The sequence below is a fragment of the Salvelinus namaycush genome, chromosome 3 (genome assembly GCF_016432855.1).
Source record: "Salvelinus namaycush isolate Seneca chromosome 3, SaNama_1.0, whole genome shotgun sequence".
Lineage (NCBI taxonomy): Eukaryota > Metazoa > Chordata > Actinopteri > Salmoniformes > Salmonidae > Salvelinus > Salvelinus namaycush.
In genome coordinates, this window is record NC_052309.1 from 14,001,638 (window position 1) to 14,145,816 (window position 144,179).

A 144,179-nucleotide genomic window follows, 5' to 3' on the forward strand; every position below is an offset into this window, starting at 1 on the left:
AATGCAGCAGCTTGGTGACCATGTCTGAGTCAATGCTCTCCATGGTGGCCTCTCCTTGGAAGGTGGTCTTCTGGATCCTGCCTTCCATCATGGCGTTCTGGATGATGGTGACGATGAAGGTGTCCCTCTCGGCCAGGCGGCAGTTCAGCCCCTCCTGCTCCATGTCCTGAATCTGTTTCTCCATCATGCGGAGGTAGTTGTCGCTGTGCGACGGGGCCGTGATTACCCACAAACGCTTCTTACCTGCAAAATCAGCCAGGAATTCCTGTTCTGGGTCAAGGACTTTCCTGGTCTCGTGGTCTCCCTCTCCTCCATGATCATCCTCCGGAGCCAGGAGACCAGCAGGTTCTTTATACTGAGGTCTGGTCTTATGTCTTCCCTTCCCTGGCTGTGAGGCAGAAACCCCTAGGCTGTGACTCCACAGAGACATAAGGACAAGCAGAGCACAGAGCAACCTAGACATCCTCAGTGGGGTGGTGGTCACTTTATAATCCACAGGGAAACTGCCTTGAAGCAGACACAGCACACAGCTGAAGTGATGATGTCTCTCCCAAGCAGATTGGCTTGACTGGGGATAAGGAGGAATACTCCACGGCTCCTGGTTCACATTATACTCCAACGTTGTTACAGGAAACTCCTGGAATTTTTTCAACTTCAAAGCATACTCTCTTAAGCAGCATGCTTGGTGGGAACTCCTCTTCAGACTGAGACTGCCTTCAATGTGTTCGATGCTGAGCTATAGAATAACAGAGTGGAGGAAAGAAAGGGTGAGAGCGGAGGGGGTACTGAAACCTGAGCTTTTACAGATTCCAACATAAAAACAGGAACATAAACAAGCATTCATCTGTATTGTACATCTAAATTAAGCATAGGATATATTTATTGAAATTAGAACATTAAACGTAAACATCATGCAGTGCACAGTAAAACATATTTTCTTCCATTGTCGTGAACAAACTTACTTGGGATCGTATTGCGATCCAGAGACGTTTGAGAGACAGACACGAGGCTTGTTTGGTGCTTCATGCCTTAAAGGCTGCCACATCTGGGGCCCATTATTATACAATACACCCCACAGTGCCTGGACTCCATGAGTGGACAAGATCCCAGCACAGCAGACCCAAACTGAGGGAGAGAGAACGCTATGAATAGAATATGATTCACATTATTGCTGAGATTTAGAGAATGGCTTTATTTGACAGTTTTGATCCCAGCATCTGTCAGATATTCAAGTGCTGACTTTATAGGTGATAAATAGCAACAGGTAGCTTAATCCCATGTTTTTCATCTTGATCTATGTTTTTAAAGGTAAACTTGCTCTTTAAAGTATTGTTTTTACTAATTCACCATCCCACTCATGAGGTTTGAGGTTTGACACTCACACCACACACTAAAGCAGTTGTTGTCCAGATTATAGCTGGCAAAATCCTTTCCATGCTCAATCTTTACAGGGGTGCTATCCCTTCTACTTCACTGATGTTGAATTGGCGGGACTTTCAGATGTTGTACGTCAGTTTTGAGTTCTGCTTTTTCCTCCTGAAAGAAAGAGAGACAGAGTAAGATCATCTGTTCAATGACATTCATGACCTCACATTCTTAGACAAAAGGGTTCCAAAACGGTTCTTCGACTGTCCATCTGTCCAGGAAAACCCTTTTTGGTTCCAGGTAGAACCATTTTGAGTTCCATGTGGAACCCTCTTTGTAATTTCCACTGGAAAATGTATTACCCTCTACATTTGTCAGGTTTTGGCCAAGACTGTTCGGGTTTTGGTCACTAGATGTCCCCATTGCACCTTTTTTGTACCTTTTTGTTTTTCTTGCTCTAATTATTGTTTGCACCTGTAGGTCATTCCCTTGTTAGTATTTAAACCCTGTGTGTTCCTCAGTTCCTTGCTCAGTGTTTGTAAGTTAGCACCCAGCCCCAGCCCAAGCCTTGTTTTATATAGATATTTCTCTTGTTGGATTTTCCAGAGGTTCTCTGGTTTAGTTCTTGTGTATTATTTGAGTAGTCTTTTGAGGTTTGTTTTTCCCTGCTGTTTTTTACCACTTTGTGGAGTTTCTTTTGTATTTTGGAGGATTTCCACTTTGTGCCTCTTGGCTTTATTTTTGGACATTGTGGATTTAGTTTCTTTGCCTGAAGATTTTGTTCTTTAATTAAACCACCATCTCTAGTACTGCTGTGTCTGCCTCATCTTCTGGGTTCTGACGATTATTAGTGACTGTTTCTCGCACCGGGTCCTGACAACATTAATTATAATCGGCAAAATAATTCACATTTCCTGTTGCATAATAATTCACATTCAGTAATGAGTGTGTACATGTGTTTCATACTGGTCTACCCATGGAGATTGAACCCACAACTCTGGCATTACAAGCATCATGTTCTACCAACTGAGCTACACAGGATATCAGTGATGGTCTGTCTGTACACTCCCTTGGTAGAGATGAGATTCAGCAACACCCATCTCTACCTTCGTTTGCTCCTCAATTGATGCACCTTGGTTGGAAAGCGAGGTAGCGGCAGTGATCCCTTCCCTTTGCATTGTATACTCCTTTGGAACACTTGGTGTAGGACGGAACAGGTCTGCAGTATGTCTTCACAGACATCTTATTCAGCACATTGCACCATGGAAATTAAGACCATGATAACATGGAGGATAGATATCAGCCGAAAAGAGGAAGATGTCAGAATCTTGTGAAATGAGAGTAAGCACGCATCCTCTCAGTAACAGGGATATAGCACTTTAACTATTTGCACAACGTAACAACACTGTACTGTATATAGCCATAACATGACATTTGAAATGTCTCTATTCCTTTGGAACTTTTGTGAGTGTAATGTTTGCGGTTCATTTTTATTGTTTTTTTCACTTTTGTTAATTATCTATTTCACTTGTTTTGGCAATGTCAACATATGTTTCCCATTCCAATAAAGCCATTTGAATTGAATTCAATTGATATAGTGACAGACAGATAATAATATAGGAGGTAAAGAATACTAAGTTTGGATGAAAACACTTGTCCCCCTGGTACTGATGGAGAAAAGAAAAATATAAGAATATGTTTCGCATAGTTTTTTCCTGATTTGAATCAATGATAAGAGCCAAGACAATTAAAGGCAGAATCTTTATAAAGTTGTAATCCCTAAAAGCCCTGGTCAACGCACATTCCTACAGTAACAAAGAGCCAGATAGTTAGAAACACATGATGAAACATCTCTCCACTATAAGGGATGATAAATAAAAACCAAAGACGCATACAGTAGTATTAATATAATCTCTGATATGAGGCTCCTAGCTTTGTGTCAACCCCAGTCATGCTGAGTTTGATTATAGGCTATTTCAACTTCAAAGAAGCAGTAACTATCAGGTAATGTGTTATTATCTGTTTACACACTTATTTATACACACCAATTTTTCCAGTCATTACCTTATTGGGGAATTTAAAATTATGGCACCAGACTCATGTCTGACCAACAACCAGTGTTGGGGAGTAGTGAAGTACGTACTAGTAATTTAAGTACATTTTGCAGTAGCTTGGTGGAAGTTGAACTAAATTGAAATCTTGGGAGTATTTTCAGTAGTTATTATTTTTTTTTAAATCTGCCATTTAGCAGTGTAGCTAACTACTGGAACTACACCCTACTTTTTCTGTTAAAAAAATAAATAAAATATGGGTGAAGTAGGCAAGAACTTCCTTTCTTTTTTGGGATTAGACCTGCCGAATTCTCACTTGAAACTTAGTTTTAGTGTTTAATATGCTAGATTACACATTCTGTTAACATCTGACTCCAGAGTGATCTGATCCTTGAATTTGTAGTCTATGACATTTCATATTTAGATATGATAATTTATCATGAAGCAATTTACAAAAAGTAACTGTCACATCTGGCGCTTGTGGGCGCCAGGCTGCCCTGCATCACGCACCCCTGCCATCTATTATGCACACCTGCCTTCCCTCGTCACGCGCATCAGCGATATTGGACTCACTCATCACCTGTTTATTACCTCCCCTATATTTGTCAGTTCCCCTGCTCTGTTCCCTGCTGCTGCATTCATTGTTTTTGTCTGTATTGTCTGTTTGCTGACGCTGTTCCTGTCTCGTTCCATGTCCGTTCTATATTAAATGTTTGACTCCCAAAACCAAAACCTGCATGAGTTTGATATTCCTGCAGATTATGGCAATTCCTTTAGGACCAAGTACATTCCTGCAGGAATCATGCAGTACCGAAACCTTCAGGATTTTGATATTCGTTCACGATATGACAATTCCTGCAGGACAAAGAACATACCTGCAGGAATCCAGCAAGACCAAGACCAAAACTTGCAGGATGCTGAAATTCCTGCAGGATATAGCAATTTCAATTTAACTACAGGATTTGAGATACTGAGAAAAGAGAATTTTGAAATATAGTGCAATATTATGCCTCTGTACACATGAGTGCAATATCAGACTTTAAAACATTTTTTTTTTTTAAATTTCACCTTTATTTAACCAGGTAGGCAAGTTGAGAACAAGTTCTCATTTACAATTGCGACCTGGCTAAGATAAAGCAAAGCAGTTCGACACATACAACAACACAGAGTTACACATGGAGTAAAACAAACATACAGTCAATAATACAGTAGAAAAATAAGTTTATATACAATGTGAGCAAATGAGGTGAGATAAGGGAGGTAAAGGCAAAAAAGGCCATGGTGGCAAAGAAAATACAATATAGCAAGTAAAACAGTGGAATGGTAGATTTGCAGTGGAAGAATGTGCAAAGTAGAGATAGAAATAATGGGGTGCAAAGGAGCAAAATAAATAAATACAGTAGGGGAAGAGGTAGTTGTTTGGGCTAAAATATAGATGGGCTATGTACAGGTGCAGTAATCTGTGAGCTGCCCCGACAGCTGGTGCTTAAAGCTAGTGAGGGAGATAAGTGTTTCCAGTTTCAGAGATTTTTGTAGTTCATTCCAGTCATTGTGTCACGTTCCTGACCTGTTTTCTGTTAGTTTTTGTATGTGTTAGTTGGTCAGGACGTGAGTTTGGGTGGGCAGTCTATGTTTTCTGTTTCTATGTTGGTTAATGGGTACCTAATATGGCTCTCAATTAGAGGCAGGTGTGTGTCGTTTCCTCTGATTGAGAGTCATATTAAGGTAGGTGTTTTCACACTGTTTGTTGTGGGTGGTTGTCTTCCGTGTCTGTGTATGTTGCGCCACACGGGACTGTTCTCGGTATGTTTGTTCGTTCGGTTTTTGTGTAGTCAGTTTTCCTGTTATTGCGTTCTTCGTGTTTCATGTAAGTTCGTCGTCCAGGTCTGTCTACATCGTTTATTTGTTTTGTTAATTATTCAAGTGTAGTTCGTTTTTTCGTCTTGTTTAATAAATCATGTCATTTCACAACGCTGCGCCTTGGTTCAATCCATGCTCCTCCTCTTCGGATGAAGAGGAGGAGGAACACCGTTACACATTGGCAGCAGAGAACTGGAAGGAGAGGCGGCCAAAGGAGGAGTTGGCTTTGGGGGTGACCAGAGAGATATACCTGCTGGAGCGCGTGCTACATTTCAACTCAGTGGATGTGAGAAATATAAGAAATGACAATCAATCAAATTTCAATCACTCAAGTTTATTTATAAACCACTTTTTACATCAGATGTCACAAAGTGCTATACAGAAACCCAGCCTAAAACACCAAACAGCAAGCAATGCAGATGTAGAAGCACGGTGGCTAGGAAAAACTCCCTAGAAAGGCAGGAACCTAGGAAAAAACCTAGCGAGGAACCAGGCTCTGAGGGGAGGCCAGTCCTCTTCTGGTTGTGCCGGGTGGAAATTATAACAGTACATGGCCATTAAGGCCAGATGGTTCCTCAAGATGTTCAAACGTTTATAGATGACCAGTAAGGTCATTCAGAGGTCAAGACAGCAGGTGCGGTAGAGCGAGAGAGAGAGTCAAAAACAGCAGGTCCGGGACAAGGTAACACGTCCGGTGAACAGGTCAGGGTTCCATAGCCGCAGGCAGAACAGTTGAAACTGGAGCAGCAGTATGACCAGGTAAACTGGGGACAGCCAGGAGTGTGGTCAGGTGCCAAAAAGAGGGACCTCGTGAAATTACGATTGGTTCAGAACAGGGCATGGTCCTAGGGCTCAGATCCTCCGGGAGGGGAGGAAGAGAGGGAGAGAGAGAGAATTAGAGGGGGCATACTTAAATTCACATAGGACACCAGATAAGACAGGAGAATTACACCAGATATAACAGACTGACCCTAGCCCCCCGGCACATAGAAAATTGCAGCATTGATACTGGATAATGTCTACATGCAATAAATATAGTGTATGCTACTTTTATTTGATAGATACCAAAACAATTGATAGTAGGCCCACAGTTCAGTAGGCCCACAGTTCAGTCAATGTACTTATTTGAATTTATTAGGGATCCCCCTTAGCTGCTTCCAAGGCAGCAGTTATTCTTCCTGGGGTCCAAACACATTAAGGCACTTACATTACACATAAAAACAAATTACATTATTACATCACTACATATCTACAATACAAAATGTATAATACCACCATACAACAATATTACAATGTATGCGTGTGTAGAGTGAGTGTGCTAGTGTTTATGTGTGTATGCCTGTGTTTGTACCTCTGTGTGTGTCCATTCACAGTCCTCGCTGTTCCATAAGGTGTATTTTTATCTGTTTTTTTAAGTCTGATTCTACTACTTGCATCCATTACCTGATGCAGAATAGAGTTCCATGTAATCATGGCTCTATGTAGTACTGTGCACCTCCCATAGTCTGTTCTGGACTTGTGGGGTATGCATGGGTGTCCGAGCTGTGTGTTAGTAGTTTAAACAGACAGCTCGGTGCATTCAGCTTGTCAACACTTCTTACCTAAACAAGTAGTGATGATGGCGTTGACGGGACGCCGATCCCTAAGAAATGTGAAAAAAAGTATTTTAAAGTGCTGCTCCACCTTCTAACAGCACTATCAACAAGGCAGGTCCTACCTAGTTTTGTCACATCTGGACTACTGTTCAGTCGTGTGGTCAGGTGCCAAAAAGAGGGACCTCAGAAAATTATGATTGGTTCAGAACAGGGCAGCTCGTCTGCCCCTTAATGCATTTTCTTAGGGATCGGCGTCCCGTCAACTGGACAGTTGTAAATCATGCAGCACCTTGTGTCACGATCGCAGATTTTAGAGAAACAACAAATGTCGGTACACATAAGTGTCTTATATCGGCTGAAAGCTTAAATCCTTGTTAATATAACTGCACTGTCCAATTTACAGTAGCTATTACTGTGAATAAAATGCCATGCTATTGTTTGAGGAGAGCTCCTAACAACAAAACACTTTTTTTCACTGCGATAGGTTTGATAAATTCTTCTCTGAAGGTGAAATGTGTACTTACATTCTGAAACCTTGCTCTGTTTTATCATCCAAAGGGTCCCAGAGATAACATGAAGTGTCGTTTTGTTAGATAAAATCCTTTTTCATATCCTAAAAAGGTCCATATAGCATGCACGATCGATTTTGAATTTCCACCTGTTCAATTTGCAAAGAAAGGAATCTGTGAAAATCTAACCCTAAACGTTGTTTCAACCGGTCAAATCACGTTCGTATGTATTCCTCAGAGATCCTAGAACGTAACCAGACTTCACTATATCATTAGGGGTGTAATATATCCTATAGGGCCCCATATTTGGTCAGAGAGCGATGCCTTCATGGCACACCAATGACGCGGGCGGTCTTCACTTCAACGACTCTAACTTTGTCAAATAAGCACCAATCGGGGTCAAACAAAGCTAGCTAGATAGCCAATGAGCTGGGCTTTACGGGAATATCCAGAAACCCTGTATATGTTGTAAAATGCAGCTACTAACATTTTGCGACAGCACGCCTTTTCCTTTTGGACAAAAATTATAAGAATATTCAGAGTTATGAAGTTCTGAAAACTGGTTGTTTTGCAAATGTTGAACTTATAATATGGCTACTAATACTGGAAAAGCTAAATCAAAGTCCAAGTATACAGATTTCACGATATTCTAATATGAATGCAATTGTCTCCTTCACGATTTGCCCAAATATACCTTGATGACTTCACACTAAATGTCATGTAGTTCGCTCATGCTTCAAGATATCATGCACATACACTGCTGCCATCTTGTGGTCACCATCGGAATTACAACCAGAGTGATGGCTAGAACTGGGACCTTTCTCTTGCATTTCAAAGATGGTGGTAGAAAAATACCGGAGGGCGGGCTGCCTTCTGAGAATTTGTAGGCGATCGAATAAACCCCTTCTGCCTTCCATTTTGCTAGCAAATATGCAATCTTTGGAGAATAAAATCGACGAGCTACGCGGAAGATTAAACTACCAACGGGACATTAAAAACTGTAACATGTTATGCTTCACGGAGTCGTGGCTGAACAACGACATTATCAACATACAGCTGGCTGGTTATACACTGTATTGGCAGGATAGAACACTGGCGTCTGGTAAGACAAGGGCGGCGGACTATGTATTTTTGTAAATAATAGCTGGTGCACGATATCTAAGGAAGTCTCGAGGTTTTGCTTGCCTGAGGTAGAGTATCTCATGATAAGCTGTAGACCACACTATCTACCTAGAGAGTTTATTTTTATTTCGTAGCTGTCTACATACCACCACAGACTGAGGCTGGCACTAAGACCACACTCAATGAGCTGTATTCCGCCATAACTAAACAGGAAAACACTCACCCAGAGGCGACGCTTCTAGTGGCCGGGGACTTTAATACAGGGAAACTTAAATCAGTCTTACCAAATTTCTATCAGCATGTTAAATGTGCAACCAGAAGGAAAAAAACTCTGGACCACCTTTACACCACACACAGAGACGCATACAAAGCTCTCCCTCGCCCTCCATCTGGCAAATCTGACCATAATTCTATCCTCCCGATTCCTGCTTACAAGCAAAAATTAAAGCAGGAAGCACCAGTGACTTAATCAACAAAAAGTGGTCAGATGAAGCAGATGCTTGTAGTATCTGTAATCTATATCTGTTTATATTAGTTACTATGCTGTTACTAAGCAGTAATGTATTACGGCAGTGTTACGTTACTACACCTAATAGGAAATGCACATGCGCACTATTGGGCCCAGGGGCTGTAGAGCACGAGAGGTTTTGACTAAACAAAACTAACTGTACTCCTGTCTCCTGTCTGGTCATTTCTCCACAGCACAAATATTACAGTGGCGACGAGGTGATTAAGCTTCTTAAACAGACATTGCTTGAAGGGAAGAATGTTGCGTGAGTAATGAAACTCAAAATGATTATGTAAATCGTCAGTTATTTATGCATTTTTTTTGCCAGTAGAAAAGGCTAAGCACTGCTAGTAGGTACAGCGTTCAGGAGCTGCCAAGTAGCAAGCCTATTGGAGTCCAGAATAGTGACACTGCCCTCTGGTGGTTAAATTAAAAACTGTCATTGAACCCATTGAAATTAGGCAATCTCAGTGGAGAAATATTGTAAAAAAAAAAAAGGAAGAAACAGTGTGTACATTATTACAAATGAGTACAGTGAATTAAGTAATTGCAGAAACTTCTGAAATGAAGAAAGTGAAGAATTACATGAAAATTCAGAAAATTAAGGAATACAAGGAATGAGGAAACTGAACAATTAACTGTGAAAATGGCAACCATTGGCCGAGTACCAGAGTTTGAGGCTACAAAAGAGGATTTTGATTCTTTTTAGAGCGTTTTGAGTGTTGGCTGGCTGCAAATTAAATCAAAGATGAAAAGAAAGCAGACGTATTTCTCAGTGTTTTGGGTCCAACTGAGTATGGATTGCTGAAAGGTCTCATTGAACCAATAAAAGCAGTGGAGTTGACTTATGCAGAACTGACTGAAACTCTTTCGAGGGATTTCAAGCCTAAGCCAATTCTCATTGCAGAACGTTTCAGATTTTACCAACGTCACCAGAGTCAAGGAGAAACCGTGTCTGACTACATCCTTGCTTTGAAAAGGCTGGCAAGTACATGTGAGTTTGCATGATTTCTTGATGACGCTCTCCGAGACAAGTTTGTCTCACAGGTGAAGCATATCGCAGGCTTCTGTCAAAGAAGGACCTTTAAGAAAGCCTGTGATATCGCACTTGGACTCGAGCTTGCCCACAGGGATACTATTGAGCTATTGGGACATCAGAATGTCAGAAAGGTGTTCACAAGGTCAGTGATGCACGTGGTGGAAAAGGCTCACAAAAGACACACTTTTCTCAGTCCCGTCCTCAAGGTTACACAAGAACAAAGCAGCTCAAATCACAAAGGTCTATGTAAGGGTTGCGGAACTGGTGGCAGTGAAGTCAAACGCAGGAGAGCAGAAATAGGTAATAGCCGGAGCAGTTTAATTTCAAAACCAACGGCAATAAAAAAATTTACCTACATGGGTACAAAACCCGACACGCACCAGTAACATAGTGCACAAGCACTTACAAACCAACAATTCCACACAAGGACATGGGGGGAACAGAGGGTTAAATACACAACACTTAATGAGGGAAATGGAAACCAGGTGTGTAGGAAAACAAGACAAAACAAATGGAAAATAAAAAGTGGATCGATAATGGCTAGAAGGCCGGTGAACACCATTTACATTTTACATTTAAGTCATTTAGCAGACGCTCTTATCCAGAGCGACTTACAAGTTGGTGCATTCACCTTATGATATCCAGTGGAACAACCACTTTACAATAGTGCATCTAACTCTTTTAAGGGGGGGGGGGGTTAGAAGGATTACTTTATCCTATCCTAGGTATTCCTTAAAGAGGTGGTGTTTCAGGTGTTTCCGGAAGGTGGTGATTGACTCCGCTGACCTGGCGTCGTGGGGGAGTTTGTTCCACCATTGGGGTGCCAGAGCAGCGAACAGTTTTGACTGGGCTGAGCGGGAGCTGTACTTCCTCAGAGGTAGGGAGGCGAGCAGGCCAGAGGTGGATGAACGCAGTGCCCTTGTTTGGGTGTAGGGCCTGATCAGAGCCTGAAGGTACGGAGGTGCCGTTCCCCTCACAGCTCCGTAGGCAAGCACCATGGTCTTGTAGCGGATGCGAGCTTCAACTGGAAGCCAGTGGAGAGAGCGGAGGAGCGGGGTGACGTGAGAGAACTTGGGAAGGTTGAACACCAGACGGGCTGCGGCGTTCTGGATGAGTTGTAGGGGTTTAATGGCACAGGCAGGGAGCCCAGCCAACAGCGAGTTGCAGTAGTCCAGACGGGAGATGACAAGTGCCTGGATTAGGACCTGCGCCGCTTCCTGTGTGAGGCAGGGTCGTACTCTGCGAATGTTGTAGAGCATGAACCTACAGGAACGGGTCACCGCCTTGATGTTAGTTGAGAACGACAGCGTGTTGTCCAGGATCACGCCAAGGTTCTTAGCACTCTGGGAGGAGGACACAATGGAGTTGTCAACCGTGATGGCGAGATCATGGAACGGGCAGTCCTTCCCCGGGAGGAAGAGCAGCTCCGTCTTGCCGAGGTTCAGCTTGAGGTGGTGATCCGTCATCCACACTGATATGTCTGCCAGACATGCAGAGATGCGATTCGCCACCTGGTTATCAGAAGGGGGAAAGGAGAAGATTAATTGTGTGTCGTCTGCATAGCAATGATAGGAGAGACCATGTGAGGATATGACAGAGCCAAGTGACTTGGTGTATAGCGAGAATAGGAGAGGGCCTAGAACAGAGCCCTGGGGGACACCAGTGGTGAGAGCACGTGGTGCGGAGACAGATTCTCGCCACGCCACCTGGTAGGAGCGACCTGTCAGGTAGGACGCAATCCAAGCGTGGGCCGCGCCGGAGATGCCCAACTCGGAGAGGGTGGAGAGGAGGATCTGATGGTTCACTGTATCAAAGGCAGCCGATAGGTCTAGAAGGATGAGAGCAGAGGAGAGAGAGTTAGCTTTAGCAGTGCGGAGCGCCTCCGTGACACAGAGAAGAGCAGTCTCAGTTGAATGACTAGTCTTGAAACCTGACTGATTTGGATCAAGAAGGTCATTCTGAGAGAGATAGCAGGAGAGCTGGCCAAGGACGGCACGTTCAAGAGTTTTGGAGAGAAAAGAAAGAAGGGATACTGGTCTGTAGTTGTTGACATCGGAGGGATCGAGTGTAGGTTTTTTCAGCAGGGGTGCAACTCTCGCTCTCTTGAAGGCGGAAGGGACGTAGCCAGCGGTCAAGGATGAGTTGATGAGCGAGGTGAGGTAAGGGAGAAGGTCTCCGGAAATGGCCTGGAGAAGAGAGGAGGGGATAGGGTCAAGCGGGCAGGTTGTTGGGCGGCCGGCCGTCACAAGACGCGAGATTTCATCTGGAGAGAGAGGGGAGAAAGAGGTCAACCCGAACACCACCCGAACAAGGAGAGGAAACGACTAGTGTGGAATTCGTGACAGTCTAAGCCAAGTTGCAACAGATGTGGGGGAGATAATCATCAGCACAGTGAATGTCGATTCCAAAATGAAAAGTTCCACAATTGTGGAAAGGTTGGACATTTACAGAGAGTGTATAAAGCTCCAAAACCCACAGCAAGAGCACACAAGGTGAAACAGTATTGGAACTGTTCACAGTGTACACAGCTCAACAACAAAAAGATGGAATCTCTCAGCATGGAGTTAGCGGGAAAACCAGTAGAAATGCAGCTGGACAAGGGAGCATCTGTATCTCTGGTTCCAGAGAGACTCTACAAAGAAAAACTGAAAGAGTGTCCTCTTCAGCCAGCGTTCATCCGCCTTTCTTCTTACACTGGTGACACTATTCCTGTTTTAGGGCAGATCCAGGTACCAGTCCGGTATGAGGGGAAGGAGTGGACACTACCGCTTGTCATTGTTAAAGGAGAAAAATCAGCCTTGCTAGGCAGAAACTGGCTACAAAAGTTCAAGTTGAACTGGGGAGAAATCTTCAGTCTGAGAAATGACAAACCAGTGAGTCAGGCTACACTCACTAACATGCTGGAGAAGCACAAATAACTTTTCAAAGATGGCTACGGCGAAATATAAGACTTCACAGCAAAGTCAGAGTGCAAGAAGGAACCAAGCCTATCTTTCACAAATCACATCCATTTCCCTATGCTCTTAAGGAAGCAGTAGAGAAGGAACTGGACCGCCTACAGAAGAATAACATCAATACGAAAGTAGAGAGGAGCGACTGGGCCGCTCCAATCTTTGTAGTCCCAAAGAAAGACAAGACCGTCAGAATGTGCGGAGACTACAAGGTCACAGTAAATCGCTGCATACTACCAGAGGAGTATCCACTACCAAATGCTGAAGATCTGTTTGCCACTCTAGCTGGTGGGAAGGTTTCAGTAAGCTGGACCTGCCATTCGCTTATCAGCAACTGAAGCTAGATCCGGAGTCAGAACAGTATCTGACCATCAATACACACAAGGGGCTATTCAGATTCAATCACTTGGCCAATGAAATCTCGACAGCTCCAGCGATATTCCAACACACAATGGATCAGATCTTGGACGGTATAGACAATGTTGTGTGCTTCATGGACGACATCCTTGTGTCAGCACCCTCCATTGGAGAGCAACTTGTAGTGCTGGACAAAGTGATGTCAAGACTTGAGAAATATGGAGTGAGAATGAAACGCAGCAAGTGTGAGTTTCTCTAGGACTCAGTGGAGTATGTCGGATACAAGATTGATGCACGAGGCCTGCACCGAACCAACAGCAAGGTGGAAGCAATCGTAAACGCACCAGCACCCACAAATATCTCAAATCTGAGATCATTTTTGGGGCTCCTGAACTATTACGGAAAGTTTGTGGCAAACTTGTCCACATTGTTGCATTCGCTTCACCAACTGCTGAAGGCCGATGCAAGATGGAATTGGTCCCCACAATGCGAAGAAGCATTCAAGACTTGCAAACAGCATCTGCTAAAGAGCAAGTGGCTTGCCCACTACGACACAGAGATGAAGCTGAGACTCGCGTGTGATGCATCTCCATACGGAGTAGGAACCCTCATTTCACATGTTCTACCGTCAGGTGAAGAACACTATTGCATTTGCATCACGGACTCTGTCACCAAGTGAGAAAAGTTATGCTCAAATTGAGAAGGAAGCCCTGAGCATAATATTTGGAGTGAAGAAGTTTCACAAATACCTCTACTGAAGGAAGTTTCAACTGCTGACAGATCACAAGCCTCTGTTGGCCATACTTGGACCAAAATCAGCCATACCAACCCTTGCTGCACTTAGAATGCAACGTTGGGCTCTGATATTGCTAGCCTACGACTACGAGATCGAGTACAGACGATCCAGTGATCACGCAAATGCAGATGCACTATCAAGACTACCATGCAATAGTGACTCCGACAGTGAAGATGATAGAGCAGTCTTCCAGATCTCTCTCATCAACAAACTGCCCATATCTGCTTCAGACATAGCAGAGGAAACGAGGAAAGACCCAGTGCTTTCCAAAGTCTTGGACTTAACATTAGGCAGTTGGCCAACCTTCGTAAAGGACGATAACCTTCGTCCATTCATTGACAAGATAGACCAATTGTCTACTGATCAAGGATGTGTTCTGTGGGGATCAAGGGTGGTGGTAACTCACAAATTTCAGGGGAGACTGCTATCTGACCTGCATGAGGGACATCCAGGGATCACTCGAATGAAAGCACTTGCCCGCAGTTATCTGTGGTGGCCTGGACTGGATCAGGACATTCAACAGCATGTAGGCCACTGCTCACCTTGTGAAGCTGTTCATCACAAGCCTGCTGCTGCACCTCTTCATCCACGGTCCTGGGCTGCCACACCATGGGAATGCATCCATGTGGATTACGCCGAGATTGACAAGCAACATTTCCTTGTTGTCTGCGATGTCCATTCCAAGCAGATGGAAGTGTTCCCTACTCAACTGACCACAGCTGAGAAGACCATCAATTGGTCCTTTGGACTAGTCAAGGAGTTCGTATCGGACAATGGCTCTCCTTTCACCTCAAACAACTTTGAAATGTTTCTCAAGAACAACAGAGTAAGGCACATCCTGTCACCACCTTACCATCCGGCATCAAATGGAGCAGCGGAAAGAGCTGTGCAAACCTTTAAGAAGGCCTGGATTAGACTTGAGGTTCAGTCTGTGCCAATCCACCAAAGGCTTCCCCGTTTACTTACAGTAACACACCACACACAGTAACGGAACGTACACCAGCTGAACTGTTTCTGAAACACCAACCACGTACCCGCCTGACATTGTTGAAACTTATCTTTGGCACAGACTTATCAAGCACTGTGGCAAAGCACCAGCTACAGCAGAAGAAAGCTCATGACAAACACTCAAAGACTGTCAGAGAATTCAAAGAGGGAGAGAGGGTGATGGTACGTGATTTCAGACACCCCAAGCGCCTGTGGAACTCAGGTGTGATCTTGCAATGCAGAGTACCTTTTACTTACCAAGTCCAAATTGGTCATCGCCATGTCAGCGTTTATGTGGATCATCTGCTACGGTCCAACGCCCCAGCAGAGACATGCCGAGAGAACAAGAACAACAATGACCCCCAGGACTATTCTCCTGACTGTGGACGTACGGGAGAGACAGAGCCTGACCTTCCACCCGAACCTGGCCCACCACCGGAAGCTCAGGAGGACCGGAGATATCCTATTCGACAGCGAAGGGCACCTAAAAAGCTTGACCTGTGAGTTGAGCTGTTTCAGGAGGTAACAGACAGTAAAACAAACAAACACTTTAATATGTCCTAGATAAAAGGAAAGAAAAAGGACATTACCTGGGTTAGTTATTAGGACACAAATTCCACCTTCGGGGCAGAATAATCCCCTGGATTTGTGCTGGGCTCTGAAAAGTCTGCTTCATCCCAGTAGTTGAAAAATGTTTAAGAATACATTGTTCAGATATTGCATTAATAGTTCCCAAACGTATGTACCTTGTTCTCTGGGAGTTAAACACTATGGGGGAGGAGTGTAGTATCTGTGATCTATATCTGTTGATATTAGTTACTATGCTGTTACTAAGCAGTAATGTATTACGGCAGTGTTACGTTACTACACCTAATAGGAAATGTACATGCTCACTATTGGGCCCAGGGGCTGTAGAGCACAAGAGGTTTTGACTAAACGACACTAACTGTACTCCCGTCCCCTGCCTGGTCATTTCTCCACAACACAAATATTACAATGATAAGCTACAGGACTGTTTTGCTATCGCAGACTGGAATATGTTCCGTGATTCCTTCGATTGCATTTTGGAGCACATCACATCAGTCATTGGCTTCATCAATACGTGCATCAATAATAAGTGCCCACCCCAAATCACACCCTGACCTAACCAAATAGAGAAATAAAATGGCTCTCTAAGGTCAGGGCGTGACAGTACCCCCCCCCCCCCCCCCAAAGGGGCGGACTCCCGGCCGCAAACCTGAACCTATAGGGGAGGGTCCGGGTGGGCATCTACCCTCGGTGGCGGCTCCGGTTTGGTACGTAGCCCCCGCTCCCTACGCTGATCCCTCCGCTTCTGTGGAACCGGACCGTGGATCGTCGCCGGAGGCTCCGAACTGGGAACCAGCGCGGGAGGCTCCGGACTGGGAACCCCTGCTGGAGGCTCCGGACTGCGGATCGTCGCTGGAGGCTCCGGACCGTCGCTGGAGGCTCCGGACCGGGGACTGTCGCTGGAGGCTCCTTGCCCTGGATTATCACTGCAGGCTCCGGGCCATGAATCATCACTGGAAGCTTCGTGCCATGGATCATCACTACAGGCTCCGGGCCATGGATCATCACTGGAGGCTTCATGCCATGGATCATCACTACAGGCTCCGGGCCATGGATCATCACTACAGGCTTCGTGCCATGGATCATCACTGGAGGCTTCGTGCCATGGATCATCACTGGAGGCTTCGTGCCATGGATTATCACTGGAGGCTTCATGCCATGGATTATCACCGGAGGCTTCGGGCCATGGATCATCACTACAGGCTCCAGGCCATGGATCATCACTACAGGCTTCGTGCCATGGATCATCACTACAGGCTCTGGGCCATGGATCATCACTGGAGGCTTCGTGCCATGGATCATCACTAGAGGCTTCGTACGTGGAGCCGGAACAGGTCTCACAGGACTGAGGTGACGTACTGGAGGCCTGGTGCGTGGAGCTGCCACAGGGCTTACCAGGCTGGGGAGACATACTGGAGGCCTGGTACGTAGAACCGGAACAGGTCTCACCGGACTGGGGAGATGCACTGGAAACCTGGTGCGTGGAACAGGCACCGGATACACTGGGTCGTGGTGGAGCACTGGAGGTCTCGAGCGTAGAGCTGGCACAACCCTTCCTGGCTGGATGCCCACTTCCGCCCGGCAAATGCGGGGCGCTGGCACAGAGCGCACCGGCCTGTGAATGCTCACTGGAAACACCATGCGCATCACCGCATAACACGGTGCCTGACCAGTCACACGCTCCTCACGGTAAGCACGGGGAGTTGGCTCAGGTCTAAACCCTGACACTGCCAATCACCCCGTGTACCCCCCCCCCCAAAAAAAATTGGGGGGCTGCCTCTCGTGCTTGCCTCGATGGTTTAACGCCTCGTAACGTCACCATTCTGCTCTCGCTGCTTCTATCTCCTCCTTCGGACGGCGATACTCCCCGGCCTGCCTCCAGGGTCCTTTCCCATCTAGGATTTCCTCCCAGGTCCAGTCCTCCTGACCACGCTGCTTGGTCCTTTGGTGGTGGGTAGTTCTGTAACGCTCGTCGTCGTAAGGAAGAGTGGACCAAAGCGCAGCGTGGAAAGTGTTCATGATTTTATTGATCAAAGAAACACTCGAACAAAGTAACAAAACGAAAGCGAACAGTTCTGTCAGGTAAACACATACTAAACAGAAAAAAACTACCCACAAAACACAGGTGGGAAAAAGGCTGCCTAAGTATGATTCCCAATCAGAGACAACGATAGACAGCTGCCTCTGATTGGGAACCACACTCGGCCAAAAACAAAGAAATAGAACACATAGAATGCCCACCCCAAATCACACCCTGACCTAACCAAATAGAGAAATAAAACGGCTCTCTAAGGTCAGGGCGTGATAGCCTGGGTAAAATCCCATTTAAACAGGGGAAGCTATAAAACAGTAGGATGTGTCAGAACTCTGTGGCTTTCTAATATTTGAGTAAATCAATTCTTCACATTTACAGATGGTTTTATGGCAAGTAGTCTTTTGTTAGTGCGTTCTATTTCTATTCCAGTGTACCAGGACTCAGGGTGATATTTGGACTCAAACCACAATGTAGTCATTTGCCGATATATACCATGTAAGATGCTGTGCGTGTAATCAAAAGCAAACACTGCAATCATGTTGAAAATGGTAAGGAACACTAAAGGAGATGGGCCCTTTAAGAATGATGTGGTTCTCTATTCGGTTTGGGCGAAGTTCACTAACTGTAACTTGTAGGGGCCAGATGTGAAAGGGAGAGGACTTGAATATTGGATCGCCATTCACATTCCATGAGAGTGAAAGGTTAATTAATGAACAAATCAGTGTCGTAAAGGGCCTCTATTGACTTGTATAGTGCACCATCATAAATGTCATCTACACTGTGTATCTGGGCTGGACCTAGAATACTTATATTCTAATGCTTTCCAGAATTTGGGCTCTGATAACTTTTCCTCTAGTTGATTTTTGACTGACAAGTTCATGAAAACTGATCCCCTCTTCACAAGAGATGGCATATCCCCAGGGAGGCAACCACATTATGTGCAGTGATCGGGCACACCACAACACCTGAGCTTTGTATTGTTGTCACAATGAGGCTATTTGCATGGTTTGGACCATTGTGTTGTGCTTTTTTTTTTTTTCAACATAGAAAGATAATATCAATATTTAATACAAGTAAAAACGAAGTTGTCTTCGGTGTTCTTTTGTAACATGTTTAATTGTATATAATTACATAGGCTAATCATTACCCATGTGACTGAGTTGACAGCCTATTGGTAATACAACTTAAAAACTTCTTGCCACTATAGGGGGTGCTGTTTTCGCATTAGCATAATTTCCTCTACAGATTAAACTGCCTCTTATTCAATTATTGCTCTTACTATATGCATATAATTAATACCATTGGATAGAAAACAATCTATAGTTTCTAAAACCGTTTCAATTTTGTCTGTGAGTGAAACAGAAGTCATTTGACAGCACTTTCCCTGACCAAGAAGAAGAATGCAAGATGTGTATGCTCGCTTCAACGCTCTGCCTATATATGGTCACGCCACCTATGACCCGAAACACACTTCATTCGTCTTCCTCTGGGTGTCAAGAGGACGTCAGAGGAGAAATTTTTTGTTTACCTTGTACTGACGTGAAATAAGACCTATTTCTTTGGCGTGACCGACAACTTCCGGTTCTCTGATTCGCGCTATTTGGAGGTGCGATTGTCTACTGTTTTGCTGCCGTTACGGATGAAAACTATCTCCGTCTCGAAGTTTGTTTGATACATGTGACCATATCATCTTAATGTATGTTTTTTCAATATAGTTTAATCAGATTATTTGAATTTTTTCGGGAGTTTTGCCGTGTTCCGTTCTGTGACTTTTTTTTACTTTGGCCAGTCGACCAGTACATATGCTAAATGAAGAGGGAAAGTTGCCATTATGAATGGATTGAACGACTCATCAGGACTAAGGACACCTTGATCAACATTCTGATGAAAGATCAGCAATAGTAAGACCCAATTTACGATGTTATTTCATATATCTGTCGTGCATGTGAACTGGTCGGGGGCGCCCAGCTGGTTCTGGCTGGCGTGGCTATGCTAATTTAGCGCTACATTTTGTTTTCGCTATAAAACATTTAATAAATCTGAAATATTGTTTGGATTCACCAGATGTTGGGCTTTCAATATCTGTACGCTGTGTATTTTTCTGAAATGTTTTAAGATAAGTAATTGGTTATATGACGTTGGTCTCTGTAATTGTTCTGGCTGCGTCAGCACTATTTCAGATTGCAGCTGCAATGTAGAACTGTGATTTATACCTGAAAAATGCACATTTTTCAAAAAAAAACTATGCTATACCATAAATATGTTATCAGACTGTCATCTTATGAAGTTGTTTCTTGGTTAGTGGCTATATATATTTTTATTTAGTCGAATTAGTGATAGCTACTGACGCAGGAAAAAACTGTTGGAGTAAAAAAATTGTCTTATGCTAACGTGGTTAGCTAATAGATTTACATATTGTGTCTTCCCTGTAAAACATTTTAAAAATCTGAAATGGTGGCTTTATTCACAAGATCTGTATCTTTCATCTGGTGTCTTGGACTTGTGATTTAATGATATTTAGATGCTACAATTTACTTGTGACGCTATGCTAGCTATGCTACTCAGTGGGGGGGGAGTGGGGGGTGATCCCGGATCCGGGTTGGTGACTCGTTAAAGGTTAATTAATGGCCTTAATTCGTTGTCACGTCCTGACCATAGTTCCTATGTGTGTTGCTTGTTTTAGTGTTGGTCAGGACGTGAGCTGGGTGGGCATTCTATGTTGTGTGTCTAGTTTGTCTGTTTCTGTGTTCAGCCTAATATGGTTCTCAATCAGAGGCAGCTGTCAATCGTTGTCCCTGATTGAGAATCATATATAGGTGGCTTGTTTTGTGTTGGGGATTTGTGGGTGGTTGTTTCCTGTGTCAGTGTTTGTGCCACACAGGACTGTGACGGTTAGTACGTTTGTTGTTTTGTATTTTGTCTAGTTTTCTTGTTATTAAATCATGGAAACTTACCACGCTGTACATTGGTCCTCCGATCCTTCTCGCCTCTCCTCCTCTGAGGAGGAAGAGCTAGACTGCCGTTACAGAACCACCCACCTAACTCGGACCAAGCAGCGTGGCTACGGGCAGCGACAGCAGCAGCAGCGGCCAGCTACACAGGACTCCTGGACATGGGAGGAAATTTTGGAGGGAAAAAGACACTGGGCTCACATTGGAGAATATTGCCGCTCTCGGGAAGAGATGGAGGCAGCTAAAGCCCAGGAGCGGTGGTATGAGGAGGCAGCACGAAAGCGTGGCTGGAAGCCCGTGAAGAAACCCCAAACATTTCTTGGGGAGGGGCTAAAGGGTAGTGTGGCGAAGGCAGGTAGGAAACCTGCGCCCACTTCCCATGCTTACCGTGGAGAGCGGGAGTACGGGCAGACACCGTGTTATGCGGAAGAGCGCACGGTGTCTCCTGTACGTGTGCATAGCCCGGTGCGGGTTATTCCACCTTCCCACACTGGCCGTGCTAGATTGAGCATTGAGCCAAGTGCCATGAAGCCGGCTCAACATATCTGGCCTCCAGTACGTCTCCTCGGGCCGGTGTACATGGCACCAGCCTTACGCGTGGTGTCCCCGGTTCGCCAACACAGCCCAGTGCGGGTTATTCCACCTCCCCGCACTGGACGGGCTATGGGGAGCATTCAACCAGGTAAGGTTGGGCAGGCTCGGTGCTCAAGGGAGCCAGTACGCCTGCACGGTCCGGTATATCCGGCGCCACCGTCCCGCCCCAGCCCAGTACCATCAGTGCTTACACCAAGCACCAGGCTTCCAGTGCGTCTCCAGAGCCCTGTTCCTCCTCCACGCACTCTCCCTGTGGTGCGTGTCTCCAGCCCAGTACCTCCAGTTCCGGCACCACGCACTAAGCCTCCTGTGCATCTCCAGAGCCCTGTACGCACTGTTCCTGCTCCCCGCACTAGCCTTGAGGTGCGTGTCTCCAGTCCGGTACCACCAGTTCCGGCACCACGCACCAGGCCTACTGTGTGCCTCAGCAGGTCAGAGTCGGCCGTCTGCCCAACGCCGCCTGCACTGCTCGTCTGCCTAGCGTCGTCTGAGCTGCCTGCCCAGCGCCGTCTGAGCCATCCGTCTGCCCAGCGCCATCTGAGCCATCCGTCTGCCCAGCGCCATCTGAGCCATCCGTCTGCCCAGCGCCATCTGAGCCATCCGTCTGCCCAGCGCCATCTGAGCCATCCGTCTGTCCCGAGCCTTCAGAGCCGCCCGTCTGTCAGGAGCCGCTAGAGCCGCCAGCCAGTCAGGAGCCGCCAGAGCCGCCAGCCAGTCAGGAGCCGCCAGAGCCGCCAGCCAGTCAGGAGCCGCCAGAGCCACCAGCCAGTCAGGAGCCGCCAGCCAGTCAGGAGCCGCCAGAGCCGCCAGCCAGTCAGGAGCCGCCAGAGCCGCCAGCCAGTCAGGAGCCGCCAGAGCCGCCAGCCAGTCAGGAGCCGCCAGAGCCGCCAGCCAGTCAGGAGCCGCCAGCCAGTCGTGAGCTGCCCTCCAGTCGTGAGCTGCCCTCCAGTCGTGAGCTGCCCTCCAGTCGTGAGCTGCCCTCCAGTCGTGAGCTGCCCTCCAGTCGTGAGCTGCCCTCCAGTCGTGAGCTGCCCTCCAGTCGTGAGCTGCCCTCCAGTCGTGAGCTGCCCGCCAGTCGTGAGCTGCCCGCCAGTCGTGAGCTGCCCTCCAGTCGTGAGCTGCCCTCCAGTCGTGAGCTGCCACTCAGTCGTGAGCTGCCACTCAGTCAGGAGCTGCCACTCAGTCAGGAGCTGCCACTCAGTCAGGAGCTGCCACTCTGTCCTGAGCTACCTCTCTGTCCTGAGCTGTCTCCTAAATCTAGGGGGGACCTTTGTGAAGGTTCCTAGACCAGGGTCGGGGGCGAGGGTCGCCACTCAAAGGACGCTAAGGAGGGGGACAAAGACAATGGTGGAGTGGTGTCCTCGTCCAGCGCCGGAGCCGCCACCGCGGACAGATGCCCACTCAGACCCTCCCCTTGAGTTTTAGGGGTGCGTTCGGAGTCTGCACCTCAGGAGGGGGGTACTGTCACGTCCTGACCATAGTTCCTATGTGTGTTGCTTGTTTTAGTGTTGGTCAGGACGTGAGCTGGGTGGGCATTCTATGTTGTGTGTCTAGTTTGTCTGTTTCTGTGTTCAGCCTAATATGGTTCGTAATCAGAGGCAGCTGTCAATCGTTGTCCCTGATTGAGAATCATATATAGGTGGCTTGTTTTGTGCTGGGGATTTGTGGGTGGTTGTTTCCTGTGTCAGTGTTTGTGCCACACGGGACTGTGACGGTTAGTACGTTTGTTGTTTTGTATTTTGTCTAGTTTTCTTGTTATTAAATCATGGAAACTTACCACGCTGTACATTGGTCCTCCGATCCTTCTCGCCTCTCCTCTTCTGAGGAGGAGGAAGAGCTAGACTGCCGTTACATTCCTAGCCACTGTGCTTCTACATCTGCATTGCTGGCTGTTTGGGGTTTTAGGCTGGGTTTCTGTACAGCACTTAGTGACATCAGGTGATGTAAGAAGGCCTTTATAAATACATTTGATTGATTGATAACGATGTTTAACAACAATCAAGTTTGTTGCTGTTCTAAGATGACACCTTTCATTGATTTAGATTTATTACAGTAAGTACTTTTCTGGTAAGTATGACCTAATTGTTACTTGCTATTTCCTTTGTCACTATCCCTCATGACACACACACACACATACAGAGTTTCTTCTGTTATATCCTATGAACTCTGGCCCTCATCTCTCTCCTCTCCTCCCCAGTTATGACTGAGCCTATGAACAACAGTGAAACTGACTAACACAGGTTCGCAGCCCTGGACACACATGCAGGCGAAGGTAACACAACACACTGTTTCAGCTGTTATACTGTGTTTCAGCTGGTATACTGACATTTTCTGTTCGTGTGTATCAGATCAATGCTTCTTTTTTAATAACCAACTCTGTTGAGTTTATGTGAGTGACTGATTGACTGTACAATCTGATTGATTGTACATGGGAGGAATCCAGAACATTGCTCTGGGATCCAAAAGGAGTATGTCAGTTTCAAGGTCCCAGCTTTGAGAGAAGAAGCCATGTCAGTCACGTGCAGAAACCAACAATAATGAATAATGTAAATCATGTTTATATGACTTGTTTGTGTAGCAGTATATAAGGACTGAAAGGGAACACCCTTATAAGAGTTTTCATCAAGCTTGAATTGAGTTTGTGAACCTCTCCGACCGTGATAATAAAGATTGATTAATTTACATTGAGTTTGAGTCATTAGTGGTGAATTTCTATAACAACTGTTAAAACGGAGCCAAACATTCACACACACAGAGATTCTGCCGTTAAATCCTATGAACTCTGCCCCTCTTATCTCTCTCCTCTCCACTTAAGACCGAGCCTATGAACTTATATTCTAACAGTGAGACTGACTAACACAGGATGCAGCACTGGACAGCCATGCAGGTGATTCTCCTAGGAATCATCTTTTATACAGCGCTGGAGCTGAAATGGACAATCAAAATCATCCTTTGTTGCTCCATTGAATAATACAATTGCAATGGAATCTGATATATTGTGCTTTGTCCATTCTTTTGAAAACGTGTATTGTCCTACAGTAACTTCTCTATGAACCTACAGGACTCCTACAGCAAAATGGGCCCAAAATCCTGTGGGATATCCTGTAGATAAGACCCTTCCTTATCGTAGTCATTCAGGAAAAAATCCAGCAGGATTTATTTTAGGACTATCTGCAGGATTCATGCATGATTTTTCTCCTGAAGGACTACCTTTAGGATTCCTGCTGGACTCTGCAGGATTCCTGCAGAAATTGTCCCACAAGGAAGTGGGAAAATCCTTTGGGATATTCGTTTTCCTGCAGGATTCCTATATTACTTTTGTTGTAATGTAACAATCGTCTAAGGGAGGAGACCAAAACGCAGCGTGGTAAGTGTTCATGCCTTTATTAGAAAAGTGAACACTATGACAAAAATAACAAAGAGAAACAAAGATAGAACAACACGAAACAGTTCTGTCTGGTACTGACACAAAGACAGAAAACAACTACCCACAAAACACAGGTGGGAAAAGGATACCTAAGTATGGTTCTCAATCAGAGACAACGATAGACAGCTGCCTCTGATTGAGAACCACACCCGGCCAAACACACAGAAATAAAAAACATAGAACACAAAACATAGAATGCCCACCCCAACTCACGCCCTGACCAAGCCAAAATAGAGACATAAAAAGGATCTCTAAGGTCAGGGCATGACATGTAAGAGATTTAACAAGTGACATCAATAAGGGATCATAGGTTTCACCTGAATTCACCTGGTCAGTCTATGTCATGGAAAGAGCAGGTGTCCTTAATGTTTTGTATGCTCAGTTTATATATTTCCAATGCAATAAAACAAAGTATATGGAGAGAAACTGCAGGATTCTACATTTTGGCATATTAAATTAATTTGTATTTCATGTCTCCCACTCAAATCGTAAATATCCACTGTTGCAGCCTCCACATGGGCAAATGACTGGCCCAGTTTGGAGGGCTTGGCCTACTTAAAAGTGTCCAACAGTACCATCTGCTGTAGACATCAACATCTTACGCCAAACATCCACAGACGTCAGAAATACATACGTCTATATTTTTTTATTATTTTTTAATTGCTCACTCTCAAGATAAGCCACATCTTATTTCATGTTATATGTTCATGCAACCATGATTTAATTGTTCCCAATATGGGGAACAATTAATATGATTTACATGTTCCCAATATGATCAAAAACGATAAACCCACAATTCAACGTTTTATTCTTGAGCACCACTTTGACAAATAAGTATGGAGTACATCCTTCTATTGGTCATTAGCGTGACTACCTCAAAAACGCTTAAATGTCTGTTCAAAATGATCTATTTCAATACCCTGGTAGGTATATGCTGTACTGTTGTTGACTGTATGAAGTGGGCGGTTCTGTCCAATTCATGTAATTTCTTCCGGTTGGAATGAATTTTCGACTGTGCTGTGGTTCACAAAATCAAGACAGTCTGCAAAGGTAAGTTGTGTTATTTAAAGAAAGCTTATTTTTTTGTTGTTGACCTGTTGGTCTATTTTTACACACAAACAGCTGTGTTGGGGAAAGTGAAATCCTTGATGGCCTCCAGTTTGATGCAAAAAACTCAGTTTTTGTTTGTTAGCATTCGCGTTAGCTCTGCTAGTTTTGCTGCCGAGACCTTTCATTCAATAAAAAAAGGGAAGTGATGGTCGGCAACTGCTCTAAATCCGTTCTGAACAGATGGCTCGCTGTCTGTCCAGCTAATGCACAGTATTTTGAGGCGAAAACTACAAATAATGCCATGCATTTTTACACAGCAAATAATCAGTATATGCTAACTATCATAACCCAGATGGCAAATTGGTGCTGTTGCAATGAATGAATGAATGAATGAATTTGATTCGGTTCGTCATTCGCTTTTAATGGCTATGCACGTATGTTTGCATAATTATATTGGCAATATAAACAAATAAATGCCGATTTAACGTACATGTCATAACACTTAATCACACCAAAAGAGACATAGGTAGTTAACGTTAGACCAAAGATAACTGTCTGGACTAGCTAGCTAGATAGCTGAACAACAATGGTCAGTAGACGGTTTTGGTTAATTAAGCCTGCCAGGCGAATCATATTGCTGACGTGGTATGTATTTCGGTAGCTAGCTAGAGTTAAAAGCACGTTAATTGAGGTATTCTGAAGAAATGAGGTCACACACAAGTTGAAGCTTACAGTGTGGAAAGGAAACCCACTGTTTCTATGAAATCTGCTTGATCAGCATATAGAGAATTAAATTATAGTTGAATCTGCAGGAAGCATGTCTGCCTTTATTCAGTAGCTAACTAGCTATGTCAGGACAGAATTTGTAGCATTAGCAAATGCGTTCCTCCTAGCACTGAAACTGGTTGGTAAGCGAGGCCCAATGAATTGAAGCCTATATAGTAAACGCACTCTCTCAAGTTCAAAGTTTCACAATGTCTGACATTTACAGTGCATTCAGAAAGTATTCAGACCCCTTCCATTTTTCCACATTTTGTAACATTGTTACAGCCTTATTCTAAAATGGATTAAATAAAACATTTTACTCAATCTGCACACAATACCCCATAATGACAAAGCGAAAAAAGTGTGTGTATATCTATCAGATACCTTATCTAAGTATTCAGACCCTTTGCTATGAGACTCGAAATTGAGCTCAACTGCATCCTGTTTCCATTGATCATCCTTGAGATGTTTGTACAATTTGATTAGAGTCCACTTGTGGTAAATTAAATTGATTGGACATAATTTGGAAAGGCACACACCTGTCTATATAAGGTCCCACAGTTGACAGTACATGTCAGAGCAGAAACCAAGCCACAACCCGAGACAGGGTTGTGTCGAGGCACAGATCTGGGGAAGGGTACCCAAACAGTTCTGCAGCATTTAAGGTCTCCAAGAACACGGTGGCCTCAAACATTCTTAAATGGAAGAAGTTTTGAACCACCAAGACTTCCTAGAGCTGGCCGCATGGCCAAACTGAGCAATCGGGGGAGAAGGGCCTTGGTCAATAAGGTGACCAAGAACTCGATGGTCACTCTGACAGAGCTCTAGAGTTCCTTTGTGGAGATGGGAGAACCTTCCAGAAGGACAACCGTCTGTGCAGCACTTGACCTATCAGGCCTTTATGGTCGTGGCCTGATGGAAGTCACTCCTCAGTAAAAGGCACATGACCGTCCGCTTGCAGTTTGCCAAAATGCACCTAAAGACTCTAAGACCATGAGAAACAAAATTCTCTGATGTAACCAAGATTGAAAACTCTGGCCTGAATGCCAAGTGTCACGTCTGGAGGAAACCTGGCGCCATCCCTACGGTGAAGCATGGTGGTGGCAGCATCCTGCTGTGGGGATGTTTTTCAGCGGCAGGGACTGGGAGACTAGTCAGGTTCGAGGCAAAGATGAACAGAGCACAGAGAAAGAGAAACTCTCCAAATACAGGTGTGCCAAGCTTGTAGCGTCATACCCAAGAAGACTCAATGCTGCCAAAGGTGCTTCAACAAATTACTGAGTAAAGGGTCTGATTACTCCATATTTTTAAATAAATAAATTAATAAATATAACAAATTCTTAACCTGTTTTTGCTTTGTCATTATGGGGCATTGTGTATAGATTGAGGAAAAAATAAAATTTTATTAATTTTAGAATAAGGCTGTAAGGTAACAATGTGGAAAAAGTCAAGGGGTCTGAATACTTTCTGAAAGCACTGTATATTATATTGGATAGAAAGGCACTAAATATCTGGTATCATTATTATGAATGCCCATACAACTCTGCTGAGCTGACTCTGTTTTCTGTAATGGTGTACTATCTAATCGATACTGCCTGGAACCCCCTAGGACCTGAACCACACCAGAGTCTTCCAGTCAAGAGGTTCACTCTGGTAACAGCTCTTATCTCGACACATCAGGCCTCTGAAGTGACTAAGCTAAACATATTACACACAGCTACACAGGGTCACCGGACGTTTGTGGACATTATATTTGGAGTGTCCTTGACTGCCTTTCAATATGAAAGCCTATTTGATTTACTAATTGAACTGACACATGCTGAAAACAGTTAAACGGGTATATTAGTGACGCTAGCAATGATTTACTTGCAGTATAAGGACAAATATTTTCCTGTTGCTGCATGATTTTAGGTTAAATGGGCATGTCTGTGTATAGCATACTGGGGCACATTCTTATTGTATTAACTACAGAGTCGTGTGTAAAGATAGACCAGCTGAGGCAGTGGTATAGGGGCTTGTGTTTAGGAACAGAGTTGGGCATGCCACGATAGGTCAGTCGGTTTCTCTACTGTTCACAGTTCACTCTCTCACCGTCTTGCCCCCCTCTTCTCTTTCCCATGTTGTGGTGTGTGGGTGTTTATAGGAGGAGGGTCGATCCTGCTGCACAGCTCCTCCTTGTGTGTCTGCGATGGCGTCGAGCCTTCTGCGTGTGGTGGCTACCAGCTGCTCTGCTCCACTGTTCAGTGTGGTGGCCTGTGTTCGGCTGCAGGCTAGTGCCCGGTCAGTGAAGACGCCATGCCTGCGCTTCTTCAGGACTCAGCAAGCTCTCAACCGCTGCGCCAGTCCAGGTAACTAGCATAACTACTCTCCCTCCGACAGCACCCAGCACTATGCTACAGTAACCCAGGTAACAGCTTGAGCACAATAGTAATTACAATACACATACACAATGTAAAACATAGGATTGCCTTCTCTTATGCTTAGTTGATCGTTGATCAAAATGTTATCCATAGATTTTGGACAAACATGTAGCCTATCATCCACAGTCACCTGCTTACTCAGACAATGCATGTCTTGGTAGTTGTCCGAAGAGGAAGCATGGCAGGGGCCATTTCTTTTGCCACCTCCTCTTTTTTTGCCTTTGTTGCAACCAACCAAGGTCATATTATAGATACTACAGCGTACACTCACAGGTCTTCCCCTTCCCACCCCCTTCTCTCTTGGCTGTGTGCGACCAGCAAAACCTGCAACTAGAGTTAGAAATGTAATGAGGTGTGTGTCTGTATAGCCAGAATCTGCTGGCTGTTTGCATGTTCCAGCTAGGGCTCGGCGATATGGCCAAAATATCATATATACATATATACAGTATATCACAAAAGTGAGTACACCCCTCACATTTTTCTAAATATTTGAGTATATCTTTTCATGTGACAACACTGAAGAAATGACACTTTGCTACAATGTAAAGTAGTGAGTGTACAGCTTGTATAACAGTGTACATTTGCTGTCCCCTCAAAATAACTCAACACAGAGCCATTAATGTCTAAACCGCTGGCAACAAAAGTGAGTACACCCCTAAGTGAAAATGTCCAAATTGGGCCCAATTAGCCATTTTCCCTCCTCGGTGTCATGTGACTCGTTAGTGTTACAAGGTCTCAGGTGTGAATGGGGAGCAGGTGTGTTAAATTTGGTGTCATGTGACTCGTTAGTGTTACAAGGTCTCAGGTGTGAATGGGGAGCAGGTGTGTTAAATTTGGTGTCATTGCTCTCACACTCCCTCATACTGTCTGGTCACTGGAAGTTCAACATGGCACCTCATGGCAAAGAACTCTGAGGATCTGAAAAAAATAATTGTTGCTCTACATAAAGATGGCCTGGGCTATAAGAAGATTGCCAAGACCCTGAAACTGAGCTGCAGCACGGTGGCCAAGACCATACAGCTGTTTAACTGGACAGGTTCCACTCAGAACAGGCCTCGCCATGGTGGACCAAAGAAGTTGAGTGCACGTGCTCAGCGTCATATCCAGAGGTTGTCTTTGGGAAATAGATGTATGAGTGCTGCCAGCATTGCTGCAGAGGTTGAAGGGGTGGGGGGTCAGCCTGTCAGTGCTCAGACCATACGCCGTACACTGCATCAAATTGGTCTGCATGGCTGTCGTCCCAGAAGGAAGCCTCTTCTAAAGATGACGCACAAGAAAGCCCGCAAACAGTTTGCTGAAGACAAGCAGACTAAGGACATGGATTACTGGAACCATGTCCTGTGGTCTGATGAGACCAAGATAAACTTATTTGGTTCAGATGGTGTCAAGCGTGTGTGGCGGCAACCAGGTGAGGAGTACAAAGACAAGTGTGTCTTGCCTACAGTCAAGCATGGTGGTGGGAGTGTCATGGTCTGAGGCTGCATGAGTGCTGCCGGCACTGGGGAGCTACAGTTCATTGAGGGAACCATGAATGCCAACATGTACTGTGACATACTGAAGCAGAGCACGATCCCCTCCCTTTGGAGACTGGGCCGCAGGGCAGTATTCCAACATGATAACGACCCCAAACACACCTCCAAGACGACCACTGCCTTGCTAAAGAAGCTGAGGTTAAAGGTGATGGACTGGCCAAGCATGCCTCCAGACCTAAACCCTATTGAGCATCCGTGGGGCATCCTCAAACGGAAGGTGGAGGAGTGCAAGGTCTCTAACATCCACCAGCTCCGTGATGTCGTCATGGAGGAGTGGAAGAGGACTCCAGTGGCAACCTGTGAAGCTCTGGTGAACTCCATGCCCAAGAGGGTTAAGGCAGTGCTGGAAAATGATGGTGGCCACACAAAATATTGACACTTTGGGCCCAATTTGGACATTTTCACTTAGGGGTGTAGTCACTTTTGTTGCCAGCGGTTTAGACATTAATGGCTGTGTTGAGTTATTTTGAGGGAACAGCAAATTTACACTGTTATACAAGCTGTACACTCACTACTTTACATTGTAGCAAAGTGTCATTTCTTCAGTGTTGTCACATGAAAAGACATACTCAAATATAAAAAATAAAAAAAAAGTGAGGGGTGTACTCACTTTTGTGATATACTGTATATATGCTATTTGGCTGTGTTTTATGTTTTTGAATAATAAAAGTAATGCGTGACCCTACAGTGGCAAAACATACAGTTGATGTCGGAAGTTTACATACACTTAGGTTGGAGTCATTAAAACTTGTTTTTCAACCACTCCACACATTTCTTGTTAACAAACTATATTTTGGCAAGTTGGTTAGGACATCTACTTTGTGCATGACACAAGTAACTTTTCCAACAATTGTTTGCAGACATTATTTCACTTATAATTCACTGTATCACAATTCCAGTGGGTCAGAAGTTTCCATACACTAAGTTGACTGTGCCTTTAAACAGCTAGGAAAATTCCAGAAAATGATGTCATGGCTTTAGAAGCTTCTGATAGGCTAATTGACATAATTTGAGTCAATTGGAGGTGTACCTGTGGATGTATTGCAAGGCCTACCTTCAAACTCAGTGCCTCTTTGCTTGACATCATGTGAAAATCAAAAGAAATCAGCCAAGACCTCAGAAAAACAATTGTAGACCTCCACAAGTCTGGTTCATCCTTGGGAGCAATTTCCAAACGCCTGAAGGTACCACGTTCATCTGTACAAACAATAGTACGCAAGTATATACACCATGGGACCATGCAGCCGTCATACCTCTCAGGAAGGAGACGCGTTCTGTCTCCTAGAGATGAACGTACATTGGTGCGAAAAGTGCAAATCAATCCCAGAACAACAGCAAAGGACCTTGTGAAGATGCTGGAGGAAACGGGTACAAAAGTATCTATATCCACAGTAAACCGAGTCCTATATTGATATAACCTGAAAGGCCGCTCAGCAAGGAAGAAGCCACTGCTCCAAAATTGCCATAAAAAAGCCAGACTGCACATGGAGACAAAGATCATACTTTTTGGAGAAATGTCCTCTGGTCTGATGAAACAAAAATATAACTGTTTGGCCATAATGACCATCGTTATGTTTGGAAAAAGGGGGAGGCTTGCAAGCTGAAGAACACCATCCCAACCATGAAGCATGGGGGTGGCAGCATCATGTTGTGGGGGTGCTTTGCTGCAGGAGGGACTGGTGCACTTCACAAAATAGATGGCATCATGAGGGAGAAAAATTATGTGGATATATTGAAGCAACATCTCAAGACATCAGTCAGGAAATTAAAGCTTGGTCGCAAATGGGCTTCCAAATGGACAATGACCCCAAGCATACTTCCAAAGTTGTGGAAAAATGGCTTAAGGAAAACAAAGTCAAGGTATTGGAGGGCCGTCACAAAGCCGTGACGTCAATCCTATAGAAAATTTGTGGGCAGAACTGAAAAAGCGAGTGCGAGCAAGGAGGCCTTACTAACCTGACTCAGTTACACCTGCTCTGTCAGGAGGAATGGGCCAAAATTCACCCAACTTATTGTTGGAAGCTTGTGGAAGGCTACCCAAAACGTTTGACCGAAGTTAAACAATTTAAAGGCAATGCTACCAAATACTAATTGAGTGCATCAAACTTCTGACCAACTGGGAATGTGATGAAAGAAATAAAAGCTGAAATAAATCATTCTCTCTACTATTATTCTGACATTTCACATTCTTAAAATAAAGTGGTGATCTTAATTGACCTAAGATGGGATATTTTTACTAGGATTAAATGTCAGGAATTGTGAAACAGAGTTTAAATCTATTTGTCTAAGGTGTATGTAAACTTCCGACTTCAACTGTTCAAAGGGTCTTTCTCCATTCTGATTGTTTTATACTGTTCAATTCAACTTCAGCCTAAAATAATTTCCTGCATTTCATACATTTCTGCATTTCCTGCACTCATTTGAGATAATTCCGAAACTGTCATGTAGGGCTGCGCTATATGGGCAAAAACTCTAGTCCTTATTTTTAACCAAATGTTGCAATTGTGATTTGACTTGCTATTTAGATCAAAATACTTGGGTGAACTGTCTGAATCATGGAAATATGTTTATTTTAATTATATTGTTAAACTATAAATAATAGTGGGCACTTTGAATACAGTGTTATTTGACATGACAACTAGTGAAAATGCTAGGGGGGAGTTATTGTGACAGGGTAGGAACCAAAGTGATGGTCAGTGTTTCCTAGAGGACCATATAATCTTTGGCTACATTTAAATGTTTCTTCAAGTAGCCAACATATATTCATGCTTAGCCTATTCCTCTTTGATTTAGAAGATACTGTTGCACAAACATGCTGATTTCGGTTTACACTAACACTGGTATTAGCTAGCTACATTTGGCCTGACTCAGTACATTTATTAGCTCGCTAGCTAACTAGCAATTCGCCTTAGCTAATCTACCTTATTTACTTAAGTATTCAGACCCTTCGCTATGATATTTGAAATTGAGTTAAGGTGCATCCTGTTAACATTGAAATTATTTGGAAGGGCAAACACCTGTCGATATAAGGTCCCACAGTTGACGGTGCATGTCAGAGCAATAAACAAGCCACGAGGTTGAAGGAATCGTCCGTAGAGCTACGAGACAGGATTGTGTCGAGGCACAGATCTGGGGAAGGGTACCAACAAATGTCTGCAGCATTGACGGTCCCAAAGAACACAGTGGCCTCCATTCTTAAACGGAAGAACCACCAAGACTCTTCCTAGAGCGGGCTGCTCTGCCAAACTGAGCAATCGGGGGAGACGGGCCTCACTCTGACAGAGCTCCATAGTTACTTTGTTGAAATGGGTGAACCTTCCAGAAGGACAACCATCTCTGCATCACCCCACCAATCAGGCCTTTATGGTAGAGTGGCCAGACGGAAGCCACTCCTCAGTAAAAGGCACATGACAGCCCACTTGGAGTTTGCATAAAGGCACCTAAAGGACTCAGACCATGAGAAACAATATTCTCTGGTCTGATGATATCAAAATTCAACTCTTTGGCCTGAATGCCAAGCGTCATGTCTGGAGGAAACCTGGCACCATCCCTACGGTGAAGCGTGGTGGCAGCATCATGCTGTGGGGATGTTTTTCAGCGGCAGGGACTGGGAGGCTAGTCTGGATAGATGTGTGGAGAGGTCCTTGAAGAAAACCTGCTTCGGAGCACTCAGGACGTCAGACTGGGGCAAAGGTTCACCTCCCAACAGTACAACGACCCTATGCACACAGCCAAGACAATGTAGGAGTGGCTTCGGGACAAGTCTCAATGTTCTTGAGTGGCCCAGCCAGAGCCCGGACTTGAACCCGATCGAACATCTCTGGAGAGACCTGAAAATAGCTGCGCAGCGACGCTCCCCATCCAACCTGACAGAGCTTGAGAGGATCTGCAGAGAAGAATGGGAGAAACTCCCCAAATACAGGTGTGCCAAGCTTGTAGCATCATACCCAAGAAGACTTGAGGCTGTAATCACTGCCAAAGGTGCTTCAACAAAGTACTAAGTAAAGGGTCTGAATACTTATGTAAATGTGAAATTTCAGTTTGGATTTTTTAATAAATTTGCTAACATTTCTAAAATCCTGTTTTTGCTTTGTCATTATGGGGTATTGATGAGGGGGGGAAAAAACTATTTAATACATTTTTAGAATAAGGTTGTAACAAAATGTGGAAAAAGTAAAGGGGTCTGAATACTTTCCGAAAGCACTGTAGCTACTAGAACTAACGTGTTAGTAAATTGCTACAACCACATGGTACAGTGTAGTCAGAAAGCAGTTTAGCAGTTATACCGGCAGGCCCCGGTGGCAATAAATTAATAAAACCAAAAGCTTACCTTGCCTTGAAATAGTTCCAGTGTTGGACAGCCATAGCCACCTAGGTAACATAGCATCCCTCTTTGTTTGAGTAGGCTAAACTAGCTAGTTGCATTCAGATACCCTACAGAGTGCCGTTGAGGCTACTGTAGACCTTTATTGCAAAACGGTGTGTTTTAATCAATTATTTGGTGACGTGAATGTATTTAGTATAGTTTTATCTAAAAATGAGAACTAAAATGTTTCAATTTTTATCAAATTCACCTAGGATGGTCCACCCCTTCCTCTTTGGAGGAGCCTCCATTGCATGCCTTAGTGATCCTGTATGTGTAATTATGCGCTGATGTGTTCGTTTGGTGGTGTGGTTGTAGCTGGACTCTGCACGTCTTTTTGAGACAGGCCTGTCATGGTTGACGTTCTTGGCACTTTGACAGCTGGCAGATGCTTTTCCTGGCAGAGTATCAACTGAAGGGGCCAGGCTGTAGCAGCTATCTGAGAAGACACGTCTGCTAAACACATCTTTACATCGTTGTCTCCATAACGGTCGCTTTCACCTATTGGTGAACCACATCAGCCTTATATCTCTGCCTCATTAACCAGTAGCAGCACTGCTTATATCTGATACTTCAATGCCTGATTGAGCTCCAAGTCAAGGTATGAATATGTATACATTATCTATACTGGAATGCACATTACTGCCAGCAAATCGTCATATGCTTTCAGAAGAACAATTAGAGCTAAAACTGCTGTTCTTGGGGTCAGTCTTGTGGTTCACTCTGCTCTGAGTCAGTATAGGGTGGTGACAGCCAGACATTCCAATGCTGTTTATCTATAGACCAAGAGTGGAAATTTCCAAAGGGGGCATGTGATCTTTCTTACAATGAAGGCAGTAGACACCGTCACAGTAAACTCACTCTTGGTAGAATTGACATTGTAGCCTATAAAAAGGTGAAAGTGTTTTTGACCAGTGCCCTATTATGTATTATATACATTTTTTTTCCGTAAGCAATGGGTCTTTCTCCTTGAGTCATCCTTTTATGTTTTGCACTGATAGCAGAATGCATTTACCAGTATCCAAACATGGCCACACAGTTCAGATGGTAGAGGAGGAAGCTTATGTCTTATAAGGAGGATTTGTCACAGACAGTTGAGTGGTTTATTGTACACAAGTCTCAAAGGTCTCCAAAGTAGTGTAAAATGTCCCTCTGATTCGCAGTGATGATGTTAACTACTGTTTATCATATATCCTACCCTCCCAATTCCACCTCATTCATGAGTGCAGAGTAACTGATAGGGCTGGGAATTGCCAGGGACCTCACTATACAATATTATCGCAATACTTAGGTGCCGATACGATATGTATTACGATTCTCACGATTCTTTATGTATTGCAATTCGATATACCAAACATTTCTCACCATATGTCTGCTGCAGAGGGACAAGATGGAGCCATGAGAACGAGTTTTTGATCAGTCATGGAAATAAAAGTGCTCAAAACAAATTGGCTCCCTAATTAAAAATGGACAACAAGCTGAGTTTTGGTGCGACGTTGTGTAAACTATACGATACGATATATCATCAAATAATATCCCAATATGTAACTATGTATTCCCCCCCCATCACTAGTAGTAGATATTTAGTTTTAAATGGGTCAACTGTTTTATGAATGTTGAATGCTGTACATAATACGTTTTGAAACCCAATGATCCAACTTGATATCATCTTCAGCAAATCGGTACATTTATTACAATACATGTCAACATATCAAAATGGCAACACAGCTTCTTAATATGGTACTTCTAGTTTTCCGAATGCGGATGTGTTAAAGATTTACCTAGTTTTCTTCAACATATCTTTGCAGATTACTCTTTGCTGAATGAATAAAACTTACCTTAGAATTGTGTTACTGTTCTTCCAGGTATTCCCTATAAGCAGCTGACGGTGGGTGTACCGAAGGAGATCTTCCAGAATGAGCGTCGTGTGGCTCTGTCCCCGGCCGGAGTGCAGGCCCTTATCAAACAGGGCTTCAACGTGGTGGTGGAGTCTGGGGCAGGAGAGCCCTCCAAGTTCCCCGATCAACACTACATCCAGGCTGGAGCCACCATCAAAGACGTCAAAGATGTCCTGGCCTCTGATGTGCTGGTCAAGGTAAGGGAAGAGGCTGTGGAAGTGATGAAAATAGGGTGGATAGTCATTCAACCCTCATTTGCTGCCATGGTAACTATTGTATCGCGCAAGGGATTTTACATCAAACGTCTCTATTGCTTGTCTCTGTGTTTGTCTGTCTCTCTCAGGTGCGTGCTCCCGTCTTCAACCCTGAGCTAGGAGCCCATGAGGTGGAGCTGATGAAGGAGGCAGCCACTCTGTTCAGCTTCATCTACCCGGCCCAGAACCCTGAGCTGATGGACATGCTGTCCCAGAGGAAGGCCACTGTGCTGGCCATGGACCAGGTGCCCCGCGTCACCATCGCACAGGGCTACGACGCTCTCAGCTCCATGGCTAACATTGCAGGGTGAGGACGGGACGGGTGATGTGAGGGAGGGGAGGGTGGACTCCCAGAGCTGTGTCACTGGCCTTTTTCTTGCTAATGTGCTTTATTTGTGTAGCTTACAATTACAAATGGCTAAATGGTGAGACAATGCTGGAAGACTAGAGACAAGTAAAAGCTGAATCTTCAAAGGTACAAGTTTATGTCCAAGACAAGTATTTTGAAATGCAACTAGAATGAACGAGCCTGTGTCTGAGGCAGTTTGTTTTAATGAGGGAGGTTGTCGTGCCAGTAAATGGAAAACATTTGCTTGTTGAATGCACTTCTCTTGGTCAGCTCACTACTGTGTGTCCAGCTGCATCATCTTGGCTCTGCTGTGTGTGTGTGTGTGTCTCGGTGTGTGGTCCACTTGGCAGAGTAAATTGCTTGTGATGTATTTTGAGGCTGGGTAGACGTGCTCTGACAGTATTTGTAATTGGCCATTTTTCTGTTCCTGTGTTTCCAGATACAAAGCTGTGGTGCTGGCAGCCAACAGCTTCGGGCGCTTCTTCACTGGACAGATCACTGCTGCTGGGAAGGTCCCACCTGCTAAGGTGCTGATCATTGGAGGAGGAGTAGCAGGTCTGGCTGCTGCTGGTACTGCCAGAGCCATGGGTGCTATCGTCAGGGGCTTTGACACTCGGTGAGTGGGACCACCCAACCCTGGATATTCAGTTATTACTTTACCAATGAAATCACTGGGACTCATTGGTTGGTTCATTATCACATTATAGAGCTGCCCCCATATTTGTTTTTGAGATAAAAAAAAAAATATCAAATACAATTTTATTTGTCACATGCTTCGTAAACAACAGGTGTGGACTAACAGTGAAATGCTTACTTATGGGTCCATCCCAACAAAGCAGAGATAAAAAGAAAGAAATAATAGGAAAATAATAACACGAAGAATAAATACACAATGAGTAACGATAACTTGGTTATATACACGTGGTACCAGGACCGAGTGCAGGGGTACATGTAGGGATAAAGTGACTAGGCAACAGGATAGATGATAAACAGTAACAGCAGAGTCAAAAGAGTTGGTATTTGAAGGGTAAGTGCAGATAGTCCGGGCAGCTATTTGGTTAACTATTTATGGCTTGGGGGTACAAGCTGTTTTTTTAAAACCCTGATAAAATGTTACAAATGATTTGTGACCACAGATGCCTTCACCTTTGCTTTTTTTTCAACTAACTCACCCCAGATTGGCTGCTGTCTAAGTCTCTTTAGTGGATTTGAAAGTGTGATGTTACTAATTCTCCAGTTGGTGGTAGTAGCTGCATTACATATGACAATTTGCAGCTCATTGTCTTTAGAAAACTGCAGATTGCTTCCACTTACTTTAAAGGGTGGAATAATGGGATAAAATGCTGTTTCTTTACTGTTTTTACTCTCCAGCTTAAAATATTTGAATCTCACCACCCCGACCATTGTGTAACATTGTTTACTACTTGGAGATTTTACAACAATCATAGCCTAAGCTCCTGCAGTGATGCTGTTGAATGTATCAGGGGCTTTCATTAAGCGCCCCGTCCCTCTTGCCAGTGCCTTCCATGACATTCCCTGTGTTCCCTCCCCAGAGCGGCAGCCTTAGAGCAGTTCAAGTCTCTGGGAGCTGAGACTCTGGAGGTGGACATTAAGGAGGCCGGCGACGGCCAGGGCGGCTACGCCAAGGAGATGTCCAAGGAGTTCATCGAGGCTGAGATGAAGCTGTTTGCTAAGCAGTGTCTGGAAGTAGACATCCTCATCAGCACGGCACTCATCCCCGGTTTGTACAATGATCTAAGCAACCACACCTCACTACCCCTATCTATCCCCTCCCGCAGGGAGGTAGGCTAGTTGAGAACAAGTTCTCATTTACAACTGCGACCTGGCCAAGATAAAGCAAAGCAGTGCGACACAAACACAGAGTTACACATGGAATAAACAAGCTTACAGTCAATAACACAATAGAAAAAGGAAAGTATATATACAGTGTGTGCAAATGGTGTGAGGAGGTAAGGCAATAAATAGGCCATAGTAGCAAGTAATTACAATTTAGCAAATTAACACTGGAGTGATAGATGTGCAGATGATGTGCAAGTAGAAATACTGGTGTGCAAAAGAGCAGAAAAGTAAATAAAAACAATATGGGGATGAGGTAGGTAGATTGGATGGGCTATTTACAGATTGGCTATGTACAGCTGCAGCGATCTGTTAGCTGCTCAGATAGCTGATGTTTAAAGTTAGTGAGGGAAATATAAGTCTCTAGCTTCAGCAATTTTTGCAATTTGTTCCAGTCACTGGGAGCAGAGATCTGGAAGGAAAGGCGGCCAAAGAAAGTGTTGGCTTTGGGGATGACCAGTGAGATACACCTGCTGGAACGCGTGCTACGGGTGGGTGTTGTTATCGTGACCAGTGAGCTGAGATAGTGAGCTTTACCTAGCAAAGACTTATAGATGACCTGGAGCCAGTGGGTCTGGCGACGAATATGTAGCGAGGGCCAGCCGACTAGAGCATACAGGTCGCAGTGGTGGGTGGTATATGGGGCTTTGGTGACAAAACGGATGGCACTGTGATAGACTGCATTCAATTTGCTGAGTATTGTGTTGGAGGCTATTTTGTAAATGATATCGCCGAAGTCAAGGATCTGTAGGATAGTCAGTTTTACGAGGGTATGTTTGGCGGCCTGAGTGAAGGAGGCTTTGTTGCGAAATAGGAAGCCAACTCTAGATTTAATTTTGGATTGGAGATGCTTAATGTGAGCCTGGAAGGAGAGTTTACAGTCTAGCCAGACACCTAGGTGTTTGTAGTTGTCCACATATTCTAAGTCAGAACTGTCCAGAGTAGTGATGCGGGAGGGTGCAGGCAGCGAACGGTTGAAAAGCATGCATTTAGTTTTACTAGCGTTTAAGAGCAGTTGAAGGCCATGGAAGGAGTGTTGTATGGCATTGAAGCTTGTTTGGAGGTTTGTTAACACAGTGTCCAAAGAAGGGCCAGATGTATACAGAATGGTGTCATCTGTGTAGAGGTGGATCAGGGAATCACAAGCAGCAAGAGCGACATCGTTGGCATATACAGAGAAAAGAGTCGGCCCGAGAATTGAACCCTGTGATACCCCCATAGAGACTGCCAGAGGTCCGGACAACAGGCCCTGCGATTTGACACACTGAACTCTGTCTGAGAAGTAGTTGGTGAACCAGGCGAGGCAGTCATTTGAGAAACCAAGGCTGTTGAGTCTGCCGATAAGAATGCAGTGATTGACAGAGTCGAAAGCCTTGGCCAGGTCGATGAAGACGGCTGCACAGTACAATCTTTTATCGATGCGGTTATGATATCGTTTAGTACCTTGAGCGTGGCTGAGGTGCACCAGTGACCAGATCGGAAACCAGATTGCATAGCGGAGAAGGTACGGTGGGATTCGAAATGGTCGGTGATCTGTATATTAACTTGGCTTTCGAAGACTTTAGAAAGGCAGGGCAGGATAGATATAGGTCTATAACAGTTTGGGTCTAGAGTGTCTCCCCCTTTGAAGAGGGGGATGACCGCGGCAGCTTTCCAATCTTTAGGGATCTCGGACGATACGAAAGAGAGGTTGAACAGACTGGTAATAGGGGTTGCAACAATGGTGGCGGATAATTTTAGAAAGCAAGGGTACAGGTTAGCGCAGCTGATTTTTAAGGGTCCAGGTTTTGCAGCTCTTTCAGAACATCTGCTATCTGGATTTGGGTGAAGAAGAAGCTGGGGAGGCTTGGGCAAGTAGCTGTGGGGGGTGCGGTGCTGTTGGGGTGCCAGGAGGAAAGCATGGCCAGCCATAGAGAAATGCTTATTGTGGATTTATCGGTGGTGACAGTGTTACCTAGCCTCAGTGCAGTGAGAAGCTGTTAGGAGGTGCTCTTGTTCTCCATGGACTTTACAGTGTCCCAAAACTCTGGAGTTTGAGCTACAGGATGCAAATTTCTGTTTGAAAAAGCTAGCTTTTGCTTTCCTGACTGACTGCGTGTATTGGTTCCTGACTTCCCTGAACAGTTGCATATCGCGGGGACTATTCGATGCTATTGCAGTCCGCCACAGGATGTTTTTGTGCTGGTCGAGGGCAGTCAGGTCTGGAGTGAACCAAGGGCTACATCTGTTCTCCCGCAGGGAGACGCCCCTCACTACCCCTATCTATCCCCTCCCTCAGGGAAACGTCCCTCACTACCCCTATCTATCCCCTCCCTCAGGGAAACGTCCCTCACTACCCCTATCTATCCCCTCCCTCAGGGAAACGTCCCTCACTACCCCTATCTATCCCCTCCCTCAGGGAAACGTCCCTCACTACCCCTATCTATCCCCTCCCTCAGGGAAACGTCCCTCACTACCCCTATCTATCCCCTCCCTCAGGGAAACGTCCCTCACTACCCCTATCTATCCCCTCCCTCAGGGAAACGTCCCTCACTACCCCTATCTATCCTCTCCCTCAGGGTGGCGCCCCTCACTACCCCTATCTATCCCCTCCCTCAGGAAGACGCCCCTCACTACCCCTATCTATCCCCTCCCTCAGGGAGACGCCCCTCACTACCCCTATCTATCCCCTCCCTCAGGGTGGCGCCCCTCACTACGCCGATCTATCCCCTCCCTCAGGGAGACGCCCCTCACTACCCCTATCTATCCCCTCCCTCAGGGAGACGCCCCTCACTACCCCTATCTATCCCCTCCCTCAGGGAGACGCCCCTCACTACCCCTATCTATCCCCTCCCTCAGGGAAACGTCCCTCACTACCCCTATCTATCCCCTCCCTCAGGGAAACGTCCCTCACTACCCCTATCTATCCTCTCCCTCAGGGTGGCGCCCCTCACTACCCCTATCTATCCCCTCCCTCAGGGAGACGCCCCTCACTACCCCTATCTATCCCCTCCCTCAGGGAGACGCCCCTCACTACCCCTATCTATCCCCTCCCTCAGGGTGGCGCCCCTCACTACGCCGATCTATCCCCTCCCTCAGGGAGACGCCCCTCACTACCCCTATCTATCCCCTCCCTCAGGGAGACGCCCCTCACTACCCCTATCTATCCCCTCCCTCAGGGAGACGCCCCTCACTACCCCTATCTATCCCCTCCCTCAGGGAGACGCCCCTCACTACCCCTATCTATCCTCTCCCTCAGGGAGACGCCCCTCACTACGCCGATCTATCCCCTCCCGCAGGGAGATGCCCCTCACTACCCCTATCTCTTTGTCCTCTTAATCTACTGGCTTTACTTTCCCTTTACATTTTAAGCTGCACTGCAGTCCTCCTAGTCTGATCTGTTTGTGTTCTGGCCTACTCACACCATTGTCATCAAACAGTTTGGCTTCAGAGCAGGAGATCTGGCAACCAGGCTATTGTCACCCCTGATTTCACCCATTTGTTTTGTTCTACCTCAATCATGTATGAAATGCATGTATTGCTATGGTCAGCTCTCATCTGTCCAATCCTCTCAGGCACTAAGCTGCTTTAAGGCTCCATCAGCTCAGTTACCTAGTGTAGTTAAGGTAGTGTTTAGGTCCTATCCATCTGGTTAACTCTGCCCCTCAATGCTGAGTTGATATTATTCCGTTCCTGTAGCAGCCTATAACAGACCACAGAGACACCATAGAGATATTGCTATGCTCAAATCAAGCTTTGTATACAGCACATTTCAGACATGGAATGCATCTCAATGTGCTTTAAAAAAACATGATATAAAAACAAAAGAATAGCAGTAAAAACTCAACGACTAAAAAGCACACAAGGAAAAGCAAAACTCTACATTCTCATCCCTTGTTTACATTGGTTGACGGCTGTGATAAGATATGCAGCCTTACAGTGCATTGCAAAAGTATTCATCCCCCTTGGTGTTTTTTCCTTTTTTTGTTGCATTACAACCTGTAATTTAAATGGATTATTATTTGGATTTCATGTGATGGACATACACAAAATAGTCCTAATTGTTGAAGTGAAACAAAAAAAAATAAAAAAAAATTTTTTGTTGAAAAATGGTGTGTGCATATGTATTCACCCCCTTTGCTATGAAGCTCCTAAATAAGATCTGGTGCAACCAATTACCTTAAGAAGTCACATAATTAGTTAGATTGCTCACAGGTGGACTATTTGTCACATGATCTCAGTATATATACACCTGTTCCAAAAGGCCCCAGAGTCTGCAACACCACTAAGCAAGGGGCACCACCTAGCAAGTGGCACCATGAAGACCAAGGAGCTCTCCAAACAGGTCATAGACAAAGTTGTGAAGTACAGATCAGGGTTGGGTTATAAAAACATATCAGAAACTTTGAACATCCCACTGAGCACCACTTAAATCCATTACTAAAAAATGGAAAGAATATGGCATCACAACAAACCTGCCAAAAGATGGCCGCCCACCAAAACTCACAGACCAGGCAAGGAGGGCATTAATCAGAGATGCAACAAAGAGACCAACGATAACCCCGAAGGAGCTGCAAAGCTCCACAGCGGAGATTGGCGTATCTGTCCATAGGACCACTTTAAGCTGTACACTCCACAGAGCTGGGCTTTACAGAAGAGTGGCCAGAAAAAAGCCATTGCTTAAAGAAAAAAATAAGCAAACATGTTTGGTGTTCGCCAAAAGACATGTGGGAGACTCCCCAAACATATGGAAGAAGGTACTCTGGTCAGACGAGACTAAAATTGAGCTTTTGTGCCATCAAGGAAAATGCTGTGTCTGGCACAATCCCAACACCTCTCACCACCCAGAGAACACCATACCCACAGTGAAGCATGGTGGTGGCAGCATCATGCCGTGGGGATGTTTTTCCATCGGCAGGGACTGGGAAACTGGTCAGAATTGAAGAAATGATGGATGGTGCTAAATACAGGGAAATTCTTGAGGGAAACCCGTTTCAGTCTTCCAGAGATTTGAGACTGGGACGGAGGTTCACCTTCCAGCAGGACAATGACCCTAAGCATACTGCTAAATCAACACTCGAGTGGTTTAAGGGGAAACATTTAAATTGCTTGGAATGACCTAGTCAGAGCCCAGACCTCAATCCAATTGAGAATCTGTGGTATGACTTAAAGATTGCTGTACCCCAGCGGAAGCCATCCAACTTGAAAGAGCTGGAGCAGTTTTGTCTTGAAGAATGGGCAAAAATCCCAGTAGCTAGATGTGCCAAGCTTATAGAGACATACCCCAAAAGACTTGCAGCTGTAATTGCAAAAGGTGGCTCTACAAAGTATTGACTTTGGTGGGGGTGAATAGTTATGCATGCTCAAGTTTTCAGTTTTTTTTTCTCTTTGTTTCACAAGAAAAAATATTTTAGCATCTTCAAAGTGGTAGGCATATTGTGTAAATCAAATGATACAACCCTCCCCCAAAAAATCCATTTTAATTCCAGGTTGTAAGGCAACAAAATAGGAAAAATGCAGAGGGGGGTGAATACTTTCGCAAGCCACTGTAGTTATGAATGACATTCTCCTCTCCACTGACTTCATGTGGTTGAACTGGTACCAAAGTCATTGATGTTGTGTAATGGTCCCAGCCCTAGGGCATGTTGTCCTGTCCCCTATACTAATGCTACTGTTCTGTTGGTTGGAGAGACCGACTCCTTTTGTCTGGTTGACACCAGCCTACCCTAACCTGATCAGTACTTATGTCTTCTGTTCTGACCAGTTCAACATGATTTTGAAAGAGTTTCTCTGTGTTCTCATGAGATCTGTTTACTTGAAAGCTAGTGTAAACATCAGAAGAGACCTGAAAACATTGCCTAGCGTAAACCGAGAACAACAAACTGCAATTTGTTTATTTTCCAGGGTTCGATTTATTGTCGTTTAAATCCATATTTGAAGACTTTGTTGTACAGAAGGCTGAATAGAGGTCAGCTGCTGATAGAGCACCCTGCTGGTACAGCAGACAAGACCCCTTTGTCACCAGGGTGATGTGTCCTGTCGCCAGGTCGCAAGGCTCCCATCCTGATCACCAAGGATATGGTGGAGAGCATGAAGGATGGCTCTGTGGTGGTGGACCTGGCTGCTGAGGCTGGAGGAAACATCGAGACCACGGTGCCTGGAGAACTGTCTGTACACAAGGTCAGATGGGCCTGTCCACAGTTGCTTATTATTATTACCTTCAATTTCATTATCACTGTTTTCCCTTGTGAAGTTGTGGTGAACCCGGCTCCTTATTGTCAGCCATTTTGTTAGCTTCTGTGTTTGGTTTTCCTAGCACTGAAATCATACCACCAGGTCACCTTGTTGCAATATTGTAATTCAGTCCCATTTTAACCGTTCAAAGTGAGAATGCACAATTTTGGTCTTCAATAAAAGAATTGGTTATGTGATTTGTTCTTAGGGTGTGACCCACATTGGCTTCACCGACCTTCCCAGCCGCCTGCCCACCCAGTCCAGCACCCTGTACTCAAACAACCTGACCAAACTCATCCGTGCCATCAGCCCTTCTACTGAGAACTTCAACTATGAGGTCAAGGAGAAGTTTAACTACGGCACCATGGACCATGTCATCAGAGGATCTGTTGTCATGCAGGTGAATCATCTGGGTTAAATGGGTTTGGTTTCCTTGGTTATCTGTTTTTAGCACAAGGTTTTAGCACTGGTTAATTAGATCATGGTGACGCTATACTCTCTAGTTCTACGAGTTGACAAATTAAAATAGTCTTTGTTGATTGGTTTGTTTGGTAATAATGATAATGAAGTGTTTTTATAGTGTTTGGTGAAAATGAAACTTCGATCTCAAATGTACATCCATGCATGGTTGACTTTTGTTTGTTTGGCGTTCTCTATGATTTCCACCTTTCTATCTGGTGCAGAATGGAACCAACCTCTTCCCAGCTCCTCTGCCCGATAACATCCCAGTGGCAGCCCCTCCCAAACCCAAGAGCAAGCAGGAGCTGGCTAAGGAGAAGGCTGCTGCCGTGTCCCCCTTCAAGGCTACCCTGACCACCGCTGGCATGTACACTGGAGGTGAGACACACCATTACTGACTGCCTAGACACTTCATTAATTTATACTTACAGTGCCTTTAGAAAGTATTCACACCCCTTGAATTGTTCCACATTTTGTTGTGTTACAGCCTGCATTTAAAATGGATTACATTTAGATTTTTTGGTCACTGGCCTACACACAATACCCAATAATGTCAAAGTAGGATTATGTTTTTCAAAATGTTTACAAATGAAAGGCTGAAATGTCATGAGTCAGTAAGTATTCAATACCTTTGTTAGGGAAATCCTAAATAAGTTCAGGAGTTAACATTTGCTTAACAAGTCACACAATAAGTTACATGGACTCAATAATAGTGTTGAACATATATTTTAGAAGGACTACCTATCCCCCACACATTATCTGTAAGGTCTCTGTCGTGCAGTGAGTTTCAAACACAGATTCAACCACGAACATCAGGGAGGTTTTCTAATGCCTCGCAAAGGGCACCTATTGGTAGATGGGTAAAAATAAAAAGCAGACATTGAATATCTGTTTGAGCATGTTGAAGTTATTAATTAAACTTTGGATGGTGTATCAATACACTCAGTTACTACAAAGATGCATGCATCCTTACTAACTCAGTTGCCGGAGAGGAAGGAAACCGCTCAGGGATTTAACCATTAGGCCAATGCAATGGTGACTTTAAAGCCGTTAGAGTTTAATGGCTGTGATAGTAAACTGTAGTTACTCCACAATACTAAGCTAACTGACAGAGTGAAAAGAAGGAAGCCTGTACAGAATACAAATATATTCCAAAACATGCATCCTGTTTGGCACAAAAGTAATACTGCAAAAAATGTGGCAAAGCAATTTAACTTTTTGTCCTGAATACAAAGTGTTATGTTTGGGGCAAATCCAATACAACACATTACGGAGTTCCACTCTCCATATTTAAGCATAGTGGTGGCTGCATCATGTTATGGATAAGGACTGCTTGTAATCATTAAGGACTGGGGAGTTTTTCAGGATAAAAAAGAAACGTAATGGAGCAAAGCACAGGCAAAATGCTAGAGGAAAACCTGGTTGTCTGCTTTCCACCAGACACCGGGAGATTTATTCACCTTTAAAGCAGGACAATAACCTTAAAACACAAGGCCAATTCTACACTGGAATTGCTTACCAAGACGACAGTGAATGTTCCTTAGTGGCCGAGTTACAGATTTTACTTAAATCTGCTAGAACATCTATGGCAAAATTTGAAAATGGTTGTCTAGCAATGATCAACAACCAATTTGACAGAGCTTGAAGAATTTTGAAAATAATAATGGGAAAATATTGTACAATCCAAGGGTGCAAAGCTCTTAGAGACTTACCCAGAAAGACTCACAGCTGTAATCACTGCCAACGATGTGTTGACTCAGGGATGTGAATACTTATGTAAATGAAGTCAGTCGTTTACTTAATTGTAATGTAAGGGGATTAAAATGGCTGACATCGCAGAAAGCAGAGGATGCAGAACAACCCTGGCTGTCAGGATAATGGCCCCTAAACTGAGCCGTGTCATGAGTCTCTCTGAGCTCCTATGGTGGTCTCGCTCTCCTCACCCCGACCTGGGTTAACAGGACTATGGCGGGGGGGTTAAAAGCAGCCTGTTAATGTTTTATTACCACATTCATTACATAGTTACGTTCTCTACTAACACACACACAAGTCTTCTGCATATCTGACTTATGTGGGAAAGGTGAGCTGTGACCCCATTCTGAGAGCAGCAACAGTCGTGATCAGACATAAAAGCTACTCTGAACAGAAATCCCTGCAGATTATTTCTATTGGTTACAGACGAGGCAGGCAGTAACTGTCGTCTCTGTTCTGTTCTGGAATCACAGCAAAGAGATCCAGAGAACATGTCCTCCTTCCCCAACAGTCAGATAAATGAGCCACAACTGAGTTTACACGTAAATAAACACCCTGAAATTAACAAACGGCACATTCATCTTCCTGTTCTTTCTTGAGTGAGTTTGCTCTGTATCTCCCTGCTGAAGCCAAGGAAGGTGCTGCTGGACCATCGTGATGTCCCGACCACCGGATCAACCATGCGAGAAGCCAGAGAGGAGGAGATTCCCTTTGAAATTAGGATTGGTCACCTAATTAGAGCTCAACCTAACCGAACATGCCCCCTCCCTCCCTCCCTCTCAACCCTAACCAGCCCAAACCACCACCAGCAGCCCCTTAGTGCCAGGAAACTGGGACTAATAAAATGTGGGATGTCGAGCCCTCCCTCCGCCTGCTGTGTCTGTCTGAAGTAGTGCTGTAGCTGTTTCCCACAGACACTTGCTCTGGTAGTGGCGACTGGAGACAGCAGGCCTGTAAACCCCGTTCACACGTACCCCCAAGCAGCTCATTCTAGGTTGGCTGTGGTCGGCGCGTCGTGTACCACCACCATACTTGGGTTGCTGTCTGTAATTGCGCCTAGATAAATTGCTAACGGCAACGTGTCTGTCTCTTGTCCTCACTTAAGAAAATTAGTAGACATTAGAGAGTCAGCATTTCTACTCTATAATGTCTAGTGTGCCTCCTATGACATGGCCTAATTCAATTCAACACCTTATGACGATCAATGATTATCATTAAAAAAAAAATGCTTGCATTTGAATTGTTAAAAAGCCTTTAGCTATATTACATATGGACATTAGATATGTAGCATGGGCTAGTGTTAAGTTATTTATTAACCCTTTCCCCCTCTCAGGTCTTGGCACCATGTTAGGCCTGGGCCTAGCTGCGCCCAATGCAGCCTTCACTCAGATGGTGACCATCTTCGGCCTGGCTACCATTGTGGGCTACCACACGGTGTGGGGGGTGAGCCCAGCCCTTCACTCCCCACTCATGTCCGTCACCAACGCCATCTCTGGTGAGTGTTTATGAAGACTCCTATTAATGAAATGGACACAGTGCAAAGAAGACTACATTTTACATTTAGATTTTAGTCCTTTAGCCAGAGCGACTTAGGGCATTAATCTTAAGATGGCTAGGTGGGACAACAACACATCTGTCATAGCTACTTGGAGGAAAAATGTGTTCTATCAGCAAAGTCAGTGCTATTAGAAAAGAAGTGTAAATAAATATGAAAGTTGGGTGTTAGTTCACGAAAGGCAAGACTAAACATAGGCAAGTCATTATTTTGTATTTTAGTAACCAACTGATGAAAATGCATATATGCCTATTACATCACTTTTATTCTCATTTGGCTTCAAATGAGAATAAATCCAGTTTTTAAACTCAGATGTTATTAATTTGATTTACTAGTCCATAAAAAGCATGCTGTCCAGAGGAGATTCCTTTACAGACGTGGAGGTTAAATCTACCTCTACCTCTACACCTGCAGGTCCTCTCTTCTCAGTGATGAGTAAGACCTGGAGGGAACAGAAAATTATTCATGATCCTTGTAGTCTGGATGATTTAAAACGCTTCTACTCCAGAGTTGAGATCCGCTTCAAGCAACTAAAAATATAGGTCTCAGGTTCCACTCTGAATATAGGCTAATAGATTATAGTAGATGAATCTGTAATTTAATATTTCTTTGTCTGTAAATAAAATAGAAACTGATTATTAGGCTGATAAAATGGTAACTCAATGCTTTGATAATGCCGACAAGACATTTGATCATTACTCTGTCCTAGATGAAGAAGACATTAATTTGCGTACTGATGTCTGGCGTTATTCAGGGACGCAAACTAGTTACCTTTCAGCGAAATTCGCCGTTTTGAATCCAAAATGGGTGACCTACGTGATTTGTGTAGATCGGATGAGAATTTTTTTTTTTGGGGGGGGGGGGGGGGGGGGCTGTGAGCAAACAAGTGATGTGCATTTGGAGCAATACTAGCTGCTGTATCCAAGGCTCAGCCAATCATTTACATAACAGAATGCAGCGCAGCACGCGATTGAAGAAGAGACAACCAACTTACTAGTTACAGCATCAGCGCACACTCTGGAAAGGCAGCTTGCCAGTTAACGAAGAGATAGCGTTAGGTGAGAAGCCTGACCAAGGAGACGGGGGTGAGAAGCCTGACCAAGGAGACGGGGGTGAGAAGGTGATGAAGCAACCAACTTACTAGTTACAGCATCAGCGCACACTCTGCATCAGCGCACACTCAGCATCAGCGCACACTCTGGAAAGGCAGCTTGCCAGTTAACGAAGAGATAGCGTTAGGTGAGAAGCCTGACCAAGGAGACGGGGGTGAGAAGGTGATGAAGCATACTTCATGAGCTGTAACCGAAAAACTACTGGCATTTGGAAAGTTTGAGGTGAGAGAGAAAGTGTGGTGGAACAAGTATTAGCATTGTTAAACTTCTTAGGGATAGTCCCCTTTTTTTCAATTTTCGCCTAAATGACATTCCCAGATCTAACTGCCTGTAGCTCAGGCCCTGAAGCAAGGATATGCATATTCTTGGTACCATTTGAAAGGAAACACTTTGAAGTTTGTGGAAATGTGAATTGAATGTAACACAATAGATGTGGTAGAAGAAAACAACCAGTTTTCATAACTTCATAACTCTGAATATCCTTATTTTTTCCAAAATGAAAAGGCATGCTGTTGTACAAGATTAGTAGGTACATTTGACTACATATACATGGATACTCCCGTAAAGGCCAGCTCATTGGCTATCTAGCTAGCTTTGTTTGACCCCGATTTGGTGCTTATTTGACAAAGATACAGTCGTTCAAGTGATGGCCGCCCGCGTCATCGGCGTGCCATGAAGGCGTCGCTCTCTGACAAAATAAGTCTTGTTACCTTCTAGGTTCTCTGAGGAATAGATATGAACGTGATTTGACTCGTTGAAACAACGTTTAGGTTGAGATTTTCAGATTCCTTTCTTTGCAAATTGAACGAGTACAAAATCGGTCGTGCATGCTATATGGACCTTTTTAGGATATGAAAAAAGGATTTTATCTAACAAAACAACACTTATCACTGGAACCCTTTGGATGATAAATCAGAGCAAGATTTCAGAATGTAAGTACACATTTGACCTTCAGAGGTGGATTTGTCAAACCTATCACAAAGAAAAAAGTGTTTTGTTAGGAGCTCTCAAACAATAGCATGGCATTTTTTCGCAGTAATAACTACTGTAAATTGGACAGTGCAGTTATATTAACAAGAATTTAAGCTTTCAGCTGATATAAGACACTTATATCTACCAACATTTGTTGTTTCTCTAAAATTTGCGATCTTGATAACGTGCTGCATGATTTACAACTGTCCCGTTGACAGAACGCCAATCCTTAAGAAGTAACGTTATCTTGCTAGCTTGATCGAATTCTCCGTAGCTAGCCAGAGAAATGTTGAGCAACATTAGCCAAATCTGATCAAATAATTAAGTTAATGATGTGAAAATTTGCTTGCTAATAAAGTCAGACAGCTAACTTTACAACATCAGATGAGCTAACATTAGTAACCTAACCAATTTGCTATAGTATTAACTGGTATAAGACTCCTTACCGTTCCTCAAGTTATAACGCGTTAGTTTCTTATTGGACCCTGGCAATCTGTGTGAAATGTTAACTAGCTTACGAACTAATGTTTTTCCTCTACAGTATGTGGTTCATTTTCAGAATGAGAGAATTAGGTGAAAATGAGGTGTTGCTTGTTAAAAAAGTGGATTCAGGGATCAAGTGTAGCTGGAGCTGGGCCTGGCTGAACTGGATGCCGCTATAGAGGTGAAAGGAACACCACACACTTTCCCTCTTTCTCACTTTTGCTGGCACATTGTAGAACCGATGTTCACAGGCAGAAAGTGTACAATGTAATAATGTGCAGTGTAGCCCAAAGATAATGTTTTTGTTGTGTTGAACTTGACAGTAACACACGTTGTTTTACTCAGTGAAAGTTATTTTTGTGCACTTGATCGATGTCTTTAGTGGCCAATATATAATAGTGCAAAAATAGAATGCCTGTTTGTTTCATTCTATTTCTACTTTAAGATGTTTTTCCCCCCAAGTGCAATATTTATGTGTGTGGTCACAAGCTTTCTATTATAAAGGCTATCATGGCTAACTGCAATATTAGTGTATTGCTTTTTTCTCAAGACTTGAGTGTCATTTTGCAGTAAAGTCTAGGCTATAAATAACATTGGATTGCTTTCTTTACATTTTTTGGCTGTGAGTTAGGTTCACATGAAGCACTTATTTTACACACAGAGACTGATCATGTAGATCCTATTCTTTGTTTAATTAGTTAACCTGCATTTCCCTCGAGCTGGGATTTCAGTGCAAACCCCCAAAAAGTCACCTTTTTGGGCCTTCCCCAGTTTGCATCCCTGGTTATTTGTTGCCCCTTACCCTCTTTCTCACCCTCCAACTACTTCATTAACATGAGAGGGTGTGTGTCCGCTTGCAGCATGTTGATTATTCTTGACACGGGCGGAAGTGACAAGCTGGCTGTGGTATCTGGTACTTCGTTAAGCATTTCCTTGTTCTTCCCTTCGGCGGTAGGACAGTCGATCACGACCGGGGTCTGGGTCCAGGAACCAGGAAAGACTTGGTTGTTAATGAGCCCATGGTGGCCCAACATTAAAGCCCCCTTCATGTCGCCACAGATGCCAACTTCAGAGAAGGCGTGATGGCGGCATCCAATGTAGCAATTATCTCCCTGGACCTACTGCACAGTTCCTGTCGACTGCTTTATTAGGCCACACTCTACATGTTATTGCTGGGAATTACCAGGGATCTCACGATAAGATAGTATTTTTTATTTTATTTCACCTTTATTTAACCAGGTAGTCCAGTTGAGAACAAGTTCTCATTTACAACTGCAACCTGGCCAAGATAAAGCAAAGCAGTGCGACCAAAAACAACAACACAGAGGTACACATAAACAAACGTGCAGTCAATAACACAATAGAAAAATCTATGTACAGTGTGTGCAGATGTAGGGAGGTAGGCAATAAATAGGCCATAGAGGCAAAATAATTAAAATTTAGCATTAACACGAGTGATGTGGAGATGATGATGTGCAAGTAGAGATACTGGGGTGCAAAAGAGCAAGAGGATAAGTAACAATATGGGGGTGTACTATTTACAGATTGGCTGTGTACAGGTACAGTGATCGGTAAGCTGCTCTGACAGCTGATGCTTAAAGTTAGAGGGAGATATAAAACTCCAGCTTCAGTGATTTTTGCAATTCGTTCCAGTCATTGGCAGCAGAGAACTGGAAGGAAAGGCAGCCAAAGGAAGTGTTGGCTTTGGGGATGACCAGTGAAATATACCTGCTGGAGCGTGTGCTACGGGTGGGTGTTGCTATGGTCACCAGTGAGTTGAGATAAGGCGGGGCTTTACCTAGCAAAGACTTATAGATGACCTGGAGCCAGTGGGCTTGGTGACAAATATGAAGCGAGGGCCAGCCAACGAGAGCATACAGGTCGCAGTGGTGGGTAGTATATGGGGCTTTGGTGACAAAACTGATGGCACTGTGATAGACTACATCCAGTTTGCTGAGTAGAGTGTTGGAGGCTATTTTTTAAATGACATCGTCAAGGATCGGTAGGATAGTCAGTTTTACGAGGGTATGTTTGGCAGCATGAGTGAAGGAGGCTTTGTTGCGAAATAGGAAGCCGATTCTAGATTTAATTTTGGATTGGAGATGCTTAATGTGAGCCTGGAAGGAGAGATTACAGTCTAACCAGACACCTAGGTATTTGTAGTTGTCCACATATTCTAAGTCAGAACCATCCAGAGTAGTGATGCTGGTCGGGCGGGACGGTGCGTGCAGCAATCGGTTGAAGAGCATGCACTTAGTTTTACTAGCATTTAAAAGCAGTTGGAGGCCACGGAAGGAGTGTTGTATGGCATTGAAGCTCGTTTGGAGGTTTGTTAGCACAGTGTCCAAAGAAGGGCCAGATGTATACAGAATGGTGTCGTAGAGGTGTTCATGATAATTAGATGCTGGTATGGTATGTATTGTGATTCTCACAATACTATATGTATTACTGCAATTCTATTGCGATTTGATGTTCCAAAGATATTGCTCACAATGTCTGCCAGTGTTGTATTGCTCTAAACCGGTCAGTGAGAACTCGTAATTTCTTCCCGATACCAGCACAGTAAAAAAATCATACAGTAATTATCAGCTTCCATTCAGTCAGTGCATAAAACCGCTGCGCCAGGCCAAATATATACCGTAATTGCTGGACTATTAAGCGCACCTGAATATAAGCCGTACCCACTGAATTTTTTACAAATATGTATTTTGTATATAAATAAACCGCACATGTCTATAAGCCGCAAGTGCCTACCGGTACATTGAAACAAATTAACTTTACACAGCCTTTAAACGAAACACGGCTTGTAACAAAAATAAATAGGCTTTTAAACGAAACACGGCTTGTAACAAAAATAAATAGGCTTTAACGAAACACGGCTTGTAACAAAAATAAAAAATAAATAGCAGTAAACAGTAGCCTACCAAGAAAGTCAAACTTCATTGCGGTGGCGATTGTTATGGCTTTCAGTCGGATCTGCACAGTTCCAACGTCTTATCATCGACTCATTAAGGCCAAGCTCCCGTGCAGCAGCTCTATTTCCTTTTCCAACAGCCAGATCGATCGCCTTCAACTTGAAAGCTGCATCATATGCATTTCTCCGTGTCTTTGCCATGATGAGGGTGACAAAATGACTACCGTAATCAGAATGATGGGAAGTTTGAGCGCGCTCGATTTACGTCACATTATGTGACGGTGCTCAGTTTTTTGGCGGCATGAATCTTGTGAAAAAAAAAAAAACATAAATTAGCCGCGTCATTGTATAAACCGCGAGGTTCATAGCGTGGGAAAAAAGTAGCGGCTTATAGTCCGGAAATTACGGTACACTCCTTCATGAAACATCTTATCGCCTATTGAAACTTGGGCCTCCTACTTTACTCGTAACATTACTATATTATTTCCTTGATTCCCTGGTAGGGAAGAGTGGGGGGAATTGTTTGAAAGTTGCATGCTCACTATTAGTAAGGGGAGACAGGGAGGAATTGTAACAGTCTTTATATTTATTATAGACATGTTTTGTGCAGTGGCGAACTGTGGCTATTGGACCTAGGCCTTCAGTGGGGAAAACAATTTGTCCAACACCTTGTAGCAAACAGAAACATAGCATCACTTAATGTCCCCAACTGAATCAAACAGCTCTGAGGCTGATTTGAGCTTCAGGCTGCCACTCACACAGAGAGAACACAGATAATGCTGCCAACAACCACAATCGTACTGCTTACGCAACTTATGGTAGCCTAACGCCCTCACTATCACCAACAGTGACACGTGAAAGGATGCTGAAAGGACAGTGACCTTAATACCAGCGCTCTCAATGTAGGAGAGTGCACTTTTAGTGAGACACATAGGGCTGCTAGAAAGACATCAGTCACACACAGCATGAGGTTAAAGGATAAGCAGTCATTCACTCACATAAAAGGCCAGTAGGTCCCAATCCTAAGAATACAAAAACACAACCATTAGGCTAAGCATTTCCCAATCAAAATGTACAACTATTACTTCCCCTTGCAAAAAACATATTAATGTTCAGCACACAATGTAACCGGTGATCTAAAGTTTAAATGCAACAATGTTTCACACACAAGTTATTTTCAAAGAGATGGCTAACAGCAACCAAGCTGCAATAAACATAGTTTTCATCATGAGATGATGATCATTTGAAACTGCAAACTAGCCTAAAACAAAAGCTAGCTAGACCGTGAGAAAACTACTGCTCACTATTGTGCAGTGACCTGTTGGCCTTGGAGAAGGCAGAAGGTTTTTGTAAAAACGGTCCTACCCATTACAAGTCAAAATGGGATTGGTTGATTCTGCTGTCACTCCAAAATGTGGCCCAAATACAGTTCAATGGCAGATGGCCTAGCCAATGGCTGATTATAGCTAGCTAGATTTATCTCCCCAGAAGCCACCAAAACAAATCCTGATTTGGATCTTTTTTCTCCAGTGTTCGTTAACCCTTTCCAACAAAAACCGAAGGGATTAAAGCAGAACACCGTTGAAAATATTATTATTGTATTATTTTCTAAATCCTTAGCTCTTCTCTGAAGGGCTAGAAGGCCCTCGTTGTTCCCCACTGTGTTTGGGTTAGTAACAACTTGTAAAGTGGCTCGATTTGCCCTCAGCATGCATTTTCTTCACCATTCTGAATGTCTAAAGAATCCATATGTTCTCCTGAAATATGAACACAGAAATACTGGACATTTTGAACTCTTATTATGGTGGTGACTTGACAAAATTACAATCATGATCTTGAATTGGACTTGCAATTTTCTGGTCTTGACTCTGTCTCGGACTCCTCGTCCCCCTCGGTCTTGACTCTGCACCCCCAACCCCCCCGCGCCTGCCAATCTTGACTCTGATTCGATTCGCTCCGGTCTTGGTCTTAAATCAGTTTTGCTTTAGGTGGTCTCGAACACAACACTGATGTCTGCTGCAGAGAGACGAGAGAGCATGAGAACTAGTTTTGATAAGTCAGGGAAATAAAAGTACTGAAAACATGTTGGATAACTATTTTAAAAAGGAGAACAAGCTATACGATGAAAAATACCAGAGTTTTGGCACAGCCGACTACCGCTAGGTAAGCTACCTACATTAGGGATGAAAAAAAAGGAGTGAAATACGCTATATTGTCGAAAAAGAATATTGCAATATGTAGCTATGATTTTTTTTTTTTTTTTTCCCCCATCACTACTACACACACCCTAGTCGGTCTTTATCCTCACACATTCTCTCTTGGGTGTGTTCCCCGCATATTTGGCATTACCTAAACAATGCCTTTTATTTTGGTCATGCAAAGAAGTGGAAACTTTGAAGCCATTGGAATTCTTATTGTTGTGCCAAATGTAAAAAAGTTAAGAGCCCGAGACGTTAGTGAAGCATAAAGGAATTTGGAATTTCATGAGGGAGAGAGAAGTGGGTGTCGCTCCGTCTAGAGCGTTGGGTTACTTTTGATAGGGAACCTTTGGTTTTGCCCAATGGCAGTTATGGCGCCATCCTCCAGTCTCTTGACAGTCTCTTTAATCTACCTGAAACTATTGACTCACAAAGTCTGTCCTTTCTGAAGTCTTGCTCTAGGTGAGATGTGATGCAACTCCCATGGGACCTCATCTCTATTGTGTGTGGGTTTATGTGATCAATATAGATATCACTGGCTGACTATCTAAGAGCTGTCTTGATAAGTCAGCAGGAGGTAGGTGGTATTGGTGTCTATTTGGTCAGGTAGCCTATGTCTGATCTCAATGGCCTGATTATGACGCCCCTTCCAAATGTAACCTCATATTGATGGTGGAGTAAATCACCCTCTTTTTCAAGGGAGGAAAACTTCAGGTGGGTATCTGATGGCATAAAGGTTTCAAAGTTCACCTTGTGGGCAACGTGTCTAGGATAGTGTGAGTGAACAGCATGTCTCGCTTTTTGAGTGTGTGAATAGAATTTTCTAACCTAATTGCCTGTTGTATGTATTTCCTGTGTCACTGAGGTAGTGTGCAGTGCACCTTTTAATTCAACCCCTGGTCTGTCTGTCTGTGACTAATTGTTACTGTGGAGTTCCAGAAAGGGACAGTCAGGAAAATCTCACCCAGTCATTCAGAAACACAAATGCATGACTGTGAGCCTGTTGGCTCGGTCTGACGAGCCTGTTGTTGTGGTGTTCACTACAGTACAGCAGGCAGCATTTGTAAGTCAATATAGGGCTGATAGTTATCAGGATTCCCTCTGTGCTCTGACAATTTCCACATTAAGCTGTACAGCTGTGCTCTAATGTGTAAAACATACCTGTCTTCACAGCACTTCAAATGTAATTAAGCTGTTTTTGTCTGACAAGGCAATTGGGTACATACAGTTGAAGTCGGAAGTTTACATACACTTAGGTTGGAGTCATTAAAACTCGTTTTTCAACCACGCCACAAATTTCTTGTTAAACAAACTATAGTTTTTCAAGTCGGTTAGGACATCTACTTTGTGCGTGACACAAGTAATTTTCCCAACAATTCTTTACAGACAGATTATTTTACTTATAATTCACTGTATCACAATTCCAGTGGGTCAGAAGTTTACATGCACTAAGTTGACTGTGCCATTAAACAGCTAGGAAATTTCCAGCAAATTGTCATGCATTTAGAAGCTTCTGATAGGCTAATTGACATAATTTGAGTCAATTGGAGGTGTGGATGTATTTCAAGGCCTGCCTTCAAACTCAGTGCCTCTTTGCTTGACATCATGGGAAAATAAAACATTTCAGCCAAGACCTCAGAAAAAAATGTGTAGACCTCCAAGTCTGGTTAAACCTTGGGAGCAATTTCCAAACGATTGAAGGTACCACGTTCATCTGTACAAACAATAGTACGCAAGTATAAACACCATGGGACCACGCAGCCGTCATACCGCTCAGGAAGGAGACGCGTTCTGTCTCCTAGAGATGAGCATACTTTGGTACGAAAAGTGCAAATCAATCTCAGAACAACAGCAAAGGACCTTGTGAAGATGCTAGAGGAAACGGGTACAAAAGTATCTATATCCACAGTAAAACAAGTCCTATATCGACATAACCTGAAAGGCCGCTCAGCAAGGAAGAAGTCACTGCTCCAAAACCGCCATAAAAAAGCCAGACTACAATTTGCAACTGCACATGGGGACAAAGATCATACTTTTTGGAGAAATGTCCTCTGGTCTGATGAAACAAAAATAGAACTGTTTGGCCATAATGACCATCGTTATGTTTGGAGGAAAAAGGGGGAAGCTTGCAAGCCGAAGACCACCATCCCAACCATGAAGCACGGGGGTGGCAGCATCATGTTGTGGGGGTGCTTTGCTGTAGGAGGGACTGGTGCACTTCACAAAATAAATGGCATCATGAGAAAGGAAAATTGTGGATATATTGCAGCAACATCTCAAGACATCAGTCAGGAAGTTAAAGCTTGGTCGCAAATGGGTCTTCCAAATGGACAATGACCCCAAGCATACTTCCAAAGTTGTGGCAAAATGGCTTAAGGACAACAAAGTCAAGGTATTGGAGTGGCCATCACAAAGCCCTGACCTCAATCCTATAGAAAATTTGTCGGCAGAACTGAAAAAGCATGTGCGAGCAAGGAGGCCTACAAACTTGACTCAGTTACACCAGCTCTGTCAGGAGGAATGGGCCAAAATTCACCCAACTTATTGTTGGAAGCTTGTGGAAGGCTACCCGAAACGTTTAACCCAAGTTAAACAATTTAAAGGCAATGCTACCAAATACTAATTGAGTGTATCAAACTTCTGACCAACTGGGAATGTGATGAAAGAAATAAAAGCTGAAATAAATCATTCTACTATTATTCTGACATTTTCACATTCTTAAAATAAAGTGGTGATCCTAACTGACCTAAGACAGGGAATTTTTACTAGAATAAAATGGCAGTAATTGTGTGAAACTGAGTTTAAATGTATTTGTCTAAGGTGTATGTAAACTGTAAGCAATAATTATGTTTGTTTTGTACTGTCATTTTGTCATCAGTTCAACACGTGGGTGTAAGGCTGTTTACACAGATAGCCCAGTTCTGATCTTTTCCCACAAAATTGGTGTTTTGAACAATAACATCCTTTTTTTTGCCAATAATTGTGCAAAAGATCAGAATAGAATGGGTTGTCATGTGATCTAAGCTGTGTTTTTTTTTAACAGGCTTGACAGCTGTGGGCGGTCTGTCTCTCATGGGGGGTGGCTACGCCCCCTCCTCCTCTGCCGAGACCCTGGCTGTCGCGGCTGCCTTCATCTCCTCAGTCAACATCGCTGGTGAGTGACTCTTTGGACTAAACCAGACAGTAACTGTGAAAACAGACAGTGAATGGAGCAGACAAACTGAGCTTCAATTACCTCAACATTGTACCCCTTTCGTCCCCATATAAGATCTTCGAATACGATAGAGACAAGGATATCAGACCCTTTAGGGCCATTTTATTTCACTTGACAATCTATTAATAAAACTGGTAGAGCATCGTGGCAGGTGAAGTAAGGCTATTGCTCCACTGTGCCCTCTTTCTAACCTGTGACCTTTAATTGGTCATGGTTCAGGTGAGAGCAGACGTTCCCTGACTCACTTCAGGTGGAAAATAAGGAATTCCATACCTGAACTGGAAATTACGGAGTTATGTTCAAAAGAGCACCGGCCATGCTATAAACCAGGCTTAGTCTGGCTCTGCTGAGAAGAAATGAGGGAATGTCACTAACGGTAGTTTCAGAAAAGTCTTTGGTGCGTGATTCTAGACAGCCACGAAGGCAAAAGCTGCAGAGGTCCATAGGTCTCAGTGTGTGCGAGGGCCCTCTGATAGGTCAGATTACTTAGCAGGGTCAAAGGTCATGGCAGGGATTTAAAGCCCTGTTACTGGGGCATTATGGGAGATTTTTGCCATTTGCTGTAATAACCAGTTATGACTCTCAGATCTCTTTTGTGCATGTGTTCCAGCGTGCTTGAAGTCCACCTCTTTTTATATATATATATGTATGTATGTATGTATTTATATTTGTTTTATTTAAAGAGCAGATGTTTAATTTCAGTTTAAAGGTCCAGTTGGTTTCCATTCCACACGCAACATTTCTTAGTGGTCTACCGCGCCACCCATAAACCCTAACTAACATCAAAACTGACATTCCACCGTCTGTTTTCCTACCCCTTCTTCTACAAGTTTTATATTGTCAAGTGAATACACAAAAAATGACCCTCCAATATTAGTTTCCATAAACTAGCTCTGAAATTTATAGACTACCTGCTCCTTATACGACAGGGGTCGAGGAATAGTTTTTTCTTCCTCTGGCTCTAGCCAGAGTCTTTTGTATTTCCATGTGTTTTTATAGCGGGAGCATGGAAAAATCCTGCGCATGCTTTTCTTAAATACCTGCCCGTTTCATTCTTGAATCTGAATGTATTGACTCTGAGCCTCAGTCTGCATTTTTTTATTATTCGTGTGTTTAAGTGATTGAGGTCTGGGCTGGGCTAAAATTAGCCCATACAACTGAAGTGGACAGATGTTAGCCCGTCTGGGTGTAGTGGGGTTGAAGAGAACTCAAAGGAACGTAACGTGATCCGCCCCAACAGAATGAAGTGTTCCGTCTGGTCGTTTATATCGGGAGAGATTCCACCAAGAAAACCCCTGACTACTACATTAACCTTTTGTGTGTAGTTTTAATGACTTACTCAAATAAGAGCGTAATATTTCAAATATTATTTATTGCAGTCTTCACCCTGTTATGCCTGAAGCATTCAAGTCAAATTTTATTTGTCACGTGCTTCGTAAACAACAGGTGTCGACTAACAGTGAAATGCTTACTAACAAGCCTTTCCCAAAAATACAGAGAAAGAAAATAGAGAAATAATAGAAAAGTAGAACACGTAGTAGTAAATACACAATGAGTACCGATAACTTGGTTATATACAAAGGTTATTGTGCAGGGGTACAAGGTATTTGAGGTAGATATGTACGTTCAGAGTGGACAAAACATGACCACCTGCTCTTTCCATGAGACTGACCAGGTTGAAAGCTATGATCCCTTATTGATGTCTCTTGTTAAATCCACTTCAATCAATGTAGATGAAGGGGAGGAGACAAGTTAAATAAGTATTTTCAAGCCTTGAGACAATTGACACATGGATTGTGTGTGTGCCAGAGGGTGAATGGGCAAGTTAAAATATTTAACTACCTTTTGAATGGGGTATGGTAGTGGGTTCCAGGTGCACCGGTTTGAATTTGTCAAGAACTGCAATGCTGCTGGGTTTTTCACACAAGCGTTTTCTGTGTGAATCAAGAAAGGTCCACCATCCAATCGACATCCAGCTAACTTGACACGACTGTGGGAAGCAATGGGAGTCAACATGGGCCAGCATCCCTGTGGAACACTTTCGACACCTTGTAGAGTCCATGCCCCGATGAATTGAGGCTGTTCTGAGGGCAAAAGGGGGGTGCGCAACTTAATATTAGGAAGGTGTTCTTAATATTTTGTACACTCTGTATAGTTAGGAATATAATAACCGATAATAAACTGGAGCAGCAGCGTATGTGATGAGTCAATAAAAAAGGGTCAATGCAGATAGTCCGGGTAGCTATTTGGTTAACTAACCATTTAGAAGTCTTATGGCTTGGGGTAGAGCTGTTAAGGGTCCTGCTTGTTCTAGACTTGGTGCCGTGCGGTAGCAGAGATTACAGTCTTTGACTTGTGTGGCTGGAGTCCTTGACCATTTTTAGTGCCTTCCTCTGACACTGCGTGGTATAGAGGTCCTGGATGGCAGGGAGTTCGTACCCACTACTCTCTGTAATGCCTTGTGGTCAGATGCCAAGCGGTTGCAAAGAGCGCATGTGCAGACCGTTGTCTACCAGGTTGAGTTTGACAGGGTTTGTTCTCTTTCTCTCAGGTGGTTTCCTGGTCACCAAGAAGATGTTGGACATGTTCAAGCGTCCCACTGACCCTCCAGAATACAACTACCTCTACTTACTGCCCACTGGGGTGTTCGTTGGGGGTTATGGAGTTGCCATGCAGGCTGGCTACAACATTGAACAGGTGAGCATCACCTAACCCTCAAACCAGTGGCGGGGTTAGTAGTTGTGTTCAGTAGGTTGTTAAAGCTGCAATATGTAACTTTCTGGGCGACCTGACCAAATAAACATAGAAATGTGTGTTATAGATTTTTAATTGAAAGCAAGTCTAAGAAGCAGTATATCTGTTCTTTGTGTGCTATTTCTAAGCTTCCGGTTCTTACATTTCTGCATAGTACACCTTTAAGTAGGCAGAAAACTTGAGTGAAACAGGCATGCATTACCTAGACTTGTCCAATTTTAGAATTGCAAAATACTTGTTGCTATAGTATAGTGTGCCCTCCTGAACATGCAGCTGTGTGTTTATCCCTTTCTCTGTAGATGATGTACCTGGGCTCTGGTATGTGCTGTGTGGGAGCCCTGGCTGGTCTGTCTAACCAGTCCACTGCCCGTCTGGGTAATGCCCTGGGTATGATGGGGGTGGCGGGGGGCATCGCTGCCACCCTGGGCTTCCTGAAGCCCACCCCGGAACTCCTGGCACAGATGAGTGCCGCCATGGCTGTGGGTGGCACCGCTGGTAAGTGTGTGGCAGTAAATTAAATGTGTCTGCCATTTGTATGTTTGAGTGTTCTGTCTGAACATCTTGTCTAACAGCAGGTGGCGGTCTGTAGTCCTCATGTGGTGGTCTGCTTCAAACTGCTGTACTACAGTGGTGCCAAGGTAATGGTCACCATTATGTCTGAATCACCAGTATTACCCAGCAGACCTCTGGAGCTCCGCGTCCATCTTCATGGTACATTTTTCCTGGAATCAAGCTGGAACCTAGACTAAACCATCGATTCAGACCCTAGCCCTGTTCCAGATGCTCCTTAACCCCGCCCATGTCTGCAGGGCTTCAAGAAGAACACACACACACACACACACACACACACAGAGGTGCACTCACAAACAAGGAATTTCCCCCAAACAACCCTCATCAGCAACACCTGTGCCTCAGGACGACCCATTTCCCAGCAATCCTTTAGTGTGTGTTGGCTCGTGTGTCTGCATGTGTTCAGGGTTTCCTTTAGCCGATAAATAAAATTGTTGCCGGCCAAATTGTCCGGGAGAAGAAAAATGCATTGCAAAATAATACTTTTTATTCATTGATGGAAATACCAGTCAATTTTCTCCAACTTCAAAGGCAAATATGCTTCATAGGATAAATCCTCAAGATGCTTAGTGTTGGGTGTTTCTATTTTTACTCCTCATAAAGGACAGCTAAGTGTACCCCAACTGGGCAAAGATTGAGTTGATTATCCACGTTTCTAATGTGCCCGCTGAGAGGGGATTCTTTCTCTAAAACAGAGTAAAGATGACCTTCAGATCGCGTTTTATTAAGAACAACGTAATGAGGCTGTCGCAAGTTGATCCAGGGAGTTGGACAGTTTTGACTTAAATTTGAGCAGGCCAAGGTCTGCTGCAAATGCAAGTAAATTAGAGGCAAATTATTGTGTTCATCAGGCCCGGTCCTAGCAATTTGCTGCTGCCTGAGGCAAGATCAACATAAGCTGCCCCTGAATCAAATATAGTATAAATATTTTTAATGGATTGATAGACTAGAGTAGAGTAATGATGTGTATCTTGCAGTGGTGATTTTAGCATGTAAATCTTGGTTGTGCAAACTCAAAAACAAAAAAATTGAACACTAAACAATACATTAATTGCACTATAACTGTGACAAATTGTGCCCACAAACTGTTAAGGCCTACATAAAGCTGTCCCAACAGCAGAGCTTTTTTTTCAGCACCTAGGAGTGAATCCTTACCACTGCTACACCCGGCTATCAGCAGAGCCTTGACTGGCAGCGAAACACTTCATTCAGCCTCATTTACTGCCTTTAAAAAAAAAAAAAATGATATGGCTGTCTTGCTTAAACAAATGTGGTTTCTACTGACAATTGAGATGTACCTGTACATACTTTTTGGCATAAGGGAACAATGAGCGGATAAGAGGCTATCCGTACTTTCGATGAAGATAATGAGTGAGTTAAGACGGACGTAGTCAATATAACTATTTAGTCAGCACTTTTGAAATGAACTACGCCAGAATTCAGAACATGTGCTGTTCTTACAGTATTCTCCCTGCACACCAAGTCAGAACCGTAGGATAAATAAAGGAGGCATATACAGTAGCTGCGAAAGTATTCACCCCCTTCGGCATTTTTCCTATTTTGTTGCCTTACAACCTGGAATTAAAATTGATTTTTTGGGGGGGGGTTTGTATCATTTGATTTACACAACATGCCTACCACTTTTGAAGATGCAAAATATTTTTTATTGTGAAGCAAACAACAAATAAGACAAAAAAACAACTTGAGCATACATAACTATTCACCCCCCCAAATTAATACTTTGTAGAGCCATCTGTTGCAGCAATTACAGCTGCAAGTCTCTTGGGGTATGTCTCTATAAGCTTGGCACATCTAGCTACTGGGATGTTTGCCCATTCTTCAAGACAAAACTGCTCCTTCAAGTTGGATGGCTTCCGCTGGGGTACAGCAATCTTTAAGTCATACCACAGATTGTCAATTGGATTGAGGTCTGGGCTTTGACTAGGCCATTCCAAGACATTTAAATGTTTCCCCTTAAACCACTCGAGTGTTGCTTTAGCAGTATGCTTAGGGTCATTGTCCTGCTGGAAGGTGAACCTCCGTCCCAGTCTCAAATCTCTGGAAGACTGAAACGGGTTTCCCTCAAGAATTTCCCTGTATTTAGCTCCATCAAGCATTCCTTCAATTCTGACCAGTTTCCCAGTCCCTGCCAATGAAAAATATCCCCACAGCATGATGCTGCCACCACCATGCTTCACTGTGGGGATGGTGTTCTCAGGGTGATGAGGTGTTGTGTTTGCACCAGACATAGCGTTTTCCTTGATGGCCAAAAGCAACATTTTTGTTTCATCTGACCAGAGTACCTTCTTCCATATGTTTGTGGAGTCTCCCACGTGTTTGCTTATTTTTTTCTTTAAGCAATGCTTTTTTCTGGCCACTCTTCCGTAAAGCCCAGCAACAGATACTCCCATCTCCACGGTGGAGCTTTGCAGCTCCTTTTAGGGTTATCTTTGGTCTCTTTGTTGCCTCTTTGATTAATGCCCTCCTTGCCTGGTCTATGAGTTTTGTGGGCGGCCCTCTCTTGGCAAGTTTGTTGTGGTGCCATATTCTTTCAATTTTTTAAATAATGGATTTAATGGATGTTCAATGTTTCGGATATTTTTTCATAATCCAACCCTGATCTGTACTGCTCTGCAACTTTCTCCCTGACCTGTTTGGAGAGCTCCTTCGTCTTCATGATGCCGCTTGCTTGGTGGTGTTAGACTCTGGGGCCTTTCAGAACAGGTGTGTGTGTATAAATATACACACAGACAGATCATGTGACACTTAGATTGCACACAGGTGGACTTTATTTAACTAATTATGTGACTTCTGAAGGTAATTGGTTGCACCAGATCTTATTTAGGGGCTTCATAGCAAAGGGGGTGAATACATATGCATGCACCACTTTTTTAAAATGTATTTATAATTTTTTGAAACAAGTTATTTTTTACACTTCACCAATTTGGACTATTTTGTGTATGTCCATTACAGAAATCCAAATAAAAATATATTTAAATTACAGGTTGTAATGCAACAAAATGTCATAATGTCAAGGTCGAATCATAACGTCAGTGATCTTAAGGTCGGAGCTCTAGACAGGCCAGAGATTCCGAGTTGGATGACCGTTCAAAACATATTTTCCCAGTCGGCTAGTTTTTTCCCCCGAGTTCCCAGGTGTCTTGAACTCACTGAAGTCATGCTGGATTGACAGTATGGCCAATGTATTCAACCTTTTCTGGCCCATGGTGTTGCATGTGAATGTTTATCCTTTTAAGCTTGTAAAAGAGAGCCGTAATCCCAGATTTGGACCACACACCCTCTCAACTGTATAGTAGGCTAGTGATTGCTTTGCGACGCTTGCAGTTAGCCACTTATTCCTTCCAAACCACTCATTGTTGAATTTGTGATTTCCAACTTGTTGTGTAATGTTTATGGCCAATGAGCACCAATACGTTTTATCTATAATTTGTCTATATATATGACAAGGCTTGAGAAGGATTTGCCAGTAGATTGTCGACTTGATTCATGATTTCTAGCTAAGATTTTGAAAGTATGATGTTGGCATGATCAGTCCAATCAAAGCTATGGTGTATATATAATGTGATTTGGCGTCATTTTATCTGTGGCCAATGACCTTGAGCCGCCTTGGATGGGCACTTCTAATGTAAAAAAAACAACAACCTGAATTTCAAGGTCTCCCTGTAGATTTTACAGTGATGTAGTGTTCCCATGAGTGACAACACTGAGCCAATCACGGCGCAACTAGAGAACATTACCAACCCCTACACTCCGTATTTTCTGCTGGCTTGCCCCACCACCACAGAAAGCACTGAGCTAGGCTGAAAAACCTGCATGGACCTGCCTTAGAAAGCAACAAAGAGACCATGTTTGTGTGCGGCTTTATTAACTCAATTGTATTATTATTGTTATTTTTACATTGTTTGAAAACTGATATGTGACAGCTATTAATGCCAAAATAACAGGCAAAAAAGCTATTTTTATTTATTTATTTTAGCTAAACAGGTGGGGCTCAAAACAGATGGGTCTCTGACCCACCAGCCCTGAATGACGGGTCGCCACTGGTATCATGCGCAATTGGTTCATGTCAGTTGAGCTTATTCAGTTGTTCTTGGAAATGAAACATTGTTGTCAACTATTTAAATCGGAAAGTTACAATGTTGTAATCACTAGGCAGCCAACTGCCTATTAGTAGGAAACAGTTATCAATAAGCCACGTAAATCAGACATGACATGAGCCACGACACCACGATAGTTCAAATTGCTATAAAAATAAACATTACATTTATTAATATCATCCAGTAGAACTGTAAAAAGAATGAGATATAATTTGAGATTTGGAAACGTGCTTTCATAAATGCATGGTGCGGGCCTCGTTTCACAGGAGCATTGTAAAATAAGCTTTCGCTCAATGAACCAGCCTTAACTAATTTTGTTTATTTACATATTGAATTTGATTGTCCAACATTAGTTTTATAATTTCTTAATTTTGTGGTCGCCAAGTGTCCCATTCCACTGCTGTGATTTTGATCGCAGCAGGAATGGGGAGTGGAGCAAGCCGGCCCAGTCATGACTAGAAGGGATACAGCTTTTGTCAAATTAATGTCAAAAGTAAAAACATTTAGCATTTTAGTTAACCCTAACCCTTTTCCTAACCATAACCTAATTCTCCTAACCTGCTACGTTAATTCTCTTAACCTGTTACGAAAAGTTAAATCTGACAAAAGTTGGATTCCTTCTGTCCAAAGCGGGATCCTTTCTATATTCCTTTTATAATTTATTTCAGGGATGAAGACGCAACGGGCAATGTTGTGCTTTTCAATAAAACCTGTCATGTTGGTATAAGAACATCGTTCTACTTTATTTTATTACAACTTTACAGGCTAATTTCTATTCTTAAAATGAATTACAATAATCTATGTGAATTTGAGCACCGTGGTTGGACCGCCCTAATGTGTTACGCACCCAATGATTATGAATGTCCGGTAAATTCAAATTATTGCCGGTCACATTGTCCACTGCCAAATTTTCTTAGTGGAAACCCTGCTGCGTGCGTGTGTGTTGACTGGTTGTCATCCTCTCTGCCCCCCAGGGTTGGGTATTGCTAGGAAGATCCAAATCACCGACCTCCCCCAGCTGGTAGCTGCCTTCCACAGCCTGGTGGGTCTGGCTGCAGTGCTCACCTGCGTGGCAGAGTACATGATCGAGTACCCTCACTTTGCTACCGACCCGTCTGCCAACCTCACCAAGATCATCGCCTACCTGGGCACCTTCATCGGAGGGGTCACATTTAGTGGATCCCTGGTAGCTTATGGGAAACTGCAAGGTGAGTAAGGGCGATTTGGGAAGATGCATTACATTTTAAATTCTATGCTATTGGGGTGGTGGAAGCGGGATGGTGTTTTTGTTGGGAGCTGCTAGTGAAAAAGGGTAGGAATTTAGGCAGTCCTAGGCCAAGCACACCATGAGTTAAGGTTCCAATTTTACCTAAGTTTCCTGTCAGCAAATGAGGCAGTTAAAATCATACTTATATTTCTCATACATATTCAACATCATGGTTCATTGGTTTGATTAATTTGTCCATAATGTTATTATTCATATATATTACACACAGACATTTTACTGAAGTTTTAGGAATTTGCTGCTCTTGGGCACCACATCTTATCCCAGGCAGCTGGGGTTTGATCCAGTACTACTAGTAGTAGACCAGTAGTGGTCTGGTTGATACCTGAGGGCCTGTAACTCACTCTGCATCACCCCCTCAGTCCCCTGGCCCAGTTGTGCCACCCAGGCCCTCTTGCTCAAAGCTAGGCCAGGCGGAACCTCTCTGTTTGGCACTAATTAGCCCCTCCACCCCCAGTCATTTTCCACTTGTTCCCAAAAGCTGGAACACATTATCCCAGGGAGCGTTCCCACTCCACAGTCTCACAGGAACCTGGAAAACCTGCTCTGATAAAAGATTAAGAGTGGCCATTTCATGCTATACTTTTTTTTTTTTTTTTTTCTGGGCGGGACTTTTGAAAGGCATTCAAAACAAAAGAAGTAATTAAACATTTAAAATGTGGCCTGTATCACAGATGGTGGAATCTAGGTGCAAGCGTTTGTTAATTTGATTGTCAACATGCATTCAGTTTCAAATTAGCGTGAAACAGCCTCAGCGGCATACATTTTATTCTCTGAAATCAAAATCTATTTAAAAACGGTAACTTTATTTCTATGCTATATTTGTACCTGCCTGCCCAGGGCTGAATCAGATCAGGGATTAAAAAAAGCCACTCCCTTTTTAGCCCATACAGTATGTGTCTTGTGGTTGGGGGCTGAATACTCGTAAACGAAGTACATAATAAATTAGATGGACAGCACATAGTGAAATCCTGACATGCATTTAGCTCAATATCTCCATGCCTACTGTGTTCCTCTCTCCAGGTGTGCTGAGCTCCGCCCCCCTCCATCTTCCCGGGCGCCATGCTATGAATGCTGGGCTAATGGCCTCCAGTGTGGGCCTGATGATCCCCTACATGCTGGACCCCAGCTACACCACAGGCATCACCTGCCTGGGCTCTGTGTCTGCACTCTCTGCCGTCATGGTATGACCTACACGCCGTCTCTGCCCTAAACATAGAAAGAGAACGACTGGAATGGACATCCCCCATTCAAATCAATGTTTGAAGTCATGATGGTGCAGTGAAATTGTTGTGGTGTGAGGGCATTTCCTGTTCTACTAATTCTATATCTATGGCCCGGCTAATATCCACCAACCTGGATTGACTAGTGCTAAACAAAGGCCTTTGAACTGAACCTTTAGAAATAGGATGGAAGCCTTACCTATTTGTGCCATTGGGATCCTGTGCTTTAGCCCATTTTAAGGTAGGCTTAGGTTCATTCAGCTATCCTTCCATAAAATGTGCTCTCCTCTTGATCCTGCTCAACTGTTGGCCCTGAAGGAGAGTTCATTGGAAGCATTACACATAGGATCAATCCATAATATGATGATAGATGGAAGGTTAACTAAGATGATTAGGTTTTGAAGCAGCGCTGCGAGAAGGTGGTTCTGGTTAAAACTGTTGTGAATGTTGGCTGCTCAGTCCTCCATGTGGTTCGTCAGTAACAAGGGAATTTTGATGTTGGATAAATCAGTGGATATTCATTTTTACGTATACAATATCGCATCATTCTGACTGATATTAAGGTGTAGCTAAACAATCACCTGTGCCTGAGCGTGAATGTCTTTAAAAGGAAATCTGATACTGTTCAAGTCTGGGGTTTTTTATGGAGTGGATCATTACATAATGTTAGGCAGCTGGCTCTGGTTATAACTGTTCCCTGAGTTCGGTATCTTGGAGAGTAACACTAGGATGATATAGAGAGCCCTTGAAATAAACTCCTTGTTTTGACAAATGCCTTATGAGTGGACTGAGGCCCACTGCAATCTGATAGGGGTTAAATATACAACATTTCTACTACCTGATCAGATTTTGCTATTTTCTGTTCAATAATACTGTTTATGCCAAAATTATTCAGGAAAATGCTTACATGTGTGTTTATATATGGCCAGGCCTACTACTCTCATGTGGAACATGATCTTTGTATACCTTCTTTTGAATGGGCAATATATTAAATTTAGCAACATATGAAGGAAATGACGAATTGATGTCTTGCTTTATTAACCCCAATGCCATATGAACCTTTAGTCTAACGGTGGTCTTGTTCTCATAGGGCCTGACTCTGACAGCAGCCATCGGTGGTGCAGACATGCCGGTGGTCATCACGGTGCTTAACAGCTACTCCGGCTGGGCTCTATGTGCCGAGGGCTTCCTGCTCAACAACAACCTGCTCACCATCGTAGGCGCCCTCATCGGCTCCTCAGGGGCCATTCTCTCGTACATAATGTGTGTGGTAAGTAAGCATCCTCTGTATTTTAGAAGTATCACACAGACTCTATACTTTCATCATTCTATAGGATATCATCCTTCCTTCTGTCTGTATGTAGGATGTGTCACTCATAAGATAGTATGAGGTAAATAGGGAGCATCAGGCCATGACTATACAGGTAAACCTTGAAGATGCTGAAATATGCAAGTGGCATTTTCTGTGCTTCCACCATTTTCCACTAGGAGGAACTCTAACTGTACTTAAATGCCTTCCTGGCTATAATTGACTGCCTGAAGGAAACTGGGTTCATTGAAACTGCAGTTGACTCAAAAGAAATGAGCAGCTTTTTATTCTTTCCACCCCTTCTTCTCCTCTCTCCCACTGGCTAGGCCATGAACCGTTCCCTGGCCAATGTGATCCTGGGTGGGTACGGTACGTCATCCACTGGGTCAGGAAAGCCCATGGAGATCGTAGGAACACACACAGAGGTCAACGTGGACCAAACTGTTGAAATGATCAAAGACGCCCAAAACATCATCATCACTCCAGGTAGTCAAAACCCAAGCACCACACACATGTACACGCACACACAGCATGAACACGGTGATACACAAAAATATGTGGACTAATGAGTGGATTCGGCTATTTCAGCCACACCCGTTGCTGACAGGTGTACACAATTGAGCACACAGCCATAGACGAACATTGGCAGTAGAATGGCACGTACTGAAGAGCTCCGTGACTTTCAACGTGGCACCGTTATAGGATGCCACCTTTACAACAAGTCAATTTGTCAAATTTCTGCCCTGCTAGAGCTGCCCGGTCAACTGTTGTTGTGAAGAGGAAACGTCTAGGAGCAACAACGGCTCAGCCGTGAAGTGGTAGGCCACACAAGCTCACAGTACGGGACCGCCGAGGGCTGAAGCGCGTAGCGTGTAAAAATAGTCTGTCCTCGGTTGCAACACTCACTATCGAGTTCCAAACTGCCTCTTGGAAGCAACGTCAGCACAAGAACTGTTCGTCGGGAGCTTCATGAAATGGAAGCAAGTCACTGCAGCAATTTTACATCTAGTGGAAAGCCTTCCCAGAATAGTGGAGGCTGTTATAGCAGCAAAGGGGGGGCAACTCCATTTTAATGACCATGATTTTGGATTGAGATACTGACGAGCACTTTTGGCCATGTAGTGTACTTACACACACCGGGACACTGACTGAGTAGGTTAATGTAAACTAAACCACTCGTGTACACAGGGTTCAACTTGCAAACGTTTTTAAGACCTAGAGAGTAAGTGGATTGTGGCCAAAGGTCTTGTGCAGAAAGTATAAAACATGTCCTTTGCCATCCACATTTTTCAAATATTACAGAAATGTTTTCTTTATTTAGTTAACCTCTGTTGACCTTGTTACATCACCAGCTAATTTGCTAACCTTCACTGGGTCACCTCATGTAGGGCCCGTCATTCATGCAGGCCCACTCTATCCCAAGGTGGTCCAAGAGCCTGGGTCATGTTTTGGAACTTATTGGACTTATTGAAGCTTTGACAGAACTCTGTAGTCTGTCTTTCACTCTCCCAACCCCTCTGAAAACACTTGTCCCCTGACGACAGCGCTCTACACATTGCTTCTCCATCATGGTGGTGATGTGAAGTGAACTCTTTGGTGAGAAGAAGTCAGCTGTAAGCTTTATCTCTCCTGCCTGGCAGGAAGCAGGGACTGATAGTGTGGATCAACCTGAATGTAGCGGGTGACTCACTCTCAATGTTCATCCCAATTAGCGATTTCTGCTAGATGGGCTAGCTACAGGGTCAAAATTGGCCTAAGTCTGTTGTAAAAATGAGCTTTTTGTTCTTAAATTAAGGTTAGGCCTTAGGGTTAGCAGTGTGGTTAAGGTGATCGTTAGGTTTAAAATCTAATTTCATGACTTTGTGGCAGTGCCAACTACTAACCTGCACCTCTTAAGGAGATAATCAGGTTAAGTTACTGATTACATTTTGGACAGGTAACTAACGGATTACATTAATAAATTAACCTAACCAACCCTGGTCCCAATTAGGGTTGCAAATGGAGGGTATATTACTGGAAACTTTCAAAGTTTACCAGTAAACTACCAGAATGTTGGTGTCTTTAATTATCTCTGGCCTTATCACATGTAAAATATATTAAATAATTAAAGATGAGGCCGGACAAAGTTGAATTACTGTTTAACTGATGCCCGACTCACTTTTCTCCAGACATCCTAAAAATATTTTTTAAATCTGATATTTTTTAGCCAATATGTGCAGCTCTTTGTTTATAAAGGGCTGTCCGCTCTCCCTTGAGGCTTTCGCAAGTTGATCCCCAAGAGACCAAACAGCCTCAGGTCACGCGCTCAGATCATTTTCGAGCCTCGGATTGGACAGTGAAACACACACTCGCACATGCAGATAATTAATTTCTCTCATATGGTCATGGCTGAAACCACCGTAAATTCTTACTATTTATGTGTCCATGTTAAACGTGGGAGGTCCCTCATTATAAACAAAGTCAGTTAAATTAAATCCATTGTTATTGCATCATTTTCTGATGTATTAGAAGCGATTAATAGATGGGAAAACAATGTAATTTAAACAATTGACTGGCCAGAGATCAGGGCATTCATCAGCAAAGACGCAGTGCAAGCTGATAGTATTTTGGACAACCAAATTGAAGTCAAAATGATTGATGAAATCGAAGTGTCAGCTGTATGGTGATTTGCGATTCATAATTTACATTTTACCAGTACTACCAGGTAGTAGTAGGCCAACCGGTAACACCACGACGGAATGCGTATGAAGTGATGATGCGCCACCGAGAACAGCTAGCATGTCCAGCGAAGTACATCGCCAGTGGCACGCACACACTTCGTGCAGATCGGCAGGTGGGGGCTTTTCGTGGCAGCCAGACGAGACAATCAAAGGAGGATGCTGCGAGCAAAGTTACTGGGCTCGAATTTAGTCACGCTTGCTCTATATATATTGATGCTTCTAATTGTGCATGTTATAAACAGCATTTTTTTATGATGAAAGGTTATACTTTGGCTGGATTGATGTATTTTTTTTCCAATGATACATTCATTTGGCAGACCTAACATGATTAACCCTCTTTCTACAAGGCGTAGTCTGAGAGGCCAAATCATATTTGTATTAATATTTTGTTAACGCCTAGGCTATAGAGATGCATTCAGGTAATGAACTTATTATTATAATAGGATGACAAAGCTGTAAAACATTATCCTTAATATATACTGTTCAATATGAGGGTTTCAGCATGAATTATCCTTTTTAAGGATGTCTACATTTTACTATGTCTATGTATTTGTTAATGTTTTGCCGTCAAACTGGTGGCAAATATGAAGAAAAGTCAATAGTTGGAAGAGTTGCAGAGTTAATTGTTGATTTAGATGCTTTTTTCATTAATTAGGCTATTCTCTTGAACTATGGTGTATCTACTAGAAACTCATGGACTATATGGACACAGATATAAAACATGAATACTATATGTGAATACATTTAAGTTATTCAAGTATAAATTACCAAAGTTATGATAGATTGCCATAGATTTTTTTTTTACTGAAGAGTGGTAATTTTGGTATATTACCAGTAGCTTTGCAACCATTGTCCCGATGGCACCCTATATTCCCTTTATTATATTCATGCCGGTAGCATACAGATAATTGTCCGTCATGAAACAATGGTTTGGTTGTTATTAGTGAGCTGTTTTCAGATTTGATAAGCCAATGAATGTGGTTTTTGTTTTGATTATCTAGGTAGCTTGCCAGCAGTTGTAGCTAACTAGCTAAGCATCAAAACGTTATACCAGGGGTGTATTCATTTCGCCAATTCTGTTGCAAAACCTATCTGAATTTGTCCAATAGAAACCCTTGTTTTAGTTGCAACTGTTTGGACTATTGATTACACTCCAGTCTGGCCAGTCAGATGAGGGCTAACGTTGGCTAGCTAGGTACATTTGGTTATGGAAGGTTTTTACGCAGATTACTTCAGTCATTAGCTAGCGACAAGAGCCAGACAACAGCTGACCTAGCTTGCTAGCTACTTCACACAGCTAACTTTAGCTAGCTACTTCACACAGCTAACTTTAGATAGCTCATGTCCTAATGCCAGTTAGCTAACTAGCTAACGTTAGCCAAGGATACCCAAACAGTGGTGTAGGCATTCGCGCACCACAACTAAATGTTGAATATCCCACATTCTTCAACAAAACAATTAGTTCAAAGCCAACACGAAACTTTGGGAAAATGATAACCTGATAACCAGTGTTTAAGGATGCATAACTCTGCAATGCTTTAGGCTAGAAACAAACCGTAAAAGTCTGACAATCAGAGTCTGAGCTAAGACTTTCAAAAGTCAATCAGTTTAAAAACAGTTTTGCTTTGAGTTAAAACTTTAATTTGAATGGAAGTCATACTTTACAATGTAAGACTCTGTTGCAATCTAGTTTATTCAAACTGATTTTAGAGGCAGCAGACCAGGGTTTAAACCAGCAACCCTTGCAGTTATGCAAGCACACCACCTGTGCCATTAAGGTCCAGACCTTTTCTCAGAGGCCGGATTGTAGTTTACAATAGCACTGCAAATGACAGTCATTTGGTTAGTCAAAGAATGCCTCCCCCTTTTTCCTCCAAACATAACGATGGTCATTATGGCCAAACAGTTATATTTTTGTTTCATCCGACTGGAAGGACATTTCTCTAAAAAAAAAGTACGATCTTTGTCCCCATGTGCAGTTGCAAACCGTAGTCTGGCTTTTTTATGGCGGTTTTGGAGCAGTGGCTTCTTCCTTACTGAGCGGCCTTTCAGGTTATGTCGATATAGGACTCGTTTTACTGTGGATATAGATACTTTTGTACCTGTTTCCTCCAGCATCTTCACAAGGTCCTTTGCTGTTGTTCTGGGATTGATTTGCACTTTTCGTACCAAAGTATGCTCATCTCTAGGAGACAGAACGCGTCTCCTTCCTGAGCGGTATGACGGCTGCGTGGTCCCATGGTTTTTATACTTGCGTACTATTGTTTGTACAGATGAACGTGGTACATTCAGGCGTTTGGAAATTGCTCCCAAGGATGAACCAGACTTGTGGAGGCCCCCCCAAAAATCTTGGCTGATTTCTTTTGATTTTCCCATGTCAAGCAAAGAGGCACTGAGTTTGAAGATAGGCTAATTGACATCATTTGAGTCAATTGGAGGTGTACCTGTGGATGTATTTTAAGGCCTATCAGAAGCTTCTAAAGCCATGACATAATTTTCTGGAATTTTCCAAGCTGTTTAAAGGCACAGTCAACTTATTGTATGTAAACTTCTGACCAACTGGAATTGTGATTAAGTAAAATAATCTGTCTGTAAACAATTGTTGGAAAAATTACTTGTCATGCACACAGTAGACGTCCTAACCGACTTGCCAAAACTATAGTTTGTTAACAAGAAATGTGTGGAGTGGTTGAAAAACGAGTTTTAATGACTCAAACCTAAGTGTTTGTTAACTTCCTACTTCCACACACACACAGTTCCAGTCAAAAGTTGACAGATCTATGCATTCAAGGGTTTTTCTTTATTTTCACTGTTTTCTACATTGTAGAATGATAGAAGGCCACCATCCCGTTTCCAGCTAATAGTCATTTACAACATTAACAATGTCTACACCGTATTTCTGATCAATTTGATGTTATTTTAATGGACCAAAAAATTAGCTTTTCTCTCAAAAACAGGGAAATTTCTAAGTGACCCCAAACTTTTGAACGGTAATGTGTGTGTATTCTCATTAAGCTGTACGTATTTTAGATATAGTCCTATTGTAAATGTATATTGTAGCGTCACCATATTTTATGCAAATACTAACAACTTTAGACTACATCTTCATTTGACAGAGGTAATGAACTGTCCATTGATCAGCAAAGTAATAAAAAAATAGGACCATGTTTGCAAAACATGTGGTTCTGAGCTTATGAGAAAATGATGTCAATATTACACAGGTAAGCTAACGATTACGGAAATCAGGAGTGCAGACAAGCTCTACAGACCTCTATATGTGTCCTGTTATGTTGTACCTGTTATGTTGTGCACCTTCTGACCAAAATAAAGATGTTTTGAAATAAAACATTTCTCAATGACATGCATTGCTAAAAGAAAGTTTTAAGTCACAACATTACTACAAGACAAAACAGCCCACTCAATCAAGCCTGATGGTCTTGTAAGTATATAAGCAAAGCTTGCTTTCGTATCTGAAATATTGAAAAGGTAGTGGAATGAGATTGGTGTTGGTGTGAAGAATCCAATATTTTTGAGTGTATGCAATACAAATTACATTTATTGTGGGAGCACCTCTAAGAGAATGAATCGGGCTGTTTGAGAAGGTTTGAATCCTAAACAACCTGTCTACACATTGTTTGAAGTACAATAGATTAACATAGCTACTGTAGTAGGTCAAAGCTATTTGCTGGAAAACCTTGGTAGAGCATGGGTAAAGTAGGCATTGTGGTACTTGTGAATTTCCTTTATTTTTAAGCTTCAGACCAATGCCTACTTCTCAATTAATATGCAGAAATCGCCTTGCCATTTCCTGGTTGCTCAATGTAGCAGTCAGATGTCCTTTGTCCTCGTCTTGTTGTGTACCGTGTATATATATATATATATTTACATATTTTCTTCGCATATATTTTTTCTTTTTTTCTTCTTCTAAATACTCAACTTCAAAACACTCCTGCAACCCGCCTCACCAATTAAAAAAAATAAATATATATATATATATATACACTGCTCAAAAAAATAAAGGGAACACTTAAACAACACACTAACTCCAAGTCAATCACACTTCTGTGAAATCAAACTGTCCACTTAGGAAGCAACACTGATTGACAATAAATTTCACATGCTGTTGTGCAAATGGAATAGACAAAAGGTGGAAATTATAGGCAATTAGCAAGACACCCCCAATAAAGGAATGGTTCTGCAGGTGGTGACCACAGACCACTTCTCAGTTCCTATGCTTCCTGGCTGATGTTTTGGTCACTTTTGAATGCTGGCGGTGCTTTCACTCTAGTGGTAGCATGAGACGGAGTCTACAACCCACACAAGTGGCTCAGGTAGTGCAGTTCATCCAGGATGGCACATCAATGCGAGCTGTGGCAAAAAGGTTTGCTGTGTCTGTCAGCGAAGTGTCCAGAGCATGGAGGCGCTACCAGGAGACAGGCCAGTACATCTGGAGACGTGGAGGAGGCCGTAGGAGGGCAACAACCCAGCAGCAGGACCGCTACCTCCGCCTTTGTGCAAGGAGGTGCACTGCCAGAGCCCTGCAAAATGACCTCCAGCAGGCCACAAATGTGCATGTGTCTGCTCAAACGGTCAGAAACAGACTCCATGAGGGTGGTATGAGGGCCCGACGTCCACAGGTGGGGGTTGTGCTTACAGCCCAACACCGTGCAGGACGTTTGGCATTTGCCAGAGAACACCAAGATTGGCAAATTCGCCACTGGCGCCCTGTGCTCTTCACAGATGAAAGCAGGTTCACACTGAGCACATGAGCACATGTGACAGACGTGACAGAGTCTGGAGACGCCGTGGAGAACGTTCTGCTGCCTGCAACATCCTCCAGCATGACCGGTTTGGCGGTGGGTCAGTCATGGTGTGGGGTGGCATTTCTTTGTGGCGCCGCACAGCCCTCCATGTGCTCGCCAGCGGTAGCCTGACTGCCATTAGGTACCGAGATGAGATCCTCAGACCCCTTGTGAGACCATATGCTGACACATGCACATTTGTGGCCTGCTGGAGGTCATTTTGTCAAGAGTTGGATATGTCTACTCAATAAATTGGATGCAGTCTATCACAGTGCCATCCGTTTTGTTACCAAAGCCCCATATACTACCCACCACTGCGACCTGTACGCTCTCGTTGGCTGGCCCTCGCTTCATACTCGTCGCCAAACCCACTGGCTCCAGGTCATCTACAAGACCCTGCTAGGTAAAGTCCCCCCTTATCTCAGCTCGCTGGTCACCATAGCAGCACCCACCTGTAGCACACGCTCCAGCAGGTATATCTCTCTGGTCACCCCCAAAGCCAATTCCTCCTTTGGCCGTCTCTCCTTCCAGTTCTCTGCTGCCAATGACTGGAACGAACTACAAAAATCTCTGAAACTGGAAACACTTATCTCCCTCACTTGCTTTAAACACCAGCTGTCAGAGCAGCTCAGAATACTGCACCTGTACATAGCCCATCTATAATTTAGCCCAAACAACGACCTCTTCCCCTACTGTATTTATTTAATTATTTTGCTCCTTTGCACACCATTATTTCTATTTCTACTTTGCATATTCTTCCACTGCAAATCTACCATTCCAGTGTTTTACTTGCTATATTGTATTTACCTCACCACCATGACCTTTTTTTGTCTTTACCTCCCTTATCTCACCTCATTTGCTCACATTGTATATAGAGTTATTTTTCTACTGTATTATTGACTGTATGTTTATTTTACTCCATGTGTAACTCTGTGTTGTATGTGTCGAACTGCTTTGCTTTATCTTTGCCAGGTCGCAATTGTAAATGAGAACTTGTTCTCAACTTGCCTACCTGGTTAAATAAAGATGAAATACATTTTAAAAAATTAAAAACATGTCAGTGTATGTAACAAAGTTGTGTAGTGTAGAGAATCAGTGTGTAACAAAACAATGTATAGTGTAGAGAGTCATTGTACCACCTAAACCACTGTGAAATATATTTTCAATATCCAAGAATATTGTATTTTCAGCTGTTTGAAGCTGGTGTTCAAAACTGAAATTTAAAGACGCAAAAACTAAACTTAAGAATGGGAAGCATAGAACTAGTGCACAAAGAACAGATCTACCAGACTTACTTTCAATGAGTGACAGATTTATAATTTCATATAATTTCATATTCATCACCCCAGGACAGATGACATGACGGACAGATGGAGTGGCGATGAGATGTGGGAGGATAAATGAAAAGAAAGTAAATATAAAAATGTGGCCACCCCAGAGTAAACAAGCATGTGGGGCCAAGCACAACACAATACCCCTGGCCTTCCAACCGTCCAGCAAGGCTCAACCCTAGGGTGTCCTGACCCAGACATTAGACGGTTAGACCCTGTCTATCTAACATTGATCTAAACCACGTGCCTCTGTATACAGTGGGGGAGAGTTAGGATCTATGTATCTATTATGGAGGATGTTCTGAACCCTCAAAGTACACAGTGGTCTAACTGACTACTACAAACCCAAACTTTCTTGTATCCGAACAATATTTTCAAGCATCTTCTCCTAATTTCTCCAATTTATCTGGTGTTTATGTGCCAGCTAGTCCTGCCAGACTGAAAGGTGATCCGCAGCTTCTGAGGCCTCGTGTTATGGTGCACTGTTGCTCGCTGTGTTGTGGTCTGTCAGTGCGTCCCAGGTTCTCCATCTGACTCCAGTGGACAACACTACACCAGGCCCGAGCTGGAACCGGGGCAGTCTTGTTTTCCTGTTCACATTTCATATAATTGGACCAGTCGCAGTCACTTTTCTTGATTGACATCTGTGGAAACGTTTAAGACTTTTTTTTTTTTAAACATGGGTCCTTGTCTGGACGGGCTTGTTTTCGTTAGGAGAAAGCCTTGTGTTTGAGTCTGTATTATAAAAAAATGTAAAAAATCATTAAGAAGCAAGACTGGACCGTAGACAGACATGTTCAGTGCAACATGCTGTGTTTAAAGCCGAGTATTTGACAGCTGTTGTGACAGGCCCATCAAACATTGTTAACAGCAATTGAGGCTTTAAATTGTCCATTTGCTTTGAATTATTGTTTCTCTCTTGGATGGTGCTAATTTCAGTGAGAGGTTTCTGAACTCTGCACGGGCCATATGACAGATGAGTGTTGATGGTCCGTATCGTGTTTGACAGGCCTAGGTTGGCTTTGGAATGGTGAAGAACAGTGAGTAAAGACTTACTTGGTAAGTTAGAAATGTTCAGCCAACCACACATACTGGAGCAATTAATGTGCTCTTACAGCTTATAATGTACACATTTTGACAATATACAGTGCCTTCCGAAAGTATTCACACACCTTGACTTTTTCCACATTTTGTTGTGTTACAGCCTGAATTTAAAATAGATTTAATTGAGATTTTGTGTCACTGGCCTACACACACCTCAATGTCAAAGTGGAATAATTTGTATTGACATTTTTACAAATTCATTAAAAATGAAAAGCTAATATGGCTTCACTACCTCATCTCAAACACTGATTCAACCATCAAGACCAGGGAGGTTTTCCAATGCCTTGCAAAGACCGCCACCTATTGGTAGATGTGTAAAAAAAAAAACGCAAACATTAAATATCCATTTGAGCATGTTGAATGAAATAATATGGTGTATTAATTACTCTTTGGATGGTGTATCGATACACCCAGTCACTACAAAGATACAGGTGTCCTTTTTAACTCAGTTGCCGGAGATGAAGGAAACCGCTCAGGGGTTTCACCATAAGGCCAATGGTGTCTTTAAATCAGAGTTTAATTGCTGTGATAGAAAACTGAGGATGGATCATCAGCATTTTAGTTACTCCACAATACTAACCTAAATGACAGCGTGAAGAGAAGGAAGCCTGTACAGAAGACAAATATGAAAAAACATGCATCCTGTTTGCAATAAGGCACTAAAGTAAAACTACAAAAAATGTGGCAAAGAAATTAACTTTATGTCCAGAATACAGTGTTTGGGAAGAACACAACACATCACTGAGTACCACTTTTCATATTTTCAAGCATGGTGGTGGCTGCATGTATGCAAAGAAGTTTTTTAGGATAAAAAATGGAATAGAGCTAAGTACAGGCAAATTCCTAGAGGAAAACCTGGTTCAGTCTGCTTTCCACCAGACACTGGAAGCAAATACACCTTTCAGCAGAACAATACCCTAAAACACTAGGAGTTGGTTACCAAGACGACATTGAATGTTCCTGAGTGGCCTAGTTAGTTTTAACTTAAATCGTCTAGAAAATATATCGCAAGACTTGAAAATGGCTGTCAAGCTATGATCAGCAACCAACTTGACAATCCAGGTCTTCTAGACTTAAGGGAAAGACTCACAGCTGTAATCGCTGCCAAAGGTGATTCTAACATGTATTGACTCAGGTGTGTGAATACTTACAGTGCCTTGCAAAAGTATTCATTCCCCTTGGCGTTTTTCCTATTTTGTTGCATTACAACCTGTACTTTAAATGGATTTTTATTTGGATTTCATGTAATGGACATACACAAAATAGTCCAAATTGGTGAAGGGAAATGTAAAAAACGACTTAAAAAAACAAAAACAGGAAAGTGATGCGTGCATATGTATTCACTCCCTTTACTCTAATGCCCATAAATAAGATCTGGTGCAACCAATTACCGTCAGAAGTCACATAATTATTTAGATTGCACAAAGGTGGACTTGATTTAAGTGTCACATGATCTCAGTATATATACACCTGTTCCGAAAGGCCCCAGAGTCTGCAACACCACTAAGCAAGGGGCACCACCAAGCAAGCGGTACCATGAAGACCAAGGAGCTCTCCAAACAGGTCAGGGACAAAGTTGTGGAGATGTACAGATCAGGGTTGGGTTATAAAAAATATCAGAAACTTTGAACATCCCACTGAGCACCACTTAAATCCATTATTAAAAAATGGAAAGAATATGGCACCACAACAAACCTGCCACGAGAGGGCCATCCACCAAAACTCATGGACCAGGCAAGGAGGGAATTAATCAGAGATGCAACAAAGAGACCAAAGATAACCCTGAAGGAGCTGCAAAGCTCCACAGCGGAGATTGGAGTATCTGTCCATAGGACCACTTTAAGCCGTACACTCCACAGAGCTGGGCTTTACGGAAGAGTGGCCAGAAAAAAGCATTGCTTAAAGAAAATAATAAGCAAACACATTTGTTGTTCGCCAAAAGGCATGTGGGAGACTCCCCAAACATATTGAAGAAGGTACTCTGGTCAGATGAGACAAAAATGTAGCTTTTTGTCCATCAAGGAAAACGCTATGTCTGGCGCAAATCCTACACCTCTCATTACCCCGAGAACACTATCCCCACAGGGAAGCATGGTGGTGGCAGCATCATGCTGTGGGGATGTTTTTCATTGGCAGGGACTGGGGAAATTGTCAGAATTGAAGGAAGTCGCTAAATACAGGGAAATTCTTGAGGGAAACCTGTTTGTCTTCCAGAGATTTGAGACTGGGACGGAGGTTCACCTTCCAGCAGGACAATGACCCTAAGCATACTGCTAAAGCAACACTTGAGTGGTTTAAGGGTAAACATTTAAATGTCTGGGAATGGCCTAGTCAAAGCCCAGACCTCAATCCAATTGAGAATCTGTGGTATGACTTAAAGATTGCTGTACCCCAGCAGAAGCCATCCAACTTGAAAGAGCTGGAGCAGTTTTGCCTTGAAGAATCGGCAAAAATCCCAGTAGCTAGATGTGACCTGGGGGGGGTGAATAGTTATGCACTCTCAAGTTTTCAGTTTTTTTGTCTTATTTCTTGTTTGTTTCACAATTAAAAAAATATTTTGCATCTTCAAAGTGGTAGGCATGTTGTGTAAATCAAATGATACAAACCCCCAAATTATCCATTTTAATTCCAGGTTGTAAGGCAACAAAATAGGAAAAATGCCAAGGCGGTTGAACTCTGTATGTAAATGAAAGATTTCTGTATTTACTTTTCTATAAATTTGCCCAGAAAATAAATCGTTTTCACTTTTTCATTATGGGGTATTGTGTGTAGATAGGTGATCATTTGTTTTTATTAAATCTATTTTGACTGCAGGCTGTAGCACAACAAAATGTGGAATAAGTCGAGGGGTGTTAATACTTTCTGAATGCACTGTACCTGTATGACAATCCCACTATCTTTGTTTTGCAAAATAAGTAATTTTCCATCAGTACTTTGATACCATCATCCTTACATGGGCAATCTGCAGTTGGAAACTCATGTGGCATTTTATAAATTATATTCTTGAAGAATCAATGGCCATGTATCATCAATTTTAAAGTCCAAAATGGACATAGCAATCACAGATTGCTCCTTTAACAGTAACATAATTGATTGCTGTTTGCACTCCTCCAGAATCCTGCACATGCTCCCACTGAACTTCTTCAGATAAAGGGATTTGAAATAATTTCACAACTGATTTTTATTTTCAGCCTTGATGTCCTTTCTGTTTATTTTACAGCGTTTGTTTATTGTTTTATAAAATAAAAGGCTCTGTTATTTTACCTCCGGTCTTGTTGAAATGAGAAGAAAGAGCTCCCCTTGTATGCAGGATTATTATCAAAACCATATTCTGCAATTTAAACCCAACCATGCAGATAAAGTAGGTTAGTAGACTTGTTTATGCCTGAGCCCTCAGACATCCTCTGTTCCTCTGGGTATCCGCTGGTCCTCTAAAATTATACTCAAACGAAAAACTTCCTAATTCCCTATTGCTGGGATATGTTGGTTTGAATAACTTTCTTGTTATCACTGTTCAGGTTTGATCAGTTTCACAGTGCCCAAATACATGTTGTCAAAACCAAAAACGGAGAAATAACATTTATTTCCGAAATGTTCAAACTGTTTATATTAGGATTCTTTGATTCTTTTGAAGCAAGTTCGATAGGGATTTATGCCCGTGTATTTTAAGCATCAAGATATCAATGTCCTGGTCAGAATCTCTGGGATTGCCTGAGTATGTTTGATATTTCTACAAACATTTTTTTTAATCACAATTCAGATGTGGAAGTCAGTTTTTGATTTGGATTAAGACGTGCCAGTCAAAGTCAATGTAGACAGTGTTTCCCAAAGTTTATTGTGTTCCTTCTGTTTTTCTAACAGCAGTTCACAGGTTTTCAAAGCAAATGTGAAAATGTTATTTTGAAAGCTGCTAGTTTTTACGGAAGACTGGGTTCCCTCACTGTCTGTGTTCCTGTCCTTCAGGTTATGGTCTGTGTGCTGCCAAGGCCCAGTACCCCATCGCTGAACTGGTCAAGATGCTGCAGGAGCAGGGCAAGAAAGTCAGGTGAGGGTCCAGGTAAAAGGATAATCAAAGCTATGGCCCTAACCCCTTCATTACCCTGGAAAACAGATAACCAACCTTACGCTTGTTTTGAGATCTAAGTGAGAGCTGTTTTGAGATCTAAGTGCCACCTGTGCACATTTGTTCATATTCTTTGCTAGTTAGTGAGTTATAACTCATTTCTAGTCAACAGTGGGGGAGTGGCTGCTTCCAACAAGAGCACAAAATGTGTGCATATTTGAAAAGCGAGTCAGGAAAGAGCTTTTTGTCTTAAAGGGGAAGTGTTGTATTTTTAGACGGTCTTGAATAAGCTAAGTAGCCAATAGGCAGAGCATAGCATAATTTGTCTGATTCTCTGTAATAATGGTATGGGAATAATAACTAATTTTATTTTGTAAAGTGGCTTCTTGCATCAAACATTTTCAGTCACCTTGTCTGAAAGACAAGTAGATTAGAAGGTTAATGTTAAGCCCTGCATGTATATATATTTTTTTTAAGTCTCATGGAATGTAGGCCTTGAACACCACACATTGGCTGCTACTTAGGCTGAATGATGGAACAACTATTTCCATGTTAAAATGTAATGATGCGTTTTTCTCCATTGTTTTGGATGATAGGCCACTCTGGTAGACGTACAGTATGAGCCACTGTTAAAACTGTAAACAGTAAACGCGCCGGAAGATGCAAAGAATTTTCACAACGTTCAAGTTTACGCTCAGCAGACCTGAAATTTACTCAGTGCCAGAAAAAAATGGAGGGAAATTGGCCCTAACACCTTCATTACCCTGGTGAAAGTATTCAGACTCTTTGACTTTTTCCACATTTTATGTTACAACCTTATTCTAAAATGTATTCGTTTTTTTTTCTCATCAATCTACACACAATACCCCATGATGACAAAGCAAAAACTGTTTTTGAAATATCACATTTATACATAAGTATTCAGACCCTTTACTCAGTACTTTGTTGGAGCACCTTTGGCAGAGATTACAGCCTCGAGTCTTTCGTATGACGCTACAAGCTTGGCACACCTGTATTTGGGGAGTTTCTCCTATTCTCTGCAGATCCTCTCTAGCTCTGTCAGGTTGGATGGGGAGTGTCGCTGCACAGCTATTTTTAGGTCTCTTCGATCGTGTTCAAGTCCGGGCTCTGGCTGGGCCACTCATGGACGTTCTGAGACCGTGCTTCTACACCTGCATTGCTTGCTGTTTGGGGTTTTAGGCTGGGTTTCTGTACAGCACTTCGAGATATTAGCTGATGTACGAAGGGCTATATAAAATAAACTTGATTTGATTTGCCTCAGAGCCACTTCTGCGTTCTCTTGGCTGTGTGCTTAGGGTCGTTGTCCTTTTGGAAGGTGAACCTTCACCCCAGTCTGAGGTCCTGAGTGCTCAGGAACAGGTTTTCATCAAGGATCTCTCTGTACTTTTCTCCGTTCATCTTTCCTCGATCCTGACTAGTCTCACAGTCCCTGCTGCTGAAAAACATTCCCACAGCTTGATGCTGCGACCACCGTGGTTCACCGTAGGGATGGTGCCAGGTTTCCTCCAGACGTGACTCTTGGCATTCAGGCCAAATAGTTCAATCTTGGGTTCATTAGACCAGAGAATCTTGTTTCTTGTAGGTGCATTTTGGCAAACTCCAAGCGGGAGTTCATGTGCCTTTTACTGAGGAGTGGCTTCCGTCTGGCCACTCTACTATAAAGGCCTGATTGGTGGAGTGCTGCAGAGATGGTTGTCCTTCTGGAAGGTTCTCCCATCCCCACAGAAGAATTCTGGAGCTCTGTCAGAGTGACCATCTGGTTCTTGGTCACCTCCCTGACCTAGGCTCTTCTCCCTGTTTGCTCATTCTGGCCAGGGGCAAGCTCTAGGAAGAGTCTTGGTGGTTCCAAACTTCTTCCATTTTAATAATGATGAAGGCCACTGTGTTATTGTGAACCTTCATTGCTTCAGAAATGTTTTGGTACCCTACCCCAGACCTCTTCCTCGACACAATCCTGTCTCGTAGCTCTACAGACAATTCATTCGACCTACTGGCTTGGTTTTTGCTCTGACATGCACTGTCAACTGTGGGACCTTTTATATAGACAGGTGTGTGCATTTCCAAATCATGTCCAATCAATTGGATTTACCACAGGTGGACTCCAAGTTGTAGAAACATCTCAAGGATGATCAATGGAAACAGGATTCTCCTGAGCTTTATATTGAGTCTCATAGCAAAGGGTCTGAATACTTATGTAAATAAGGGATTTTTGTTTATTTTTAATACAACCGCAAAAATGTCAAAACCTGTTCACTTTGGCATTATGGGGAATTGTGTGTAGATTGATGAGGAAAACAAAGTATATTATTCATTTTAGAAAATGCTGGAAAGTAACAAAATGTGGAAAAATGGAAGGTGTCTGAATAATTTCAGAATGCATTGTAACCAAAGCTATCGCCTTAACCCCTTCATTAGATATTTTGTGTGTACAGTGCCTTCAGAAAGTATTCAGACCCCTTGACTTTTTCCACATTTTGTTACGTTACAGACTTATTCTAAAATTGATTAAATAAAAACAATTCCCCAGGAGAGGAAAGGACAGGGTTGAGGCTTACTGTAGAGAGGAAGGTGAAAGGGAGGAGAGAAGGAGAGCAGCGCAAAAGGAGGAATGTGTACACCGGAGAGAGGAGAGGAGGGAAAGGCTCACCGGAAGCTTTTGTAATTTTCTTTCATTCGTTTGATCTGAGGTTCCAGCAGCTGCTGCTACTTAGAGCATTTGCAGTTGATTAGAGGAGGAAGTGGGTGGCCAGAGTGGCCAGATTTTGTAGTCCCGTTCCTCCTCCCCTTCCCTCTCGGCTGGATAATTGGGTGGGGGTGTTGGGCTGCTATGAGGGCGGGACATAGGGCTGCCACTGTTTGGAGCTCTAGAGATGGATATTGTTCCTAATGTATCAGTAATATAATGTAATTCACACAGTCTGATGTTGCTCTGATTAGCCTTTCCCCCTCCCATTTCAACACTGTAACATGTGCATTGTATTACATGATGTAGCTAACCGGTTACTTAACTCTGCACACTGAATACCCTTGTGTGTAGGAAAGTTTCTACAGCAACTGTATCTCTCTCTCTGTGTCTGTGTGTGTGTGTGTGTGTGTGTGTGTGTGTGTGTGTGTGTGTGTGTGTGTGTGTGTGTGTGTGTGTGTGTGTGTGTGTGTGTGTGTGTAAATCGGGGACTGATTGATAATGGCTGGAGATCAGAGTGTCTGGGTAGAGCAGGAGAGGGGGAACGAGACGACTCAGGCAATAGGCCCTAAAATTGTCAGACTCCAGCCACCCTAGTCGTAGACTGTTCTTTGCTACTGCACGGCAAGCGGTACCGGAGCGCCAAGTCTAGGTTCAAGAGGCTTCTAAACAGCTTCTACCTCCAAGCCATAAGACTCCTGAACATCTAATCAAATGGCTACCCAGACCATCTCTCCCCCCTCCCCCCTCTTTTACACCGCTGCTACTCTGTTGTCATCTTCTATGCATAGTCTCTTGAATAACTCTACCTACATGTACATATTACCTCGACTAACCGGTACCCCCGCACATTGACTCTGTACCGGTACCCCCGTATATAGTCTCACTATTCTTATTTTACTGCTGCTCTTTAATTACTTGTTACTTTTTAGTTCTTATTCGTATTAATTTTTAAAAACTGCATTGTTGGTTAGGGGCTCGTAAGTAAGTGTTTCACTGTAAGGTCTGTTGTATTTGGCGCATGTGACTACTAACATTTGATTTGATTTGAGTGAGTGGAGTGCAGCTGCTCTGATCTCTGCTTTTAATCTCTGGTCATAAACCTGCTGCTCCAGTGTCTATCCGTAGGGCCCTCTTATCCTCCATCCTCAACCCATTTCCCCTGCTTCTCAGGCCCTTAATGACCTCTGACATTAAACCAGGCCCTCAAACCCAAACCGCCCCTCCACTAACATCATGGCCCCTCCATCCTGTACTTCGGGATTTTGGCACTGAAGCCCTTTTATCTACTTCCCCAAAGTCAGATGACATCGTGGATACCATTTTTATGTGTCTGTGTGCAGTTTGAAGGAAGTTGCTAACAAGTGTTAGCACAATTGCTAACTAGTGTTAGCACAGTGACTGGAAGCATGCTAGCTGTTACCATAGACTTCCAGCCAGTGTGCTAACGCTAGGTAACAATGGCTCGCGAAACTACCTCTAACTTCCTTCATACTGGATGCAGAGACATAAAAATTCATCTGACTTTGATAATGTGCTTCATTGCCAAAATCCTGAAGTATCTCGAACTTTGGTCAATAGCCAAACTATTATAATACTTTCAGCTACAAGGGTTTCCTAACCCTTCTTGTCCTTGCATTGCCACAAGCCGTGGAGGTGAATAAGATTGTAAGATGGTGATCCTTCTCTCTTGCAGGTTTGGTATCCACCCCGTGGCTGGTCGTATGCCTGGGCAGCTCAACGTGCTATTGGCTGAGGCGGGCGTACCCTATGACATCGTGCTGGAGATGGAGGAGATCAACGAGGACTTTGCTGGTATGTTTGCTTTCACCCTCATCTATCCCTTCACGTGTTCATGTTTCAAATTACCCCATTGTCTCTGTAGTTTGCTGTGAACTAATGTGATTCTCTTTCCCTGTGTCTCAGAAACGGACCTGGTTCTGGTGATCGGCGCCAACGACACAGTGAACTCTGCAGCCCTGGAGGATCCCAACTCCATCATCGCTGGCATGCCTGTCCTGGAAGTGTGGAAGTCCAAACAGGTGAGAGGGAGGGGCCTGCATGGTCTAGAAAGAAGATCTACCATATTTCCTACACTAGTCCATTGGTTTCACACTTCAAAGTGTACACGCTTCAAAGTGGAAAAAGGGGTAGAGAATGGTACTGCAGCCCCGTCATATGCTGACTGTTACAGAATGGCTTGAGTGGATTTAATCTGGCTCTCTCCATGGTGAAAGTTAGGTTTGGAGGTTCGCTAACTTCTTCCTGGAGCAACTAACATTGGTTCAGAAAGAGGCTGTTCTTATTTTCTGTTCCAGTCTGTCCCAGACTTGGATGCACCCTTAGAGAGAAAGACAGGCCTCTTTTCACATGCAAACACTTGCGTGTGCACACACACACATGCATCTCGTACTCTTTGTTACAGAGGCAGTAGGCCCCTACCTAGGTGTAGCTCAAGCAGGCGCAGATCTCACACGGCTTCCATTAGTGGTGACTCGCTCCCTCTGGAATTATGACATTTTTGGAGCGTCCGAGTGAAACGTTCCCTAAATGTGGGATTCATATGCCTCACCACCCTACTTTAAAACCCCTCATTTCCAAAGGTTCCCTTGGGAAATCATAGAGCGTTAAGACTACCAGCATCCCACTCCTCTACTCTGAGCTGGAGTGACCTGTGTGTTTACATCCCCTGGACTCACTGCACTACTGTTGAAAATTTTATTTTCGTTGTTCTTCAGTGACTCAGACACTTGAATTAATAACCTTACACTTGTAGCTCATGTTTATGTGATACTGTGTGGGGTCGGTCAGACTGTAGAGTGGGTGGGTGTGCTGGTCTGGGCTCTATGTGCAGTCTGGCTGTAGATATAAACAAACTGGGCGGTGCTCCTCTATGCCACCATAGCCAAGCTTGGCAGAGCAGGCAGAGGGCATTCCTTTGGTACTGTACCCTTGCTGGCCTGGGAGTCAGGACTGGGAGGCCCTGCCTAGAGGCCGGCTAGAGTAGGCCTGCCTGGGTGCCCAGATCCTTACTGTAATCCTGGCCTGAACCACTACCATAGTGGGATCCATTTTTACAGTCCTTTCTCACAGGAGGGTGTTAGAGTGGGAGTGGGTGTTTGTGATTCAGTACATGCTTACTTGTGTTTTTGTAAGAATGTGTGTGTGTAAATTAAAATGTGTAAGTGTTTGTTTTAGAGTAGGTTTTGTGGGTGGGACTGTGGCATGGGAACACTTTACTGTGTCTTGAGTCACCTGGCCACTACTGATCCTCCCCTGCCTCTGAGGGGTTTCCGACGTTCCTCCTGTTGATTTTTGTGTCTTGATATGCGGCGCTTCTGTTCCAAGTATCATTCAGCGTGTCAGATAGCAGGGAGTCAAAGGCTAGTGGCTGAGAGCGTTGCTCTGGTTTTACTTATTCAATTATAATGCTGCGTTATGTGCCTCCAGGCACCAAAACACATGCTCACAATCACGGGATGCTCCAATCCATTTCCCAGGACCTGCTCTCTCTCTCTGCCTAGACTGCAACTTTAGACACTAATGATGCTTCATTTTGTAAATGGCCTCAACTTAAGTACCCATTAGTTGTGAGACAAACACTCTTCTCCCCATTCTCCTCCAAATGGAACCCTTCCACATCCATCTCCAACTTACAGGACATGCAGGTGCAACATTTGAACCCCTGTTAAGGGTTTGTTCTTGTTTAACATCTGAAGTCTTTACCAAACTAGACAAGAGCTGGTATAGCAGCAATGACATTTGGAGCTCTAGCTAATTTGCCACATCATGGTTTGAAGAGAGAAAACAACTGGGTGATTGCATTGCTTTTGATTATTTGTAAACGTAGGATAGAACAACGTATCAGGTGTTTTTATTCTCAGTTGTATAAATGTCTTAGCTGATGCCGTGTGTGTGGTGTGTGTGTGTGCCTGTCTCTTAGGTGGTTGTAATGAAGCGTTCTCTGGGAGTGGGCTATGCTGCCGTGGACAACCCCATCTTCTACAAGCCCAACACAGCCATGTTGCTTGGAGATGCCAAAAAGACCTGCGAAGCGCTACAGGCTAAAGTCCACGAGGCCAACCAGTGAGCCGTGGCCCGTCCAGTAGGACCTGGGCCCGTCAGACCGAGGTCTAGGGCATCACACGTCCAGAGGGGGAGAGGAATGGGCACAAACAAGCTAATAGTTAGACGTAGCATTAATGTTGTCGTTTCCTCTCCTGGCAACACGTTTTCCTCCTCCCTTTTTTTTTTTTCCTGAACAGTTGTTTGCTATGATGATGAGTAGGTGTTCTCTTCTTTCTCACCAGAAGCATTTTCTTCTCACCCTCTTTTTCAAAGCAAGGAAATTCGTTCATTTTCCAGTTTTATACTGTAGTTAGATTTTTTGTATTTGACCTGACCAAATCGTACCACAAGTGTCAATTTGATTTGCATTTAGCTCCTTAGCCGAGCAGCAACTGTTAACTTCAATGTAAAGCCATTGTCAGTAATAGTTACTCTAATCACTAACTGTATATTGTTGTTTTTTCTTGAATGCGTTTTGTGGACTGTGCTTAGTGTAATGACCAGCTTTGTGATGTAGTGGTAATGTGTTACATGGGATTAGAAGCTTCCAGAAGAAGGATTTAGTGAATGTGGCTTCAGTTGGCCCTCCGCCACACAGCTAAGTTTCCACTTTTAGCACTACAGAGATGTTGAAGGAACCTTGTAGATTTAAGTTTAATAAAAGATGGGTATCATAATATGACTGTTAGAATTTATCATCAATTGTGAGATTATGGCTTAATTTAGCATGGATACATTTATGAATTGCTGATTTGTCAAATGGTTAGTTAGAGTCCTGCCATGTCTGTGCCAAGCTCTTTCCTTATGCCTTCATCTAGACAGAATCACTGTCTGATGTTTCCTTACTGGGACCTTATACAATGCAACACTATAGAGAAACTGACCATGACAACATCCCTACCTCTGCATAGCTTCCTAACGCGACCAAATTCGCCTTCCATTCTCTTCTTCGTAAACCATTCTCTTCTTCCACTAATACTGTCTTTCCAGACTTGTATCTGTCTTGCTATATTTTGCTTTGCATAGAAAGGTTAACATATGAAGGGTTGTTATTCACTTACACATGATGCCATAGCAGACCTAGTTGGTGTTAAATTGTCATTTGCCCTATTTCTGTCCAGTTTTCAGTCATGAGGTAAAGTAAAGAACAACTTGAGGGAAACAATTATTTTTGAAAATAATAGTTGTGAAGAAATGGCAAAAAAAAATCCCACAAGTATTTTTGTATAGAGAAGAACCTATTTGTATAATTGTTAAGGCTTATGCAGGCTTTGCTGCACAAAAACGTTCTAATGTTCTAATTTTCTAATGGTGGGAGATGAATGAAATACTGTGAATGTTTTTCTCTCTGGTTTATCATGGAACATCATCCCTAAATAAACCTTGATTTAATGGCACTTGGAAAGTCAAGTCTCCACATTTTTATTGATTTTTACCCATTTTATAGCTAGTTTCTAATGTATGGAGTTACGAGTTCTTAAAGCTGTAATAGACACTTAGAGAAATGGATGGTGGCAGTGGTGTGTGTGTGTTGTGCTGTGTGTGGCTGAGAGTTTGTGAGCAATACATGGGGTGGAGTTTCTGGTATGTAAGTGAAGATTTCACAGGACTAGGATTGCATGCGTTTGCCATGAGGGTCACTTCATCATGTAACAAGTAGCACTCAGTAGCACACCCTGCTATCTCTGCTGATCCTCTTGACAGACATGTGAGGGCGTTCGGGGAAACCGCCTCTTGTTTGGGGAGAGGTGACGTTACTGAAATAAGGGTTAGGTGGCGGGCGTACCTTCTACTTAATGTAGTCTTTTGTTCGGCCAGCAGTATTTTTCCAGGGCCTAAGGATAGGAGGATAGCCAACATGAACATTTTCTGTAGTGACAATCAACCCTTATCCTCAAAATCCACTTGGGATTGCCTTTCATTTCTGTTTCATTGAAAGCCAATTGATTTGTTTTCCTTGGCCTTGCATGCGATTTCTCCAGAGGGTATTGCTGCGTTAGTATGTTTTCACTGTATGATAAGCAAATGTTTATTTATATAATGTGTATATTTTTTTTTTATCTGGATATGTGCATTGCTATTTGGGACCTTCAATTTCAAGTCCATTTCAATGATACCCATTTCTCCCCAACATGCACACACACTACACTATGTCACCCCCAGTTATGGCATGATTTCTCTCCTTTTCCCCAAAGCCAAGGATTCCTTCATCAGCACAAAGTAGCTCTCTGGTTCATTCTGCAATGACTCTTGCCAGCAGTCTACCTAAATTACTTATCTCATGTGCATTTGATTCCACTGAAAGCTACAGATGTAGGATCTTAATTTGATCAGCCTGTTGCCGAAGAACTGTCCTGCAATGCATTTGAGTATTTGAGGGTTAAAAAGGTTTCTGAAGTTAGTTATTTCCACTTTGACATTTCAGATTTGATTTTCCCTTACAACAAAATGTATCAGCCCCTACAAAAATTTTCATTATAATCCACATAATTCAAATTTCCTGTTGCTGCTGTAATAAATTGGCTCAAATTAAGATCCTGCATCACTAGCCTGTAACAGCCACCAGCCTTGTATAGTTCCTTGTAAAAGAATGAGACACCAGATGAAACTATGTGTGATTGGAGTGTAGTGTACATGGTTCCCTCACCACAAATGTGACTAGATTGCGCTGTGGTTTGTCTCCGTGGACACAAAGGATGTGGCTTCTCTCTGTTGGACCATGTTCCTCGACCAACCAGGGGCGGACTGGGACCAGAAATTGTCTCTGGCATTTCTAACATACTGGACCATGTTTTTTATTGTGGCCCCCACACAGGCCCATTTTATTCCTTGAAGCCCCCATTTTTTGCCAGAAAAATATAATTTTGCTAAAACAATACTAGTTAGGCCCAATTGGCAAAAAAATGGAACAGCCCATCTGGCATTTGCCTGAAATGCCTTTACAACCAACCATCAAACTGTGGGTGCATCATCATCCTTAGAACAGCTCTTTTCATATCATACAATGATCATACAATCTGCCATTAGTCCAAAGGATACATGGAATAGGTATTTGTATTAAATTGGCCTTAAATGGTACTGCTTCAAAGCTATTTTTACTTCAGTATTGCTTATCTTAAAATCATCCCTTCAGGCCAAAGGATGAATTTAAATAAGTTGGCCTAGTTGTATACATTTGGCCTCAAATGCTACTTCTACCAAGGCAAGTTGTACTAAAGTATTTAATCTGTGTATTGGTCGCACTATACCTTCTCTCCTGGACGTACTTTTAAAGTGATATTATTGAGCCAACGTAAGCATGTAAAGCTCTAACGCTGGAGAAATTCCTTTCATAATTGTTCTTATTTTCCTCCTCCCCTTGATGCCCAGCTATAATGACATTGGACAGTATCTGATCTGAAAACAGCTTGTTTAAAGAATCTGTGTATTCAGGACTCTCTTAAAAGCCCCAGCCAAAGCGGTTTCACTGTGAAGATAAAGATAAATGAAGGCACGCTACAGATGTAGGATTTTAATTTGAGCCAGTTTACTAGCAGGAAAATAATGCTGCAGCAACGGGAAATGTGAATTATGTGGATTATAATCAATTGAGATTTTTTGTAGGGGTTGATATATTTTTCGTTAGGGCAAACCAAGTCTGACATTTTAAAGTGGAAATTACAAACTTTAGAAACCTTTCTAATCTTGAACACTACAAGTTTCCATTTCAAATTCTGAGCAACAAAAGTGCTCACATTAAGATTCTACATCTGTAGACCCCTGCTTTTACTGTTCAAATTCCTTAAGCTTGAAGTTTAGTAACAAACATGTTTGAGTGTCCTTTTTAAGATACTTTTATTGACCAGCTGCTCTGAATGTAAATGTTGTGCTGGGGGAATTAAGGGTGGTTAATGTATGAGATAAGAGGGGGTTCTCTCTGAAGTATTGCAGGATGTAGTGGCTGCATACAGATGTAGGATCTTAATTTGATCACGCTGTTGCAGGAAATTCAAAACTTGAAGTGTATTTGAGTGTGCTTCTGAAGTTTTAATTTCCACTTGATTTTTCCTCATGAAAAATGTATTAAGCCCAACAAAACTGTCCATTTAATTATAATCCAATAATTCACATTTCATGTTGCTGCTGGATTATTTTCCTGCTGTAGAGAACTGGCTCAAATGAAGATCCTACATCTCTTGAGTCTTACTGGCTGTAGTTGCTGCATAGATGCCTCAGGAAAGAGGCTGACTTTAGTCATGTTAGAATCAAGGCAGTGGGATCACAGAGCTGAGTGAATGAGAAACATAGACCACACCATAATTGATCTGTCTCCTTCCCCTGTGAGATAACAAATACCACCTTTTATGAGCTTCAAGACTGGCAGAACGTTGGCTTGTGGTGGAATGTCTCCAGCTAAGAGAGACGGGTGAACGGTGATGTGGCTAAGGTCTGGAGGAAGTCTCAATAAAACCTCCAGGACATAAAGGCGGTGTGACAAACACAATCCTTACCATGCCGGTAGGGCTCAGTATACAGTGCATTCGGAAAATATTCAGACCACTTGACTTTTTCCACATTTTGTTATGTTACAGCCTTATAATGAAATTTATTAAATCATTTTTTTCCTCATCAATCTACACACAATACCCCATCTGACAAAGCAAAAACTGGTTTTTAGAAATGTTTGCACATTTATTAAAAGTAAAACTATCACATTCAAGTAAGTATTCAGACCCTTTGCTCAGAACTTTGTTGAAGCACCTTTGGCAGCAGTCTCAAGTCTTCATAAGGTATGATGCTACAAACTTTCCACACCTGTATTTTGGCAGTTTCTCCCATTTCTCTCTTCAGATCCTTTCAAGCTCTGTCAGGTTGTGTTGGGGAGCGTTGCTGCACAGCTATTTCATGTATTTCCAGAGATGTTTGACCGGGTTCAAGTCCGGGCTCTGGATGGGCCACTCAAGGACATTGAGACTTGTCCCGAAGCCACTCCTGCGTTGTCTTGGTCATTGTCCTGTTGGAAGTTGAACCTTTGCCTCAGTCGGACATCCTGAGTGCTCTGGAGCAGGTTTTCATCAAAGATCTGTCTGTACTTTTCTCCGTTCATCTTTCTCTCAATCCTGACAAGTCTCCCAGTCCCTGCTGCTGAAAAACATCCCCACAGCATGATGCTGCCACTACCATGCTTCACCGTAGGGATGGTATTGGCCAGATGAAGAGCGGTGCCGGGTCTCCTCCAGACGTGACGCTTGGGATTCAGGCCAAATAGTCCAATCTTAGTTTCATCAGATCAGAGAACCTTGTTTCTCATGGCCAGAGTCCTTTAGGTGCCTTTTGACAAACTCCAAGCAGGCTGTCATGTGCTTTTTACTGAGGAGTGGCTTCCGTCTGGCCACTTTACCATAAAGGCCTGATTAGTGGAGTGCTGCAGAGATGGTTGTCCTTCTGGAAGGTTCTCTCATCTCCACAGAGGAATTCCGGACCTCTGTCAGACTGACATTCGGGTTCTTGGTCACCTCCCATAGCCTTTCTCCCCCGATTGCTCAGTTTGGTGAGGCGACCGGCTCTAGGAATCTTGGTGGTTCCAAACTTCTTCCATTTAAGAATAATGGAGGCCACTGTGTTCTTGGGGACCTTCAATGCTGCAGACATTTTTTTGGCACCCTTCCCCAGGTCTGTGCCTCGACACAATCCTGTCTCGGGGGCTCTATGGACAAGTCATTCGACCTTGTGGCTTGGTTTTTGCTGTGGGACCTTTATATAGACAGGTGTGTGCCTTTCCAAATCATGTCCAATCAATTGAATTTACTACAGGTGGACTCCAATGAAGTTGTAAAAACATTTCAAGGACGATCAATGGAAACAGGATGCGCCTAAACTCAATTTCGGGTCTCGTAGCAAAGCGTCTGAATACTGTAAATATATATATTTTTTTTTAATACATTTTGCTAAAAAAATGTGAACCTGTTTTTATTTTGTCATTATGGGTATTTTTGTAGATTCATGAGGATTTTTATTTTATTTCATCCATTCTAGAATAAGGCTGTAACGTAACAAAATGTGGAAAAATGGAAGGGCTCTGAATCCTTTCCGAAGATAAGCCCTTCAAATATAAGACCATGTGACTGGACAGCAAATAGAAAGCATCAACTGAATATTAAATGTGCTTCCTGTCAGGTATTTTCATTATCTGTAGGTGGTATAGCTTTAATGGTTTCTTTAATACCAAAGACGAAATGGCAGTGCTTTACGGGTATATTTAAACTAATAAAGACAACAAAATAAACATCTGGATCATTTATTGGCATTTATAATTTAGGGTTAAGGGGGTAATACCATGAGTGGTGGCCTGGCTTTTCATGTTAAGCATTCCCAACCTCTCTTAGCTGTTGCATTCCTTGAGGTAGACCCAGGCAGAAACACAGGTGCATAACCCTAAGCCACAGTTTATGGGTCATGCATCAGATATCCAGCTGAAGATGTGGACCCCTGCAGCAACCAAATGAATGACTCAGTTCAGTACATTGAGTCTGATTCATAGTCTGAACATGGAGGAGGACTTGCTTTCTAGGAAGTGAAAAGGCTGGTGTACTCAACTAAAGGCTGCTGTCGTCAACTAAAGACTGGTGTCCTCAACCCAGTGTTAACCCGGACCCTACATTAAGGCCTCAGAGCTTTCCCATCAACCCCTCATATTTGACCAACGTCAAATATGATAAGCCCTTCAAATATAAGACCATGTGACTGGACAGCAAATAGAAAGCATCAACTGAATATTAAATGTGCTTCCTGTCAGGTATTTTCATTGTCTAATTGTTGAATGTTTGTGAAGTCTTGATTGTGGGTGTTTGTAGTATGTTGTTAATTGGTGTTTGACCCCAGGAAGATTAGCTAGCGTTACTGCGTTTTTATCCTAATAAAAATCACAAATTAAATTCCACAACTCAGTGGGAATGGCCAGAGTGGGCATTTTTCGACACAATTTACTTGCTCCCTGCAAACTAACACGTGACTCAATGGTGGAGAAACCTCAGGCTTGATGAATTGTAAGAAGTGCTCAACAGTGCTCAGCTCTCTGTGAGGTGGTAGTTATGATGAGTCTTTAACTATAGGATAGCTAGGCTCATGTCCAGACCTCTCCCCTCCCTTGGGCTGCCTGTGTGTGTCTCTGCTGGGTGTGGATGGAACTGATGACATGAGGTTCTCCTCAGACATCAGTGGGATTTAGACCTGTACTGGACAGTACTGAGGCAGAGTTCATGCCTGACTGTTGACTAGCATTGCACGGCCACGGAGGTCAAGGGTTTAGCATCAATCTCAGAACCAAGCCCCCAGCAGTCTGAGCGAGCTCCAGGAGAAGTAAAATGCCTAATCTCAAAACATGTTTAGAGAATTAATGATGCTGAATGGTCTGACGTCGCTCTGTTCCTCCATAGTGGGAACGATAACATTCTTAGCTGCCTGTGGTATTATTGCTTTGCTGGACCATGGCAAGAAGCCTGGTTGTTCTGAATGTGGATCGTTTGCAGATTTTTTTGCATGCTCTAGGCCTATTGTCCATATTGAGGTCATCCTTAGTTATCTATTCAGTAGGTAAGACTAAAGTATAATCAGATTAATTGCCGACACAGCTAGTCACAGTTGAGACATTTACATATGTCAGGATTGTTGACTTCATTAAGAGAAAATCCATATATATTTTTGTGGTTGATCTCCTGTGAGAAATATTGAAACTACTGTATGACAATTATTTTTACACTTGCTCTGTGTCTGCGCAACTATATTTACATTGCAGATGACAGAATTTACTGACAGTGCAAACTTTTATCAATTAATGCTGGGATGGTTTGTGATGGAGATGACAGCTTTTGCTGCATATTCTTCAAACATGAATATTTAGATTAAGAAAGTACATTATTTGAACACCACCTATTTTCATTCTCTGAACTTGTATACATTTCCCCCCCCTGACATGGTCAAATAACTCAAGCATAGATTGTCAACTTTTTTTCTAATTTGGCACACAGAAACTAGAGGCCATGAGTAACTTGATCAAAAATAATGGCCCGGATTGGCCTATCCCCCTAAAGGCCAATCCGGGCCATTATTTTTGATCATAATTCAAACAGTTTTAGAAACTTCAGACATAATTAAAACAGTTTTAGAAACTTCAGAGTGTTTTCTATCCAATAGTAATAATACTATTCATATATTAGCATCTGGAAAAGAGTAGGAGGCAGTTCAATTTGGGCACGCTATTCATCCAAATTGAAAATGCTGCCCCCTATCCCTAAAAAGTTAAACATGGTAATTCTTTCACTGATTATACACAGGAAGATAGTTCCTACATGATAGCGCTTGTTTTGTTGTCCAACTGATCTTGGGTCCTTTCTGTCATCCTGTGAACCCCGTTCATTGCTGCGCACAGTTATATTTAATAGTCTAATCTCTTGTGAGACTCATAAAATAATGATGGAAAATACCTGCAACCATTACTGTAAAACATGAAATAATATTACAAAGTCTTACACTACTTTGAATCTTTGACCTTTTGAATAAGGGAGAGAATGTTACTCCAGGTCAATACATAACACTGCAAATTCTATTTTAGTGACATTTATTAGACTCCATTAAAAAAGTGAAGTTGTGGTGGTGTAAAACATCTGTGATCTGTTTAGGTATTACCATAATGTTGCTTAACTCGCCCCCCCCCCCCCCCCCCCCCCCCCCCCGCCGTTATCTCCCCCATGACATTGCAGCCACTTTGGGTTGTCAGAAGAGGTGCCTCTTATCTGGGAGTTCTGAAGATTTTTGTGATAATCCGCTAAGAACTTTCTCAAAGGAAGCTTTGGAATGGAGTTGAAATCCCACAGGAATGATTTGACAGTGGTATCCTGTATCTGGGGAGGCCCTGGAGAGGTCTTTGTGTTGGCCACTCAGGTATGTGTGTGTGTCTGTCTGTCTGTCTAGTGTGGGTATGTGCGTGTGTGTCTGTGTTTGAGAGAGACAGAGACACACAGAGAGAGAGAGACTATTCATAAAAAATTCTGAGAGTAAGAGTTAAGAACACACACTATGATCAGACTATCCACAGTTGTACCTGTCCAGAATGCCGTGTGGCCTTTAAGAAAATTCTACCTGAGAGCTTGTTTTGCTGTGGTGGGGGCCTGGGACTTTGCATGGTGTTACCAGTTTGCTCTCTCCTCTCTCTGTCTCCGTCTGGGTAGGTAGCACACTGGTGACGAGCGAACAAAGGAGTGAGAGAGCACAGCTTCAATGGGAGTCGGGTATCAAGAGGATAACCACCACAGTGTCAAAGGGTCCCGCTACTGCCATACACAAAAGAACGACTGACACCATGAAAGAGGGATGCGGTTTCAGAGCCTTGGCATAAAAAGGAAAACATATTATTTCACTCACTTTCTTTCTCCTTTGTGTTTGAAAGTTACAAAAACAACTCAGCCGCTCATGTGGGCAACAATGTGTCACCGCTGAAGGAATTTTAACTTCTGAAGATTCACAGGAGCAGCATACCTTTGCTGTACCTTTCTTTGAACACTTTTCTCCTCCTAGAATGGCTCACTCAGTGATTAGATGCTCTTGCGAAGCAGCTTTTGATCATAGAAGTGGGCTTTCGATGAAGCACGGGGGTCAAAGCTGAGTAAATGAAGAGAGATTAGTAAAAATTCAAATAAAAACACCTGTCCTGCTCTTATCGTGGTGGCATTCCCTTTGTGATTCGTGGGCAGCGGAGGAATCCTCAAGGCCTGCTTGAAATCATGCCGGTCTTGTGTTGCCCTCATCGTCTTTGTGCGCAATGAGGTTATCTGTCGGGGCGTTTCAAAGGTGGGGGATGGACAATACCTTTTCGTGCCATGGGGAGAGGGTGTAGGGTTCTACAGTACTCCCTGAGCGTGTGACGATGGGGTCAGGAACACTGGACAAAGAGACAGATTCTCCAACTCCTGCAAACAGGATTAACACTCCCAGTCAGACAGAGACACATACAGACTGTGTTTGTTTATTATGTGTTTTCCCATGTTACCAGGGGAAGAAAATACCCTCCGCCGTCCCTGGACCCAAACCACAACCAAAACACAAATGCCAATCAGCTTTTTACACTGCAGAAGAGGCACACTCTGTTGTTTGATTTCTGTAGCTGCTTTATCAGTTATCTCTCATAAAAAAAGTTTAAATGTTTTACCTTTATCTGAGCATCTTAACATGGTTTTGTTGAATATAGCATCTAACTACTGAGGTATCAGGGAAAGGGACAATGGTCTGATGCAACCAAGGTGATGAAGGCCGATGATACAAATACAGCCCAGTCTAATCTCATTCCCCACTTGATGACTTATCTTCCCACTTTACGGTTAAAGAGAAGACACAGCCAGAAGAGGACTGGCCACCCCTCAGAGCCAGCCAGAAGAGGACTGGCCACCCCTCAGAGCCTGGTTCTTCTCTAGGTTTCTTCCTAGGTTCCTGCCTTTCATGGGAGTTTTTCCTAGCCACTGTTCTTCTAAATATGTATTGCTTGCTATTTGGGGTTTTAGGCTGGGATTCTGTATAGCACTTCGTGACATCTGCTGGTATAAAAAAGGCTTTAGAAATACATTTGGTTTGATTTGGATATTGGGTTTATCTCTGGATTTTCTTAAAGATGAATCTCTAAGAATGGATGTTCTTTTCTGTAGGCCTAGTGACCATAGTGTTAATGAAATAAATTCTGTCCATCTGTCTCTGTCTTGCACTGGATTCAAAAGGCATTTCCATTTCCGGGACCTTAGGATAGGTTTAGCACTCCAACAAAAATACTGTACATTTCAACTGTAAACATTGAGTTGCATGATACAATTTTTATTGACTGCATACCCAAAGCCACCAAAGTATTATAAAAACCTGACATCATACTGGACAAATGCGAGAGAGAGAGAGAGAGAGAGAGAGAGAGAAAGATCCTTCGCCATCTTAGTATAACAGACCAGCCCTAAGAACACAATCCCCTGTTTATCTACAGGAAAAGACAGCTCAAACAAAGGGAAATCCTCATTAGTTTAATTAACTAATGGCTTACCCCTGCTGGAACTGCAGTGTAAACCCAATTTAGTGGTTTAGTGGAAAAACATAGCATATGTCCAGCTCATACACTAGAGAAGGCAATGCCAAGAGCCCAATCCAGATTGAAAATCTAATTAATTACAGGTCATAACCTGATTCGTTCCTGTCATTCCCAGCTAGGCCTAGATGCAACTCAGCTGTTTGGTGGAGTTACTGAAGTATGGGAACTGTGTTTATTTGCAATGGAGAACTTTACAAGGGATTACAGCCAGAGCAGCATTTTGTCTTGGTTGTTGTTGTAGAGGTCACAATTTCCAAAATATAGTTGAGTAGAAGGATGGAAACTTGCAGAGAAATAGAAACTTGCAGAGAGAACACCAATCAACCTTAAATCGCACTGTCAATCATTCAATACATAGTTCACTGTCGGGAAGAAAATGTGTCATGATGTATTAGGATTTTTATGTCAAAGACTAATTGGTAGATATATTTAATCAAAGTATGCATATTCTAGTATGTTCAATTATAAAAATGGCACACAACCTCACAAAGGTAGCCATAACAGCAACAAGAAACAAGAGCAAAAAAGCAACAGTTTGCTCAGAAACTAGCCAAGATGGAAGTCACATAAAATTGGATCAACACAGCAATCTCCAAAACCAAACCAACTCTGGGGCCTTTCTGATGCCAATATAATGCGTAAAGATTTGGAATATATTACATAGCAATAGTTTGAGTGTGGTATATTACCCCTCTAGAGAAGTTACAAGCACAGTATGCACTCACAAGATATCCCACAATGACCATATCCTTCATTACCACAATATTTATTATATCTGGATATTTTATGAATGAAAACTGTCCTGACATAGAAATGTAAGTGTAGAACAATCTGTTTTCTGTACAATTCTTTGTTATATCTCATTTTTTTGCTTGTGAGAATTGTGGCATTACAAAGCATTTGTAGGCCCTAGTAGCCATTTTGAGGTATTTATGAATCAAATAACAGTTTTAAACCCTTTATAAATGCTTCATAGACTTACCTTGATATAAAGTATTGCACTGACTATTTATGTAATATGGATGTAAAATTATTAAATTACTTTGACATACTTCCTGATGAGAGCTGGAGTCTATGATAGGTCTAATCTAGAGTTATTGGATGGGCCATTGAGCCAGAATGTACCCCCATGAAGTCAAAATCATATCAAACCAAATTGTATTTGTCAAATGCACTGAATACAACAGGTTACCTGACACGGAACCCAAACCGGCTGCGCTCATGCGCCATTGTGCGCTATCGTGCATACATTTATTTTGTCCCCCTACACCAAACGCGATCACCACACGCAGGTTAAAATATCAAAACAAACTCTGAACCAATGACATTAATTTGGGGACAGGTCAAAAAGCATTAAACATGTATGGCAATTTAGCTAGTTAGTTTGCACTTGCTAGCTAATTTGTCCTATTTAGCTAGCTTGCTGTTGCTAGCTAATTTGTCCTGGGATATAAACATTAAGTTGTTATTTTACCTGAAATGCACAAGGTCTTCTACTCCGACAATTAATCCACAAATAAAACGGCCAACCGAATCATTTCTAGTTATCTCTCCTCCTTCCAGGCCTTTTCATCTTTGAAATTATATGGTGATCGGCATCTACACTTTTACCACAACAACCGGCAAAACATTTCGTCTTTCAATCACCCACGTGGGTATAACCAATGAGGAGATGGGAGAGGCAGGACTTTCAGCGCGATCTGCGTCAGAAATAGGAATGACTTCTATTTTAGCTCTTGGCAACGCAGACGCTCGTTGGCTCAGTGTGGCTCAGTGTGGGTGCAATAATTGAATAATATGTATTTCTAAATGTATTTTGCGACGCACGCGACGTGTCCGGTCTGGTCAGCATGTTACAGTGAAATGCTTACTTACTACAAGCCCTTAACCAACAATGCAGTTTTAAGAAAATAACCCCCCCCCCCCCCCCCCACAAAAAAGTAAGAGATAAGAGAAACAAATAATTCAGGAGCAGCAGTAAATAACAATAGCGGGGCTATATACTGTGTGAACCTCATTATTAAATGCTTATTTTAGCAAACAAAAATAGTAATGTAAGTGGATATCTAAGTCATACATTGGCAATCATACATGCAATCATCTCAATCTTAGCAGAATGGGATTCCTCCCCTTTATGGACAAGACTCATTACAGTCTAATGCCAAATTACCATTTTCCTCTCATGTTGATTCTATCCTTTGTCAGGTGACTAAAGATGTGTGTTTTCCCCTCCTGTCTAGCCTGTAGCGTGTGGCCCATATAAGGCTACCTTATCCCCTGGCTCTGACCTCAGCTCTGTCTGTTTTGAAATGTAATCCCTTTGCACCCCTCCTAGAGCTCTGTGACCAGATCATGGGCAGTCAAGGAAAGGTAAATTAACCTAAGAGTAACTCTAGTTCCAGGTTGTTGTAATTATGCTGCAGGGTATTAAGTAACCAATGTTGCTATCTCTCTCCAGGCCTCGCTGGCTGTGATTCAAACTGATTCAAACTGCTCTCTAATATAGCAGTAAGTAAAGTTCATGTTTGTTCATCCAAAGTTTAAAATCCAATACAATTTTATTGGTAAAGATCTCTCTCAGGGGGCAAAGACGGATTAAACCATGCGGTTGGACTTGAAACATATCTAGGTTCTTGCTTTTTATGTTTTTCTCTATGTTAGGCATTCTCTATAACTGTATAAGACATCTCCCACCAGTGTCTGTTTGTTTATTTGGATCCCCATTAGCTTTTGCAGAAGCAGTGGTTACTCTTTCTGGGGTCCACAAAAAACACAAAACATGACAAGTAACAAAATACTGATACAGTAGATAGGTTTGCATCCATTTTGCAACAGATTTTCATGCAAATACTCAAAAATAGGCATGAAATAATACTGTGAAGAGACCCCTGGTGGCATGTATTGTGGGGTATGTATGGGTGTCTGAGCTGAATGTTATTTGATTAGGCAGACAATCTGCAATTTTCATCACAGTAATATTTCTCATAAGAACTAGAAGAGAAGCAGTAAGTCTCTTGTCAACCCTCAACCAGGAAAGACTGGCATGCATGTTGTTGATGTTAGTTTTGTATGTGCATTTAAGAACAAGGGGTGCTGCTCTGTTTTGAGCCATCTGCAGCTTTGCTAGGTCTTTCTTTGCTGCACTTGACCATATTACCGGACAATAATCAAGATGGGACAAGACCATACTCTAAACAACTAGTACAGTTCATTTTTGTGTAAAATATGCAGAAGATATTTTTATAACAAGTATACCCCTCCCCATCTTCACAGCAACTTTGTCAATGTGACTTGACCATGTTAATTGACTATTCAATGTTATACCTACGAGATTAGCTTCCTCAATTTGCTCAGTGGTCACACCCTTTATACACAACTCCAGTTAAGGTGTCACGTTCTGACCTTAGTTCCTTTGTTTTGTCTTTTGTTTTAGTTGGTCAGGGTGTGAGTTGGGTGGGTAATCTATGTTTTCTATTTCTGTGTTGGTTTTCTGTGTTTGGCCTGATATGCTTCTCAATCAGAGGCAGCTGTCAATCGTTGTCCCTGATTGGGAACCATATTTAGGTAGCCTCTTTTCTGTTGGGTTTTGTGGGTGGTTGTTTTCAGTCTTTGTGTGTCTGCACCAGATAGAACTGTTTCGGTTTTCACTTTGTTGTTTTGTAATTTGAAGTGTTCTGTTTTGGATTTATTAAATAAGATGAACACTAACCACGCTGTGCTTTGGTCCTCTCCTTCCACCGACGAAAGCCATTACATAAGGTTTAGGTCTTAGAGAATGTTTTGAACCAAATACAATGCTTTTCGAGTTAGATGTATTCAACACCAGTTTATTATTAATCACCCATTCTGATACTGACTGTAACTCCTTATTTTTAATTTCAGTCAGATCACTGACTTTGGGTGCTGACATGGAGAGTGTGGAATCATCCGCATACATAGTCATTCTAGCTTCGTCCAAGGCCATGGAAAATTATTTGTAAAAATAGAGAAGAGTAAGGGCCCAAAGTAACTGCCCTGAGGGACACTGCACTGTACATAGAGAAGCTTTCATTGAAGAAAACACTCTCTGGGTTCTATTGGATAAATAACTCTCCAACCATGTGATGGCAGGTGGGGAGTTAAGTATGTAAAGTCATACCAATGAGTTTCTTCAATAACAATTTATGACCAACAACATCAAATGCTGCACTGATATCTAACAATACAGCTCCAACCTTAAACAATCATTAGTCATCTGAGTTAGTGCAGTATAAGTTGAGTGACCTTCTCCATATGCATGCTGAAACAAGATATAATGTTCTCTGAAAAATAGCATTGTATTTGGTCAAGCACAATTCTCTCCATCAGTTTACTAAGAACAGGCAGCAAACTGATTGGGCGGCTGTTAGAGCTTGCTTTACTATTTTTAAGCAGTGGAATTACTTTAGCTTCCTTCCACGCCTGTGGACACACACACTCAATTAGCCTTGTGTGTCTCCTTTAGGCTTATAGCTCCAATATGGCATAGCAGTAGGACGTGTGTGTTTGTCTTTGTCTTATCCCGTGTAAATAGCCAGTCTTTTTCATATATATATCTTAATCTCACTTTCTATCTACGAACTAAATATACTTTCCTCCAACCCGCCTCACCCAATGTGGTACGGATCTGCTATTTTTATTCCTTATAACGGAAACTTCCATCAGGAGTTAGCCAGCTAACTAGCTACTAGTCTTTGTTAGCCACGGCTAGCGGTCTTCACCTTTTTCTCGGTCACCAACCAGCCTTAGCTCGGACAACACCTGCCAGTCTGCACAGCGCGATATCAACCCAGAGCATATCGGACTGCTTCTCTCTACCACATCACCGGATTCCTGCCGCTCTGGATCATTACACTGGATCATCGCAGCTAGCTAGCTGCAAACGAGTGGCTACTGTTAGCTAAAGCTTCTGTCCCGAAGCAAGCACCAGCTATCCTTGAGATAGCCTCGAGCTAGGCCCATATACCAGCTAATTCTAGGTCTACAATACCTCCTTTGCCAATTGGCCTGGACCCTTTATTGTCGACACGGTGCCCCGCCGATCCATCACGACTGGACTGCCGACATGATCTCCCGATGTGGTCTCAACAGGCTATTCTGTTACGATGTCGCCGAAAAACCATCTACTAGCCCCGGCCCGCTAGCTTTTCTGAATGCTGTGTCCCCTGCTCGCCTAGCGTAGTAGTGACTACCGAACGGCACCCTGACTCACATATTGCTGCTCTTTTGACCCTATGATCACTCGGCTACACAGCTGATGCCCCCTGGACTGTTTCAATAACACGGTACCTCATTTTGTTTACCCGTTGGCCCCAGCCTCGAACTCAGGTCCTGTATGTACCTAACTGACCCGCTCTGCCCATTCATCGCCATTTACCCGTTGTTGTCTTAGCTCTCCTGATCATCACCTGTGATTGCTTTATGCCTATCTAATGTCAATATGCCTTGTCTACTGCTGTCTTGGCTGGTTCTTATTGTTTTATTTTACTGTAGAGCCCTCAGTCCCACTCAAAGTGCCTTAGATAGCTCTTTTGTTCCACCTCACACACATGCAGAGACCTCACCTGGCTTAACTGGTGCATCCAGAGACGAAACCTCTCTCATCGTCACTCAATGCCTAGGTTTACCTCCACTGTACTCACATCCTACCATACCATTGTCTGTACATTATGCCCTGAATCTATTCTACCACGCCCAGAAATCTGCTCCTTTTATTCTCTGTCCCCAACGCACTAGACGACCAGTTCTTATAGCCTTTAGCTGTAACATTATCCTACTCCTCCTCTGTTCCTCTGGTGATGTAGAGGTTAACCCAGGCCCTGTAGCCCCACTCCTATTCCCCAGGCGCTATCATTTGTTGACTTCTGTAACCGTAAAAGCCTTGGTTTCATGCATGTTAACATCAGAAGCCTCCTCCCTAAGTTTTTTTTATTCACTGCTTTAGCACACTCCGCCAACCCTGATGTCCTAGCCGTGTCTGAATCCTGGCTTAGGAAGGCCACCAAAAATTCAGAAATTTCCATCCCCAACTACAACATTTTCCACCAAGATAGAACTGCCAAAGGGGGTGGAGTTGCAATCTACTGCAGAGATTGCCTGCAGAGTTCTGTCATGCTATCCAGGTCTGTGCCCACACAGTTCGAGCTTCTACTTTTAAAAATCCACCTTTCCAGAAATAAGTCTCTCACTGTTGCTGCTTATTATAGATCCCTCTCAGCCCCCAGCTGTGCACTGGACACCATATGTGAATTAATTGCCCCCCATTTATCTTCAGAGTTTGTACTGTTAGGTGACCTAAATTGGGATAAACTTAACACCCCGGCCGTCCTACAATCTAAGCTAGATGCCCTCAGTCTCACCCAAATTATCAAGGAACCTACCAGGTACAACCCTAAATCCATAAACACGGGCATAGATAGATATCATCCTGACCAACCTGCCCAACCTGCCCTCTAAATACACATCTCAGCGATCACTGCCTCATTGCCTGCGTCCATAATGGGTCCGCGGTCAAACGACCACCCCTCATCACTGTCAAACGCTCCCTAAAACACTTAAGCAAGCAGGCCTTTCTAATCGACATGGCCCGTGTATCCTGGAAGGATTTTGACCTCATTCCGTTAGTAGAGGATGCCTGGTTATTCTTTAAAAGTGCTTTCCTCACCATCTTAAATAAGCATGCTCCATTCAAAAAATGTAGAACTAAGAACAGATATAACCCTTGGTTCACTCCAGACTTGACTGCCCTTGACCAGCACAAAAACATCCTGTGGCGTATTGCATTAGCATCGAATAGCCCTCGCGATATGCAACTTTTCAGGGAAGTTAGGAACCAATATACACAGGTAGTTAGGAAAGCAAAGGCTAGCTTTTTCAAACAGTAATTTGCATCCTGTAGCACAAACTCCAAAAAGTTCTGAGACACTGTAAAGTCCATGGAGAATAAGAGCACCTCCTCCCAGCTGCCCACTGCACTGAGGCTAGGAAACACTGTCACCACCAATAAATCTACGATAATCGAGAATTTCAATAAGCATTTCTCTACGGCTGGCCATGCTTTCCACCTGGCTACCCCAACCCCGGTCAACAGCTCTGCACCCCCCACAGCAACTTGCCCAAGCCTCCCCCATTTCTCCTTCACCCAAATCCAGATAGCAGATGTTCTGAAAGAGCTGCAAAATCTGGACCCTACAAATCAGCTGGGCTAGACAATCTGGACCCTCTCTTTCTAAAATTATCCACCGCAATTGTTGCAACCCCTATTACTAGCCTGTTCAACCTCTCTTTCGTATCATCTGAGATCCCTAAAGATTGGAAAGCTGCCACGGTCATCCCCTTCTTCAAAGGGGGAGACACTCTAGACCCAAACTGTTACAGACCTATATCTATCCTGCCCTGCCTTTCTAAAGTCTTCGAAAGCCAAGTTAACAAACAGATCACCGACCATTTCGAATCCCACCATACCTTCTCCACTATGCAATCTGGTTTCCGAGCTGGTCATGGGTGCACCTCAGCCACGCTCAAGGTCCGAAACGATATCATAACCACCATCGATGAAAGACAATACTGTGCAGCTGTATTCATCGACCTGGCCAAGGCTAAGGCTTTCGACTCTGTCAATCACTGCATTCTTATCGGCACACTTAACATCCTTGGTTTCTCAAATGACTGCCTCGCCTGGTTCACCAACTACTTCTCAGACAGAGTTCAGTGTGTCAAATCGGAGGGCCTGTTGTCCGGACCTCTGACAGTCTCTATGGGGGTTCCACACGGTTCAATTCTCGGGCCGACTCTTTTCTCTGTATACATAAATGATGTTGCTCTTGCTGCTGGTGAGTCTCTGATCCACCTCTATGCAGACGACACCATTCATGTATATTTCTGGCCCTTCTTTGGACACTGTGTTATTAACAACCCTCCAGACGAGCTTCAATGCCATACAACACTCCTTCCGTGGCAAGTAAAACTAAATGCATGCTCTTCAACCGATTGCTGCCCGCACCCGCCCGCCCGTCTAGCATCAATACTCTGGACAGTTCTGACTTAGAATATGTGGACAACTACAAATACCTAGGTGTCTGGTTAGACTGTAAACTCTCCTTCCAGACTCACATTTAGCCTCTCCAATCCAAAATGAATTATAGAATCAGCTTCCTATTTCGCAACAAAGCCTCCTTCACTTATGCTGCCAGACATACCCTCGTAAAACTGACTATCCTACCGATCCTTGACTTCAGCAATGTCATTTACAAAATAGTGGTTGAAACACAAGTTTTAATGACTCCAACCTAAGTGTATGTTAACTTTCGACTTCAACTGTATCTCTCACACACGAATGCACCCTTAATCAAACAAAAGGTTCTCAATTTGGGTTTATGATTAATCTCCTCCACCCATTTTTTTTCATATTGCATCAACAGTTGTTTTTTAATCATATCTATGTCTCCCTTAATTTGGTTTTCATACAGATGTTCACAGTCAGACTGTTGAAAAATGTCAGACATTTCAGGTGCCCAGGCTCCCCCTATGGATAGATCCTATTGAAAAACTTTACTTGCTATTCTGGCAGTTGGCATATACAACAGTCTATTCCAAAGTCTCATCATTCACGCTCACATCACAGGGTTCCCAGCCTATGTCCCCTGTTATTGCAAGTATAGGTGCAAACTTGTGGACACCTAAAAGGTAACGTACTGCTCTGTTATGAACGTGTTCATTTTTAAAATACCTCTAAGCACCCCACACTCCTGCTGAATAGTCTAGAACAGGGCACACGCATGTCTGATACAGTTTGGAATACGTGGCAAAACCAAGATGTTTGAGTGTTTTGGTATCACAATTCCAGTGGGTCAGAAGTTCACATACACTAAATTGACTGTGCCTTTAAACAGCTTGGAAAATTCCAGAAAATTATGTCATGACTTTAGATGCTTCTGAAAGGCTAATTGACATCATTTGAGTCAATTGGACGTGTACCTGTATATGTATTTCAAGGCCTACCTTCAAACTCAGTGCCTCTTTGCGTGACATCATGGGAAAATCAAAAGAATTCAGCCAAGATGTAAAAAATAAATAATTGTTGACCTCCACAAGTCTTTTTCATCCTTGGGAGCAATTACAAACAATAGTACGCAAGTATAAACACCATGAGACCACACAGCCGTCATACCGCTCAGGAAGGAGACACGTTCTCTCTCCTAGAGATGAACGTATGACGGTGCGAAAAGTGCAAATAAATCTCAGAACAACAGCAAAGGACCTTGTGAAGATGCTGGAGGAAACAGGTACAAAAGTATCTATATCCACAGCAAAACGAGTCCTATATCGACATAACCTGAAAGGCCACTCAGCAAGGAAGAAGCCATTGCTCCAAAACCGCCATAAAAAAGCCAGACCACGGTTTGCAACTGCACATGGGGACAAAGATCGTACTTTTTTGGAGAAATGTCCTCTGGTCTGATGAAACAAAAATATAACTTTTTGGCCATAATGACCATTGTTATGTTTGGAGGAAAAAGGGGGATGCTTGCAAGCCGAAGAACACCATTCCAACTGTGAAGCACGGAGATAGCAGCGTCATGTTGTGGGTGTGCTTTGCTGCAGGAGGGACTGGTGCACTTCACAAAATAGATGACATCATGAGGAGGAAAATTATGAGGATATATTGAAGCAACATCTCAAGACATCAGTCAGGAAGTTAAAGCTTGGTCGCAAATGGGTCTTCCAACGGGACAATGACCCCAAGCATACTTCCAAAGTTGTGGCAAAATGGCTTAAGGACAACAAAGTCAAGGTATTGGAGTGGCCATCACAAAGCCCTTACCTCGATCCTATAGAAAATTTGTCGGCAGAACTGAAAAAGTGTGTGCGAGCAAGGAGGCCTACAAACCTGACTCCGTTACAACAGAGTGGGAAGCTTGTGGAAGGCTACCCGAAACGTTTGACCCAAGTTAAACAATTTGAAATCAATGCTACCAATTACGAATTGAGTGTATGTAAACTTCTGACCCACTGGGAATGTAAATCATTCGCTGAAATAAATCATTCGCTATACTATTATTCTGACATTTCACATTCTTAAAATAAAGTGGTGATCTTAACGGACCTAAGACAGTTAAGGTTTACTAGGATTAAACGTCAGGAATTGTGAAAAACTGAGTTTAAATGTATTTGGCTAAGGTGTATGTAAATTTACGACTTTAACTGTATATACAGTAGGGCAGCACCCTCTGAAGTCCAGGCTAGATTACTGGGTGGTAGACAGCTAGTAACAGTAACTAAGTTCAGGGCAGGGTACTAGGCGGAGGCAGGTTAGTGGTGACTATTTAACAGTCTAATGGTCTGGAGATAGAAGCTGTTTTTCAGTCTCTTGGTCCGAGCTTTGATGCACCTGTACTTTCTTTGTGCTGTGTGTGTTTGTTTGTGTGTGCCTGTGCGTGCGCATTGGTCTGTGTAAAGCAGGAAGTGCTGCTCTGTTTGGATTTGTGGTTTCCCTGGGTTTGCTACTGCTGCAGGTCTCCGGATGATTAAGGATACATTTGTGATGCATTAGGACTGCATTAGGACCATAGCTGCTGTGCTCCATAGATTACAGGGTCACCAACCCTATGGAGACTGTACGTCAGTGGGAGAGTGGGACATTCTGTGTGAGAGCTAGCTCCAACTCACTGCTCATCTCATTCATGCATTTGTCTTATCTCCCAAATTCAGTGCAGCTGTGCATGATTATGATTTTTATTAATTATTATAACTACATAGGGTTGTAGTAATAGATTTATGATATGGTACTTTAGAAAATGACTCATGACTCATTCTCTCCTGAAGACATGTGTCTTACAAAACATGTTGTTTGGGCGTGAGTACCATTTCCCAGTAACAGTCTAGCAGCCTGTGGAAAGACTGGGCCCTACATGTTAACATTCTCAGATTCATCCTGCTCTCACTGGTCGTCTGAGCGCAGAGCCTATTATAAATATTTGAGGGGAACTGTTGACATGAAGATAACACTGACAAATTGAGTTAACATTTTGGTCATAGATTAGTGCTTATGTGCGGGGGCGTGAGGGCGTGAGGGCCTGAACCGCACCACAGGTCTCAGCAGCAGGAACATGTTCAGTCTTGTCCCAGTCTTGTCCATCCTGAGGTACTTGGTATGGGGTGATATCAAATCTCCCTCTAGTCCCAACTTTAACAGATAACTTGAATCGTGTTAATTATAAATGTGATTGATGTAATATTTGAGCTATTTTGCAATATTTGTACAATTTCTTTAAAGTATTTCTACCACCCACTGACATCGCATTTCAGCAAGTATTTCGATAATTACAATGATCGTCATTGTCTGGTTGGAGTGTCATTAGTTGTGGTTTTGAGTCCCAATATAAAGCTCTATTCATTCAATAAATAGTGGAAACTGGGTTCCAGGCATACGCCATGAACAGAATCCTATTTCAATGCAATAATATTTGAATAATTATGCAGCTGTGTTTCTTTTTATTTCATACGGTAACCATTGTTTGATTTGATATCAGGAATCCAAACAGGCTGCATTCTTTTATTCTCTGAGTGGGTGAGTCTTTGTTTGTACTATCATCAGTCACATGTCCATCAGTCTAGGCAGGGAATGAAGATCAATTGGGGAAAGCCAAAGATGCAAGATTACAGCGTTCTGTGAGCTCTCCGATGACACAACAGTGGTAGGCCTGATCACCGACAACGATGAGACAGCCTATAGGGAGGAGGTCAGAGACCTGACCGTGTGGTGCAAGGACAACAACCTCTCCCTCAATGTGATCAAGACAAAGGAAATGATTGTGGACTACATGAAAAGGAGGGCCGAGCACGCCCCCATTCTCATCGACAGGGCTGTAGTGGAGCAGGTTGAGAGCTTCAAGTTCCTTGGCGTCCACATCACCAACAAACTAACATGGTCAAAGCACACCAAGACAGTCGTGAAGAGGGCACGACAAAACCTACTCCCCCTCAGCAGACTGAAAAGATTTGGCATGGATCCTCAGATCTTCAAAAGGTTCTACAGCTGCACCATTGAAAGCATCCTGACGCGTTGCATCACTACCTGGTATGGCAACCGCTCGGCCTCTGACCGCAAGGCATTACAGAGGGTAGCGTGTACGGCCCAGTACATCACTGGGGCCAAGCTTCCTGCCATCCAAGACATCTATACCAGGTGGTGTCAGAGGAAGGCCCTAAAAATTGGCAAGACTCCAGCCATCCTAGTCATAGACTGTCCTCTCTGCTACCGCACGGCATGCGATACTGGAGCGCCAAGTCTAGGTCCAAGAGGCTTCTAAACAGCTTCTACCCCTCAAAGGGCTACCCAGACTATTTCCACTGCCCCCCCCTCCTTTACGCTGCTACTCTCTGTTATTATATATGTATGGTCATTTTAATAACTCTACCTACATGTACATAGTACCTCAGTTACCTTGACTAACCGGTGCCCCCACATATTGACTCTGTACCGGTACCCCCTGTATATAGCCTCGCTATTGTTATTTTACTACTGCTCTCAAATTATTTGTTACTTTTATTTATTTATCTTTTTAGGTATTTTTCTTAACCCTCCTGCTTAACCCTCCTGTTCCAGTCAAATTGGACCGATTTACAAGTTTTCTCTCTTAAAAATGTAGTTAATTTAATCTGATTGTCATAAGGTTCCATGACTTTGTCCACACAGGGCATCTGAACACACAAAATACATTTTGATGATTTTCATTACATTACATTTTGGGTGAACACCTGTGGTGTTCCGGGTGAAAAATGACCGGTCATTAGAAATTAAAGGGTGAGACTACAATTAGTGTATAAAATTGAGTTCAGGCACATGCTCATTCATCAGATGGACACACTTCCTCTCCCAGGCCCCCACATGCATGTGTGTTTGAGCACACACACACACACACCTCACTCCCCTTCTTGGCTTCTATGGCAAACTTTCCCCAATAGAATCTTTCCCACACAAGAACCACACCTGTTGGCATTCTGAAAAACAATAGCAACATTGTTTCAATAATATATACAGTTGAAGTCGGAAGTTTACATACACCTTAGCCAAATACATTTAAACTCAGTTTTTCACAATTCCTGACATTTAATCCTAGTAATGTAAGAGGTGCGTGACTGGCTGCAGGGAAGTCAGGTGCAGGAGAGCAGAACTGGGTAATAACCGGAGCAGTTTAATAAGCAAAACCAACGGCACCCAGAACAACAAAATATGGGTACAAAATACCCCGTCGCGAACCAGTCAGAGTGCACAAACACTTTACAACAAACAATTTCACACACAGACATGGGGGGAACAGAGGGTTAAATACACGACAAGTAATGAGGGAATGTAAACCAGGTGTGTGGGAAAACAAGACAAAACAAATGGAAAATGAAAGGTGGATCGGCGATGGCTAGAAGACCGGAGACGTCGAACGCCGCCCGAACAAGGAGGGACCGACTTCGGCGGAAGTCGTGACAGTACCCCCCCTTGATGCGCGGCTCCAGCAGCGCGCCGACACCGGCCTCGGAGACGACCCGGAGGGCGAGGTGCAGGGCGATCCGGACGGAGACGGTGGAACTCCCGCAGCATTGAAGGGTCCAACACGTCCTCCACCGGAACCCAGCATCTCTCCTCCGGACCGTACCCCTCCCACTCCACGAGGTACTGAAGGCTCCTCGCCCGACGCCTTGAATCCAGTATGGAGCGAACGGCATACGCCGGAGCCCCTTCGATGTCCAGAGGGGGCGGAGGAACCTCCCACACCTCAGACTCTTGGAGCGGGCCAGCCACCACCGGCCTGAGGAGAGACACATGGAACGAGGGGTTAATACGGTAATCGGGGGGAAGCTGTAACCTGTAACTAACCTCGTTCAGTCTCCTCAGGACTTTAAATGGCCCCACAAACCGCAGCCCCAGCTTCCGGCAGGGCAGGCGGAGGGGCAGGTTTTGGGTCGAGAGCCAGACCCGGTCCCCCGGTGCGAACACCGGGGCCTCACTGCGGCTTTCTGGCGCAGCACGGCCCGCTGAAGGTGAACATGAGCGGCGTCCCATGTCTCCTCCGCGCGCCTGAACCAGTTGTCCACCGCAGGAGCCTCGATCTGACTCTGATGCCAAGGCGCCAGAAACGGCTGGTACCCCAGTACGCACTGGAAGGGGGAGAGGTTAGTGGAGGAGTGGCGGAGCGAGTTCTGGGCCATCTCTGCCCAGGGCACGAACGCCGCCCACTCCCCCCGGCCGGTCCTGGCAATAAGACCTCAGAAATCTACCCACATCCTGGTTAACTCTCTCCACCTGCCCGTTACTCTCGGGGTGAAAACCCGAGGTAAGGCTGATCGAGACCCCCAGACGTTCCATGAACGCCCTCCAGTCCCTCGAAGTGAACTGGGGACCCCGATCAGACACTATATCCTCAGGCACCCCGTAGTGCCGGAAGACGTGTGTAAACAAGTCCTCCACAGTCTGTAGGGCCGTAGGGAGACCGGGCAGAGTGAGGAGACGACAGGACTTGGAAAAACGGTCCACAACGACCAGGATCGCGGTGTTACCCTGTGAGGGAGGAAGATCGGTAAGGAAATCAACCGACAGGTGCGACCAAGGCCGTTGTGGAACGGGTAAGGTGTGTAGCTTACCTCTGGGCAGGTGTCTAGGAGCCTTACACTGGGCGCACACCGAGCAGGAGGAAACATAAACCCTCACGTCCTTAGCCAAAGTGGGCCACCAGTACTTCCCACTCAGACAGCGCACCGTCCGACCGATGCCTGGATGACCAGAGGAGGGTGACGTGTGGGCCCAATAGATCAGCCGGTCACAGACAGCAGACAGAACGTACAGACACCCAGCGGGACACTGGAGGGGAGCGGGCTCTGCACGCAACGCCTGCTCAATGTCCGCGTCCAGCTCCCACACTACCGGCGCCACCAGGCAGGAGGCCGGGAGTATGGGTGTGGGATCCTTGGGCCGCTCCTCTGTGTCATACAGCCGGGACAGTGCGTCTGCCTTCACGTTCTGGGAACCTGGTCTGTAAGAAATGGTGAAAACAAAACGGGTGAAAAACATGGCCCACCTTGCCTGGCGAGTGTTCAGTCTCCTCGCTGCCCGGATGTACTCCAGATTGAGGTGGTCGGTCCAGATGAGAAAAGGGTGTTTAGCCTCCTCAAGCCAATGTCTCCATGCCTTCAACGCCTTGATGACAGCCAACAGCTCCCGGTCCCCCACGTCATAGTTTTGCTCCCCCGGGCTGAGCTTCTTCGAGAAGGCACAGGGGTGGAGCTTCGGTGGCGTACCCGAGCGCTGAGAGAGCCCGGCTCCTAGCCCATCCTCGGACGCGTCCACCTCCACTATGAACGCCAATAAGGGATCCGGATGGGCCAGCACGGGAGCCAAGGTAAACAGAGTCCTCAGGTGACCAAAAGCCCTGTCCGCCTCAGCCGACCACTGCAAACATACCGGGGCCCCCTTCAGCAGTGAGGTAATGGGAGCCGCTACCTGACCAAAACCCCGGATAAACCTCCAGTAGTAATTGGAAAACACTAGAAACCGCTGCACCTCCTTTACCGTGGTGGGAGTCGGCCAATTATGCACGGCTGAAATGCGGTCACTCTCCATCTCCACCCCTGAGGTGGAAATGCGGTACCCTAGGAAGGACACAGACTGCTGGACGAACAGGCATTTCTCAGCCTTGACGTACAGGTCATGCTCCAACAGTCGACTCAAGCACCCTGCGCACCAGGGACACATGCTCGGCACGTGCAGCGGAGGATATCAGAATGTCATCAATATACACCACTACACCCTGCCCGTGCAGGTCCCTGAAAATCTCGTCTACGAAGGCTTGGAAGACTGATGGAGCATTCATCAACCCGTACGGCATGACGAGGTACTCATAGTGCCCTGAGGTAGTACTGAACGTCGTCTTCCACTCGTCTCCCTACCGGATACGCACCAGGTTGTAAGCGCTCCTGAGATTAAGTTTGGTGAAGAAGTGCGCCCCGTGCATTGACTCAATCTCTGTGGCTATGAGCGGTAGCGGGTAACTGTACCTCACAGTGATCTGGTTTAGGCCTCGATAGTCAATACACGTGCACAGACCTCCCTTCTTCTTCACAAAAAATAAACTTGAGGAGGCGGGTGAAGTAGAGGCCCGAATTAACCCCTGACGCAGGGATTCGGAGACATATGTTTCCATAGCCACCGTCTCCGCCTGTGACAGTGGATACATGTGACTCCTGGGAAGTGCGGCGTCTACCAGGAGATTTATCGCACAATCCCCCCAACGATGGGGTGGTAATTGAGTCGCCCTCTTTTTGGAGGAGGCGAGAGCGAAGTCGGAATATTCGAGGGGAATGCACACGGTGGAGACCTGGTCTGGAATTTCCACCGTAGTAGCACCAACGGAAACCCCTAAACACCTCCCCGAGCACACTCGCGACCACCCCGTGAGAGCCCTCCATTTCCATGAAACAGTGGGGTCATGACAAGCTAACCAGGGTAGGCCTAGCACCATGAGAAACGCAGGAGAGTCAATGAGGAAGAGACTGATTCTCTCCTGGTGACCCCCCTGCATCACCATGCCCAGAGGAGCGGTGGCCTCCCTAATCAACCCCGACCCTAATGGTCGACTGTCTAAGGCGTGAACTGGGAAGGGCATAGCCACTGGAACAATGGGGATCCATAAACTATGGGCGAATGATCTGTCTATAAAATTCCCAGCCGCGCCTGAATCGACGAGCCTTATGCTGTGAATGCGGGGAAAACTCAGGAAAAGTAACATACAAGAACACGTGTGCAACAGAGGGCTCTGGGTGAGAATGGTGCCTTCTCACCTGGTGTGACGCCAGAGTGCCCTGTCTGCTGCCTCGATCCCCAGAGGAACCAACCCGGCACCGTCCGGAAGTGTGACCTCTGCGGCCACAGATGGTGCACGAGACGGAACCTCCTCCGGTCTCCCTGAGCGCAGCACCTCCCAGCTCCATGGGCATCGGAGCGGTGGTGCTGGAGGATGGAACCGACAGACCCCGCTCTGGACGTCCGCGGGTAGCAAGCAGGTTATCCAACCGAATGGACAGGTCCACCAGCTGGTCGAAGTTGAGGGTGGTGTCCTGCAGGCCAACTCCCGACGGACGTCCTCGCGCAAACTGCAGTGATAGTGGTCGATCAGGGCCCTGTTGTTCCATCCCGCGCCAGGGGCCAGGGTCCGAAAGTCCATCGCGAACTCCTGGCGCTCCTCGTCCCCTGCCTCAGATGGAAGAGACGTTCCTTGGGTCAAACGCTTCGAGTAGCCTTCCACAAGCTTCCCACAATAAGTTGGGTGAATTTTGGCCCATTCCTCCTGACAGAGCTGGTGTAACGGAGTCAGATTTGTAGGCCTCCTTGCTCGCATATGCTTTTTCAGTTCTGCCCACACATTTTCTATAGGATTGAGGTCAGGGCTTTGTGATCACCCTCCAATACCTTGATTTTGTTGTCCTTAAGCCATTTTGCCACAACTTTGGAAGTATGCTTGGGGTCATTGTCCCGTTGGAAGACCCATTTGCGACCAAGCTTTAACTTCCTGACTGATGTCTTGAGAGGTTGCTTCAAAATATACTCATCATTTTCCTTCTCATGATGCCATCTATTTTGTGAAGTGCACCAGTCCCTCCTGCAGCAAAGCACCCCCACAACATGATGTTAACACCCCTGTGCTTCACAGTTGGGATGGTGTTCTTCGGCTTGCAAGCCTCCCCCTTTTTCCTTCAAACATAGCGATGGTCACTATGGCCAGACAGTTCTATTTGTGTTTCATCAGACCAGAGGACATTTCTCCAAAAAGTACGATCTTTGTCCCCATGTGCAGTTGCAAACCGTAGTCTTGCGTTTTTATGGTGGTTTTGGAGCAGTGGCTTCTTCCTTGCTGAGTGGCCTTTCAGGTTATGTCAATATAGGACTCGTTTTTACTGTGGATATAGATACTTTTGTACCTGTTTCCTCCAGCATTTTTACAAGTTCCTTTGCTGTTGTTCTGGGATTGGTTTGCAATTTTCACACCAAAGTTCATTAATCTCTAGGAGACAGAACGGGTCTCCTTCATGAGCGGTATGACGGCTGTGTGGTCCCATGATGTTTATACTTGCGTACTATTGTTTGTACAGATGAACGTGGTACCTTCAGGCGTTTGGAAATTGCTCCCAAGGATGAACCAGACTTGTGGAGGTTTACAATTCTTTTTCTGACGTCTGGCTGATTTCTTTTGATTTTCACATGATGTCAAGCGAAGAGGCACTGAGTTTGAAGGTAGGCCTTGAAATACAACCACAGGTACACCTCCAATTGACTCAAATGATGTCAATTAGACTATCAGAAGCTTCTAAAGCCATGACATAATTTTCGGGAATTTTCCAAGCTGTTTAAAGGCACAGAACTTCGTGTATGTACATTTCTGACCCACTGGAATTGTGATACAGTGAATTATAAGTGAAATAATCTGTCTGTAAACAATTGTTGGAAAAATTACTTGTGTCATGCACAAAGTAGGTGTCCTTACCGACTTGCCAAAACTATAGTTTCTTAACAAGAAATGTGTGTAGTGGTTTAAAAACTAGTTTTAATGACTCCAACCTGTGTGTATGTAAACTTCTGGCTTCAACTGTATATAAAGATTTTTTGAAGCCTTTGCTCACAATTCATTCTGTGGCTATCATATCTTTGATCATGACACTGGTGAGGAGGAGAGAGTCCTTGTTAAACGTTGACACAAAGTAGTCTGTGATAAATAGAACAATATGTTTCATCTGAGTATTTGTTATCATCAAAAGAATCCATACATTATGCTTTTTTTTTACTTAAAAAAAGGTTAATGGTCAATGAGGCCTACAGGCCATAAATAGCAAATAGAAGTTCAAAACTTGTAATGTTCACAAGAACTTAAGTTGATAAAAATATCTAACACAACATTAGGTGATAATATATGTATTATTATGGATTTATAATCAGCTATAATGGGGCGGTCATTTTGGACCGGGAACACAGAATGAATTAACATGAAATGAACACAACGGGAGGGTTAAAACTGCGTAGTTGGTTAAGGGCTAGTAAGTAAGCATTTCACTGTACGGTTTGATTTGATTTGATTTTCTCTCTAAACCTCCAAGAGCAGCTGAACTGAATCTGTCACCCAGAGTGGAACTGGCCAAAGGTTACAGTGTGTTGATTCCTCCATGTCATCCCCATGATGGAAAATGGGAAACCTACTGTGAGCTCATCGTTAAGGTCATTTAAGGTCATTTGGCAGTGCACTGGTCAGTGGGTGTTAGAAATGATTTCATATTAGGCCAGTTGTATGCTAATGTCTCCATACAGTGCATTCGGAAAGTATTCAAACCACTTTACTTTTTCCACATTTTGTTACGTTACAGCCTTATTCTACAATGGATATTTCCCATAAAGAAAAATAATAAACTGTTTTTTAAATTATTTTCAAATCTATTTAAAATATAAAACAGAAATACCTTAAGTACTCAGACCCTTTGCTATGAGACCCGAAATTGAGCTCAGGTGCATCCTGTTTCCATTAATCATCCTTGAGATGTTTCTACAACTTGATTCCACCTGTGGTAAATTCAGTTGATTGGACATGATTTGGAAAGGATCACACCTTTCTATATAAGGTCCCACAGTTGACCGTGCATTTCAGAGCAAAAACCAAGCCATGAGGTCGGAGGAATTGTCCGTAGGGCTCTGAGACAGGATTGTGTCGAGCCACAGATCTGGGGAAGGGAAAGATCAAATGTCTCCAAGAACACAGTGGGCTCCATCATTCTTAAATTGAAGTAGTTTGGAACCACCAAGACTCTATCGAGAGCTGAGCGCCGGTCCAAACTGAGCAATCAAGGGAGAAGGGCCTTGGTCAGGGAGGTGACCTGATGGTCACTCTGAGAGAGCTCCAGAGTTCCTCTGTGGAGATGGGAGAACCTTACAGAAGGACAACCATCATTGCTGCACTCTACCATTCAGGCGTTTATGGTAGAGTGGCCAGACGGAAGCCACACCTCCGTAAAAGGCATATGACAGGCCTCTTGGAATTTGCCAAAGGCAGCTAAAGCACTCAGACCATGAGAAACAAGATTCTCTTGTCTGATGAAACCGCGATTGAACTCTTTGGCCTGAATGCAAAGCATCACGTCTGGAGGAAACCTGGCACCATCCCTAGGGTGAAGCATGGTGATGTTGTTCAGCGGCAGAGACTGGGAGTCAGGATCGAGGGAAAGATGAACGGAGCAAAGTACAGAGAGATCCTTGATGAAAACCTGTTCCAGAGGTGTGGACTCGAGTCAGACTCGAGTCACAAATATGATGACTTGCAACTCGACTTTGACTTTAACACCAATGACTTGTGACTTGACTTGGACTTGAGCCTTTTGACTCGACCTGACCTGATACCCTCCCCAAGCCCAAATATTAAAAATGATGCTATTAAAAAAATTGTGCAGGGCATCAACTCTTCATTTAACGGATTACAGTTTGAATCGGACAACAGCCAATCAAATTGTGCCAGCTGAGAGAAAGTTGTGCGTGGCAGTGCAGAGGAACGTCGGCGGGTGAATTCAGATGGAGCCCTTGGAAAGACGATATATAGACGGATATATAGACGACGCTGTATCAACAAAAAACGGATTGCAACTTGCAAAACATGCGGGAAGAAAATTACAGACGGAGGCGCAACAATTTCCAACTTTGTTCGACATTTGAAGCTGCACAAAGAACGGTAAGTCATGGCTAATATAGCCGACAGCTATATAATTTATAACTTTACTAGTGTAGCATGTAGGCTAACGTAACGTTAAATCAATGAGCCTCCACACAGTCAGTCAGTGTGGGAACGTGATCATTGCACCCAAGATTGAGCTACAACTGGTAGCCTAAATCCTGCCTGATGTTACTGCTGTTCCTAAAACCATTGACATACGTTAGACTACTGTAACCACACAGAGTGCGTGTGTGTGTGTGTTAAGGTTGGGCGATTGTGTACAAGCCTACATCGCCCGATTGTGCCCCATAGCGATCCTCGATAATCGATCACTAGTGGGGGGGGGGGGTCTTTCTCATGGCTACCCATGTATTTCCATGGAAATATAACGTTTATTTGGAAAGTAATAAATATCTAGATATTTTTAAAAGCATTCATGATTTGCGTAAATGTAATATACTAACTATTACTCTTGTTAAAAATATGAAATGGTATTACATTTGGTGAAGAGCATATTATGACTTGTTTAGGACTCGAAACTCAAAGTTTAGGACTTGTCTTGACTTGATACTTGACGGTCTTGACTTGAGACTTGACTCGGACTTGCCTGTCTTGACTTGGGACTTGACTTGAGAGCTAAGACTTGAGACTTACTTGTGACTTGTAAAACAATGACTTGGTCCCACCTCTGTCCAGAGCACTCAGGGCCTCAGACTGGGGCAAAGGTTGACCTTCCAACAGGACAACGACCCTAAGCACACAGCCAAGAGAATGCAGGAGTGGCTTCGAGACAAGTCTCTGAATGTCCTTGAGTGGCCCAGCCAGAGCCCGGACTTGAACCCGATCGAACATCTCTGGAGAGACCTGAAAATAGCTGTGCAACGACGCTCCCCATCCAACCTGACAGAGCTTGAGAGGATCTGCAGAGAAGATTGGGGAAAAACTCTCCAAATACAGGTGTGCGAAGCTTGTAGCGTCATACCAAGAAGACTTGATGCTGTAATCGCTTACAAACGTGCTTCAACAAAGTAAGAGTAATGTGATATTTCAATTTCTGTGGTGTAAAGCTCGCCACTATTGGACTCTGGAGCAGTGGAAATCCGTTCTCTGGAGGGATGAATCACGCTTCACCATCTGGCAGTCCAACGGACTAATCTGGGTTTGGCGGATGCCAGGAGAACGCTACCTGCCCGAATGCATAGTGCCAACTGTAAAGTTTGGTGGAGGAGGAATAATGTTCTGGGGCTGTTTTTCATGGTCCAGAGAAGGGAAATCTTAATGCTACAGCATACAATTACATTCTAGATGATTCTGTGCTTCCAACTTTGTGGCAACAGTTTGGGGAAGGCCCTTTCCTGTTCCAGCACAGCAATGCACAGAGCCCTGACCTCAACCCCATCGAATACTTTGGGATTAATTGCAACACCAACTGCGAGCCAGGCCTAATCACCCAACATCAGTGCCCAATCTCACTAATGTTCTTGTGGCTGAATGGAAGCAAGTCCCCGCAGAAATGCTCCAACATCTAGTGGAAAGACTTCCCAGAAGAGTGCAAGCTGTTATAGCAGCAAAGGGGGGACCAACTCAATATTAATGCCCATGATTTAGGAATGAGATGTTCGACAAGCATGTGTCCACCTACTTTTGGTCATATATAAATCTTACAAAAATACTGCACCGGGCCTTAACTAATCCTGTATTAGTGGACCGATATAGCCGTTTATAGCTCATCTCACCCCTACCCCAAACATTTTCCCGCTGCTATGATGGCAAACATAACACCTTTTATTCACCCAGTTAGCTCACTCTGGAAAAATAAATTTGGTAACAACTATGCAGTAGAATAACAATAACAGATCAAGAATAAAATGCCAAATACAAAAGTCCCAAAATAACAAGGAGTAATACAAATGTAAAAATAAATACAACTAAATTGAGATGTACGTACATAAAAGAATATAAAGTATCAAATTAATTAATGAGCAGTTAAGAACAAATTACCGTAACGGTACAGCCAAAACACAAATGCCAAAGAAGGAATTCCAATAAGCCATGAAGAAAGGAAAAATAAATAAAATGGATAAGGAAAACCTTCACAGGAGGGCTGTTTTAATGAAGCACTCAGGCCTTATTTCCTGTAAAACATCTGACACGGCAAACCGGCTTTGGTCTGGTGCTACAAATTATGTTTGAAGTGTTAAGAGAGACCCAGGAAGTCCGTGATTGGTCAACTGTCCTGTCACTTAGGTTGTTTGTAACCAGCTGTAAATGTAACAGATTTGTTATAATAACACAATCATTTGGCATGTGTTCGGCCATTGCAAAGTTCCGCCTACATGTTTATTCATGACATGCTTACATTACTTACTTTGGCATATGGCATAGGTATTAATATACATTTTTGATCTCCAGAACAATCTTTGATTTTATCTTATCAAAATCTGATTCAAATCCAGGAATGCAAAGATCTCCAGGGTTCCAGAAATCAAAGTGAAATGAAAGAAAAAAGTGCTTGAGCTCTAGCGACCTTTACAATGCCCCAGAGAAGTACCCTTCCATCTCTCTCTCACACTCTCTCTCTCTCACTCTCTCTCTCTCTCTCTCTCTCTCTCTCTCTCTCTCTCTCTCTCTCTCTCTCTCTCTCTCTCTCTCTCTCTCTCTCTCTCTCTCTATCGATCTCTCAATTCAATTTCAATTTAAGGGACTTTATTGGTGTTTACATTGCCAAAGCAAGTGAAATAGATAATAAACAAAAGTGAAATAAACAATAAAAAATTAACAGTAAACGTTACACTCACCAAAGTTTCACAAAAATAAAGACATTTCAAATGTCATATTATGTCTATATACAGTTTTGTAACAATGCGTAAATAGTTTAAGGTTAGGAAGTGCAGCTCAGTTTCCACCTCATTTTGTGGGCAATTTGCACATAGTGTAATGCGTCTGTGTGTAGCTGGTGAGATGAGTCAGGCGCAGGACAGCACATATGAGTAATGAAAGCAATTTTACTCAATAATATAACAATACACGTCGTATAAATACAAGGCCATAAATACGGACCGCAAAACAATAAACAATTACTCACAAACAAACATGGGGGAACAGAGAGTTAAAAAATGAACAAGTAATTGGGGAATTGAAACCAGGTGTGTAAGACAAAGACAAAAAAAATGGAAAATGAAAAGTGGATCCGCGATGGCTAGAAGGCCGGTGACGTCGACCGCTGAACGCCGCCCAAACAAGGAGAGGGACCGACTTCGGCGGAGGTCGTGATACATAGCCTGTCTTTTCTTGAGAGCCAGGTCTGCTTACGGCGGTCTTTCTCAATAGCAAGGCAATGCTCACTGAGTCTGTACATAGTCAAAGCTTTACAAAGCTTTTTTTGTATTCTTTCCATTATGTCAAGTAATTATCTTCTTGTTTTCTCATGATTTGTTTGGAACTAATTGTGTCCTGGGGCTCTGTGGGGTCTTTTTGTGTTTGTGAACAGAGCCCCAGGACCAGCTTGCTTAGGGGACTCTTCTCCAGGTTCATCTCTCTGTGGGTGATTGCTTCGTTGTGGAAGGTTTAAGAATCACTTTCAATTTTAGGTGGTTCTCGAATTTAACGGCTCTTTTCTGGATTTTAATAATTAGCGAGTGTCAGCCTATCAGAGTCTCAATTTGGTGTTTTTTTCCATTTTGTGAATTCTTAGTTGGTGAGCGGACCCCAGACCTCACAACCATAAAGGGCAATGTGTTCTATAACCGATTAAAATATTTTTAGCCAGATCCTAATTGGTATGTCGAATTCTATGTTCCCTTTGATGGCATAGAAGGCCCTTCTTGCCTTTTCTCTCAGATCGTTCACAGCTTTGTTGAAGTTACCTGTGGCGCTGATGTTTAGGCCATGGTCTGTATAGTTTTTTGTGTGCTCTAGGGCAACTGTGTCTAGATGGAATTTGTATTTATTTTAACCATTTGTGTTTGTGTACAAGGATTTTATAATGTCGTATGCTTTTCCCTCACATCACTTTCCATCAATTTGTATAGCAGACCCTCATGCCAAATTGAGTCAAAAGCTTTTTTTTTGTTTGAGCATGTTTGAGCATGAGGAGCATGAGGAGCATACGGAGACTTTGCCTTTGTTTTGGTTTGTTTGTTTGTCAATTGGGGTGTGCAGGGTAAATACGTGGTCTGTCGTACGGTCATCTGGTAAAAAGCCAATTTTCTCAGTACATTGTTTTCACAGAGGAAATGTACGACTCTGTTGTTAATGATAATGCAGATTATGTTCCTAAGGTTACTGTTGACGCAAATCCCCCGGTAGTTATTGGGGTCAAATTTGTCTCCACTTTTGTGGATTGGGGGGGATCAGTCATTGGTTCCAAATATAGTGGAAGATGCCAAAGACAAGGATGATGTTAAAGAGTTTAACTATAGCCATCTGAAATTTTGTGGCCTGCATATTTGATCATTAATTTAGGATACCATTAACACCACAGGCCTTTTTGGGTTGGAGGGTTTGTATTTTGTCCTGTAGTTCATTCAATGTAATTGGAGAATCCAGTGGGTTCTGGAATCCAGTGGGTTCTAAGATTAACCTCTAACGCCTCACAAACCCGGATCCGGGATCATCAAAAAAGCTGACTAGCATAGCCTAGCCTAAAGCCACAGGGATATCATATAATAAAATGTTCATGAAATCACAAGTCCAAGACACCAGATGAAAGATACACATCTTGTGAATCCAGCCATCATTTCTGATTTTTAAAATGTTTTACAGGGAAGACACAATATGTAAATCTATTAGCTAACCACGTTAGCAAAAGACACCACTTTTTTACTCCACCATTTTTTTACTCCATCAGTAGCTATCACAAATTCGACCAAATAAAGATATAAATAGCCACTAACCAAGAAACAACTTCATCAGATGACAGTCTGATAACATATTTATTGTATAGCATATGTTTTGTTAGAAAAATGTGCATATTTCAGGTATAAATCATAGTTTACCATTGCAGCCACCATCACAACTCTCACCAAAGCGACTAGAATAACTACAGAGACCATCGTGTATTACCTAATTACTCATCATAAAACATTTCTTAAAAATACACAGCGTACAGCAAATGAAAGACACAGATCTTGTGAATCCAGCCAATATTTCAGATTTTCTAAGTGTTTTACAGCGAAAACACAATATAGCGTTATATTAGCTTACCACAATAGCAAACATCACAACAGCATTGATTCAAGCAAAAAATAGCGATAACGTATAAACCACCAAAATATATTAATTTTTTCACTAACCTTCTCAGAATTCTTCAGATGACAGTCCTATAACATCATATTACACAATGCATATAGAGTTTGTTCGAAAATGTGCATATTTAGCGGCACAAATCGTGGTTATACAATGTGATTAGTGGCCAAAACTTCAAGCAATCTGTCCGGCGCCATCTTGGAGAGGCACCTATTCTAATCGAAAACTATTCATAAACTTGACTAAAAAATACAAGTTGGACAGCAAATGAAAGACAAATTAGTTCTTAATGCAATCGCTGTGTTACATTTTTAAAATTAACGTTACTTCAGCATACAGCGTGCGCTAAAGCGAGACCGCACCGAAATTCATGGCGGAATTATTATTTGACATTTGTCAACATAAATACGAATTAACAACATAAAGATTGCTTACTATTTGCCGAGCTTCCATCAGAATCTTGGGCAAGGTGTCCTTTCTCCAGAACAATCGTCTTTTGGTTGAAAGATGTCCTCTTCTCATGTGGAAAAAGCAGCTAACGATAGCCACCCACTGGAGAGGTGTCCAACTCGTGAAAGCGCATCACATAGAAATCCAGGAAAATCGCAATAAACTGATATAAACTGCTATAAGTCGGTTTAAATTAACTACCTTATGATGTCTTTAACAACTATAACGAATAAAAACATGACCGGAGATACAGAACTGCTAAAACGAAAGCTTTGCAGGAGGCCATTGTGATGTCCCTGATGCGCCAGGCGCCCCGTTGAAAAGAACGGTACTTCCGTTCCACGGTCTTATATAGGGCCCCAGATTGCGCAATCCACTCCATTCAAATTCTCCCCGCTTACTGACATCTAGAGGAAGGCGTATGCAGTGCATGTAGCCCGATGGCTTACATGGGGACTTATAAACTGACCTCAGAACAGGGACCTCGATTTCTGAAATCTCACTCCCTGACAGGAAATGTGCTGCAGAATGAGTTCTGTTTCACTCAGAGAAATAATTCAAACGGTTTTAGAAACTAGAGAGTGTTTTCTATCCAATAGTAATAATAATATGCATATTGTACGAGCAAGAATTGAGTACGAGGCAGTTTAATTTGGGAACGAATTTTTACAAAGTCGAAATGGCGCCCCCCTAGTGTCAAGAAGTTTTAATATTTGATAATGTACAGTACCAGCCAAAAGTTTGGACACATCTACTCATTCCAGAGGTTTTCTTTATTTTTTCCACATTGTAGAATAATAGTGAAAACATCAAAACTACGAAATAACAAATATGGAATCAAATAAAAATAAAATTGTATTAGTCACATGGTCCGAATACAACAGGTTTTACCTTCCAGTGAAATGCTTACTTACAAGCCCCTAACCAACAATGTAGTTGAAAAAATATGAATAACAAATAAAAGTAACAAGTAGTTAAAGAGCAGCATTAAAATAACAATTGTGAGACTATATACAGGGGGTACGAGTACAGAGTCAATGTGCGTGGGCACCGGTTAGTCGAGGTAATTGAGGTAATATGTACATGTAGGTAGAGTTATTAAAGTGACTATCCATAGATAATAACAGAGAGTAGCAGCGGTGTAAAAGGGAGGGGGGGCAATGAAAATAGTCTGGGTAGCCATTTGATTAGATGTTCAGGAGTCTTATGGCTTGGGGGTAGAATCTGTTTAGAAGCCTCTTGGACCTAGACTTGGCACTCCGGTACCGCTTGCAGAGAGAACAGTCTATGACTAGGGTGGCTGGAGTCATTGACAATTTTTAGGTCCTTCCTCTGACAACGCATGGTATGGAAATCCTGGATGGCAGGGAGCTTGACCCCAGTGATGTACTGGCCGTTCGCACTACCCTCTGTAGTACCTTGCGGTCAGAGGCCGAGCAGTTGCCATGCTCCGCCACAGCCTCGTCGATGAGAATGGGGACGTGCTCGGTCCTCCTTTTCCTCTAGTCCACAATAATTTGTCTTGATCACGTTGAGGGAGTGGTTGTTGTCCTGGCACCACATAGCCAGGTCTCTGACCTCCTCCCTATAAGCTGTCTCGTCGTTGTGATCAGGTCTACCACTGTTGTGTCATCGGCAAATTGAATGATGGTGTTGGAGTCGTGCCTGGCCGTGCAGTCATGAGTGAACAGGGAGTACAGGAGGGGACTGAGCACGCACCCCTGGGGGGCCCCTGTGTTGAGGATTAGTGTGGCGGATGTGTTGTTACCTACCCTTACCACCTAGGGGCGGCCTGTCAGGAAGTCCAGGATCCAGTTGCAGAGGGAGGTGTTTAGTCCCAGGGTCCTTTGAGAGCTTTGAGGGCACTATGGTGTTGAACGCTGAGCTCTAGTCAATGAATAGCATTCTCACATAGGTGTTCCTTTTGTCCAGGTGGGAAAGGGCAATGTGGAGTGCAATAGAGATTGCATCATGTGTGGATCTGTTGGGGCGGTATGCAAATTGGAGTGGGTCTAGAGTTTCTGGGATAATGGTGTTGATGTGAGCCATGACCTGCCTTTCAAAGCACTTCATGGCTACAGACGTGAGTGCTACGGGCCGGTAGTCATTTAGGCAGGTTACCTTAGTGTCCTTGGGCACAGGGACTATGGTGGTCTGCTTAAAACATGTTGGTATTACAGACTCAAATAGGGAGAGGTTGAAAATATCAGTGAAGACACTTGCCAGTTGGTCAGCGCATGCCCGCAGTACACGTCCTGGTAATCCGTCTGGCCCTGCAGCATTGTGAATGTTGACCTGTTTAAAGGTCTTACTCACATTGGCTGCGGAGAGCAGGATCACACAGTCGTCCGGAACAGCTGGTGCTCTCATGCATGTTTCAGTGTTATTGGCCTCGAAGCGAGCATTGAAGTAGTTTAGCTCGTAAAAAAAGAAGTAGTTTAGCTCGTCTGGTAAGCGCATGTCACTGGGCAGCTCTCGGCTGTGCTTGCCTTTGTAGTCTGTAATTGTTTGTTCTATATTTTTATTTAATACATTTTTATTTTTAATCCCAGCCCCTGTCCCCGCAGGAGGCCTGTTGCCTTTTGGTAGGCCGTCTTTGTAAATAAGAATTTGTTCTTGACTGACTTGCCTAGTTAAATAAAGGTTAAATATATATTTATTTTTATATAAATACCTTGTTACAACACAACTGATTGGCTCAGTCGCATTAAGAAGAAAATACATTACACAAATGAACTTTTAACAAGGCACACCTGTTAATTGAAATGATTTCCAGGTGACTACTTCATGAGCTGGTTGAGAGACTGCCAAGAGTGTGCAAAGTTGCCATCAAGGCAAAGTGTGTCTACTTTGAAGAATCTCAAATATAACATATACTTTGATTTGTTTAACACTTTTTGGTTACTACATGATTCTATATGTGTTATTTCATAGTTTTAATGTCTTCACTGTTATTCTACAATGTAGAAAATAGTAAAAAATTAAGAAAAACCCTTGAATGAGTAGGTGTGTCCACATTTTTGGACTGGTACTGTATATGTTTTTGCTGTTTGTTCTTTGTTACAGGGCCAAAAATCTCTGTTTTGGATAGTTAACTCTTCGGGTTGTTGTTTGTTTAGTGTTTTACAATTTTCCCAGAAGTGGTTCGATTCTACGGATTATTCATTTACATTGAGCTGATTTCTGACATGCTGTTTCTTCTTTTTCTGTAGTGTATTTCTGTATTGTTTTAGTGATTGACGCCTCTTGCACTGATATGTAATGCCTTACACCGCTGCGCCACTCGGGCCCCCAAGAGATGAGCTATAGGTGTACCTACTGTACGAATCCCCTCAAAGCCTACCATTGACTATGTACATACCCAGTGTGTGACAGAGCTGCAGGAGTTGTGACTTGTTTTTGTTGTTTATGTGGTCGTAGTTCTGCCTAAGGGGGCATATGGGGGAGAGAATGCTGTCACCTCCAGGTAGGTGTTAGTCCCCCTGTGTGCTGAGGGTGTCAGGTTCTTGTTCAATTCTGGCGTTTAGGTCGCCACAGACTAGTACATATCCCTGGGCCTGGAAATGATTGATTTCCCCCTCCAGGATGGAGAAGCTGTCTTCATTAATGTATGGGGATTCTAGTGGGGGGATATAGGTAGCACATAGGAGGACATTTGTCTCTGTTAAAATAATTTCCTTTTGAATTTCTAGCCAAATGTAAAATGTTCCTGTTTTGATTAATTTAATAGATAGAGTAAGTTAGATCTGCTCTATACCAAATTAGCATACCCCCTGAGCCCCTTCCCTGTTTCACATCTGGTAGTTTTGTGGATGGGACTACAAGCTCTCTGCAACCAGTGGGTTCTTCTCCTCTATACCATGTTTCTTGTAGAATGACAAAATGTCTGTATTTCTGATTTCTTTGGTGAAGTCCAGGTTCCTACTCTTTAGGCCAAAGGCAGATGACCTCAGGCCTTGGATATTCCAGGATGAGATAGTGAAGACTTTGTGTTCCATAAATTGTCCAACGTTGTTAGTCGTGTGGTTTGGCCTCAGTAAGTGTGAGCAGTAAGTGTGAGCAGAGCCTGATGAGTATCTGGTACATGCCATTGGCTTGGGCTAGTGTAAGAGTGGGGGTTGGGTGTGTTTGCCTGCTCACAGCCTGGGCGTACAGTTGAAGTTGTAAGCTTACATACACTTAGGTTGGAGTCATTAAAACTCGTTATTCAACCACTCCACAAATGTCTTGTTAACAAACTATAGTTTTGGCAAGTCGGTTAGGACATCTACTTTGTGCATGACACAATACATTTTTCCAACAATTGTTTACAGACAGATTATTTCACTCATAATTCATTGTATCATAATTCCAGTGGAACAAAAGTTTACATACTGTACACTAAGTTGACTGTGCCTTTAAACAGCTTGGAAAATTCCAGCAAATTATGTCATGGCTTTAGAAACGTCTGATAGGGTAATTGACATCATTCTAGTCAATTGGAGGTGTACCTGTGGATGTATTTCAAGGCCTACCTTCAAACTCAGTGCCTCTTTGCTTGACATCATGGAAAAATCAAAAGAAATAAGCCAAGACCTCAGAAAAAAATGTGTAGACCTCCACAAGTCTGGTTCATCCTTGGGAGCAATTTCCAAAGGCCTGAAGGTACCACGTTCATCTGTACAAATAATAGTATGCAAGTATAAACACCATGGGACCATGCAGCCATCATACCGCTCAGGAAAGAGACGCGTTCTGTCTCCTAGAGATGAACGTACTTTGGTGCGAAAAGTGCAAATCAATCCCAGAACAACAGCAAATAAGCTTGTGAAGATGCTGGAGGAAACAGGTACAAAAGTATCTATATCCACAGTAAAACAAGCCCTATATCGACATAACCTGAAAGGCCACTCAGCAAGGAAGAAGCCACTGCTCCAAAACCATCATAAAAAAGCCAGACTACGGTTTGCAACTGCACATGGGGACAAAGATCGTACTTTTTGGAGAAATGTCCTCCGGTCTGATGAAAAAATATATAACTGTTTGGCCATAATGACCATCGTTATGTTTGGAGGAGGAAGGGGGAGACTTGCAAGCTGAAGAACACCATCCCAACCGTGAAGCACGGGGGTGGCAGCATCATGTTGTGGGGGTGCTTTGCTGCAGGAGGGACTGGTGCACTTCACGAAGTGGATGGCATCATGAGGAGGAAAATTATGTGGATATATTGAAGCAACATCTCAAGACATCAGTCAGGAAGTTAAAGCTTGGTCGCAAATGGGTCTTCCAAATGGACAATGACCCCAAGCACACTTCCAAAGTTGTGGCAAAATGGCTTAAGGACAACAAAGTCAAGGTATTGGAGTGTCCATCACAAAGCCCTGCCTCAGTCTTATAGAACATTTTTGGGCAGAACTGAAAAAGCGTGTGTAAGCAAGGAGGCCTACAAACCTGACTCAGTTACTTCATCTCTGTCAGGAGGAATGGGCCAAAATTCACCCAACTTATTGTGGGAAGGCTACCCGAAACGTTTGACTCAAGTTAAACAATTTGAAGGCAATGCTACCAAATACTAATTGAGTGTAAGTAAACTTCTGACCCACTGGGAATGTGATGAAAGAAATAAAAGCTGAAATAAATAAGTCTCTCTACTGTTATTCTGACATTTCACATTCTTAAAATAAAGTGGTGATCCTAACTGACCTAAAACAGGGAATTTTTACTAAGATTAAATTTCAGGAATTGTGAAAAACTGAGTTGAAATGTATTTGGCTAAGGTGTATGTAAACTTCCGACTTCAGCTGTATGTGTGACTTTCATGTTGAGGCCCTCTTTGCGGGAGTGGGGGGCAGGAGGGGCATAGGTCTGATCTGAGTGGGCCTATATGGGGTGTGGGCATGGTCTCTCTCTCTTTCTCTCTCTCTCTCTCTCTCTCTCTCACTTACTCACACTCTCACTATCTTTCTTTTTCTTTCTCTCTCTCTCTTTCTCTCGGTGTCTGTGTCCTGTTGCTAACCTTGTCTGAGAGGTTATTACAGACAGAGCTGAGCAGGCAGCTGTCAATTTAACATGTGTGTATGAGAGAATGTATGAGTGTGCAAGATTGTGTGGGTGTTTGAGTGAACAAAAGGGGGATAATGTTATTTATGTGTGTTGTGTGTGCGTGAATATAGTGTGTGTGTGTGTGTGTGTGTGATGTAGCTAGAGCTTGGTTAAGGTATATGTGTGTCATAAAGCCACAGCTGCAGACCAGATGATCAGGGCCACCTGCTTCCTTCATCATTTACACGTCTCGCAGACGTACAAACAATGGCAAATTAACAGAGCCCAGCAGCCTTGACTCACTCCGCTTGCACCTCTGTGGCGCAGGAGTGCTTGGTGTGTGTGTGTTTGTGTGTGTGTGTGTGTGTGTGTTTGTGTGTGTGTGTGTGTGTGTGTGTGTGTGTGTGTGTGTGTGTGTGTGTGTGTGTGTGTGTGTGTGTGTGTGTGTGTGTGTGTGTGTGTGTGTGTGTGTGTGTGTGTCGGTCGTTTGAAAGAGAGCGAGACATACTGACTCAAGTTGAGTCCATTTCCCAGTAGAATTATACAGCATAAAGGAAAGAAGCAATATTTTATTTGTAAATGTTTACTTTGTTCTTTAAAAGACTCCATATTAGACAATCCTTGTGGTCTGCTTGGTCTCAGTGTCCTCCCTCTTGTAATGGCAGTCTACTTCGTCCTCCTCCTCAGACGAGGAGAGGCGAGAAGGATCAGAGGACCAATGTGCAGCGTGGTAATTAGACATAATGAATTTAATAGGACAAAACAAAAACACTATACAAACTGACAAAACACACTAACCGTCACAGTCCTTGCTGGTGCAGACAAAACACAAAGACAGGAAACAACCACCCACAATCCCCAACACAAAACAAGCCACCTATATATGATTTTCAATCAGGGACAACGATTGACAGCTGTCTCTGATTGAGAACCATATCAGGCTGAACATAGAAACAGACGAACTAGACACACAACATAGAATTCCCACCCAGCTCACGTCCTGACCAACACTAAACAAGCAAAACACATAAGAACTCTGGTCAGGACGTTACAGTACCCCCCCCCTGAGGTGCGGACTCCGAACGCACCCCTAAAACTCAAGGGGAGGGTCTGGGTGGGCATCTATCCGCGGTGGCGGCTCCGGCGGTGGACGAGGACACCACTCCACCACTGTCTTTGTCCCCCTCCTTAGCGTCCTTTGAGTGGCGACCCTCGCCCACGACCTTGGCCTAAGAATCCTCCCCAAGGCCCCCACATGATTTAGGAGGTAGCTCAGGACAGAGAGGTAGCTCAGGACAGAGAGGTAGCTCAGGACAGAGAGGTAGCTCAGGACAGAGAGGTAGCTCAGGACAGAGAGGTAGCTCAGGACAGAGGGGCAACTCCGGACAGAGAGGCAGCTCAGGACGAATGGCAGCTCCGGACTGAATGGCAGCTCCGGACTGAATGGCAGCTCCGGACTGAGTGGCAGCTCCGGACTGAATGGCAGCTCCGGACTGAGTGGCAGCTCCGGACTGAGTGGCAGCTCCGGACTGGGTGGCAGCTCCGGACTGGGTGGCAGCTCATGACTGGAGGGCAGCTCATGACTGGAGGGCAGCTCATGACTGTAGGGCAGCTCATGACTGGAGGGCAGCTCATGACTGGAGGGCAGCTCATGACTGTAGGGCAGCTCATGACTGTAGGGCAGCTCATGACTGTAGGGCAGCTCATGACTGTAGGGCAGCTCATGACTGTAGGGCAGCTCTGGCAGCTCCTGACTGGCTGGCGGCTCTGGCAGCTCCTGACTATCTGGCGGCTCTGGCAGCTCCTGACTGGCTGGCGGCTCTGGCAGCTCCTGACTGGCTGGCGGCTCTGGCAGCTCCTGACTGGCTGGCGTCTCTGGCAGCTCCTGACTGGCTGGCGTCTCTGGCAGCTCCTGACTGGCTGGCGTCTCTGGCAGCCCCTGACTGGCTGGCGGCTCTGGCAGTTCCTGACTGACGGACGGCTCTAATGGCTCGGGACAGACGGGCGGCTCTAATGGCTCGTGGCAGACGGATGACTCAGATGGCGCTGGGCAGACAGATGGCTCAGACGGCGCTGGGCAGACGGATGGCTCAGACGGCGCTGGGCAGACGGATGGCTCAGACGGCGCTGGGCAGACGGATGGCTCAGACGGCGCTGGGCAGACGGATGGCTCAGACGGCGCTGGGCAGACGGATGGCTCAGACGGCGCTGGGCAGACGGATGGCTCAGACGGCGCTGGGCAGACGGATGGCGCAGATGGTGCTGGGCAGGCAGGCAGTGCAGGCAGCTCAGACGGCGCTGGGCAGACGAGCAGTGCAGGCAGCGTTGAGCAGATGAGCAGTGCAGGCAGTTCAGACGGCGCTGGGCAGGCAGGCAGCTCAGACGGCGCTGGACAGACGAGCAGTGCAGGCGGCGTTGGGCAGACGGCCGACTCTGATCTGCTGAGGCGCACAGTAGGCCTGGTGCGTGGTGCCGGAACTGATGGTACCGGACTGGAGACACGCACCTCAAGGCTAGTGCGGGGAGCAGGAACAGGGCACACTGGACTCTCGATGCGCACTATAGGCCTGGTGCGTGGTACCGGCACTGGTGGTACCGGGCTGAGGGCACGCACCTCAGGGCGAGTGCGGGGAGAAGGCACAGTGCGTACAGGGCTCTGGAGACGCACAGGAGGCTTGGTGCGTGGTGCCGGAACTGGAGGTACTGGGCTGGAGACACGCACCACAGGGAGAGTGCGTGGAGGAGGAACAGGGCTCTGGAGACGCACTGGAAGCCTGGTGCGTGGTGTAGGCACTGGTGGTACTGGGCTGGGGCGGGAAGGTAGCGCCGGATATCCCGGACCGTGCAGGCGTACTGGCTCCCTTGAGCACTGAGCCTGCCCAACCTTACCTGGTTGCATGCTCCCCGTAGCCCGTCCAGTGCGGGGAGGTGGAATAACCCGCACTGGGCTGTGTTGGCGAACCGGGGACACCATGCGTAAGGCTGGTGCCATGTACACCGGCCCGAGGAGACGTACTGGAGGCCAGATATGTAGAGCCGGCTTCATGGCACTTGGCTCAATGCTCACTCTAGCCCGCCCAGTGCGGGGAGGTGGAATAACCCGCACCGGGCTATGCACCCGTACAGGAGACACCGTGCGCTCTTCCGCATAACACGGTGTCTGCCCGTACTCCTGCTCTCCACGGTAAGCATGGGAAGTGGGCGCAGGTTTCCTACCTACCTTCGCCACACTACCCTTTATCCTATGTCATCATTGACATAATGAATTTAATAGGACAAAACAAAAACACTATACAAACTGACAAAACACACTAACCGTCACAGTCCTTGCTGGTGCAGACAAAACACAAAGACAGGAAACAACCACCCACAATCCCCAACACAAAACAAGCCACCTATATATGATTCTCAATCAGGGACAACGATTGACAGCTGTCTCTGATTGAGAACCATATCAGGCTGAACATAGAAACAGACGAACTAGACACACAACATAGAATTCCCACCCAGCTCACGTCCTGACCAACACTAAACAAGCAAAACACATAAGAACTCTGGTCAGGACGTTACACCTCTCCTGTCACTGTGGGTGGTGCAGGACCACACCAGGTGGAAGCCAGTGATCATTTCAAAGGACCAAAGTAAATCTTGGAATAAATCATGGCAAAGATTTGGCTAATTTCTCCCGACCTTAATGGGGACAGAAATCTAAACAAGAAAATGTGGATATGTTCTGAGAACGCTCCGTTCAGTTCCTTTTGGACCAGGTAATTACCCAACGTGCCACGCTACTTCCATTACCAAGAAGTTAATTCCAATTCCGGCTCTCTACATTCCTGGTAAACTGTGCCTCCCACATGAGCCAATAATCAACTCCTTCGCCTGCTCCTGAGGTTGGTAATAATATTCTAATAACCAGTCAATTGCTATTTGGGAGTTTGCTCTTACTCCTACAACTCAAGTCACGATAATTAAAAATCCTAACGATAGAGACCAGGGCCCACCAGTACCTCCCTCTTTCTGCTGATTAGAGTAGAGTGGGATAAAGAGCCCATTTTTTGCCCCGAGTCTAAAATTACCACACTGTCTATTTTGATGCGGGGAGCCACATCTTATTTCTGCTCTTCCTCCAGAGACCGCAGGCAGTCATGTCTTTTTTCTAGGCTGCGCTTAGCTCCTGTTCCACAATGTTCCATCAGTTCTGTTCCTGAGGGCCTGGAATGAAACAGAACAAACATACTCGAGATTCCATTGTGTGTGGTTTTTCTTGGCTTGCTTTGTTTCTGTTGTGACTCGAACTTGATGTAATACCCCTTCCCTCCCCTCAATAAATACCCATATGAAATAACATGGTTTACGGTGGCTTGAGGTGTAAGAGGTATTACCATTGGCTATTTTCTGGGATTAGGAAAGGGCCAAGGGTATTTCTAGACACATTCAAATTTTACTACTCAGTATTAAATGCATTATGTTTTTTCTTGCCTCAAAAAATCTACAATTGGTATTATCTTGTGGTTGTTGAGATGGAAACGTAGCTACATGTTTAAAACATCTTCCAATACTTTCATTGCCTGGCCTTTTGTAAAAGCCCTTTGTGTGAATAATACTTTCCAGTTCACTTATTATAAAGCTAGCATGTTTTTGCTGCTCATTCTTTGGAAGTCGATTGTGTTTTTTTCTCTCTGTGTGAACATTATTTCAGCTTTCTTTCTGAGGAGATGTTGAACACCTTTGTGTTTTTCCTCTTCTTAGCATGCCACCAATTTGTGGTGAAAAGTGATCCAGCCATGTGGGAGGGCATTTTTTAAATTTCAACAGAAAAATCCAATCCAACTCAAACAGGAGATGTGAGTTTATCAAATTTTAAGCTGAACACGTCGACATGATGATTGCATGTCTGACTGTTATCTTTTGGTAATTTCTTACCACCAAGACCATATCTGTAACATTTGATATCAATGTTTTGTCCCGAGTCAACACAGTTGTCATAAAGATGACTTAGAGCTTGACATAAAATGTTATAGCAGCTTTTGGCCACTCATGGTTCATCACTGGTGTGACTTCTTGCATAAACTTGTTATGAAGTATGACACGTTGATGCCTCACACTTTGCCAAACAGAGTAGATGCTTGTGATGCAGGTTGTTGTCAGTAACCATGTTTCCATCCACAGTTTTTATGCGAGTAAAATCGTACCGTATATTTAAAAAATCCTGACAGCTGTGGTGCAAACAGGAAGTTTCAGTACAATTTTATAAATGCCGACAGATAATTTGTTTGTTTGACATGGTGGGATCTTTTTGTGTCTGTATAATTAATTATGCAAGAAATAGCAGGTGGAAACACCTTTGTGCGCAAATATTGATATTAACCATCATATCGAAGTAAACCTGGAGCTTTGGCCAAGTAAACCTGGCCAGTCTGCCCATGAGTGGAGCTTTGAGGTTGGAGTGCTCTCTCTGCATAAACCTATTCTCTACTCAGGTCACAATTACTCTTCTAGAAGGTAGTTTTACAGAAATAAAGGTCAACTTGATTTATTCCAGAGATGAGCCATCAATTATTATTATGATTATGATGATGATTATTACGGTGATGATGATTATTACGGTAATGATCATGACGATGATCATTACCGTAATTATTATTCTATATCTATTTTAACAATCGGCTTACGGCTTGACAGAACGTGAGCTGTGTGACTTACTTCAGGCCCATACAGCCCAGCCCTGTCTTGCTTTTTTGTTTTTTTTACTCTTTAGCCAAGTTTCAAGTTTCAAGTTTTAATGTCACATGCACAACGACAGTGCAATGCCTTTCTTGCTAACTTAAAACCCATCAATGCAATAATCAATAACAATGTATTACTAGAAAAAACACACAAGAAATAAGAGAAAGAAATATGAAGAACACAATAAAGTAAGTAAGTAAGCATGCTATATACAGGGTGAGTTCCAATAGCATATTTACAATGTGCAGGGATACTGGGGTGATGGAGGTAGATATGTATAGGGGTAAGGTGACAGGGATACTGGGGTGATGGGGGTAGATATGTATAGGGGTAAGGTGACAGGGATACTGGGGTGATGGAGGTAGATATGTATAGGGGTAAGGTGACAGGGATACTGGAGTGATGGAGGTAGATATGTATAGGGATAAGGTGACAGGGATACTGGAGTGATGGAGGTAGATATGTATAGGGGTAAGGTGACAGGGATACTGGGGTGATGGGAGTAGATATGTATAGGGGTAAGGTGACAGGGATACTGGGGTGATGGAGGTAGATATGTATAGGGGTAAGGTGACAGGGATACTGGGGTGATGGAGGTAGATATGTATAGGGGTAAGGTGACAGGGATACTGGAGTGATGGAGGTAGATATGTATAGGGGTAAGGTGACAGGGATACTGGGGTGATGGAGGTAGATATGTATAGGAGTAAGGTGACAGGGATACTGGGGTGATGGAGGTAGATATGTATAGGGGTAAGGTGACAGGGATACTGGGGTGATAGAGGTAGATATGTATAGATATGTATAGGGGTAAGGTGACAGTGATACTGGGGTGATGGAGGTAGATATGTATAGGGGTAAGGTGACAGGGATACTGGAGTGATGGAGGTGTGTGTGTGTGTGTGTGTGTGTGTGTGTGTGTGTGTGTGTGTGTGTGTGTGTGTGTGTGTGTGTGTGTGTGTGTGTGTGTGTGTGTGTGTAAGTGTGTAGGGCCCTTTGAATGTGCATAGAGACAGTGCAAAAGTAAAAATAAAAGGTCAATAGATACAAGGTTAACTCAGATAGTCTGTGTAACTATTTTGTTAGCTATTTATCACTCTTATTGCTTGGGGATAGAAGCTGTTCAAGAGCCTGTTGGTGCCAGACCTGATGTACCGGTACTGCTTGCCTTACGGAAGCAGAGAGAATAGTCTATGGCTTGGGTGTTTTAGTCTTTGACGATTTTTCGGGCCTTTCTACCACACCGCCTGATATAGATGTCGTGGATGTCTGGCAGCTCAGTTCTAGTGATGTACTGGACTATCCGCACCACCTTCTGTAGCGCCATGCGATTGAGGGCGGTGCTATTGCCATACCAGGCAGTGATGCAGCCACCCGGGAAGAGGAGCTATCGTGCCTTTTTCACGACTGTGCACGTGTGTTTGGACCATTTTAAGTCTTTAGTGATTAGGACACAGAGGAACTTGAAGCTCTTGACCTGCTCCACTGCAGCCTCCCCTCCCCCTGTTTTACACAGTCTGGGTTTTGTGCAACATAAAGTAGCAGGTGCTTTACACGCTTGGGTGTTGGTGCCAGCTATCCCAGGCTTTCCATAACCCGCGGGTTCAGGTCTGCACTGCCAACACGTTAATCACACATGTTTTCACCTGTTTACTGCAGCAACCAGATAACAACAACATAGAGAAGACGCAAGACCACAACAAATGAAGACAATGTGTACTGTTAAGTTACATATAGGCCTATATACACTAATATGCTATCCGTTACAACACAATTCAATAAAATGAAGCTAAAACAAATAAGAAATGATTTCAACATCAACAGCAATCTGTTTACCCTGCTGTATGCCCCTTTATATCAGGTGGTACCAAAATCATGTACATTAAGTAGTTACATATAGGGTTGGTGTCATAACATTGTACAGTACAAATGTGATACACTTGCATTTGAGCACTTACACATTGAACATTTTAATTATTTATCTGTATTCCTGGATTACATGTTGCGTCATAATATTGTAATGAAGATTCTCTTTAGGCAATGCACCCAACTGAATGTTCTCCTTAATGCATTCTCAATTGGCACTGATGAATATTTCGTCTAAAGTACACTACAGTGGCTTAGAACCACAAAGACATTTCAAAAGGAGCAAATAATTAGTAGGAAAATCTTTTGTCATCGTTGTGATGTTGCTAGATTAACTTTAGATGCAGTTTAACTTTAGCTAGCTAGTATTTTTTTAACAAACTTCTAGGTAATGGCAACGCTCTAAAGGAAATTTGACGACATTCATAATAATGCCAACGTTGTTTCCAATTCATTATTTGTCTACTTTAGCAATGTCATCGTACTACTAAGCTACAGTGCCTTCGGAAAGTATTCAGACCCCTTGAATTGTTCCACGTTTTGTTACGTTACAGCCTTATTCTAAAATAGATTAAATAATCAAAAAACGAAATCAGGTTTTAAGACATTTTTAAACATTTATTAAAAATTAAAACCAGAAATACCTTATTTACATAAGTATTCAGACTTTGTTATGAGGCTCGAAATTGAGCTCAGGTGCATCCTGTTTCCATTGATCCTTGAGCTGTTTCTACAACTTGATTGGAGTCCACCTGTGATAAATGTGAAAAAAAAATGTCTGCAGCATTGAAGGTCTCCAAGAACACAGTTGCCTCCATCATTCTTAAATAGAAGAAGTTTGGAACCACCAAGACGCTTCCTAGAGTTGGAC

The 144,179-nt window shown here is 43.6% G+C and overlaps 1 protein-coding gene across 2 annotated transcripts; it reads left to right on the plus strand.

The window, feature by feature from the left end:
* Positions 1-25,710: 25,710 nt before the first annotated feature.
* On the plus strand, positions 25,711-93,551 carry LOC120044989 (NAD(P) transhydrogenase, mitochondrial-like). 2 transcript variants are annotated; one of them, XM_038989782.1, is made up of 22 exons: positions 25,711-25,785; positions 28,160-28,203; positions 28,694-28,898; positions 36,731-36,960; positions 37,107-37,324; positions 37,806-37,982; positions 38,920-39,107; positions 45,249-45,382; positions 45,645-45,836; positions 46,120-46,273; positions 48,981-49,142; positions 59,925-60,035; positions 62,647-62,792; positions 63,149-63,344; positions 68,512-68,745; positions 69,846-70,006; positions 71,136-71,315; positions 71,681-71,840; positions 85,275-85,356; positions 89,775-89,893; positions 90,005-90,120; positions 92,022-93,551. In XM_038989782.1, exons 3-22 carry the CDS (start codon positions 28,739-28,741, stop codon positions 92,166-92,168), a joined length of 3,267 nt encoding a protein of 1,088 aa, XP_038845710.1. In that variant the 5' UTR covers positions 25,711-25,785; positions 28,160-28,203; positions 28,694-28,738; the 3' UTR covers positions 92,169-93,551. The 2 variants fall into 2 exon arrangements, with proteins under 2 accessions (XP_038845710.1, XP_038845708.1); XM_038989780.1 differs by lacking the exon at positions 28,160-28,203 and having other exon boundaries at positions 25,723-25,785.
* The last annotated feature ends 50,628 nt before the right edge of the window (positions 93,552-144,179 follow it).

What these genes read in the sequence shown, in the direction of transcription:
- LOC120044989 (XM_038989782.1), top strand. Translation starts at nt 28,739, where the DNA reads ATGGCGTCGAGCCTTCTGCGTGTGGTGGCTACCAGCTGCTCTGCTCCA. An exon ending in CGTCACCAACGCCATCTCTG is followed by an intron (nt 49,143 to 59,924) that starts GTGAGTGTTTAT and finishes TTTTTTTAACAG; the next exon opens with GCTTGACAGCTGTGGGCGGT. An exon ending in GAGCAGGGCAAGAAAGTCAG is followed by an intron (nt 85,357 to 89,774) that starts GTGAGGGTCCAG and finishes TCTCTCTTGCAG; the next exon opens with GTTTGGTATCCACCCCGTGG.